The following is a 143,381-nucleotide window of genomic DNA, read 5'->3' on the forward strand; positions in this document are numbered from 1 at the left end:
TCGTATTTGTATTTACTTTGGTAAACTTAAGTTTGACCCAATGTTCATTTCCTTTTAAAGTGCTACCCAAGAATGTATCATGCAATAACTGTGGGGATTCTCATTGAATAAAGAGGAAAAGAAATGGAAAGACGAGAAAAGGTAAAAAAAAGAACAACATTTTGTACATTAATATTCTCTAGTTTCTCGTCAATAATTATCACAGTCAGTTACAGTGTGTGGTCTTACAAGACTTTATCATAATCATCATCTTCAGAATCATCACTTTACAGTGTTACGTGAAACTGCGCGTGTAGCTTTCAGTTTATACCTAAACATGAAGAAAGTGAACAACAACAACAACAACTAAAAAAAGGTAAGTCTTTTGAAGTAAGTGTGAGCCGTAAATTGGCCAGATTAGGTAATAAAGAAGCAAATGTTGATCATGTTATTCACCAGGCAAGAAGCTTTAGATCACTAAAGGTGGTACAAAGAAGAGAAAAGAAGAGAGAAAAGAATGTTTACCTTGATAAGGTAAACAGGTTAAAAAATTTTATTATTCGCTTTCTTCTTATACTGTCCATATAATGGCCAATATAACAATAATTGCATTGATTGCTTCCAATCATTACCTTTCAATAACAAACGATTAAACAAGAGAAACGGTAACAACACTGTAAATCTGGTAAATGAAAGCTAAAGTGATCTTTCAATGCAAACAAAACTTTCACTGCTGGACGATAAATTGAAAGCTACTTTTTTTAATCAAATCAAGGTAAATGCAAATATTGTAAATTACAGAGGAAAAAAATGAATGATAATGGAAAAGGTATAATAAAAGAATGAGGTCAAACTTGGAAACTTGTCATGAACTTTTTCCTGTTAAATTTTAATGTAAAAAAAGCAAATGATTCTCATGATGATGATCAGGGTAAGAAAAAAGGAAGAGATTCAAGTTGCTGTTATAGTAGGCATCAAGTAAAGCCACTCCCTGAGGTTTCCTTGAGCAAAAACAAAGGGGTGGTAAAGTGGTGGTTAAGGTGAGGGTGAAAGAGGCGGAGGAACAGGTAAAGTTGATCAAGGATGAAGGAGGATGAAAGAGGATAAGTTGCATCAGGAAAGATCAACTGACGGAAAGGAAAGACAATTTTTTTCGCCTTCTTCTTCTTCTTCTCTTTCCATCTAAAGATTCTTGGAGAAAGTAAAAGAGATGAAAATGTTCATGAGACTGTCTTTTGATGATATGTATCCATGCGCATCATCACATTCATTGATTGGTTGAACATGAATTTTCAATTCTTCAACTTGAATCAATTTGTTTCCAAGAAGTGCTTTCCAATCAATTAACATGCAATTTTAACCTCAATTCAAGTTTTTTACTTTAACAGAAAATACAAACTTTTCGTTGTTCCATTATTCAATTTTCATTTAAAGCTTTTAGGTGAAAAATGATTTGCTTTAGTTTATTTCATTTTATGCTGCGGTTTCCCTAATCAATTGTTTACCATTTGATTAGCGAATCAATTGAATGTTGATGAGTACAGATTATTGTTGATTAGTTTGATTTCATTTGATTGTCTCTCACGATAATCTCATTGGTTAACCGTAAAAAAAGAGATTCATTGAGTTTGTTCAACACTTTTCAGGGAAACCGGAAAATTGCCTTTTCTTCATTTCTCTTCCATCTTCATCTCATTTTTATTCAACTCACGCTACATCAAAGTCAGTCTGATGGTTATTATGATGAGTATGATGATGATGATGATGACAATATCTTCTCATTATAGAGTCTATTCTTACCTGTGAAACTTTGAATAGGTTTCAAGTTTATGTTGATATCCATTGACTTGAGATAATTAAATTAATTAACTTTCTTAACAAAAGAAGAAACAAAAGGAATCTTTTACTTCATTTGTTAATTATCAAAATGATTTCATTTTTTTGTGAAAAGTCGACTATTAATAAATAATGTTGATGATGATGAAGATAATGATGAAAATGATGAGGCATTAAGTGAGCCTCAAGTTTACCCAATTGAATGGTCATTGGGATCAACATTTATTACAAATACAAGAAAAGCTGTGAATAACAGACAAAAAAACAATGGACCTAAAGATGGACCAATATTGATGTTGAGATTGTTTGACCAGTTTAATGTTGATAACGATAATAATCACGCAAATCAAATATTGCAAGATACTTTCATCTGCCTTCTTCATTATTTATCTTTTTCATCATCAACTCATCTTGACTTTTATCCAGCTCACACTCAACACACACACACACACAAGAACCCAATTTAATTGTTAACATTACCTGAAAAAAAGGTTGAGAAAAAAATGTTTTTTACTCTTGGAATTGGCGCTTAAATTGTTGTGATTGACCTAAGTTTATATTACCTTTTGTTTTAATATTCATTGAATTGCGTGAAACAAAAAGTTATTGTTTCATTAACTTTCAATAATGAATTGACCAAGATTGACCATTTTTCCAATTCAAATTTATCTTCAATTGACAGCAGTTCCGACAATTCAATTGATTTTCAGTTTTACTTTTCAATCACTAATTGTAACAATGACTGACTTTTGTGACAAGTGCGAGTGGAAACTTGAAAAGGCGATAAACGGGTGATAAATCATTCAAATGTAATCTATGTGAAGGAAATTTTCCCGTTCAGATCATTCATCTATCACAAAAAATGAAATTTTCCAGATCAATTATTCTTAGAATACTGTTTATCAATACATTATTTCATCTTCCCGTAATATACATTACACTAGTAGTCAGGGTTAAGTTGCGAAAATTGGACATTTTTCTTAGTCGATATCTAACAAGAAATAAAAGTACCTTTGAGATCGAATTTGATTTTTCATAGATTTCTATTGTTTTGTGTCTCTTAAAACTGTAAATGCTCGAGATGGCAACACCTAAAAATTAACTTAACGCTGACTACCAGTGTATCTTCTTGTTTCTCATCCTTTTTAAATTTTCTTCCTTTTCTCTTCCATTCTTTCATCTTCATGCAAACAACCACTTTTTTAGTCTTCCTCATTGTATTATACCTTTAAACCTTAGTGTAACAAAGTCTATCCAAATCATGTATCAATATCAATTATGACAATAATAATAAGCCACAAAGCGGGCAAGAAATGAAGCAAAAAATATTGAACCCAAATCTCAATCTAAATTTTCAATTAAGTTGTTGATGGATTGAAAGGGGATTCAAGTTGAAATGAAAGTGTGCAAATCGACGGAAAGCAAAGGTAAAAAAACATTGACCGGACATTGGACCGCTACCGGACACCAAACATTGCTTATGAGTTGACCTTAAAACTCCTAGTTGAAACGCTTTATGTATGGAAGTATGAAACACTTTTACATGTTCAAAGTTTTCAGTGTTAAAATATTGCTTGCGTATTGATATCAATATAAAAGCTATTCTTTATGTTGTTCATCATTTCATCTGATAATCATAATTTCCAATAAATTTTAACTTCTTTAGTCAATTTTTCTTGTTCAAATTTGCTTGATCGCACCAAGCAATTGGTAATGATTATGGATTCATTTTCATGTTCATCATTTATTTGTTAATCAAGATAAATTGTTTTCTTTTTCCTGTTGATGAGGGGAAACTTGAAAAGATGAAAGAAGTTGCAAGGAAAAAGGTGAAGATTAAACCAGGTAACAACTTATCATCATCCTTCCCTCCATTGATAATTGTTGAATATTGGCTCTTTCCTTTAGATGGCGTCTCAATCGCAGCTCCCACTCATCATCATCTTTTATCATCATTTTTCACTCACTTTTTTACCTTTTTTCAACAAACCAAGTAAATGAATGTTAGTGAAAAAAGTTGACCTCAACGAGAAACGTTAAGCAAAAACGTTGAAAAATCCCGCAGCATCACCAAAACTACATTTTTAAACTAATTTATTTCATTTACATTTGATTGATTAACTTCAATTGTTGACATTTTTTTTGTGTGTGTTCTCAAGGATTCTCTTTTCATCAAATATCTGGTTTTCCGTGTCCATCAAGTTTACACCAAAAGTCCATCAAGTGTCAACCGTGAGTTTATCAAGTGTCTATTATGTTCATCATCATTTAACAATAAAAGTTGACCAGCAGTGATTCAATGACGCTCAGTCAAACTATGGATTCAGTTAATAGTGTACCAGAGGAAGAGGTGAGTCTAAGAGTTTCCCTAATTTACCGATATTCCCAATTGTATTCATCATTTACAATTCATAATCATGTTTGTTGTCCGTGTTTATGAGCAAGTTTGTACTCGATGAAGGTTAACCCATCAAAATGTACAACAATTTAGATCAACATTTTTTCTCATTTTCAAGTAGTTACACTTTTCTCGTTTGGTCTGATTATTGTTCCAGTTTTCCTTATTTGATTAACAATTGATGACAATTGTGATTGTTTCAATTAAATTGATCAATATTTTGATGAGTGAAGATGATCAACTTTTTCATTTGTCAACTAAAAAGTCAACTAATTAGCTTGCCATTTAAATTGAACTTCCTACATAATTTAAAGCTCTCAATTGTTAGTAAAAAAGGAATCAAAATTGCCTCTTCAATCTGACCTTTTAACATTAGATTGTATCAGCATCATTATCAATATCATCAGATTTATTGTCCAATTTACTGTTAACTAAATTAGGGTTCGTTTTAGTATCAACATGCAATGTAATGCTGCTCTGAATCAGGCAAACCATTATTTCCTAAGTCTATGCTGAGTCTATTTTATAGAAAATGTTTCATGAAACAATCCAAGAAACAAGATTTTTTCAAAATTGACTCTGACTTGAGCAATTTGCCTGCTGATTGTCTCTTAATCTTAATCTTTATCATCATCCAAGTGTTATTTTACCATAAAATCCCTGTTGTGTAAACTAATGTTTGTGCTCAAAGCTGTAAAAAAACAAAACATTGAGATTAATCTAAATGTTTCTTAAATCTGTTGCTCACTATTTTGACTTGAACTTTAAAGTTTAAAACTTGATGAAACAATAACGATGAAGATAAATTGAATCTACTGAGAGAAAGAAACAAGTTTATCAATGTTTCTTGATCATCATCTCACCTTAACTTTAATCCTTTGTTTCATTTGTTTGATCAACATCTTTATTTGCTTTCTTGATGCTTACAGATTTGGCAAGATTTGGAGTTTGTCTTGTGTGCCAATGATCTCGGTCTGGTTATGAATGAAACTTTACCCGTTACTTTGTCAACCTCTTCCCGATTACTTACTCGGCAACATCAACAGTCATTTAACAATGAATTAATTTGTAATCGATTACCTTCTTCATCATCATCGCCAACATCAATGGTTGAAGAAAATATCCTGACCAATGGTTATCCGATTAAACAGGAGAAATTGGAAATGGAAATGGAAATTAATTTTGTACCAAAAATTAATAGAAACGTCAACAGTGGCAACAACAATGGTCTAAGTGATAATAGCAGCAATAGAAGTGAAGAGAAAAGTTTGACGATAAATCGATCCATCACTAAAAGCAGCAACATTTCTGGTGACAATCGATCTATAAATAGTGCAACAAATAGCAATGAAAATGCAATTAATGGTGATAGTTGTAAACAAAACATTGATAACAACAACAATGCCGATAATAATAATAGTAATAATAATAATAATGAAAATAGTGTCAATTTAAGCAATACAAATAGTAATAACATTGACAATAAAAGTAGTAAAAATGAATCGGACAAAATGATTACAAGTAATAACAATAATCACATTAACCATTCAAGCCCATTAAGTGTCAATTCTGGTATCACTTGTGATGCCTCCAATGAAGAGACAAATGATGATCTCAATGGGATCTCATGGACTCATGAAATGGTTTCAAGTGCCAAAGATCCAATGATCTGGTCTAATTCATCCGTTTCATCGTCAACCTCATCGCCATCACAAAATGCAAACTCACCAAAAAGTACCATGATCAATATTAATGTCAATGGCAATGCATTTCAACCCGTTGAAACTTTAAGCTACTTCTGTGATTCCCCATTAAATGATCATCAGCATGCCCATCAGCATCACTCTTCTCATCAAAATTATCATCTATCTCACCATCAACAGCAACAACAACAACAACACAACTACATGAATGGATCAAGTAATAATGGCCAAGCTCATGGCTATTCCTCGCCTTTGGGCTCAACTGGTTACTCTTGTAAATATTTTTCACCTTCACCCACCTCGTCATCATCTCCGGCATCGCCTCCTCACCCATTGATATCATCGACAACAAATGCAACTCCATCGTCCACATCAACAACAAACACTATTCTTGCTTCTTTAAATGGATCACTGTCTTCGGTATCTTCATCTTCCTCTTCATCTTGTTCATCTTCATCCTCATCTTGTTCACCCTTTGACACTGGCTCTAGCTTGGTGTCGTCTCTTTGTGGTACTTTGATACCACTGGTTGGATCACAAATGTCACCTCCAGCTTCACCCCAAAACGAGAACAAACCCTATATCAATCATTATCACCATCTTCACCCTCATCTCCACCATGGTCATCACAATAATCATGAGCAATATTTGACAAACACTGAACTTGCAATTAAACTTGAACCTGTTCATCAACATCAACATGACTCTGCTCTTCACCAAAATACAAATTTTACCAATAATCAGCAATCAATTCACCATCAACCTGTTCACCAATCACACCATCAACATATCCACCATCAACATCACCATCATCAACCTCACCACCAACACCAATCACAAATGGTGCATCAACAAAATAGGTTACAATCGGCAAACTCGAATGTCAATTACTCTGAAGATGTTTACCTAGACAATGGATCAGATCAACGGATTGAATCTTGTCATCAAAATGTTCATCATTCTCTGACTTCTATCGTCTCTAACCATGGACTCGATGGTCACCATAACCACCCTCAAAGTGAACATGGAAATACTCCTTACACCCTCCCTGAATTCACCTATATACCCCCAATAGGCAGCACTCCCACATATGGATCACGTGGTTTAACCACTCCTCCATCACCATCATCAAGTAATGATCAGGAAATGTTGATCAGTTCAGGTCATCTTAACCATTTAGGCCAATCTCATCAACAAGGACAAGGACACCAACAAGAACCTCAACAAGCCCAAGGCCATGCTCATCCTCATCAACACCCTCAACACCAGCATCATGCCCGTTATAATAATATACGTTATAATGGCAATGAAGGTTACTTTGAATCTTCCAACATTATGGTTAACCGATCAACAGTCAATGGTTTACCCGTAAATGAGCCCAATCAACATGTCTCCCAGCATCACCATCACCCAGTACAACAGACAAACCCTCATCTGCACCAGCAACAACAAGCACAAAATCATAATGTACATCAACATGGGCACCATCAAGTATCTTTAGCCTCACCACTCAACTCACTTGTACCACCTCCAGTCAACTCATCAGTCCTTCAACCTTTAATAACTTCAGGTTCAACAAAAATCGGAACAACCACAAGCGGATCAACCACCACTGGAGCAACACCAGCAACATTGGGGATTGTGGTTAAAAGTCGTCGAGGTCGTCGAAGTTCAGGTCGTAAAAAGGTTACAACACATTATTGTACGTATGTAAATTGCGGTAAAAGCTATTCCAAGTCATCCCACTTGAAGGCTCATCTTCGAACTCACACAGGAGAGAAGCCCTACCATTGTACGTGGAAATCTTGTGGATGGAAATTTGCTCGATCAGATGAATTGACCCGTCATTATCGTAAACACACGGGTGATAAACCATTCAAATGTAGTCTATGTGAAAGAAAATTTTCCCGTTCAGATCATTTATCGCTTCACATGAAGCGACACACAAATCTTTGATCAAACTCTTCCTCTCTCTCTTTACAGATAATAATGATGATACATTTTTTTCAATGAAAATTATCAAATGAAAAGCAATATATTATTACATATTGTATATCATTATTATCACCATTAGATTAATAGATTGAATAGTTATGAGAGAAGCAAACAATTGATTTCACAAAAAAATGAACTTTTCCAGATCAATTATTCTTAGAATACTGTTTATATTATTTCATCTTCCCGTAATATACATTATCTTCTTGTTTCTCATCTTATTTTATTTTTCATTTTCTTCCTTTTCTCTTCCATTCTTTCATCTTCATGCAAAAAACCACTTTTTTAGTCTTCCTCATTGTATTATACCTTTAAACCTTAGTGTAACAAAGTCTATCCAAATCATGTATCAATATCAATTATGACAATAATAATAAGCCACAAAGCGGGCAAGAAATGAAGCAAAAAATATTGAACCCAAATCTCAATCTAAATTTTCAATTAAGTTGTTGATGGATTGAAAGGGGATTCAAGTTGATATGAAAGTGTGCAAATCGACGGAAAGCAAAGGTAAAAAAAACATTGACCTGACATTGGTTATGAGTTGACCTTAAAACTCCTACGTGAAACGTTAAATGAAAATAAACATGTTATCTTGTATAATGATGTTATTTAAACATTTATTAAATGTTGTTATTGACCAGAAAACCTCTATGACTGAGTTGCCAAAAAAACGTTCAAATCTTCAGATGGATCATGATGATGAACTAAAAAATGAAAACTCTGCTTGACTCCAATTTTGTCAGTCTTTTTCTCTTCGTCTCATCTTCTTCCTCATCATCTTCCTGTCTCATCATGTATTTATACGAAGGAAATTAGAAGGAAAAATATTCATTCAAATGAATCTATTGATGTATTAATAATCAATTGTTCATTTTGACTATTACATGGGACAATATAATATGCATAACAGTTTAATGTTGAATGATGATTGAAACAAAACAAGTGAACTAATCAATATCAAAATGTTAACCTTTGATAGTTGATCTTTTTGCTCTCTCAGCGGGTTGAGAGTAAAAAATGTTGATTTAAAATCATTGACAGAGGCCAATTGTTTGGAAATTTTTTCATCTCTTCTCAATATTATTCACCATTGTAATTGTAATGTAAAGCACATAACTATATTTACTTTCACTGTTGGTGCAACGAAAAAAAAAGCTAAGATGATCACCATCATCATCATCATCATCATTCATTTCAAGGTTAAAACTGATGATGATCATGGAAATGCAAAAAAAAGTTAATGATGAATTGAATCAACAATAACAACGAGTAACAAGTAACAAGGTAAAAAGCTGTTGTTTTACTGAAACAATCATTTGTCTCGATTATCTTTACCCGTCACAATCAGCTAATCACTTTTGGCTTCCCTCAAACCAAATCATTTGACACTCAATTTAGTTAATTTAGTAAAAAAAGGAAGAAGAGGGAAGAACAACGGATTTCAGGATAAATCAAGTTAAAGAGATGAAAGATGATCAAGATGAATGTTTTTACTTGCAAGAAACAATGTAAAATCTCACATGGAGAGAGACCCAGAGATCAAGTTAAAGTATAACCTGGGAAAGCATAGCCAATGCATCAACATTCAATGTACATAAGCCTAAGGGTTTGGATAAGGAAAGAGCATTAAACATGTTAGACTTAAACTATCATTTCCTCTGTTCTTGCTCAGTCATCTTACATGATGATGATGCACATTTACAGACTATCATCTTGTTCTTGATCTTTACCATTAACCGCCTCCATCTTGACTTTCAATCATGCTTTCCTTCATTCACATGGAAATGAGAATCTTGCCCATCTTTATCATTTCTTTATTCAGTTCACCTTTTTTTTCATGTCGCATTGAATGAGTTGTTCAATATGACAGTAATCTTCTCACCTCAAAATCTCAGTTTAAGAGGCGAAGAGTTTAGAAACTTTTTTACTTCTTTCTTCTTCTTCTTTACTCATCTTCATCTATCACATTCTCATCATTTTCATTTTCATCTCAATTTCAGAACCCACTCAACTTTGAAACTCAATTTACCTCAATGATAATGTTTCAAGATTACATGATATTCCAGCAATGAGTCAAGACAATTTTTGTTCTGTTTTTTTCTTCATTTTCTTCTTCTTCTTCTTCTCATCTCTTTACCAAATGAAAATATTGTAAATGGATGAATGATGATTGAATACAAATATTTTTTTCCCATTCATTTAGATTTGCTTTTCATTTCCATCCGATACTAAACGCCTCTTCAAGATTATCATGAAACAAATTTCAACAATCAATTTATTAACATTATCATTATCATTTTAATTTGGACTTTATCAACAATTTTCGTTTCTCTATTGCATTTTAATTCGATTGTTTACTCTTCAGTTTAGTTATTGAGAGCAAAATGTGATTACAATTTTCAATGAAAAGTCAGACAGTTAGTTGACCTGGTTGGTTGAAATTGAACAATCATTACCATTATTATTATCATGCTTATTATTAAATGAATGGCGACCATTTCGGTCCAGTAATCTCATTGAAAGCAAGCAACAATTGAACTGGACTTTGACAATTGTACTTTTCTCCTATTTTTTGCAACTTTTTGTATTGTCTGTTTGTTTGCTGTTAATGATGAACCTTATAAGATTATGAACAAAAATTACCATAAAGATGACCATCAGTCTAAAATGAATTATTAGAGTTAATCAAGGGAAAGGTCAATGAAAGAAGAAAAAAAAGAAACAATTAAATGTTTCAATCAAATGTTGAAAGAGTTTTACATTTTGAGGGGAAAAAACATTTAAAATTGACTAACTCTATTCACTCATTAGTGATAATCGGTTCATCAAATCATCATTTACTTCATTGGCTTTTCACTTAAAAATTTTATCAAATTTTTCGTCTCAATTTTTTCCACTTTGCAGCTTAAAATTGGCACCAATTTGTGTGAAATTGGTAAAGTTGGACAGTTCAATTGGCCATGTTGACTTGATCAATACTCACATCAACCTTGCTCGTTATCACAATCTTTAAGTTTACTGGACTTGATATCAGCTTGCAGTCTTGACTTGAGCCTTAACTTGACGATGGATCGTAAGATTGGCTTCTTTGATCCAATCTCAACGGTTGTTTTCATTTGAACGTTTAACTTGTTAAAATGAATCAACCAAATGAGAGGTTTCTTTACCTGAGCTTGAGCCACTTTACAGACAATTGTTACCTGATATATCTTAATCCTTTTCTCATCATGATAACCTGAGTGGACCATTGATTCAGAATGATCCTATAATGAAGTGCAAAGGCACATAATGACGTTTAACTCAATTATTTTTGACACTTAATTGCAATGTGCTAAACTTGTTGGACAACTTTTGCTCAACATTAAAAGCCATCTTTTAACTTGCATTATTTGAACAAGATTAGAATCAGTTAACAACAAACAAAAGCAAAGGTAAGCTACTCTTTCAACAGTCACAATAAAGAAGGTAAAATAGAGAGAGAAGAGAGAGAAGAAGAGAGAGAAATGTTATAATAATGATGAGAATGAAAAGGACAAAGAAAATTGCAATATTTAAAGAGAGAGAAAAAGCAAATTCTTCCTCATGAATCTTATAGGATTGAACTGAATTTATGTACACTCAATGTGATGTGTTACAAACCGCTAATAATCATCCTTTTTAACCTTAACTTTCGTGAAAAATTGTTCATCATAAATTCATAAGCATATTGATCATGATCATGTAACCATTCATTGACATTTCCAGCTCCACCTTTTTATGCCACCCTCTCCTCATCTTCCTCACTCTTCATGACGGTGGGTCGGTTTACGCATCTTCCTTGTCTCTCTCTCTCTCTCTCTCTCTCTCTCTCTCTCTCTCTCTCTTCATTGATCATCATTATGCACTTTTGTTTCTTACAGGCCAATAAAAGGTTGTACTTGATAGTCACACATCCCACTGATGACAAAAAAAGGAGGCGGAGGAGGAAGATGATCATCAGTTGGACCAAAAGAGTCCAGTCAGGATGAGTCTATCATTTCTTTGTTTTTTCATCGCTATTCATCTGATAAGTTCATTGTTTCTATAGCAAACCAAAAGTCTTTTATTTTCATGAGTAAACTCAACTTTTTGAGTAAACTTTACCAAAACAAGTCAGCGTCATCTAACGGTTAAACATTAATAATCTTGTTGTTGCCTTTGCTTTTGTACATTACTCAAGATTCTTGTTTCTTGAAACTGAAAAGGTTCGGTAAACATGATGAATCTTTATTGTTACAAGTTATTCACTTGAAGATTCAAAGTTGAAAGGTTTACATTTTTGTATGAAACTTAACCTTGAATCTTTAGGTAACTCCAAGAAATGACTTTTTCTGTTCATTTATCAACTGATTGTTCATGTTCAACAATGAAACCTGTTAATCTTTTAATTTTGGGTAAAATATGGTGATTAACCAATGAAATTAATCAAATTTACCAATTAAATGAATTGATAAACATGAGTTGATCAGCAGGTTTTAAATTAGAAACCACTGAATGTAATTAGCTATCGATCATCAGGATTTTGGGTTGAAAAGTAAATGATTATGACTGATAGTGGAAAGGATGAACAAGTGTAAAAAGTGATGAAAAAAATGAAATGAAATGTTTTGAACTCAATTTTTTGATGAAGAAAAATTGTCTCGCTTTTTTCCAACTCAACATTCAATTTTTTAATGGTAGCTTGACATTTCTGGTTTGACAAGGAGTGATAATGATTAGAAATAAATGAACAAGCGAAATAATCGCAAACGAATCAATGTAATAATTTAATTGATGTTAATATCAAGGAAAATACCATAACTCATAAAGAAGAAGAAGAAGGCGTTACGATGGATGATCAAGATGATGATGATGATTAGGTCATAATTTTTAATCATAATGTAACATCCATTAAGTTTCCTTGATCATCATCATCAAAATCATTAGAATTATCATCCTTTTTTTGCTCTGTTGATGGGAGCGTTTACATGAAAGCTGTAATAAGTATTTTGCTTTTGCTCATCTGTTTCGTCTTTTTTTTGTGGCTTGTTTGCCTTGTGATGTGATGCTATTAAGGTAACTACTTACAAGTAGATCAAATAATGGGTCTCCTGTTTATACCTGCAATTGTATTATTGATTAAAAGATGATTACATGTTTGTCAACTCTTCACTCGCCATTTACATTAATAACAATTTGGCAAAAGTTTGTAAAGTCAACCGAAAAGGCAAAACATTTCAATTTTGACATTGAATTATGAGTTGGAAAAAGGTAAGATCAGGAAGAAGAGAACGGGCAAAAAGGTAATCATTCTAATGTACTCTCAGTATTTCAGGATTGAAATGAAATTTAAATTGATTAATATTCAATTGTATGCCTTGATTACTTGATTAATAAATAAATTGCGTTTGTCCAACTGGATAGACTTAACAGCTATTCTGTTAGTGAATCATTGCTCTTTCATTGTTAGTAATTTTTCTTGCTATTGTTTCCTTCAGAATCGTTTCAAGTAAATATTGAAACTCTGTAACATTTCATTTCTTATTGAATTGAGATACAATCAAAATCGGTTGAAGGAAAATTTAAAGACAACAAATTTCTGTTCACGTTGTAACAATTTGTGATCTACTCAGATTACATTGAACTAGAATCTTGTTCGTGTTGCGATCGTGAAATATTTATCATCACATTGAACAGTAATCTTGAGTTTGAATCTGTGACCAGCGATGTACCCAAAGCTTGAAAAGGTAATCCACTAATTAGCTTTCAAGAAAAGGGCAAAATATTCCTTTGGCCTTTTGTATCTGTTGAATAATGCCATATGTAATCACATATACCACAATATTTAAACAATTGCATGATCTTTTTTTGCCATCATTCTCATTCTCATTATATTTTATGATGATGATAGTCAGGATGTTGTTAAGGTAAAGGAAGAAGATAGAGAAAGAAAAAAAAGTTTCCTTTTCTTTTATCATCTTGTTGTTATTTTTCTCGCTCTAAGAGCCATCGATCCGTCTATTGTATTCAGTTTCATTGTACCATAGCCAATTCAATAGATATACATACGAGTCTAGATACATTAGACGTGTACACAAGAGACTGGCTGTCTAAGGATCAAGAGTCAACCTGGATCAGTGAGTGTTACTGCACCAGCCACTTGTTATCCATTGCCTAAGCCTCGAAACAAAACAACTTCAACTTGTACGATTTACTGAATGCAAACAGGAAGACTTCATCAGCTCAACTCTCTTGATGAGCCTCAAAAATAATGATAATACAAAAAAATGTATCTGATAGTTTTTCATTCATCAGCTAATTCATTCAATTTTGTTTCTCTTTCATCATCACAACGTTCCTATTTAGATATATTGTAATGTCTAGATGAAAAAAAAGTCAGGTAATGATGATGGAGTAAGTTACGGAAGTTTATCAAGTGAAAAACAAAATTATCATATTTCACTGGATTTTACCTCCCACCAAGGATCAAATAAAAGTTGATAATAAAAAGGATAAAGTCGCTATGTTTATGCATCAATTGTTTCCTAAATTAACTACAATCAAGAAACCATGAAGGTGATATACCTTTTGACATTGATATTGAACTTTTATCCTTTTTTTAGAAGCCAAAAGATAATGAGCCAAATGAAAGGAAAGAGATGATCATCATTTTCATCTTTCATAGTGAACCTTAAAATAAAAACAATCATCAACGGACATTACCTTTCAATTATAAGTGTTGTATAATGAACGCAACTCTATTCATTATTAATTAAATACAATTAACTTACCGGAAACATTTAAATGCTCGGACAGCCTTTTGTCTTTCAACAATAAACCATCTAATTAATAAACATCCTTCATTTATTGTTCACCATTACATTCAATGGACGTTAAGGTTTGACTATTTTTAATGGTTAAAAAAGGTTAAGCAAAGGATTTGGTTAAAAATGGTCAACAATTGGAAACTGAATTTATGTTGCATTTGATTAACACTTTAAGTGCTTATTGAGATTTATTTTTAAATATTAACTAAATTAAACTGATTAACCAATGATTGATGAAGTACCACAGCTGTCAACAGTTAAAAACCTTACGGCGTTCAAACTGTATAACATTGATTCATTGGTTGCTTCAATTAATTTAAACAAAATAATCTCATTTTCTTTTGGTCATCAAATTGAAAGTGAGATGGACAAATTAATGATTAATTAACATGCTAATGATCATTAATTTAAACCTTTTTTTTGTTTTCATTCTTTCTTTGTAAATATACGCTATTTCAGGGTAAACAAGTTGATGGTTAAAGTGTTGAAGCCTTGACAATTTGCCTGTGATACTTAAATCAACAGACAGTTGTTAGCCTTGATTAACAATTGTTAAATGTGTATTATGTGTAAATTGGAAGGTATAAGATGAATTAAATTGTCGTAGGAATGATTGTTGTTTTTTTGAGCAGTGGAAGTAAACTGTCAAGAGGAAAGACTCAGGTGAAAATGATTGACTTGCAATGAAAGTTGTTGGAGAGCAAAAATTGTGAAAAGAAACTGTGAATCAAGCGAATTGGACTGTTTTTGTTGATAAATCATAAAGCAACGGAAAGCAATCAGTTTAACTAATTATGAAGGTAAAAGTGAGCCTTTGATGGCTCGTGGAGAGATTTAGAGGAAGAAGAAAAAAAGGAGAAAAAAAACAGTCAAAGGAATCACAGGTAACATGGTGATGATTCACAATTAATTGAAGAGATGGAGAAGTGAAGGAGGGTTTGATTGTTGTTTATCAAAAGGAACCAAAAATTGTTGATGATGATAATGATAAGGATGAAGAGAGAGTAAGAGAAAGAAGGAAAGACAACAAAAGGTAAATGAATAGGATTACTTAGCTACTAGGTAATAGAAAGTGGAAAGGAAAGGAACAAATAAAGAAAAGAAATGAAAAGACAGAAAGGAGAGAAGGAAAAGAAAGATTTATCATAATATGCTTGGTATATCATGGATAGAAAATTTTTTGCTACTTTTCTGTATTTTATTTATTGGTGATGATGATGCAAGTGATGGTGATGTGAATATACTGAATACCGAGTTGACTGATTCCATGAGACAAATTGTGGCATCGGTTTTTTACCAATAAAGACAGTCAAGTGAATCTGATTCTGGACCGATGAATGATATTGACAAATTTTGGCTTTCCTTTCACTTTTATTTGGTTAACTGGATTGTTTCACTTGTGATTAACAAATTGCATGAGTTGATTGTATCAATATGAGGTAAATTTTGGAATAAAGTACGAAGTCGCTGGATGAATCAATGATTTTAGCAAAACAATTGTAGCTTGTAACAAAAATAACATGCTTTATAAAATTTTGTTTTTTAAGTTTGATTCAATTTAAAAATTGACTTCGCACCATTTCAACTGCTTTATTGACTTGTTTCTGTGTGAATTCTCGTTCCCATTGTGATGAGAAAACTACATTCGCATGTTGAACTCGCTCGTGGCTGGTCATTTGATTAGCTATTCGTTTACGTGCTTCCTCTTCATCCAAGCCATTTCGCTCCTTTAAACGCTTGATTGCTTCTTCTTCAGTAACGATTGATACCCATATTTGATGAAATTGATCTTGCCAGCCTGCTTCCAACATTAAAGCAGCTTCAACGACCACAATATCGTGTTCATCAGAAATTTCACCAATTCTTTGTTCAATTAGCTCCTTGGTTGCTGGCCAAACTATAGAGTTTAATTGAGCCAATTTATCTGCATTAGAGAAGACAATTGTACCCAGCTTTTGTCGATTAATTGATTTATCAGGATTAACAATATCTGAACCAAAAGCTTCAACTATCTTGGAGTAAGCGATAGCGTTGGGGTTGGCATAAGTCGAATGGGCTATTACATCGGCATTCAGAGTTACGATATCGAGATCTGAAAGATGTTGACAGATTGTGGATTTGCCTGAACAAACTCCTCCAACCAGACCAATACGATATGGTCGTCGAGGTAAATGATCTCGCGGAACTGGTTTCCTGAGCAAAGTTCCAAGTTTTCTTATTCGTAGACTTGATGAGCTTATTTTGTCTTCTTCATGGGCACTTTCATGTGCTTCATCTTTGACCAAACCAATGCTCACAATTTCAAGCCTTTTCATTCCTTTTTCTTCTCGAATTGTATTGATCTTTTCGCCTCCCTTTAATGTTTCCTCGCTGACCACAATGCAACTCAATTCTGGATCGACAATTGCTGGTCCAAAAGGATCTGTGATTCCGACAATTTTATATTCAATCGAATCACAGACATCGGTTAAAAATTGACGAACATCATCAATCCGTTCCTCTAATGGTTTGATTAATTCCCACAGAACCTTTTTTTTAATCATATTAACATCAGTAACTCCAATAGTCATTGATTTATTGGTACGTATCAGGGATTCACTAAGTAATACTTTATGGCCATTGTGAAGGTTATCAAATGTTCCACCAAGACAAACATGATCATGCTTGACAATGTGCGTTGAAGATACTGGTGCTGAATCCGTAGCCTCATCTGGACTATTGATTATCTTTATTTCTTTGAATTGGCCAAGATCAACTTTACTTCCCACTAGACTAGGGAAATTTCTGGTTGTGAGAGGAAAACAAACAAAAAAACAATTTTAAAAAATGCTCTTGGTTAAAGTTAGCAAAATTTTTCATTAAACTCAAAGCAATTTACAGCTAGTGCACTCGTTCACTTATCACAATAAGCTTTGAGCTTTATCAAGTGCATTGAAGGCAAATTGAAGGCACTACTTACTTTGTATTAATGTGATCCAAAGGATGGTTACAAAGGAGAATTTGAGGTTGATAGCGAAAACTAGATAATTGTGGCTTGATTATAACTCGGACATCTAAATGAGGGACTCTTGAGCTAGCTGCTCGATAAATACTAGGTACGTAATAATGATTATCATCTGATTGTTTGTTGGAACCAATTTCTTCGCTTGGATTTCGTTCAACTTTGATGTAAAGAACTTGACTTACCAATGACTTTGCCTCATTGAGAAAGTGTCCAATTTTAGTTGGAATCTTATTTAATGGAGAATGAATCAACAGTAACCCACAATTAAACATATCACTAATTTGTTGAAAAAAATAGAAAATAAAATTGAAACAAACAAAACAAAAGAGGAAAACAAATATGAAAATTACATTGATTTGAAGAGTTTATATATCAGCTGTTGCTATCTAAAGACTATCATTTGTGGTAAACAAATGTATTGAGACCTGAAAATATTTAGTCTACTTCCTCAAATAAATATCAAATTGAACACATCAATTGCAAACGAGTTTTGGATGTGACGACCTAAATTCACATTTGAATATTTTAGTAATTTCAACTTTTTTGTCAAACAAAACTCTTAGCCGGATTCGTTCACCTCGAACTGTAACTTACATTGGATCCGCAACATATTTTAATGATTCAAAACATGATTCGAAATGATTTAAACAATGAATTGTTTGCAAAAGCATAATAAGATTGAAAAAATATATAATTGAATGATAAAGTTTACAAGAAAAACTGATGGCTAATAAACAAAAATGATGATTTTGTGACTGGAAGTTAAGTAAGATAACTTAGCACTGCCCAACATTGTGGCAGGACTGATACATATAATTTTGACAAATAAACCATTGAAATGAAAAAGTCGCTGATTTTTAGATTTACATATTTTTTAGCATCAACAACTAAGATTCAGGCTCATCAATATCTGACCATCTTAAAGTCTCTGAGACATCTGACAACGAGTCAACATCGTCATTACAGTCATCTTCTGCTGCAATTTCTTCGTCTTTCTCTCCATCTGATCCGGCTTCATCATTGTTTTCTTTTGAGTCATCTTTTGATCCAGGCATTGATCCTAATGGGTCTAAATCCAAATCTCCTTCCATCTGATCGAGTTCATCATAGTCAGCAGCTTCTGCTTCATCATCCATCTGACTTGAGGGCCTAGACATTGATGCATTAAGTTCACCTCGACCCAATGATTTGTAAAACACAAGAAAAGATCGAATAAATTTTTCAATCTTTTTGCGACGGCTTGCTCGCATATCCTCGACACGAGCTTTCATTCTTGTAATAATTTTCATCATAACTGGACGGAGTTCACCAAAAACATTATCATCGATATCATCCAATGATAAACGTAAGGCAGCTTTGAGAAGATATTCAACTAAAAAGTCTTCATAAAATTTATATATTTGATCTTCACTCGTGACAATGGAAAACATTTTATAAAGCAAGTTACTTAGAAGATTTTTATGTTGATTAGGTTTAACCAAATTCAACATGAAACTCGTAACATTTTTCAAGTCAATTTGACGATATTGAGTGCTATCATCGAGATTCGGTAAGAAATGGAACAGTCGGAGCTCTTCTGGTTCTTTATGAATAGCATTTTTAGCTTCGTAAAGTATTTCCAATGTATCAATGAAGCAGTCAACTAGACAAGTTTGCCCAGTAACAATAATATGATCATCTTCTCGAACATATTTACTCTCAGAGCCAACGTAAATTGGAATAAAAACACCGAGAAACTGCAAAATGTTGGGTTTTGTTTCAGGAAGATACCAAGTTATAATGAATCGAGAGAGTAGTGATGGCGAATAGATAACTCCAAGAATCATCAGTTTAGCAAAACCTTCAATTGCTGACTCTTCAATCCGATCAATTCCACAGTTGAAAAGTCTTTCGGTGAAAATTTCAACAAGGGAATTTATTATATCTTGTTCAGAGTTTTTGTTTAAAGTTTCAAAGGGACGAACACGTTTCTGACTGTTGATAGTCATATCAGCTTCTGATTCTAATTCCTCAGCATCTTCGTCATTATCTTCCATCATTGATTGTTGCAAATCAGCTTGAGTTTCTGCTTCACCAATACTTTCCAGATCAGCACCCGCTCCTTCAATATTAAGATTTGCAATGTCATCTTCGATTAGTCTTGCTGAGGACCTTCGCACATTTGGTGATGTTTCTGGCTTTTTAATTAAAGGTTCTATTCCATGTTTGCAAAGACAATCCAAAAAGCTTTGTAAGGCAATGATTCGAATAGTTTCAGAATCAATGCTGAGAATCTGCATTAAAAGATTACAGTGTTGCTTAAATAATGAATCACTGAGAATGCATGAAAGTCCTAAAGCTTTGACAGCAAGAGCACGAATTCGTTCTTCTTTTTCAATAACACCGGGTATTACAATTGAGTCAATATGATGGAAAATAAGAGTGTGAGCTGAGTCAAATTTGCCATGTTCAAGGGCTCCAACAAAAATTTGTAAACATTTGAGTAGAGTTTCAGGGTGATCATTCAAATTGAAAGGTTGTGACAGGGGAACTTGACTTGGAGGGATCTGTTGTGACATGGGACTTATTCGATGAGCACGCCTAGCTTGTAACCTCTCACGTTCTGATTGTAATTCAATCAATTTCATCTTGATCTTTTGAGTTTCCACATGATCTTTCTCCACTTCTGTCTCTGCTTTCTCTATTTTATCTCTAATCTCTTCTATTTCCATGGTCAATCGTGCATAATCAACATCATAATTGCTTTCGGTATCATTACTTGGCTCAGGAGTTTTCGATTTGGGTATAGCATCCTCGACACTGACTTCTGCGGCTAAATTGTAAACTTTACTAGTACATTCAGCAGTAAACTCGAGCAGGTGGGTTGAATCTTTGAAAATTCGCCTTGCGATAAACTTCATGATTGGTGAAATGCTATCTTCGAATACAATATGAAGATTAGGTGAAAAGATAATGGTGTGAATCATTTCTAATAGATAGTTTTGCTGAGCTTCATCGCAAACGTCGAACAAAAGAAGAATGGAAACCAATTGTTTGTACACGAACTCTTTACCATCGATTTCTTCAGAAGATGTAGATTCAGGTAAAGAATCGACAGTTTCAACGAATCTAGAATGAAGAGATGAAAAAATGGGATAAGTTGATAAATTGGTAACTTACGATTAGAGTTGATTTAAAGCAACTTACTTTCTTAAATATTGACACATATGAGGTAATTCAGGTAACAAGTAATCAGCAATTTGAGAGTCATCTTTAAGTTGATTCGAGCTTTCTCCCATTGCTTGGTTTGCCCATTCTTCGGCTAAAGTCTCGGCTTCCGTAAACTTCTCATTGTTAGGTAATGATGTATTTGCCGCTGGGTTGCCTGATGTCGTAACAAATCTTTTATCCGCCAATTTGATAAATTTATCTTCATTAGATTTAATAAAGGTATTTAGGCATTGCCAGATCAAGACCTTTTCTGGAGTCAAATGTTCTTCTATCAACAATTTGTCATGATCAAGATAGGATTGTCGAAAATGATGAACCAGAGAGTGAAATTTCGTTCCAAATTGATCACAAGCTGTTTCCATCAACTGATTTGCATATATGTAGAGGATTTTCTTTGAAATTTTCAAATCTGCTAGCACATCGATTTCAACCAAAAGTCGAATAACATCATCGTCACAATGCTTGAGCCATGCTGCAAGCAGCCTTTCTTCAACAGTTTTTCGCACATTAGGATGTCTATCGTTGAGTCCTTCCTTGAGTACTAAATTTCTCTGTGCAACTGAAAGCATCTTCAAAGGTACATGTTCAGCAAGTTTAATGTATGCTTGCTTTCTAATGACTGCTTTAACATCTCGAACTTTTTTAATGATGAAATGTAAAGTTTCAGAAGATGCTTCAATGGACATGAGAACTGCTAATCTAACTTGGAAAGCAGGGTCTTTAGTAAGATGGAAACGATAGGCTGTCAAAACTGGATCATCAGGCCTGCTTGTATCTTGAAACCTTCTCAATGTATAGGCCGCAAGAGCGCGAACAAGAAAATTTCTGTCAGCCAAGCGATCCAACAATGCAAGTTGAAGTGAATTATAAATATCTCGACGGATGTCATTAACTCCATGAAGAAGCCTTAAAATAAGGCTACATGAGTTTTGACGGACAGCGGTGTTGACAGAGGCAAGCTCTTTGATCAGGAGCTCAGATAGAATATAATCAATTACACAATCCTTTCCACTTGATGCTTCTGTGAAAATTTCTTCACCAAACATAGATTCACCTAATTCGTCAACAGTTTCATCGACTTTAAGAAAAACAAAAAGTTACAAATTGAAAAAAATATCATTATGAAAATCTTGTAAAAAAAAATGATAATGTCTTTTAGTTTTTGGAGGTAAATAGACCTACCTTTTAGATCAACTCCTTTTTTCTCATTGTCCAATGTGTTGATCAACTTAGGAATAAACTGAATACAATGTTTAGTGAAAGGACTTTTTGGATCATTACGAAGGAAAATCCTGATAAAATGGCTGAGCTTGGAACAGAAATCTTTATGGCTGATTTCATGGTAAATTACCCGGAATTTACTTATGCATTCCTCATGAAAGCGAAGATGCTGACATTTTTGAAATATATCGGCCATGATGTCAATATCAACTGATTTACCATTATCATCTTCATTGGGGGCATGTTTCTCCTTAAGAATTTTTCTGGCTGCTTTTGATCGACCTCTGGTACTTTTTCCCGCTCGTTTGGCTGTACTGCTAGCAATGGATGATGAGGAAGATGTTGATGATGTAGCGGATGGAGCGGGTGGAGCAGAAGAAGCACTAGGATTTTTATCACGTTTTCTTAATTTCATACTGTAATTAATGAAATTGACGAGAAAAAATTAGAAATAGAAAGAAAAAAACTCGAAACAAAAACTGATGATGAAATCAGATCATAAGTTCAGCTGTAAAACAACTGTTTTTGTTCAATTTGATTTGACAAGAATAACAACAAAATTCACCGTCAGATGGAGGTAGTTAGATAGTCATTGTGGAGCATCATAAAAGATGGCGCTCCATTGAACTGATTAGAAGATTGCATCAGTGTTTAGAGCTAAATTGATAATAATTATCATCAAATTATCCTATTGAGTAGTTTCACGCTGACCAAACTAGCTTTTTCTTCGCATTTATTCTCACTCAACTTTTGATTAAGCTTAAAATCATCAACAGTTTTCCTTTCTAATTTACACAGTCCAGTTAAGTTTTTTTATAGTGAAATTAATTTAACAAATTAAAGTTTGGAAAAAAGCTCAATTTTCTTTCTTCGAATTTTGGTGTTTTAATTGTTTCAACTAACTCATATCGACATGAAGGAATACGAGAAAATGGAAGAGGATGTTCGTAGTGATACCTTAATCAAAACCAAGCCAGAAATCCAAATTGTTAAACCTTTGCATCATTCTGCGACTAAATTAATTATACCTCCATCTGACTGCGAGATGACGCTTCATGATAGATTTACCAAGCTTCTTTGTAAGCTGCAAAAGAAGGAAATTGACCCTGGATATCGAGAGATAAACATTCCGAACACTCTGATTGGAAGATTGGATCGTATAAGATTTGCTGCTCGACTGGCTGCTGCACCTTACGTGAGACCAAGTAACACTGTCTTCAGAACACGCTCTGAGTATATTGCTGAAAAAGCATCTCTTGATAAAGATCTGGATGAGTATTTTCGTTATTATGATGGAAAGATGTTTTCTAAAAATCCACATGCTCATCCTGATAACTATCCTGATAACTATCGTGAAAACTACCGTGAAAAATATCGTGAAAAATATCGTGAAAGTTATGACCGTGAAGATTTAGACGACGATTTGGAAAATTACAGGAGACAAGATCCTCGGTTACAAGATAAAAATGAAGTTGAATCTGTGGCTACTCTCGATGGTGGAGATAATAGAGATAGAGATTTCGATGAGGACATTTCTGATAATTAAGACAACTGTTTATTTAAAGATAGGCCATATTTTTCGCTTTCTTCTCTTTTCAAACAAAACCGTTAAAGAAACCAAATCTACATCTTTTTCCTTAGATAACTACTATTTGCATTTAATAACTATTTCTCCTAAACTAATGTTTTTTTTCAACAGCTTTCAATTTCATAAGTAAACACGCAAATTAAGGTGAAGAATATTTTGTAAATAAATGAGTTTCAAGTAATCAAGCATGAAAAATTTTATTGAATCGTCTTACAATTCTTGAATTGTTTGGAGTTGCTTTGCTCTGTTTAGGTTCAGGAGGATACCAGTCGATAACTAGATGACCACCCCATCGGTTTCGCAGTGGAAGAAGCTTTCGACGAGCTAAAGCAGCACTTCGATGTTCATCGAATTCAATGATAACTTTGTAATTGGCATCACTCAGGAGTTCCTTTTTGACAGCAACTAAACAAGAGTCATCAATATCGTTTCCATATAAAAGGTCCAAAACATCATGCAAGCTTATCTTAACAGGAATTGGATGCATTGAAAGTGCATTCCTGTCGAATGACCTGACAACACCAAGTTTTACTTTACGAATTCCTTCCTTTGTAATTTCCTCAACCTCGTAATTGTTTAACTCTTGGACAGCTCTTTCAGCCATTGATGGAGAAGTGTACTTCAAAAAAGCGAATCCTCTATTGGTGGTGGAAAAGTTGAGCATCATTCGAAGCATGTAAACCTTACCCATTCGTTCAAAAATTGGTAAAATGTCCAATTCACTAAAACTGCGAGGAATCCTAGCAATGAACACTTCTGAGCCTCGAGGTGGTTCACCCGACATCCAATTTGGTGGTGGTCCAAAACGCCTTTGACCATTAGCAAGGATTATATTATAACCTGTTCGCTCCATTAATTCATAAAGTCTTTGATTCAAGTTATTGTCATCGGTTAAATTAGGTTTCGCGTCCATTGTTTGTTAAAATTAGTCACTTGTTAAAAATGGTGATGATTTGGTTAAAAAAATGCAAAATGCAGAATGCAAAAGAAAACAAGAGAATACTCTTCAAGCAAAAGTTGTTCGCAATGAGTAGCTTCTTGACTTGTTGATTTATTTTGTAAGACAAAAACATGAGCAAACGATCCAACCGTTTTCACACCTTCAAGCTCAGTCGACCCTTAGACTCCCTCAACCCTTAGCTCCCTTTCAGCAAATTAATTGAAACAATAGGTGGCGTCAAATCAAGTGAACAAAGTCAACTAATGGAAGCAACAAAGAACAAAGAAGTTACCAATCTTTTAAGCTACTTTAGAGTTAAGATTTAAAAAGATTAATATTTATGCTAATCTAATTAGCACTTTGCTCAAAAAATTAGCTCTTAAACATATTCATTCTAGTCTTGAATATCGACTGTGAAAGTATGGAATCGTCAAAATCAAAGCGCAAGAAAATACAAGAAATGCCAATGATTGAGGTTAAATGCTTAATCATCAAGTTTATATTTATGCTTTTATTAATTTGTATAAATACATTGATTCAGTTTCAAGCCTAATGTGTTGATAGTTAAAATCAAAAATTGAAATTTGAAAATCAAATTAACAATATACGTTTAGCCCTTGGATTGTTTACTTAAACTTTACAAATCTTATACTTAAAGGATAATGATTGGTGAAATTAAACCTAACCGACTAGAAGTTATGGAGATTATGCACTTAGGCAGGTTTAATGGCGCCTCTGAAATTTGAATTCCGATTTATTCAGAGGTTGAAGCAAAGAGCAATACAGTAAGAGTAAGAAAAGAGTAAGCTTAATAGAGTTATCTCTTTGTGTTAATCAGCTTTCAAGACGCCGCCAAATCTCGCTGGGAAAAGGCAGTTTGTCAGTACTGCCATCTATTGAATCGGTCATTTATTTGTTTTTGCAAAATTTCAACTCATATGTTATATTGTTATTTCAAATTATTTGTTTAAATTTAATTTTCATTTGTTTAATTCATCATATCTAAGTGAAGGAGTTGGAATTATTTATAAGTTTTGAATAGTATAAATTAAAAATAATTCAAAAATGTTCAGACGTAACCCTACACGATTAGAAATGAGAATGGATGATGTCAATGAATTTGAAAAATGGGAAAAAGATCTGGATGAGAAAAGTAAAGCTGCTTCTTGTGTTACTATTGACCCTTCAACGACCAAAAGTTCAACTTTAACAGCAGCAGAAAGAATTGGTTACCGTCCTAATCAACGCACTTGAGAAAGTTCACTGTTTTTAATGTCATTTCCTAGATTTGGTCGATTCACCAGGCAACCTGATTGTACTAACAGTATTTGGACTAGTCTGCTTACTGGAATCAAATGCTACAGCATCAGCGTGTTCATCATGCTTTAACCATGGATGTCCCATTATGCCTAACATTGTAATTCGTTTCCTTGGGTTTGGCTCCAACATGTGGCGAACCAAATCTTTCACTTCATTGCTCAATTTATTTTTTTGCCTTCTCACAAATTTCCATTTTCGATGTAACTGATTTGATATCATTAGTTCTTTATCTTCTGGATTAAAAGGATAAGCTTTATTCACCATTGCATATAAACAAACGCCCAAAGCCCATATATCAGCAATCATTGGATCATAGAGTCTTGTACCGTCTGACCTCTTCTTCAATATCTCTGGAGCCATGTAAGGTTCGGTACCACAACATGATGTACAGTACAATACACCTTTAGTTGGACGATAACTTATTCGACTTAATCCAAAATCAGTAACCTTGGCCTTTTTTTCATTATCAAGGAGTATATTACCCAATTTCAAATCACGATGGGATATGTTGAGGCGATGTAAATGATGCATAGCAGAAGCAATCTCACGGAACCACCGACGAGCTCTTTTCTCCTTTACCGGTCCTTTTTTCCTAACATACTCTGATAATGTTCCAGATGCTGCAAATTCCATGAAAATATAAACTTTATCATCTATCACAAAATGCTCAAATAATTTAACAATATTTGGATGTTCAACTTTTTCCAATACAAATAATTCATTTTTAAGATCAGTTAACCTTTCTTTACGTTTACGTTTAACTTCAATTACTTTACAAGCGACAACAAAGTCGTCTGTAAGTCTAATTGTTTTGAAAACTGTGGCAAAAGCTCCAGCTCCAATTTTATCCTTTAGTCTGTAACCCCGACGAGCAATTATACTATCTGGTTTTTCACCATCCTTTGTTTGGTAAATATCAGTTTGTAGATTTATTGGAATCTTACTAGAATCTTTATCATCAGTTTCTTTCATGTAACATATATTTTACTGGGACAATAATCTCGGATCAATCAATGTAAAGGAATGTAATAATCAACACAAGACCATGGTAATATCTCATAATAGTGCATCTGAGTCAATTAATGTAAAGTTGAGCGTCTTTGCAAAGGATAATTTAAACAACAATAAGGAACAAAAATTGCTTACTCAATCACAGTATATTTAAGAATACGAGAAAAGTTTCAGGATTAATTTCTGCCGGACTATTTAAAATGAGTGACATAGATTCAAGTGGTTCTGGCTCATTTGAGTTAAGTGAGATGGATGTTATAGATCTTGGCGAATTTTCCTGGAACCAGCGACTACGTCCAAAGCCTAAACTACATGGTAAATATTTACTTGGTGACATTTTGGGTCAAGGAACATTTGCCAAAGTCTATGAAGTGTTAGATTTAGTCACATTGGAGCGACAAGCAGTTAAAATATATGATTTACAAAAGATTGATCGTAAATTCAACCGTGATGAAATGATCGCAATGGTTAATCAAGAGATTAATTTATTAACGGGTTGTAACCATCCAAATGTGATCAAATTGATAGATGTACATCGCCGTAGAAAAAATCATGAGGAATTGGCAAAAAAGGAAAAAGAAGCAGTTAATCAAAAATCAGCAAAGGAAAATGAATCAAGCAATCAACAACAAAGTGAAACTAGAAGAAGATTAAAAAAGAGTAAAATTTGGGTCTATATGGAGTATTGTATGGCCTCAGTGGCCGAATTAATGCAACTTGCTAATCCAAGTCAAGTTAAAAAGTTGCCTCGGAAACAAGCTCGTCGTTATTTTACTGGTTTGTTGAGCGGTTTAGATTATCTCCATTCCAAGGGAATCTTTCATAAAGACATAAAACCAGACAATATGTTGATTAATGTTTTCGATACAATTAAGTTGACGGATCTAAGTGTTAGCTATGTTGTTGATATATTTACTCAATCGGATATCTGCTTCAATACATATGGAACTATTGCCTATCAATCTCCAGAAGTGATCAATTCAACTGATGCTGGTTTCTCTGCCTCTGCTTTAGATATCTGGTCAGCCGGAGTTACTCTCTATGTCATGGTAACTGGAAAATTGCCTTTCTCATCAAAATCAGGTTTCATCGCTATGACTGAATCCATTTTAGCAGATAACCCACAAGCTGATGATATACTAAAAATCGATCCATGCTTATCTAATTTGATTCATTCTATGTTGGATAAAGATCCAGTTCGGCGAATTAAATTGTATCAAGTACTAAATCATCCTTGGTTTCTTATTAATTTAATGGGAGATAGTCCTAAGATTAATATTCCTCCCAGATATGCTAATGGAGACCAATATCGAAGCTTAACAATCACATCTCATCTTCATGAACTACATTACCCTCTGCCAAATGATCAAAACATTGTGCGAGTGTCAGAATCTTCAGCTGAAGAATTCAATGCTAAAAGAAAAATACCAATTGTCAGATCTAATCGTTCACCAACACGCCATCGTAAAAATAAAAGACGCCCGAGCTTTATTGAGAAAGTAACCTCTGGTCAAATCGGGCGCCTTCTTGGAGCAATAGGATTAAAAGCTGATTCTTTTAATGTTTGTGATTTAGCTACTAGAATCAAGTCGAAGGTTGATTCAAGCACAAATGACTCTGATTTATCAACCAATCAATCAGAAAGTGAAGAGCGATAGAACGCTAATCATTAAACTGTAAAACTGATCGCAAATACATCGTTCTAATTGACAAACAAACATGTTACAGATGAGAAAATTTCCTGAAGTGTTGAATGTTAGATTAAGATTAGAAAGTGTCAAGTTTTTGATCTATTTTCAACTGGAATGGCCCTTCAATTGAAATTTATCCAAGCTTTTATCCTAAAATTCTTAAATTAAATTTCAATCCGCTTCTACAACTTTAAGCTAGCCTTAAATGTAAATCATGGCTTCAAAAAATGTACATTTGTAATTTAACTTTGCAACAATTGTTTTTTATTAATATTTTTGTGATAAAGCAACATAATAAAATTTCGTGATAATCATTTGTAACAAAAATAATGAAATTCACTTTTTGACCTTATTAATTTTCATGATTCTTGAAGTGATTATGGATGCAAAAACAACAAACATGCCCAAGAGAGAAAGCATGGATATGGAATGGTGGTAGAGGTTCATTGATAAAAGGATGGCAAATATCTGCCTGAGTGTCATTATCATAGCAAAAATGAGAGCACCGAAATGAGAAATTGTAAAGAATACAAAAAACTGTCCAATTGTAGAGGAAATGGATAAAAAAATGCAGTCAAGCAGTAATCGATTGGAGCTAGTGACTGTGATCAAAGCTGGAATCAAATTCCCTTGTTGAGTGAGTGAGGTTAGAGTTAAAATTACGGAGCAGAGATTGACTGCCGCCATCATTTGCCAACTTGAAATGCGATATTTGTGATAAATGCTTTCTTCCCAATTTGAGGTAAAAGAGTCAAAAATAAGATAACAGGCCAAAACAATTAGTCCATTAAACAGCTTTGATGTACTATTCATAGATCCTTGCGTTATTGCAGATTCATTTTTATGATCATTATTGTGGTTTCCATGAAGGAATAAAATCATTCCGAATGATATACTGATTGAAGTAATGTATTCAAAAGTTTCATATTTCTTGTTTGAAACCAACTTTGACATCAACATGACTGAAGGTATTTTACAAGCCTTCGATAAAACCTAAAAATAAGAAAGATAGAAAAGACAATGTTTGAGAAAGGATCAGCAGATCAGTGAATTATCAAATGAAATTACTTGAGTGGGAAAATTGACAAATTTCAGCGCTTCATACTGGCACCAACTGCTTAAAATATTTGATAACGAGCAATAGAAAAATTCATGGAAAGGTGCGATTACAAGTCTTTTGGGCGTTCCACTTTGATTAGGCAGTTTCCTTGCTTGAGTTATAGTGAAAACGACTAGTGCAATTAAGAAGGCAAAAATGCGATTTATGAGTACCAAAAATTGAGAGTCGTGAAATTTGATTTTATCAAGTTTCACTGTTAGTGACTCTGAAAAGGAAATAAAGAAATACGAAGAGAAAAGATAGATTAATATTAATATTTTGAGCCATCAGAGTATCAACGACGATTTGTCCTTCAGTTAACAATAGAATTGATTGATGGTTATGTTGATTGACATACCCTGTTTAATAATAAATTGTGTACGATTAGTTGAAATTAAATACTCGGTTGTCATTATCTTCTCCTGGAAAACACCCCAAATCAGGTAAGAACAGTGTAAACCAAGGAAACAAGTGATAAACAAGACCAACTTCTTTCTGTTGGAATTCTTAGCATCTTGTTCTTTTGTGTCTTCATCAGTTTCTTTCTTCACATCAATTAATTGCTTTGATTGTTCAACATCATAGACACCATTTGTGTTGACATCTCTACCATAAACAATGATCCGTACAATTTTCAAGTTGGAAACTGCAATGAGTAAAAAAAATTAGTGTTACAAAAGGTTAGTATGATTCAAGTTTCTCTCCTGTCAATGATGCAGAACTTAGTAATTAGCAATTAATAATGTACAAAATCCAATGTACACCGATTATAATGCATTGAAAACAATAAAAGCCGGATTAAAACAATAAAAAGCAATAAATCAAGACTTACATGTTGGTATACAGTGTTTGTGTTTAACCATATAAACCATGATTCCAATTGGAAGTAAAACTGTTGAATATCCATACAGATTCCAGAGTAATTCGACAAACCAGTCAAAATTTTCTCCATCTCCCATAATTAAAGCTAATTCCTATGATAAGCAATTTTGATTTTACAATTAACGAGTTTCATTTATAGAGCAAATCTTCACTTTTTGGTTCCACTTGTTTTCAAGTAAACATATGTTTTGAAATCTCTCCCTTCAACATGAACATGTTGTCCATTCTTTTTTAGCTTATAATGCATAATAGCTTCATATTGAAATAAGCTTACTCTGCAGTTAATATTTAGCTTGTGCTATACATCGTTTTTAAATTAACCCACCATCTATCCGTCATCCAACAATATTTATCCCTTTGTGTATTTACATTACTCAATTGACAATCTTTTTTTATTGTTTCCTCCATATCTTGATGTCTCAATTATCCATTTCATGTGATACCAACAGTCTACAGCCTGTTGAGTGTGAATTAATCCCTTGTAAAATTGATTACACCGGTAAAGCTAAGGTGGCTAGCTATTTCAAACCAACAATCAGTGAAACGTCTAAATCAACTTATATTGGATCATTCAGAGGTAAACCATTGGATGGTGGAGACTTGACACTTGGTGAAGATACAATTGGTGTTGTCTGTGAAAAAACATTTGGATCACTTGATAAAACTAAGTTGAAACCAATTGGTAAATTTGACAAAATCAGAGCCTGGAATTGGGACACAAAGCCATCTTCAAATGATGTTTCAGCTCAGGCCTTACAGTGGTTAACAATATCAGCAGCTATTCACGAACCCATTTCTCCTGACAACTTGAAGGAAGAGGAGACTGAAGAAAATAATTAATCAGTTGTTTAGTTTGTGCTTGCAGTGATTACTCATCAGTTTATTATCATAATTCACTGCCATCATGGAGAACGGAATTGAAAAGACATTCAATTTTAAATATGATCGTTATGGTATAGACATCAGCCATCAGCTGGTGATTCCTTTACCATCATGTGTTAATATTGCAGAAATAGCCTACTATATTTTTAACCATTATAATATTCCACCCAATTTAGAGGATATTTTATTTAACCAATTGAGCCAGTTCGTTAAGGAGGAAGAAGAGGAATACGAATTACGGGGATTTATAGAAGCCCAAGAGCGATTCATCAAGGATGAAAACATACAAGAAAGAAGTGAACATTTACTCAATTTTGATAAGCTCTTATTGAACAAAAGTAAATCTGTTCGAGTTTTAGATAAATCAGTTTCGGATGAGGAATGCAAATTTCACGAAAAGTATCATCGATTAATTCATTCTGGATTCTTAACCGAGCCAATCATCTTTTTGGACCACTCGTATCGAGTTGCTGTACAGGATTTGGTTTCACGAAAACTCGATGAACTAAGTTCTGTTTGTGAAGAGCAAGCAGATGAAACTGATAAATTACTCAGACAAATGGATTTAGGAAAAACTGATGAAGACGTTAATAGACTCTCATTGAGATATTTTAATAAAGTAGAGGCGTTGAAAACTCGCTGGGATCAATCAATACATGATCTCCAAGGTGCTCAAAAGAAGGAATTCCGTGATTGGATTCATAAAATTTTTGAAGATTTCGTTAATCAGCAAGCAAAGGATTCTTTGGTTAAAGAAATTAATGAAAGATCAAAATTATCCCTCATCAACGGTGAATGGTCTGATATAGCAGAGATCGACAATGCTGATATGGAAGAAAGTTTTACAATAAATTTAAGTGCTCAGCTTAAATCATCTCATAATCTTCGTCTAAGGTCAATGCAAATCTTGGATATGTGTGATTCAAGTACCGGGTAATTTACATTTAGCTGTTTTAACTTTAATAAGCCAACATTTTAGATTTTTTTTTACTAAATATTTTTTTTATTTACAGCTTAATTTCAAAACCAAATCCTCATCGAATCCAAACAGCTATGTCACTTTACTCAAATTCACTCTCTGGACTTATCCTTCTTGTTGACAATAGAATCAATAGTTATACTGGCATTAAAAAGGGTAAATATATTTTGATGATAGCTTTCATTTAACATTTATTCATTTATTTTGTTTCTTTATAGAATTCAGTGAAAAGTGTCTTCAATCAACCGATTTCCATTTCCCTGATATTGAGGAACAGTTGAGTACGATTCGTTTAAAAGCGAGTAAATTTGATGCCAATAAAAAGTCTATAGAACTATCACCATTAAAACCAGGAGACTTTTACATCACTCGACATTCCAATTTGTCACAAGTCCATGTTGTCTTTCATTTAGTTATTGATGAATCCATTTATTCCAATGATGTCAGTTCTCGCCATTCGGTTATACTTGGGCTTAGGAATATCTTAAAGGTTGCTCATTGGAATGACATAAATACAATATCAATACCGCTACTGTTAATCCACGAACTTTCTGATGATATCACATTGAATTGGTGTTTGAAAAGAGCCGAGCTTGTTTTGAAATGTGTTAAAGGATTCATGATTGAAATGGCTTCTTTCTCGCCTACCAGTTATGAGAATAAAACAATCCAATTCATCGTACCCAAGGGTGTATCTACAGAACTCTTCTCTAACCTGACCTCCATGCTCTCCAGTATTTTTCGAATTTCTAATCCTCTGGTCTTGAAATCTAAAGATCCAAACCTTTGTAACTCAAAATAAATTAAACTCTGATTGGGATTGAGAAAATTCTGTTGCTTAAAAAGTGATTACAAAAAGCGCAATCTGATTGATTAAAATATCAAGATACAATGTTTAAAGATCTTACCGGTTACTGAGGCTTTATTAGCTTTTGAAAAAAATACAAATTATTAACTCTAAAATGAACACAACGGTTATTTATCAAGTGAAGTTTATTGAAAGTTTACTGTAAACATCATAATAAGAGAAATATTTTCAATCAAATACTGTAAATAGAAAGGTAAAATTCAGTTATTATGGTTCATCTAAGGCAAGAAGTTGATACTTACAATGACGAATATTTCAGTTGTCATATCCAGGAATTGTCCGATAGTAAAAGCAATATCAGTCCTTACGAGTCGATCCTGTATATCAGTTTCCTGCAATCACAAAGTAAATTGGATTCAACATCACTTCATGGCTAACAGAGAAACCAAACATTACCTTAATAGAAACATTTGGATCCAATTGTAAACGACACGTACCTTTCCTTAGGTTTTTACAATAAGAGCTCATCTAAAAGTAAAATGATCAAACTCAATCATGACTAATTGAATGATCAAAAGATAAGTGAAATTGATTTTTACCTTTGTCAGTACAATTCCATTGACATACGAACAAATTCCAATTGATATGAAACCATTTAGAGCAACAATTGCGAGAAAAACATCTAAATAGTTATGATCAATGTGAACAACAGCTGCAATGTAAACACCAAAATCTGAAGTAAAAGACATTCCAAGGTAAAGAAATATGAGCCAGTTTCTAAAGCGAACGTTGAGATGCTCGATTTCATTCTGATATTGAATAACCTCACGAATAGTAGCTTTGTACATGAGCAAGTAGTCAACTTTATGCGAGCTTCTTCTTTTCCTGGCAAAACGTTCCACATTCTCAGCTACATGAACAGCTTTAAAGTAAAAGTAAGCCAAATGAATTGTAACCAAACCTCCGGTTAACATGAGGTTGATCAAGGCACAAACAAGTCCAAGATAAGTGACAAAAAGCCAACAATAAGTGTAAATGAATTGTTGAGGTGTTTTCGGTAGTTGAGATACTGATTCACTAATAAATACTAAAATTGGAGCAAGACTAATTGTTAAAAGAGCAATCACTTTGATCCACCAAATTGCTAGATTGTTGGCCACAAAACGAAACTTTAAACAATAAAATGGACTCATAAGTAAAACTTGACTTCTAAACCCTTTTGTGTACAATGTATCGTACAATCTAAGTGTCTTTAAATGGCCCTTTTTAACTAAATATATCCAAAAATGTCGCAAAACTTCACCAAAAATGGACATGTACAACCAGAAAAGCCAAAAAAATCGACGACCTGGATGGCCACAAAAAAAGTCACCAAAAATATGAAGCCATTGATCGGGTAAATTAAAGACGCTTAACAATACTAAATGGCCGATATTGGCGAATATTATACAAAAATAAATGATGGATTTTACTATAGTCCATTTCGATGGTGTTACACTTGCATCTTGAGCAAACCCATTTGGTAAAATATTAAATGCTACACAAAACGACTCAAGTCGTTTCATATCTTTGATTACTACAGCATCATCGACATTACTTGATCGAAATCCAAGTACGAGTTGAATCAATTTTGACATAATTTAAAGAGCAATATTAAATTCAAGATTCCCTGTAAAAAAGTTCAATTCGATTTCACTTCCAAAGAAGACGTGATCTGTGTCAACTGTCAACAATATTATAATATTGTCCAGTGAATCCACTGATGACTGAAATCTTAATGAATAGAATCCAGTTCAAAATGAATCTCAAGATTGAAGGTTAAATAATTTATGGTTGAATCTAAAGTTCACCACTCATTGAAAATTCAGAGTGAAAACCAGTCAGAATAATATCAAAACTTATTATGCATGTGATTGATTCGAAAGTAGCGTCGTTGAAGTGAGCAGTTTTGAAAATTACTTATAAAATGTTGAAATTATGAAGTTCAAAGTGTGATACAATTCATTATCATTCATAATTCAAATAATCTGAAAAAACACTTGAGCTAAAAATTTAAAATCAATAAGCTTTATTAATCTCCATTGGCTTGTTCAAGGCCAATCGATCGCATCATAAATATTAAGTTCATTAACAGATAAAAATTTACCCTATTTATTTACTTGATTCATTGCCAAGATAATGAAATGCTAAAATTGTAAAGCAATCATGAGAAAATGTCAACATTAACTAATAAAATTAGATCGATTTTTGAAATGTTGATCTCATAAGTCGTTTTATTACATTGTATACTGTAATTTGAATTATGAATCCATCAAGTGACAATTATTAATTAGAAAATGATTTATTTTTTAATTACAGTCACGGTGTTCTTATAAAATTTAATAACAAGTGTGTTTACAATAATATAATACATTGATGGATATGCTTGATCATGAAATTAGCTCTACATTGTTTTGTATCAAGTTGAAAGTAAATTGGTTCGAGTTTGGAATAAAAAAGTTTCGGAAAAATTCGTCCATTAATCACTTCTTGTGCCAATAAAAATCACTACGTATCCAGTTCTCAGCATTTTGTTACACTTGAAATCCATGATTTCCATCACTTTATCAAAGGTCCGATGTTAACCGTGAATAGCATCAAGAGCGATATATTTTCTACGATAAACTGAGACAGATAGATTATTATCAAGTCAGAAATTAATTTACGCATCTCACCAATATGAAAAATCTTTTCTCAAGAGTCACAAAGTCTCCAATTTTAAAACCATTGTATGGTCCAGCAGCCCGATCCATTAACTCTAAAATCTGTGCAAAAAGGTCGGGTCATACATTTATTGATAAGTTAACTGTTTCAACTGTATTATTCCTTACTTTAGTTGCTGTTCCCAATGAAAGCTTATTCTTGCAGGATAATTGGTGAAGTTTTATTGTTAAATTTTCAAGCTATCAATGAAAGGAAACAAACAAATGAATTTGAATACAAAATTATCTATTATTAATTACCTTCGAGATGAAGCTTCCGAAAGCAATTGCAAATCCTCCAATACCTGATAGGATAATCATACCTAGGATCGCGAGTAAATTTGCTAAAATATCATTGTAAACTCTAACAATGCCACCAAGGAAAATGTAAGCATCGGCTGAAAAAGCAAACACAAAAACGTAATACAAGGAAACGTACCGTAGTTTTTTGACGGTCAACTCAAAACTGTTGAGACGACCTGTGGCTAATAGACAGAGCAATTTCACTTCTCTATCAACATTAATAGTCCCAGTTGATCTGTTCAGTAGATTGGCCATACTCAGTAAACTCGTTAGCCGGAAAAGATGAAACGATAATGAACATACAAGATACCAACTGAATCCAACAATTCCGTTTAAAAGAACAGAGCAACTAAATATGACAGAACATGACCAAATAAAACTAGAAATGAACAGTTTTGGTATCTTGTACATCCAAGGATTGGTCAGTAATGGGGCGATGATTAGCATTGATAAAAATAGAGGACCTACGAGCATCGTGTAATAAGCAAAAATAGACACTAAAATGATTGTTGTACGAAGCCTTTTACAGTTGATATTATCCATCTTCAAATTAATCGAAGTGAATCCGTTGAGACAAATATTCCAATCATGTAATATCTCGAGATTTCCTTTGTATCCAAGGGTCAGAATCCATTCACGAAAGATGACTATGATAGATAATATGATCAAACACCATATGAATAAAGGTCGACGATCTTTATTACGAAATAATGGATCACCAAGATAAATAGCAACCGATTCACTATCATCGCAAATAAGTATAAGCACTCTAACCCAATTGATTAAACAAGTTATTCCGATGATCCAATCCCACCGATTAAGTTGACGATAACTAAAAGAGTTGGCAGTAACAGGCTTAATTTGACTCAGTCCATGGCGGACAACCTGATAGATTATTGTTAATCTTTCCGTACGTCGTAACAATTGAAAAACATACGAATCAGCATCATTAGAGTGAGAAAATATAAAAAAACTGAAAATGTTTCTCAAATATTTGAGCAACAAGTTTTTTCGATAACGATAATAACATGCAAATGTATGAAGTATTATCAAACGAGCCATGTTCAACTGGGAGTTTGTTAGATTCAGATTGATGTTTTTCATGCATGTGAATTGAGAATCCTTTTCAAATATTGCAAAAAGTAGTTTTTTCGGTTAAGAAAAAAAACTTGCGTCTTTATTAGTCATTATTAATCAGCGATTTTGAAACTCGAAGTTGTTTATTAGATTTAGGTTCATGTTTATTATGTATGTTAATTGTTTCTATGAGTCTTCCAGTTGAAATCATTGATTCACTTTTAATTGAAAGAATTGATGAAGGCTTGGATTCATTTTTCCCTTTGATTTCGTGATCGGTCCATCCATCATCCCTTGAATGTTTAATATACATGCATTAATTGTTAATGGAAATTGATTCAACTATTGATCACAATCAAAGTGTTAGTTTATTAGCATGAGGATGGCAGACTGATTTTATCACACCAATTATTGGTCCCGTATTTGGCAATCAATCCTCAAATATCATTGTTGAACAATCCCTTGCGCAATTGAGAATACTTTTAAAATGCAGTTCAGAGTATACCAAGCGTTTTTTTCATTTAACGCCTGCTTGCGGTAATAACTCACGAATCAAAGGTTATAAAGACTTAACACTTGCGGTGATGTAGCGCTGCTAGAAATTTGTCAAACGATAATCAGATTGGCCTAGAAATGGTTTCAAGGTTTTTACTTTTATTCATATTTTCTTTGCTTTCTATTGAAATGGTTATTGACTTGGACCAATATTTAGACAAGGTTATGATATAAAGCTGCTCGAAAATCATGTATAGCGTGATATCGTTAGTATATATTCAGATCATTTTTATTCAATTCATATTTTTATATAGAGTTATACTATTAAATAGCGATGAAAAACTTGAGTCATTATCACGATAGGTCATTGTTTCGCCGTTTGTACGCGTACGAATGGTTAATTTTGATTAGAAAGATTCGCAGTATGTATCAAAGGTCCAATGTTGCAAATAAATAGCATTAAAGCTGATATGTTTTCTAATATAAACTAGAAGAAACAGAATTTAGAGTTTTAGTGAAATTTCATTTTTACTCATCTTACCGTTATGCCAAAACTTTTCTCAAGAGTCAAAAGGTCTCCGATTTTTATGCCATTGTATGGTCCAGCAGCTCGATCCATTATCTCCAAAACCTGTACAAACAGATCAGATTCACAGATTAAGTAATTCCGTATATTCTCAACTTGAGTTGATAGGAGTTTTAAATTTTACATTGTATTTGATTTGGTAAGATCAATGACTTGGGATACGGATTCTATGCTTTCTCATCGACTAAAATTATTGCGAATTATGCTTTTTTGTTGGAAATTTTTGAGAATTCATTATTAGTCATGTTTTGCTCTTGTTCATTTTAAAGATATACTATCCATATTTACCTTGTTTGCTGTGCGCATCGTAAGTCTATTCTTGGTGGATAGTTGGTGCAGTTTCACTGTCAACTTATTGAGCTAATTAAAAGAATATAAAAATCAATAAAATATCAACCGAAATCGATTCTGTCAATTACCTTTGAGATGAAATTTCCAAAAATTAAACCAAAAGTTCCAAGAGATAGCAAAATCGAGAAACCGAGGAATGCGAACAAATTTGCGACTGACTCATTGTAAACTTTAACAATGGTTCCAAGAAAAATGTCGAAATCACCTACGGCAGCAAATATTAAAAGATAACATAACAGTAGATAGCGAAATTTGTGAGAAACCACTTCAAATGCGTTTAGATGACTAATGATTGACACACAAAATGATCGAAGTTGTTTCCCATCAACCAATCGGTGAATCAAGTCATCTGCAGAGTGCAGCAGATCATACAGTCGAAAGAGATGAAAGCAAATGGAGCAAACTATGTACCAGAAGAATCCAAATGCAGTACTGAAAAGAAGCGTAAAAACAAAGATGATTGGAAAGGACCAAACAGAACAGAAAAAGGCCAGTTTAGGAACTTTGTATATCCAAGGATTGGATAAGCATGGTATAATATATATTAATGCGGAACAGAAAGGCATTGAAAGCAGCACATTTTGTGTAAAAATAGAAAATAAAAAGATGGTGAAACGAAATCTTTTGGCAACAAGATTGTTCATTTGCAAGTTGGTCGAGTCGAAACCATTGAAGCAAACTTTCCATGCAGACAATATTTCGAAGCGTCCTTTCGCATTGAGATTCAAAATCCATTCTCTAAAAATGAACAACATTAAAATCATTATTGAACCATATATATATATAGCTTGACCATCTTTGGCACGAAATAATGAATCTCCAAGGTAAAACGCAACAGAATCACTTGTGCTGAAACCGAGTGCAACAAATTTTGTATAAGTGATTAAACAGTTGATTGTTATAAACCAGTCCATCCATTTGTATCGACGGTAACCAAACGCATTTACTGCAGATGAGTTGCTTTGGCTTGGACCATTAAAGTCAAGTTGAAAGAAAGCGGTCAACCTCTCTGTTCGCTGCACTAGTTTACAAACAGTCAAATCAAATTCATTTGAATTGGGAACTGTAAACGGAAAACTCGACAATTTTTCCAAAACGTAATTTTTCTGTTTGCTTAAAACATTCAAAACCATGATTTTTTTTCATTAACTTGTGGTAAAAATGCTTTTGAATTTCGTTTTTAAAGTCTTCAGTTTTTGATCAACTTTATTGTCAACATTGTAAATCGTTTCTTTTTGTCACGATTGTTCATTCAAAAACAATTAATTTAAAAATCCTATCATCGTTTGGTGCTATTCCGAATCATATTATTTAAATAATTTGGATAATCATTGAATCAATATAGCTGAAATGATATATTTATTTTCTGTGAAAAATTGTTGCTAAGAAACTAAATTTGTTCACACTTTTAATTGAATTTATTTGATGCTCATTCAAAAAGAATCGATTCACAAATCCTTTCACGTTTCCTTAAAGGAAGGCTTTCTACATCCCGAAACGAATCTTATCGATTCGAGGATTGCCTGAGGTTTTATCATTACTTTTGGATTTCTTATTCTGACGATGAGTACAGGTCTTTCAAATGTGAAATCAGACAACGGCAGATCAACTAGCTCTATTGCAACACCGAGTCCGCAAGGATAACAAATATATCAGACTTTTCTCGCCGTGTACTACGATCATTGATTGCTGTTTGACATTTGTAACTATTCTAGCGATAGTTTGTACATTATAGCGGTAGTTAGTATTATTTCATGCTTAAAATCCATGCTTTATTTATGTGATATCTTTTTATCAGTTTATGAAAGGTCCAATGTTAACTTTGAATAGCATAAGATTTTATATATTTTCTAGTATAAACTGGAAAAGAAGAAAAGAGTTGATGTTTTATCAGATAATCAGGAAGATCATCTTACGAATATGAAGAATCTCTTCTCAACAGTCAAAAAGTCCCCGATCTTTAAGCCATTGTATGGTCCAGCGACTCGATCCATTACTTCCAAAAGCTAAATCAAAATTGTAAATTAAACAGTCTTTATTACATTTTGAGATCACAATTTAATTTAGTATTTGAATGAAATCAATAAACCAATCATTACCTTGGTCAATGTGTTCAATGAGAGTCTATTATGCAGAGTCAACTGGTGCAATCTAATTGTTAACTTGTTGAGCTAAAGTAAGCATAAGAAAGTAAAGTAAAAGACAATTTGTATCGAATACACGAAAGACCAACAATGCCAATTATGGCTAGTAGACCCGCGAAGAAGTCATTGTAGACTCTAACAATTAGTCCGAAAAACACAAACGCATCACCTAAAGAGGTTAAAACAATGACAATGTACACTGTACATTGTACAGTGGTATATAGCGTAATTTCCTAACAGCCAACTCAAACGTATTGAGACGACAAATGATCAGTAAACACAGTAATTCAATGTCTCTCTCATGCATTTCTTTAGTTGACTTTTTCAAGTAATCAGCCTTGAAAAACAGATTAATCAAACAGTAGAGATGAAAGAGGAGTGTGCATAGCAAATACCAGCCAAATCCGAGAAGCGTATTCATACATAAAGAGGTCATAATGAAGAAATACAGAAAACAGATGAATGCCAGGAATCAGGAATCTTGTACATCCAAGGATTGGTCAGTAATGGGGTGAAAAATATAAATAATACAAATAAAGGAATAACAAGCATCGTACAATGAGCAACAAGTGACACGTAAATAACAGCCGCGCGAAATCTATTCATGATCACTTTATTCATTTGTAAGTAAAACTGGATTAAAACCGTTGCGACAAAACTTCCATATCAACAATGTTTCGAGGTTTCCTTTGGTTTCAAGGCTCAAAATCCACTCTCTAAAGCTGATAGTGATTGATAAACTGATGAGTCCCAATATTATACAAGCTCGTCGATCTTTACTGCGAAAAAATGGATCTCCAAGAACAATGGCCACAGTCTCACTACTAGTGCAAATGTTTACTATGCATCTGAACCAAGTGATTAAAGAATTTATCCAAATAATCAAATCCAGTCGATTATATCGACGATAGCCAAAGGCATTTACATTAATAAAGTTATTTTGATCCAAGCCATTTCGCAAAACTTGAAAGATAATGGTCAGTCTTTCTGTTCGTTGTAAAAGTTGAGAAGCATACAAATCAACTTTATCGGAATCGGTAGTTATGAATGAATACCGAAACAGATTTGTCAAATCTTTTAAAAAGTAGTTTTTTCGGACACTCACAGAGCTTTCACTTGCATCACCCATTATTCCCTTTCCATGAAAAATGAAGAACTCATTATCATTATTATTAATAAAATCAAGTCTGAGATATTTGCGTATGCGTCTGCACCTCAAAGTAATACATTTTTAATTCGAAAAGTTACATTAACATGAAATCATTTGCACCTGTGATTTCGTGATCGTTTCATTCATGATAATAGATTGCTAATATATTCTATTATAATATCGATAATTGATTGCAATTGATTTTATTATTGATCACAATTTAAACATAGAATAGCTAGCAATAAGCATAGTAATCATAATGTCTAGAAAATTTTACAACAGTCTGGTCATTACCAGCTATACCATTTACAGTAAATCTCAAGTAACCAACGCCTGTTCACTTGCTGACTGAATAATACACTAGCAGTTGAATTTGCAGCAATTGAAAATAGAAATAGTTGGTTAACCCCAAAGAGTAATATAGCAAGAGAGACCACGAAATAGGAAAAATTTATGTTTGAGATTTGGTAAGAAAGTTCACTCTCAGGTGGCGTTTAATTAAAAAATGGACAATTTAACCAGAAAATGTGCTAAAAATTGTTGCTCAAAGCAAAAACACAATCAATGTGGCCAATGATTTAATCAATTTTTTGATTAGCGCCGCCTGAGAGTCAACTTTTAAGTTTAATCTCAAACTTACAAAATTATCATTACGTGAAGTCTCTTGTTATATTACTCTTTGGTTAACCCACAGTAGAGTTAAACTAATTTAATTTCATAATCTTCGTATGAGGTGAAAAGAAACTTGAATATTTGCGATTCGAGTACCGGGTAATTTTCATTCTGATAATACAACTTTAATGCGCCACCATTTTGGAACTTTAACTAATTATTTATTTTTGCTTCTGCATAGAATTCAGCGGTATCACCACTGAAACCAAGAATTTTTTACATCACCCGACAATTTGTCACAAGTCTGAAAGCATTACGAATTATTATGTTTTAAACTCTGGAATAAACACAACGAGATTGTATAATATTTATCAAGTGAAGTTTATTGAAAGTTTACTGTAAACATCATAATAAGAGAAATATTTTCAATCAAATACTGTAAATAGAAAGGTAAAATTCAGTTATTATGGTTCATCTAAGGCAAGAAGTTGATACTTACAATGACGAATATTTCAGTTGTCATGTCCAGGAATTGTCCGATAGTAAAAGCAATATCAGTCCTTACGAGTCGATCCTGTATATCAGTTTCCTGAAAATCACAGAGTAAATTGGATTCCACATTATTTTATGACTAAAAGAGAAACCAGACATTACCTTGATAGAAACTATTGCATCCAATTGTAAACGACACGTACCTTTCCTTAGGTTTTTACAATAAGAGCTCATCTAAAAGTAAAATGATCAGACTCAATCATGACTAATTGAATGATCAAAAGATAAGTGAAATTGATTTTTACCTTTGTCAGTACAATTCCATTGACATACGAACAAATTCCAATTGATATGAAACCATTTAGAGCAACAATTGCGAGAAAAACATCTAAATAGTTATGATCAATGTGAACAACAGCTGCAATGTAAACACCAAAATCTGAAGTAAATGACATTCCAAGGTAAAGAAATATGAGCCAGTTTCTAAAGCGAACGTTGAGATGCTCGATTTCATTCTGATATTGAATAACCTCACGAATAGTAGCTTTGTACATGAGCAAGTAGTCGACTTTATGCGAGCTTCTTCTTTTCTTGGCAAAAAGTTCTACATTCTCAGCTACATGAACAGCTTTAAAGTAAAAGTAAGCCAAATGGATTGTGACCAAACCTCCGGTTAACATGAGGTTGATCAAGGCACAAACAAGTCCAAGATAAGTGACAAAAAGCCAACAATAAGTGTAAATAAACTGTTGAGGTGTTTTCGGTAGTTGAGATACTGATTCACTAATAAATACTAAAATTGGAGCAAGACTAATTGTTAAAAGAGCAATCACTTTGATCCACCAAATCGCTAGATTGTTGGCCACAAAACGAAACTTTAAACAATAAAATGGACTCATAAGTAAAACTTGACTTCTAAACCCTTTTGTGTACAATGTATCGTACAATCTAAGTGTCTTTAAATGGCCCTTTTTAACTAAATATATCCAAAAATGTCGCAAAACTTCACCAAAAATGGACATGTACAACCAGAAAAGCCAAAAAAATCGACGACCTGGATGGCCACAAAAAAAGTCACCAAAAATATGAAGCCATTGATCGGGTAAATTAAAGACGCTTAACAATACCAAATGGCCAATATTGGCGAATATTATACAAAAGTAAATGATGGATTTTACTATAGTCCATTTTGACGGTGTTACACTTGCATCTTGAGCAAACCCGTTTGGTAAAATATTAAATGCAATGCAAAACGACTCAAGTCGTTTCATATCTTTGATTACTACAGCATCATCGACATTATTTGATCGAAATCCAAGTAAAAGTTGAATCAATTTTGACATAGTTTTAAGAGCAATATTAAGTTCAATATTCCCTGTAAATGAATTCAATTCAAAGGCGAATTTTAGTTCCAAAGAAGACTTGATTTGTGTCAACTGCCAACAATATTATAATATTGCCCAGTGAATTCACTGATAACTGAAGGCATAATGAAAAGAATCCAGCTCAAAATGAATTTCAAGATTGAAGGTTAAATAATTTATGGTTGAATTTAAAGTTCACCACTCATTGAAAATTTACAAGTGAAAACCATTCAGAATAATATCAAAACTCATTATGCATGTGATTGATTTGAAGTAGCGTCATTGAAGTGAGTGGTTTTTGAAAATTACTTATAAAATGTTGAAATTATGAAGTTCAAAGTGTGATACAATTCATTATCATGCATAATTCAAATAATCTGAAAAAAAACTTGAGCTAAAAATTTAAAATCAATAAGCTTTATTAATCTCCTTTGGGTTGTTTATTTGAAATTTCAAGGCCAATCGATCTATTCATAAATATTAAGTTCATTAACAGTTAACAATTTAACCTATTTATTTACTTGATTCATCACCAAAATAATGAAATGCTAAAACTGTAAAGTAACCATGAGAAAATGTCAACATTAACTATTAAAATTGAATCAATATTTTTAAAGGTTGATCTCATAAGTCGTTTTATTATAATACATTGTATAATACTGTTTTTGAATTATGAATCCATCAAGTGACAATTATTAATTAGAAAATGATTTATCTTTTAATTACAGTCACGGTGTTCTTATAAAATTTAATAACAAGTGTTACATGATATAATAGTAATAAATTGATGTAGCTCGATCATGAAATGAGCTCTACATTGTTTTATATCAAATCGAAAGTAAATTGGTTCGAGTTTTGAATAAATACTGTAGTTTGGATAAAGTCACTTATTATTTCTTTTTGGTGCCAGTGTAAAGTCGATAAAAAGTCACCTTTAAAACCAGGATAAATCCCGAATCACCATTAATTCATGTTCACTCAGCCGTCATTGTATGGTCATCGAATCGAGTCCTTACTTCCAAAACCTGCTCAAAATCGTGAATACTCTCAACTATCTGTTTCTTTTCATTTTCATACCATTACCTTCAATTTTATAATTGGATGCTGGAAATCGATGACTTATCTATTTATCAATTAAGCAAAGGTCCAATGTTAACTGTGAATAGCATAAGAGTTGATATATTTTCCAAGATGAACTAGAAAAGACGAAAAGAGTTAATGTTTGATCAGATCATCAGAAAGATTATCTTACGAATATGAAGAAGCTCTTCTCAAGAGTAAAAAAGTCGCCAATCTTGATGCCATTGTATGGACCATCGACTCGATCCATTACTTCCCAAATCTGCATAAAAATCGTACATTCATCAGTCTATATTTCATTTCGGCTTCATAAATTTATTTAGCATTGAAATCAATAAACTAATCATTACCTTGTTCAGCGTGTTCAATGAGAGTCTATTATTCAACGTCAAATTGTGCAATATAACTGTCAACTTATCGAGCTAAAAGACAAGAGATTTTGAATCAAAACAACAATGAAAGTGCTAACTAATTACCTCTGAGGCAGATTTTCCGAAAATAAGACCGAAAACTCCAATAGACGGAAGAATGAAAATGCCAATCATTGCAACTAGATTGGCTAAAAAGTCATTGTAGATCCTAACAACCAGTCCAAGAAAAATGTATAAATCACCCGACGAAGCAGATACAAAAACGTAATAAAAGAGCACATAACGTAATCTGCTAGCAGTCAACTCAAAACTGTTGAGACGATAAATGATTAGCAAACTTAATAACTCGATGTCCCTCTGATTAAAGGCTCCTTTAGTTGATTTTTTCAAGTGACCAGCCCTGTCTAACAAATCAGTCAACCGATAAAGATGTAATGAGAGTGTGCATAGTAAATACCAGGTAAATCCGAGAGTTGCATTCGTGAGAAAAGAGGCAATAAAAATGTCTGAAAGTGACCAAAGGAAACAATAGATCGCCAATCCAGGAGTTTTGTACATCCAAGGATTGGTCAGTAATGGGGTGAAAAAGCCAACTGATAGAAATACTGGAACTACAAGCATAGTGAAATAAACAACAAGTGACACTAAAATAACAGTTAAGCGAAATCTATTCATGTTTACTTCATTCATTTGTAAGTAAACTGGATTAAAATCTTTGCGACAATATTTCCATATGGACAATATTTCCAGGCTTCCTTTGGCTTCAAGGGTTAAAATCCACTCTCGAAAAATGATCAAGGCTAATAATATAATAAATGACACGGTAATACAAATCTGACGATCTTTAAAACGAAAAAGTGGATCTCCAAGAATAATGGTCACAGCCTCACTACTAGTGCAAATGAGTACAATGCATCTCAATCCATTGATTAAAGAAACTATGCCGATGATCCAATCTAGCCAATTATATCGACGATAACCAAATGTATTTACATTGATTAATTCATTTTGATCCAAACCATTACGTAAAACTTGAAAGATGATGGTCAGTCTTTCTGTTCGTTGTACAAGTTGAGAAACACAAAAATCGACTTCATTAGGATTGGGAGTTACAAATGAATAGCGGAACAAGTTTGCCAAATGTACTAAAAAGTAGTTTTTTCGGTTACTCGCAGAACTTTCAGTAGCACCAGCCATTGTGCAAAAAACAATCTATTTTGTATTATATTATAATATAATAATAATTTTATATGTGTTTTCAATTTCCTTCTTCTGTTCATCTACACCTTGAAGTAATACATTTCTAATATGAAAGGTTATGCTATTAGTATTAAATCATTTACACCTATGATTTCGTGTTCTTTATACTTATAATAAAAGATTGCAAATATGTTTTAAAATTGATCATTGATTATCGGTTGAAATTTATTTGATTGATCACAATGAGACGGTTGCTCGAAAATAGGTAACCTGTAGGAAAAATTTTTGGGTCAAATTGGTTCAAACATTTTTTTCTGGCAATTGTTTGCAACTAGTAGTCCAGAAAAGACGATGTAGAGATGTACACCTATTGGAGCATTTGAAATTGCCGAAAGCAATTGCAAATGCTCCAATAACTGATAGCATAAACACCCCAAGGATTGTGAGTAGAATATCATTGTAAACTCTAACAATGCCACCAATGAAAATGTAAGCATCGGCTGAAGAAGCAAATTCAAAAACGTAATACAAGGAAACGTACCGTAGTTTTTTGACGGTGAACTCAAAACTGTTGAGACGACGGGTGGCTAATAGACAGAGCAATTTCACTTCTCTATCAACATTAATAGTCCCAGTTGATCTGTTCAGTAGATTGGCCATACTCAGTAAAATCGTTAGCCGGAAAAGATGAAACGATAATGAACATACAAGATACATGTACCAACTGAATCCAATAATTCCATTCAAAAGAACAGAGCCACTAAAGATGCTTGGAAATGACCAAATAAAACTAGAAAAGAACAGTTTTGGTATCTTGTACATCCAAGGATTGGTCAGAAATGGAACGATGAACAATAATGATAAAATAAGAGGAACTATAAGCATCGCGTAATGAGCAAAATTAGACACTATTATGATTGTTGTACGAAGCTTTTTACAGTTGATATTATCCATCTTCAAATTAATCGGAGTGAATCCGTTGAGACAAATGTTCCAATCATGTAAGAGAGATTTCCTTTGGATCCAAGGGTCAGAATCCATTCACGAAAGATGACTATGATAGCTAATATGATCAAACACCATATGAATAAAGGTCGACGATCTTTATTACGAAATAATGGATCACCAAGATAAATGGCAACCGATTCACTATCATCGCAAATAAGTACTGGGTGTCTAATAATAGGTGAAAATTTTGAACACAGTCATTTCTCTTCAATTACTCATCCTTTCTAAACAAATGTGGTATCAAACGAAAGCTCTATGTCTAAACCTTCAGATAGATACTTTCAAAGTGGTCTTCTTACGAATTGCAACAAGTTACGTGTCGTGGAAAGAAACCTAAACATACCGCGAAGCAAACTGATTTTTAATCGATGAAAACGAATGAATTCCTACGAATTTTGTGAATGCTATGTCTTTTAAGACTAAGATGATGACCTACTTGATGTAGTGAGGCCCTTGGATTTTGATCAAAATAGTCGTAGATTGTTAGAACGTTCTCAGAAGTTAGTACCAAAAGTGGCCGACCAGCACTTTCTACTCGCAAGTAATCCACACTGGCACTTATCAAAAACTTTTCAACCGTTCTAATTATCAACATTGACGTAATCAAAAAGAATGAGGCATCAAAAAGTGTAAAAACTAGCTGCAACGCAAAATCGCTGTTCTGAGGTCATACCTTGAAAAAAGAAAAAATCTCTAGCTCATCTTCTAAGAGTCGGATCGCTTCCTTAATGTTCTTACATAATAGCTGGCATAAACCTGTTAAAGCATCACTAAAATTTTTGTTGCAGGGGTAATAAATTTCGATTTATTCAACTTTTTGTTCATTGGTTAAATTCGAAATTTTCGAAAAACTGCTGAACAAATTTCCGAATTAGTGACAGAAATCAGAGGTTCAGAGTACTAGCAAACTGACAATATACAAAGAAAAAAAGTTTACGACTGTGTTTGCAATTGCGGACTATGTTCATAATTTTCACATAATATTAGACACCCAGTATAAGTACTCTAACCCAATTGATTAAACAAGTTATTCCGATGATCCAATCCCACCGATTAAGTTGACGATAACCAATAGAGTTGGCAGTAACAGGCTTACTTTGATTCAGTCCATGACGCACAACCTGATAGATTATTGTTAATCTTTCCGTCTGTCGTATCAATTGAAAAACATACGAATCAGCATCATTCGAAGGAGAAATTATAAAAAAACTGAAAATGTTTCTCAAATATTTCAGTAACAAGTTTTTTCGGTAACGATAATAACATGTAACTGTATTAGGAATTATTGAACGAGTCATGTTCAACTGGGAGTTTTTTAGAATTGAACGGATGATTTTCATGCTTAGAAGTTGAGAAATCATGAAAAAACTGAAAATTTTCTTCACAGATTTCAAAAAACAGTTTTTTCGATTACGATAAAAACTTGCAATTGTATTAGCCATTATTAACCAGCGATGTTGAAACTTGAAGTTGTTTATTAGATTTACACTCATGTTCATTATGTATGTTAATTGTTCCTATGCATCTTTCAATTAAAATCATTGATTCGCCTCTAACTGCAAGAATAGGTGAAGGCCTGGTTTAATTTTTCTTTGATTTCGAGATCTTTTCATCCATCATCCATAGAATGCTTAATAACACATGTATTTAATTGTTAATGAAAATTGATTTAAATATTGTTTACAATCAAAGTGTTAGTTTATTAGAAAGAGGATGAGAGATTGATTTCATTACAACAATCATTGATTCAATCAGTTTCCAGCAATCATTGTTCAACAAACCCTTGCGTAATTTAAAAATTAAGTTCAGAGTGCACTTTTAGATCAAATTGAAATAATCAGGGAAAATATTGCAAATCAATAAATTTACCTTCCAAAGTAATAGATCATACAAGATTGTGATATTTAGGCTTAGATGTGTTTCCGAAATTACTCCGGTTCTGGGACTCAATTTTCATGCCGATTCAACTAAAAAATTATCAACTTCCAACTTGATCAAGAAAGGCTCTTTTCATCTAAAATGAAACTTATAAATTCGACAGCAACATAAGATCCCATTAAAGTAGACCCTAAGCAGCCCTTTCTTGTGCACCGCATGGCACAAGTCGAGCTTTGGTAAAGGCAAAGTCCAAGTGACCAGAGCGTTGAGTCAGAGTGGGCTTCTTATGGTCTACTCTTACTGCTGGATCTCGTACTCTGACGATGGATATAAGAACGCGTGCCTTTTTGATGTGGTTTGATTTTATCTCAAGCTATTAAAAATACTTTATGAGGCATCCGCGGATCAACTTTCTCCATTAGAAAACTTCGATTGACCAGGTAAAATAAAGATGAACAGACTTTTCTCACCGTTTATTAATAATTCGATTATCAACTACTACTCAACATTCATAACTATTCTAGCGATAGTTTGCATTATTTGAATTCTTGAAATCAATGCATTATTTATGTATTTTTGATCAGATAATCAAAGGTCCAATGTTAATAGTGACTAGAATAAGAAATGATATATTTTCCAAGATGAACTAGAAAAGACGAAAAGAGTTAATGTTTGATCAGGTCAGCAGAAAGATTATCTTACGAATATAAAGAAACTCTTTTCAAGAGTAAAAAAGTCTCCAATCTTGATGCCATTGTATGGACCATCGACTCGATCCATTACTTCCCAAATCTGCATAAAACATTGAACAGTCTTCATCACATTTCAAATTATAATTTTATTTAGCATTGAAATCAATAAACCAATCATTACCTTGTTCAATGTGCTCAATGAGAGTCTATTATTTAAAGTTAACTGGTGCAGTCTAACTGTTAACTTATCAAGCTGATGAAAGACAAGAAAGAAGTTATTTGTATCAAATACAATTAAACAATTACTTGATGATTACCTCTGAGATGAAATTTCCGAAAATGAGACCAAAAAATCCGATAGACGGAAGAATACAAAAGCCAATTATAGCAACTAAATCTGCAAAAAAGTCATTGTAGACCCTAACAATGATTCCAAGGAAAATGTATACATCACTCGCTGAAGCAAATACAAAAACGTAACAAAAGAGGACATAACGTAATCTGCTAGCAGTCAACTCAAAACTGTTGAGACGACGAATGATGAGTAAACACAAAAATTCGACGTATCTCTTATTCAATACTTTGAATGATTTTTTCAATTGATCAGCCCTGTCCAGCAAATCAATCAACCGATAAAGATGTAATGAGAAAGTGCATAGTAAATACCAGGCAAATCCAAGAATCGCATTCGTGAGAAAAGAGGCAATAAAAATGTCTGAAAGTGACCAAATGAAACTGCTGAATGCCAATACAGGAATCTTGTACATCCAAGGATTGGTCAGTAAGGGAATGAAAAACCCTACAGAGTAAAATGGAGGAACTAAAAGCATAGAGCAATAAACAACAAGTGATACTAAAGTAACAAACAGGCGAAATCTATTGATATTTAGATTATTCATTTGTAAGTGAAACGGATTAAAATCATTGCGACAAAACTTCCATATGGATAATATTTCGAGGTTTCCTTGGGCTTCAAGGTTTAAAAGCCACTCGCGCCCAATGAACAAGGTTGGTAGCATAATTAATATCACTATAAAGGCTATTTGATGATCTTTACACTGAAAGAGTGGATCTCCAAGTATAATGGACACAGTCTCACTTTTATTGTAAACAAGTACAATGCATCTGAACCAATTGATTAAAGATAAAATTCCGATGATCCAATCCAGTCGATTATATCGACGATAGCCAAATGTATTTACATTGATGGAATCATTTTGATTCAAACCATTCCGCAAAACTTGAAAGATAATGGTCAGTCTTTCAGTTCGCTGTACAAGTTGAGAAACACAAAAATCAACAACATCGGAATCGGGAGTTACGAATGAATAACGTAGCGAATTTGTAAAGTCTTTTAAAAAGATTTTTTTCCGGTTAGTCACAGTAGTATCAGCCATTATTCCCATTTCCATGAAAAATATTGAGCTTATGGTGTGTTGGATCAAGTCTGGAATATTTGTTCAATATCAATGCACCATAATGATAATCTATTTTGTATTATATTATATTTTCAATTGCCTATTTCTATGCTTCTTTACTTTAAATTAATACCTTCTAATATGGAAGGTTACATGAATCATTTGGACCCATGATTTCGTGTTCTTTCTACTTATGATAAAAGATTGCAAATGTATTTTAAAATTGATCATTAGTTGAAATTGATTTTATTATTGATCACAATGAAATCATATAACGGTATAACTTATTTAGTAACCTGCGAGGAAAAAGTTTGGGTCAAATCGCTTAATAATTTTTCTTGTGATTCCTCGCAACTATCAATACTAGTAATTAATTGTTCAGAATTGGGTTAGAGTTGAAAAAATGAAATGTAAAGCCCTCAGGTCAGCAACATTTCGGATTCATTGTCACACTGTTAGATCTGCTGACATACTAACCTGTGGGGAAAAAGTTTGAGACTTTTTGGTTTTTTTCTTATATCTCGTAAGATAAAGGCTGAATTTTTTTGAAAATTCAACATGTTATAGTTGCATAGTGTAGCTTTGATACCTGAGAAATGCAGAATTGAAAAAACAAAGGTCACTCCACAATCATCGTTCAAACTAGGTCGAGAAAGAAAATGTTCAAAAAATTCTCTTTTGTACATGTTAAACTCTAATAGACAGAAACCAATTTTTGAGACTAATTCATATTTTGGATATTTGGTTGAATAACCTATTATTCAAAATTGAATATCTTTCAAACGACTTATCCGAATTTTTTCGATCATACCTCAACTGAAAGGTCTTGAAGAGTTGCATCAGTTGATGTATTTTTTAAGCTACATCAAATGTTGTTCATGGGGTTATTCACGAAACCAGTTTAACATGTATAAAAGAGAATTTTTTGAACATTTTTTTTCTCTACCTAGTTTGAACGATGATTGTGGAGTGACCTTTGTTTTTTCAATTCTGCATTTCTCAGGTATCAAAGCCACACTATCCAACTATGTCATGTTGAATTTTCAAAAAAATTCAGCCATTATCTTACGAGATATAAGAAAAAAACTAAAAAGTCTCAAACTTTTTCCCACAGGTTACACCGACCAACACAAGAAGACTGAGCGTTATGAGCCTGTTATGAACAAGAATGGATCAACAAGGATTGATAGTATGAGCTGGAGTATGGACTAGTTGATTCCTGGAACCCTTCCCGATAGAGGAAAACTGGTTGAATGGCAAGAAATTATTGGCTCTACTACAGAACGAGATAACTCCAGCATTAGAGGACACAATCTGTATTTGATGTGGGACGGAGGTCCTTGCCGCGGCACAAGGGGATTTAAAACTTACCTTAGCGATATTCGGAGATATAGTGCAGCCCTTGGTTGTATTAGGTAAACAGGAAAGTTTTGGTATGTTTTGAGTGCATTGATTTTAGACAATTAATAAATTTAGTAAAATTCTTTCAATTGTTTAGATTTTTTGGAAAATATTAATTTGTTATTTGCGCTTTCATTTGCACTCAATTTCATGTTTAAAAACATTGATTAACATACTTAAATTTTGATTTAATCAAATCATCATTTTTTTAAATTTTTAATCATTGAATTAAATTGTTATTCACGAAACCAGTTTAACATGTATAAAAGAGAATTTTTTGAACATTTTTTTTCTCTACCTAGTTTGAACGATGATTGTGGAGTGACCTTTGTTTTTTCAATTCTGCATTTCTCAGGTATCAAAGCCACACTATCCAACTATGTCATGTTGAATTTTCAAAAAAATTCAGCCATTATCTTACGAGATATAAGAAAAAAACCAAAAAGTCTCAAACTTTTTCCCCACAGGTTATTCTGCGAAGTAAATTTTCCACATATCTTCTTTAACGCTCTGATATTGTTCGATACGCTTACTATTAGATGCCATCGAGCCATCTAGCAGTGAGCATAAATTAGTATGAACAAAGCTTTCACGAATAATTTCTTATTCTCTTCGATACATCAATCGATAGAAACATGCCAAATTTTTGTTAAACATACTTTCGAAATAATCAAATTGATGACTGTTTCTCGGATAACGGTCAAAGTCGAAAAATGCCTCATTTACGTGATAGTCAATATGTAAAATTTTCAACTATGCCTAACAAAAGGCACAGGGAATGACATGATCCGGATCACCCCTGAACACCTTCAAAATAACATTCTAACTGTGAATTTGAATTTCGATAAACTCATCTTGAGCTAAGCTTTAATATGTGTGTTTCAAGTTTCATTCAATGTGTTAACTGTGAAATATCTTTTCTAAAAGACCGCTAAAAGGTTTCCTCGAGTGGCAAGATGAACTGTCCTTAAGCAAAAAGTAGAAAAGTGAAAGTAAGCTGACGGTTAAAGTCTTACCCAAAAATTATTCAAAAGGTTGATCTCATTGGTAATTTTATTGCATTGTATAATACTGTTATTGTAATTATGAATTAATCAAGTGACAGTTAATCATTAGGGAATCATTTATCTTTTAATTACTTTCACAGTGTTTATAATATTGGTACATTGATTTAATTCATGAAATGAGCTCTACATTGCTTTGTAACAAGTCAAAAGTAATTTGGTTGGATTTTTGAATAGTTTCGTTAGTTTGAATAGAATCATTGATTAATTCCTTCTTGGTGTCAATAAAAAGGTAGTTGAATTGTCACTTTTGAAGTCAAGATGCATGCCATATCATCACGTATCCAGTTCTTAGCATTCGCTTACACTTGGATTCCACAATTTCCATCACTTTATCAAAGGTCCAATGTTAACCGTGAATAGCATCAAGAGTGATATGTTTTCTAGGATAAACTGAAACAGATAGATTATCATTAGTACAAACATTATTATTATAACTAACGCATCTCACCAATATGAAAAAACTTTTCTCCAGAGTCACGAAATCTCCGATTTTCAAGCCATTGTATGGTCCAGTAGCCCGATCCATTAGCTCTAAAACCTGTGCCAAAACCGCGTCATACATATTTATAATATTGATAATAGTTATCAAAGTATTATTGATATTTTAAGTTTATAAATTCATTGATTGTTCTAATCGAAATATTATTCCTTACTTTGCTTGCTGTTTGCAATGAAAGCTTATTCTTGCAGGATAATTGGTGAAGTTTTATTGTTAACTTATCAAGCTATTAATGATGGGAAACAAGAAAAATTAATTTTGATACAAAATTATCAATTATCAATTACCTTCGAGATGAAGCTTTCGAAAGCAATTGCAAATGCTCCAATAACTGATAGCATTAACACACCAATGATTACGAGTGAATTTGCCAAAATATCATTGTAAATTCGAATAATGCCACCGAGGAAAACGTATACATCGGCTGAAAAGGCAAATACAATGACAATGTAAAAGAAAACGTACCGTAGTTTTTTGACAGCGAACTCGAAACTGTTGAGACGACGGATGGCTAATAGACAGAGCAATGTGACTTGTCTATCAACTGAAATAGTTGCAGTTGATCTGTTCAGTAGATCGGCCATATTTAGTAAATTTTTTAGTTGGTAAAGATGAAATGATAATAAACATATTAGATACCAGCTAAATCCAATCATCCCGATTAAAAAGAAAGAGATATTAAAGCTACATGGAAATGACCAAATAAAACTAGTAAAGAACAGTTTTGGTATCTTGTACATCCAAGGATTGGTTATTAATGGGACGATGAACAACATTGATATAAATAGAGGAAATACCAGCATCATGTAATAAGCAAAAATAGACACTATGATGATTGCTGTGCGAAGCTTTTTACAGTTGATATTATCCATCTTTAAATTGGCCGGAGTGAAGCCGTTGAGACAAAGATTCCAAACGGATAATACCTCGAGATTTCCTTTGGATTCAAGAATTAGAATCCATTCACGAAAGATGATTAAGATTGAATAAATGACCAACAACCATATTAGTAAAGGTTGATGATCTTTAGCACGAAATATTGCATCACCAAGATAAATGGCAACTGATTCACTATTATTATTGCAAATAAGCATTAAGCCTCTGCACCAATTGATCAAAGAAGTTATTCCGATGATCCAATCCCACCGATTAAGTTTACGATAACCAAAAGATTTGGCAGTAACAGGCTTACTTTGACTCAGTCCATGACGGAGAACCTGATAGATTATTGTTAATCTTTCCGTACGTCGTATCAATTGAAAAACATACGAATCAAGATCATTCGAATGAGAAAATATAAAAAAACTGAAAATATTTCTCAAATATTCCAGCAACAAGTTTTTTCGGTAACGATAATAACATGCAACTGCATTAGGCATTATTAAACGAGCCATGTTCAACTGGGAGTTAGTTAGATTTAGACTGATGGTTTTAATGTTTGGAAGTTGAGAAATAATGAAAATTTTCTGCACCGATTTCAAAAAACAGTTTTTTCGGTTACGATAAAAACTTGCAATTGTATTAGCCATTATTAGCCAGCGATGTTGAAACTTGAAGTTGTTTATTAGATTTAGACTCATGTTCATTATGTATGTTAATTGTTCCTATGCATCTTCCAATTAAAATTATTGATTCGCCTCTAATTGCAAGAATAGGTGAAGGTCTGTTTTAATTTCCCTTTGATTTCGAGATCTTTTCATCCATCATCCATAGAATGCTTAATAACTTATGCATTTAATTATTAATGAAAATTGATTTAAATATTGTTTCAATCAAAGTGTTAGTTTATTAGAAAGAGGATGAGAGATTGATTTATTACAACAATCATTGATTCAACTTTTGGCAATCGTTGTTAAACAAACCCTTGCGCAATTGAAATTAATTTGCGGCTTAAGTTCAGAGTGTACTTTCATATCAAATTGAAATAAGAATAAATAATGGGACATCAATAAATTAACCTTCCATTAGTAGATCATACAAAAGTGTGATATTTAGGTTGAAATGTGTTATCAAAATCGGCTCTCCTTCCGAAAACGTGTCATCGGCTGAAGTAGTATGAAAAGGCCATTTCTGGCTCAATCAAAAACCGGTTTCGCGGAAAGTTTAAATAAAACTTGATTCAAATTAATTTTAAAATTTATTGCAAATCTGAACTTTTTTTTCCAACTTGCACCTTGGGTGTCAACAATAACTGTTGAAAATGATTGCTTGGTTGTGAATGATGTTCTTAACAGCATTCAATTCCTCGTTTAACTGAATTATCAAAAAGTTGGCTGTTGCCAACTTATTCTCCATCATTTGAATTGTAGCATTTTGTTGCTCAATTTGATTCTTCATACTAACCAAAGAAGCATTCAAGCTTGAAATAGCACTACGTTGCGCGTTGTTTTCAATAAGGAAGGTTTTTATCACAAAACCAACATGTCGCACAAATTCACAAAAGAACAAAAAATTGATTTACTGGAGTTCTATCTGGGGGCAAAAAAATCATGTGTGCAAGCTTTGAAGGTGGCTAGGAATGTCTGGAATCAAAGATTCCTGAAAATTGATCCTGGAACCTTTAGGCACCTTTATAAAGTTTTTAGGCAGTATGACTCAGTAACATACCAGAGAAAGAGAGAGAGAGTGGTGCGAACTGAGGAAGCCATCGAGAATGTCAGAAGTATCGCCTCTAAGGCATCTCAAGATGGCTTATCTCTGTCAGCATCACGCATAGCAAGTTTGGCTGGTATGTCCAACACCACAGCATGGCGGATTTTGAGAAAAGATCTTAAGCTCAAACCGTATCACATCAAACTCATGCACAAACTCAACGAGGACGACTTTGACAGGCGAGTTGAGTGGTGTGATACGGTTTTAGTCCGACTTGAAGACCAAGATGATCTTCTTGGAAGGATTATTTGGACTGACGAGGCGATATTTTCTTTATCGCAGACTGTCAATAGGCACAATTGTGTCTATTGGGACTCGTCAAATCCAAATAGGACTTTCGAGGCAGATAATCTTGGCTCTGAAAAGATTATGGTGTGGTGTGGGGTTTGGGCAGGAGGGAGAATCGGGCCTTATTTTTACACTGAGAATGTCAAAGGGGACTCTTATCGAGCGATGCTCGAAACTTTTGTCTTTCCGAAGCTCGCAGAGGTAAGAGAAGATTGGCAGGAGTACTTCATCTGGCAACAGGATGGAGCTCCTGCTCATTTCGCAAAACAGGTCACGGAACTCTTGGATGAGACATTCCCTGAGTGGCTCGGAAGAAGAGGACCTTGGGATTGGCCTCCAAGATCTCCTGACCTGACTGTTTGTGACTTTTACCTCTGGGGGCGTCTGAAAGACAGAGTTTTTGCGCGAGGACCTCGAACCGTAGATGAACTCTTTGAGGTCATCTACGAAGAGTTCCATGAGATTGATCAGGAAGAAATAAGGAAGGCTTGTGCTTCAGTTGCTGTTAGGTGTGCAGCCTGTGTGGCTTTGGAAGGAAAGCAACTGAAGATGCGCAAGGATTACAGTTAAATAGCTGTACCCGGTAGGCAAGGGCATCCGGGTCATCAAAACTGCCCAAAGGTCATTCAATCGCAACTTCACCTCCACGTGGTGCTGACTGGGTAACTCCAACGAAGCTCTGCATTTGTAATGATCTTGTGAGAGTTTGAAATCAAATGAAGATATCTCACGAAGTGCTTGTGACAGAATGATGAAACTTGCTCAGTATGATTCTTTGACCTTGAAAATTATGATTTGACCTTGAAATGACCTCTAATAACGGTAGGAGAGATTTCCGAAAAATGACCTTGAATGATCTTGACCTTGAAATATGACAATTGAGTATCGCCCAAATTTCCATAAACATAATATCTACTCTCAAGGTCAAGCCAGTTCCGAGTAATGACTGTTTTACAACAGGAAAATTAGCTGAAATGCCCTGTATTATATTGATATATTACATCGCAATCGGATGATTAAATATATATTGCTGTTTAAATCTCAAGCAGACAAAGAGAACGATACTTTGCACGCCTTGATCCAGCAAGTGGTTCTGTACGTCCAATCAAAAATCAGTGACGCAAATGGTAAAACGTTTAGGTTGACCAGAGTTCGTCTCCATTGCGAAGATGAAAACGTTTGAACCTTTCTCTAAGCAGACTAGTTGAAGTCAGCATGAGTGCATGCGCATTGAAAAAAGTTTAAATTATAATTTCAGTAACCAATTTTCGCTTAAAAGCGAAAGACAATTTCCTCTCATTTAACATGATTGCACATGCGCATTAATAGCATACGCAGCACAATTTTATCAACTCCGATTCGTTTGCTTGTTGATGTTATTATGTCAAGTTAACAAAAATTTTCTTTCATCTCTGTGTTTCGTTTTTGTTTTCCAATCAAATATAGCCTCTAGTTCTCGTTCCTCAGAGAGATTTCATAATTTCATCGTCTTTTGTGTGAGATGCCGGACGAAAAAGCAGCAAGTGAGCTTTTCGTGTTAGCCTAGTGCCAAACAATGCCGAACACAATGGTGTACTGAACACAATAAAAAAGTTTCAGTTTCTTCTGTTCGCCTATTTGGGATTTTGAGATGCTGCGTTACCATTAAGGGTTGCCAGTACGAGCACTCTCATGCAGCCGCCACAAATACATGGTTTGAGCGCCTTCATACAGATGTTAGGCAGCGGTTGATTATAACTTACTGCTTTTCTGGTGGCTTTTCGTTTCAACAGACAATTAACGAAGCCAGTATTAAAAACACCACTGTTTCTTCAGAAACAGAGGCTATTTCGATCTCGCTGACTATGGTTATACGCATAAAACTGTCTTTTTTGAAAGAAATCACCCTCCGTCCTCCTTGGCAGCTTAGAGCGATACACCTTGGAGGATTTTTGGAGTGATTTCCCTTCGTTTAAAACCGGGGGCGTGTGTGGTTTACTCAGAGTGACCACGGTATAGGAGTCACCCGAAGGTGTCCAGGTCAGCCAATTGGCCCCATGTGCCCTTCGGGTCGTCGTGTCCTCTGCTTACTTAGGATACATCCCCCTCTCGTCTGCCTTCAGTTAGATTGCTTAGAAACGGGTTCAAACGTTTTCAGCTTGTAAACGTTTTACCGTTTGCGCCGTCGTTGGTTGGTTCGAATCGTTTTATATGTCATAGAAAATGAAAGATGCGGTTGATATCATGCTGCCTTCAAGAAAGGGAACGACCGTTTTTAACATTCTTTCAGTCGAAATTATGTCGCAAAAATAGACCAAGTAGAGACCTTAAAGACCTTAGAGAACCAGTACGAGTTCTTGATCTTAATATTCCATCATAAATGAAGATGAACTATTTAACTCATCAAGTCAAACGTGCATTGAGAACAGATGCTATCTGTCATAAATCAATCAATACAGTTGATGGATGGAATCATGCACTTGTCTTTGCAAAAAATGACCAGAAACTTCTAAAAACTTAACGAAATTATAAAATCGAATACAATTGTAACTAAAATGGCAATGCATGTTGCCAAAGTTAATCTAGGTAGAACAGGACCATATTTGGTCCCTCTCAAAAGGTACTGGGAATGCAGTTCCACCTTTAAAACGAATCTACGTGTCTGCTCCTGTTGGAAAAATCGGGATCGCTATATTAGGTCCTCTACCGCCATCTGCTGGGAAAAAATACATCATCGTGGCGACTGATTACTTTACACGGAGGGTGGAAATGAAAGCAATTGCTAAAAAGGACACGATTAACACGGAAAAATTTTTGATCGAAAATATACTTTGTCGACATGGCTGTCCGAAGACAATCGTGAGTGATCAGGGCAGAAATTTTATAGCAGACAAATTAAGGAAATCTCCCTGTTTATGAATACGAAATGGCAGTTGTCAACTACATTTCACCCACAAACAAATGGAATGACAGAACGAGTAAACAGAACTATTTGTGAAATGCTGAGTCGTTATTGTCAAGAAACAAATCGTCTTCGTTGGTCTCAAATATTACCATTGATGAACTTCGCCTACAATACTTCGACATATCAGAGTACACAATTCTCTCCATTCTACTTGCTTTATGGAAGGGAACCAACTTTACCTATTGATTTAAAAATTAATCCAGAAAATAGAGAACTGAGACTATCAGACTATGTTGGGTTCATTAATAATGAATGGACTACAGTCAAGGAACAATCAAGAATGAACTCTTATGAATCGAAAGAAAAGCAGAGTAAAAATTATGAAAGAAGACGTAGACTAAGAACTTTCAGCATTGGTGACTTAGTCTTATACGAGAAACAAGTACGCTCAAATAGATTAGATTCTTAATAGGAAGTTCCTTACGAAATAATTGAGAAAATCGGAGAAACAACGTACTTAGTAAAGAAGGACGAACAATCCGAACCCAAAAGAGTACATGGATCCCAAATCAAACCTTATTCTACGAATTCAAGAACTTCGAGATCATAAAATAATTTGATTCTTACCAATAGTGTTATCTTAATGAGTTTGACTTTACTTATATCGATTGTCAACCATTTCGAATTTGGTGAACCCTCGATTTGATTCCCCCAAGATTCAACAAATAAATTTCTGAAAGGAATCATTGCAGTTAACCAAACCATAATGGTGGTGAATCCTTGCAATCAATTCCCGAATATAAAAGCTATTTCGATAAAAGGATTGGTATGATGAGCCTCAACCAATCCGATTGTACATTCGTGTGGCAAATAGATAATTTAACTAAAACTTATCGTGGATGTGTTGATGGAATAAAAGGCTTCAATATCCTTTTTGTGACGCTATGGCTGACCAGCTTTGTTTTCAATACACTCATCGGAACGATATTTTCTACATAGCTCGCTAATCCTGCCTAAAATATATCAATGAGAAAATGAATATGGTCAAAGAACTATGCACATCAATGAAAACTCGCAGTAATGGTGGACAAAAAAGAGATTTCGGTGTATCAGGTGTATTGTTTGGAGCTTCACTTGTTGTCCTTGGAACTAATGTACTTTACAACAGTTTCGGTAGTGCTCCAACAGAAGCTGTGGAAATCACAAATAAATTCATGGAACAAACATCTAAAATACTTGTAGCCTATCAAGCAAAACTAATGGAAATGTCAGCAAAGTCAGATTTGAAAACAAGAGTTGCTCAATTGGAAAATACAATTCTGGAGAATTCGTTTAAAGCAGCCGACATAAGTTACGAAATGAATCGCTTAATATCAACCATGCAAGACACAATGAAATTTATTATATCACAAGGAACTATACCTAAATCAACATTTGACTTCTTCAACCTCACATAGCCATGTGGTGCTGCATGCCCATTGGAAGATGTAACAGACGCTAAATGCAATTTTTGCGAGAAAGTAACGAAACATGGTATATGGTATTCACTTTTAAAGTGCACGAACTAAAAACTAATCTGGTAGTACAAAAAGCTGATGCCTTTACTTTACTTACAGAAGAAGGTTACTCAATTTGTTTGAGGAGATATAAAGGACCCCAATACAGGGCTATTCAGCTATCTTTACCGATGTTAAACGGCTATCTCTTGGCCTGTGATTGACCCAGAGACTACAGAATTTGCAAAAACAAATTTCGCCGACATTCATTTGTCATATTTTAAGGTCAAGGTCATCCAAGGTCATTTTTCTGAAATCGCTCCTAGCAACTTTAGAGGTCAAACGAAGGTCAAGTCGTAATTTTCAAGGTCAAATAAGCATGTCGGTGAAATTTCGTTGCTCTGGTATCATCGTTTCATTAGTAATCCACGTTTACACTTACGAAGTGAAAAGAATCTCTTCTTATGAGATAAATGCAGAGCTTCGTTAGAGTTACCCAGTCATTACCGCGTGGAGGTGAAGTTGTAGTTCAATGACCTTTGGGCAGTTTTGATGACCCGGGTGCCCTTGCCTACCGGAAAAATCCCTCTAACTGTAATTTTATCCGAAATAATTTCCGAAAAATGACCTTGGATGACCTTGACCTTGAAATATGACAAATGAATGTCGGCAAAATTTGCGTGTGACAATTCTGTAGTCTCTGGGTCAATCACAGGCCAAGATATAACCGTTTAACATCGGTAAAGATAGCTGAATAGCCCTGTATTGGAAGTTACTGGACATTCAACCAGCTTTACAAAATGATACTCTATCTCATTATATAGAGATATTGCAAAATCTGGTCAAGGAACATAAAGGAGCTATAGCGGATAATTCATGGATTGAATGGATAAAGAAAAGTTTGATTACTCTTTCACTTGCAATCATAACGCTATGTTTTGTTTTACTGATACTGACAAAATTTATCTCAACAATTTGTTATTGTATAAAAAAACCAGTGGTTTCAGTTAACATCTTACCTGATCAAGATAATAGAACAAAAAATTTCACCACTAAATTCTTTATATTAGTCGGAATTTCATTAATTAAACAATAAACTTGTAGATAGACTAACTAGATAGAAATATATATTAACTTAGAATTGTTGGAAGTTACTGCTAAAAACAAATCAAATAATAATCATAATCAATAATTTCCAAATTTAGGTAAACCTCCATACAAAGATGCCTCGACAGCTAAGACAAAGACGTCAAACCCCACCAGTTGTTGATCTTGAGTCTGAAATTACAGACGAGGACGAGGTGCCAGATTTTACAGCGCAATTCGACATATGCTTCCACGGTACCAGGAACCAATCGACTGGGATGATATCAACACCCCTAGTACATCCAGATCAGATACTAACAACCAGCAAAGACTGATTGGTGAACCTGTTGAAACTACGAATCCGTTTCAACTTACACAAAATCATCTATTAGATCAAAATGAAATTAAGGATTTTGAATTTAGAATTTGTTTAGATGTTGTGTTTGATCATTTTAACTCACAAACTTGTGCAAAATGTTTCACTTCTCTCTGTCCAGAAACTTGTCTTCCCGAATATATAGAACGTCAAGGAAAGGAAATAGAGTCCAGGCAATCTGATGAAGATGTACTTCTCCCCTCCCTTCATGTTAACCTTATAAATAGAAGGAAAATAAAGGATGGGACACAGTTAGTTCTCCTAGTGAAAATGAAAATAGCTACAGAATGATCTTTAAAAAGAAAGATTCACGATTTCCGAATCGGCAATAAAAAAAGTTTATGATGTTGAAAAACAGCGATTGAAGACTTCATGACTAAACAGCATAACATAACATGGCTTAAGTTAAAATATGCACCAACATTTTACCATGTTCAACAACAAATCATCAAAATATTGAGAAAATTAAAGCGAATTATTGTATCAGGTCACACTCAGGATTTCAAAAACCTGTTCATAAACCCACATGTTTATCTACTCCACAGAATCATCTGTATAAGTATCAAGTTATGATAAAAGTAGATCTAATGCACCACAATTAGGATTGAAATATTGTATATTCACGCTTTTTGGTATGATTACATAACCCAGAGAACACTTCATAAGTTGATACTGCCAATTAAATTTATTTATATTTTAGTTCATGCGAAAGGTCCGTAAAGTCTATTTTAGAGCAAAGCCACTTCATATGGTTCGCTTAAGACTGGGGGCAGCTGCTTAACTTAACCAATAATTTCAAGAAACAACAATAAGCTTAACTTTAAATCTAATCTAATTTAATTTAATTAACTTTGAAACATATATAAAGAAGCACAATGACCATTCTGAGGCTCATTTTCTATGTTTCTCATCAATCAAGTGTTTCAAAATGGCTATGTCAAATAAACTCAATTTATCTAATTTTAAATCAATGATTACTTCTCCAAATGATCCTGTCCCAGGACTCCAGTATATTTTAGATTCAAATTTAATGCCTGATGAACACCCGTAAAATTGCTTAAAGTTATTGAGAAACTGATCTCAGTTGTAAGTCTCTATTCCTCATCCCTGGAAACCTTACAATCTTATCACATTCTTGCCTGTCTGTTTCTATGCGCTTTTATCTCAAACTAATGCATTTTAATTGAAGAGATCACATTATCATGAAATCATTTGTACTTTTGATTTCGTGATCGTTAAATTCACAATAATAGATTGCTAATATACATGTATTGTAATATTGATAATTGATCATCGATTAAAATTTATTTCACTATTGATTACAATGCAAATATGTAAAGATTAATTGGCAATAAGTATTCGGGCTTATTTGATCTTTACCGTCTGTCAGATTCGTATCATGAGCAACCGCAGCTTCAAGAGCGGTCCAAGACCATCAATCCATTAGTGAGTGTTGCTTGAAGAAATAAGATAGAAAATGATCGAGACTTCAAGGCAATGGTTGCATCGTCAATATTAGATTTTTCTCGGCTCGGTGATAACATTTTACTCTATTTTAGTTCTAGATATTCAGTTACACTTGGACTTTTCGATTTCCAATTACTTTATCAAAGATCCAATGTTAACCATGAACAGCATTAAAATTAATGTGTTTACTAATAAATAAATTAACTGAAACAGATGAACAATTAGTTCAAAAAATTAACAATTGGATTCAAGGCGCAGAAACAGTGTAACAGCATTTAGTGTAATAAGCAAAAATAGACACTAAAATGATTATTGTACGAAGCCTTTTACTGTTGCTATTATCCATCTTCAAATAAGTCCCAGTGAAGCCGTTGAGAAGAACATGTCAATCGTATAACACCGCAAGATTTCTTTTGGATCCAAGGCTCAGAATCCATTCACGAAAGATGAATATGGTATCTAAAATGACCAAACACCATATTAATAAAGGTTGATGGATATACGAAATATACTTTATTACGAAATAATGGACCATCAAGATATTAATAAATGGGAACCGATTCACTATCATTCCTAATGAGAATAAAAGCACTCTAACCCAATTGATCAAAAAAGTTATTCCGATGATCCAATCCAACCGATCAAGTTGACGATAACCAAAAGAGTTGGCAGTAACAGGCTTACTTCAATTAAGCCCATGGATAACCTGATAAATTATTGTTAATCTTTCCCTCAGTCGTATTAGTAATTGAAAAACATACGTATCAACATGATTTGATTTAGAAAATACATACAAGTTTTTGGCAACTAGGTCGAAATGCGTTATCACAATCACTTGAGTCTTTCTGACTCAATTTTCATGTCATTGTATCTAACAAAATTCAATTAGACCAAAAAAGCTTTAAGTTTTCTTAAGAAAAGGTTTTCTTCATCTCAAAATGAATCTAATCAATTAAACAGCAAAAGATTTCATTATAATTAATACTTTTGAATGACAAAGAGAATTAAGAATTTGGGTCTTTTTATGTGACTTTTCGATCAGACATTGGCATATCAACTAGCTCTATTACAACATAGAGCTCAAGAAAAACAAATACAGACAATAACGTAACATTAATATTAGTAATATTAATAATAGTAACAGTAACGTAATAGTCTGTTATATCATACTTTTCTCGCTGTGTACTGCGATCATCAATTGCTGTTTGGCATTCATAACTATTCTAGCGATAGTTTGTATTATTTCATGCTTGTAATCGATGCTTTATTTATGTAATATTTTTGTATCACTTTATCAAAGGCCCAATGTTAACCGTAAATAGCATAAGAGTTGATATATTTTCTAAGACAAACTAGAAAAGACAAGAGTTAATGTTTAATCAGATTATCAGGTAGATCATCTTACGAATATGAAGAAGCTCTTCTTACAGCATTTCTCGGTGAATTTCGTCGAGTTTTCACTACCTTTAGTCAAATTTTCATTAGATTTAGTCAACCCGGTAGAGGGCGAGTCCACTCAAGATTTTTTGTCATTAGCTTTAGTCAGTTGTCATAAGATTTAGTCAAGTTTGCAAAAGGATTAGTCAAAACCCTTTCTCTTGTTGGACTTACAATTTAAAAGCTTCTTTTTGAATTAGCAAAATCAGTTTCAATTCATTTTCGTATTTTTAAGATGTCTTTTCTACCTAAAAAATTATTGCTAGTTCAAATTTTGCTTCTCGATTTCTCATGTTAAATTTATTTATAATTTTTTTCGTAATTGAAATTGTCTTCTAAATTGTGTGTAAATTGAAAACAATTTTGCTGATTCAAAAAGAAGCTTTTAAATTGTAAGTCCAACAAGAGAAAGGGTTTTGACTAATCCTTTTGCAAACTTGACTAAATCTTATGACAACTGACTAAAGCTAATGACAAAAAATCTTGAGTGGACTCGCCCTCTACCGGGTTGACTAAATCTAATGAAAATTTGACTAAAGGTAGTGAAAACTCGACGAAATTCACCGAGAAATGCTGTAATAGTCAAAAAATCTCCGATTTTTAAGCCATTGTATGGTCCAGCGACTCGATCCATTACTTCCAAAACCTGCATAAAAATTGTACATTAAGAAGTCTTTATTACATTTTAAGTTCATAAATTAATTTAGTATTTTATTGAAATCCATAAACCAATCATTACCTTGCTCATTTCCTTCAATGAGAGTTTATTATTCAGAGTCACCTGGTGCAATCTAACTGTTAACTTATCGAGCTAAGAAACAAAAAGAAAGAGATGATTTTGTAGCGAATACACTAATACAATCAATAGCTAATCACCTCTGAGATGAAATTTCCGAAGATATAACCGAAAACTCCGATACACGGAAGACCAAAAATGCCAACTGTGGCAAGTAGACTGGCTAAGAAGTCATTGTAGACTCTAACAATCAATCCAAGGAAAATAAACGTATCACATAGCAAAGTTAATACAATGAAAATGTACAGCAATACATAGCGTGATTTCCTAACAGCCAACTCAAAACTATTGAGACGACGAATGATCAGTAAACACAACAATTGGATGTCTCTTGCATACACTGCCTCAGTTGAATTTTTCAAGTAATCAGCCTTGAAAAACAGATTAAGCAAACGGTAGAGATGAAAGACAAATGTACATATTAAATACCAGCTGAATCCGAGTACCGCGTTCAAAAGAAAAGAGGCAATAAAAATCTCTGAAAGTGACCAAAGGAAACTACTGAATACCAATTCAGGAATCTTGTACATCCAAGGATTGGTCAGTAATGGGGTGATAAACACAAATGATGCAAATAAAGGACCAAAAAGGATCGTGCAATAAGAAACAAGAGACACTGAAATAACTATCAAGCGAAATCTATTCATGTTTAATTTATCCATTTGTAAGTAAACTGGATTAAAACCGTTGCGACAAAACTTCCATATCGACAATGTTTCGAGGTTTCCTTTGGTTTCAAGGCTCAAAATCCACTCTCGAAAGCTGAACAAGACTGTTAAAGTAATAAATGCCAATATGATGCAAGCTAGACGATCTTTACTGCGAAAAAGTGGATCTCCAAGAATAATGCCCACACTCATACTACTAGTGCAAATAAGTACTATACATCTGAACCAAGTGATCAAAGATATTATTCCAATGATCCAATCCAGCCAATTGTATCGACGGTAACCAAATGTATTTTTAATAGAGTTAGTTTGATCCAAACCATTACGTAAAACTTGAAAGATAATGGTCAGTCTTTCAGTTCGCTGTACAAGTTGAGCAGCACACAAATCAACTTCATTAGGATCTGGAGTTACAAATGAATAACGAAACAAGTTTGCCAAATCTATTAAAAAGTAGCCTTTTTGGACACTCACATAACTTTCAGTGAAATCTACCATTTTATATATTTCCATGAAAAATGGCGAACTTATGACAATTAAGAACAAGTCTGTTTTATTTGTTCAATATCAATGCATTACAGTCAATATTTTGTATTATATTCTCGACTGTCTGTTTTTATGCGTCTTTACTTCAAAGTAATGAATTGTTAATTGGAAAGGGCACATTAGCATGAAACCATTTGCACCTGTGATTTCGTGATCGTTAATTCATTAAAATGTACCACTAATATATTTTAATATTGATCATTGATTATCAATCAATTGAAATTGATTTTATTATCAATCACAATGAAAGCATGGAACCGGCAGAATAAGCATATTAATCATAATTACCTTTAAAATTTTATAAATGGCTAGCCATTGCACAGTTCTCAGTGGGTCTCATGAGTAACTAACCACTGTCAACTTTTGATTGAAAGGTGATAATTGAAAAATGTTTTGGAAATTATTAGTACATTATCTGTTAAATTTGCAGAAATTAAAAATCTAAATAATTGATTCATAACAATGACTAATAAAAATCCTAATAGAATATTATCCGAGTATTTCACATAATAAAATACGTGTATTTAGTGAAGTCAAATTTTTACGACCGATTTCTGTTGTGTTCAATTTAAGTTTTGTTAAATCTTTATGATTTTCCTCTTACTCTCTTACTTCAATCACTTGCAAATATTCACGGATATTCAAATGAGTATTCAGATGTAAATAATCGCAAAACTATCAGCTCTGCAGTTTAGTATGCATACAGTAGATAGATATCAAAGTATTGCAAAAAATATGCTTTTTTGGTAAAAGATCATTGATTGATAATTAATTAAATAATAATGATTTTCATTGATAATATATTTCTATGCGTTAATCGGTAGATACTCATTTTTATTTAGAGATGATCAACATTGATATGGAAATCAATAATATTTATGAGAATCAGTAAAAATTTATTGAAATGGAAATAAAATATTAAAATAATATTGAAATGTTATTGTATGCTAACAAAATAAGCAATGAACAATCATCTAGTTATCTTCTCGCAGCACATCTTTTGTGACATGATTTAGATTGAGTTTTCCCATTGCATGGGCTCTTTTTATAGGATTGGCGATTGATATCTGAATAACTGAAATTTCTTACTAACATGTGGATATATATAATCCCATTGTTTGAGACAAAATTCAACTCTTTCCGTTTCAGTTTTTCCCCAATCATCTATGTTTAGTATCATTGCTTGCATGATTTCATTTGCTGTCAAATTCTGCATGCATTCAAGAACATCTTCCGATTTTGAACATGATGTTTTGTTGTAAAGTTTCCAAGAATCAGTAATCAAGGTATCAACATCGTGATCTGTATAAACTGTTCCTGACTCAAGAATAGCGCGTTTAAATAGTCCTTTTGAAGGTGGGGACAATAGATGAGCAGAGATTGACACAGATCCAGCAGATTCACCAAAAATTGTCACACTATTCGGTCACCACCAAACATATGAATATTTTCATGAACCCATTTCAAAGCAAATAGTTGATCTTGAAAACCAATATTTGGTGGAATTCGAGGTTCATTTGCTCCAAAGTAGATGAAACCGAATGCATTAAGACGATAGTTCATAGTAACAAGTACAACATCATGTAACGGGACCATTGGAATTCCTTCAGTGTTTCCTTCATTCCCATAACCAAATGTAAAAGCTCCTCCATGAATCCAGAAAAGTACTGGTCGTAGTCTTTCTGATGAGTTATTAAAAGTTGATTCAGTAACATAGATTTTGAGATAAAGACAGTCTTCACTAGTTTTTCCTGTATAAGGTATGTTTAAAACGGGATTCATTGGTTGGAGACAAGCTGGGCCAAAGTCAGTCACTGATTTAACCTCAGTCCATGAGTCTGGTTTAACTGGTAACTGTAACCTCAACTTACCAACCGGTGACTTTGTATAAGATATACCAAGAAACTGGTAAACATCAATCGATGCATATTCAGTAACTTTACCTTGGATAGGACCACTAGTCAAATTAACTATTGGAGTTAAATTAAGCCCATGAACGGGCGAAAAAATTAGACAGAATAAAATTAAAATATTCATTTTGAATAAACATTTATTATGGTAGAGATTTCCCATTCATCCGATATATATACATCAGCAGTGACAAAACCAATGAGATCGTCAGAAAACAATAGAAACAAAAATTTTAGATCCTACAGAAGTGATTATCAATCAGATTCGTTTTAGGTGCGTCTACTTGCGTTTATGAAAGATAATATCCTGCAACCAAACATTCAGATAATCATGTGGGTTTTTAAAAATCTGGAGTAAGTGTGATATGTGAATAAAAAAGAAGTGTCAAGTGAAAATTTTTCAGCCAATGGTAGTAACATCTTTTATTAGGTGCAAAACTGCGAAAAATGCGGTCAAAATTCTAGATAAACTCTTACATAAAGAATAATGCCTCGACGACAGTTACAATCAGAGAAAAAACTAGTCTTCTCAGTGATTTAATTCAATATTTGAAATATTGATATGTTATTGATAAATTCAAAAATATCTAGTAGAACAGATTTTAGATACAAAAAAGAGCACCAGATCGAATCAAATCAGCACACATTTTGAATTTTTGTAACATTAAGTTAGAAAATCATTATCAATAATTGTGCTCTTAATTGTAATCCTTTGACATCCTTTGTAATCTTAATTGTAAAACCCTACAGAGTAAAATGGAGGAACTAAAAGCATAGAGCAATAAACAACAAGTGATACTAAAGTAACAAACAGGCGAAATCTATTGATATTTAGATTATTCATTTGTAAGTGAAACGGATTAAAATCATTGCGACAAAACTTCCATATGGATAATATTTCGAGGTTTCCTTGGGCTTCAAGGTTTAAAAGCCACTCGCGCCCAATGAACAAGGTTGGTAGCATAATTAATATCACTATAAAGGCTATTTGATGATCTTTACACTGAAAGAGTGGATCTCCAAGTATAATGGACACAGTCTCACTTTTATTGTAAACAAGTACAATGCATCTGAACCAATTGATTAAAGATAAAATTCCGATGATCCAATCCAGTCGATTATATCGACGATAGCCAAATGTATTTACATTGATGGAATCATTTTGATTCAAACCATTCCGCAAAACTTGAAAGATAATGGTCAGTCTTTCAGTTCGCTGTACAAGTTGAGAAACACAAAAATCAACAACATCGGAATCGGGAGTTACGAATGAATAACGTAGCGAATTTGTAAAGTCTTTTAAAAAGATTTTTTTCCGGTTAGTCACAGTAGTATCAGCCATTATTCCCATTTCCATGAAAAATATTGAGCTTATGGTGTGTTGGATCAAGTCTGGAATATTTGTTCAATATCAATGCACCATAATGGTAATCTATTTTGTATTATATTATATTTTCAATTGCCTATTTCTATGCTTCTTTACTTTAAATTAATACCTTCTAATATGGAAGGTTACATGAATCATTTGGACCCATGATTTCGTGTTCTTTCTACTTATGATAAAAGATTGCAAATGTATTTTAAAATTGATTTTATTATTGATCACAATGCAATCATAATACAACGGTACAACTTAATAAGTAACCTGCGATAAAAAAGTTGGGCAGAATCGGCTTAATCGTTTTCTTGTGATTCCTCGCAACTATAAGTAGAGAATTGTTCAGAATTGAGTTAAAACTTGAAAAAATCAAATGTGAAGCTCTCATGCCAGCAACATCTTTTCTAAAAACCGCTAAAAGGTTTCCTTGGGTGGCAAGATGAACTGGCCTTAAGCCAAAGGTAGAAAAGTGAAAGTAAGCTGACGGTTAAAGTCTTACCCAACAATTCTTTCAAATTTCATCTCATTGGTTATTTTATTGCCTTGTATAATACTGTTAGTGTAATTATGGCTTAAGTGACAGTTAATCATAAGAGAATCATTTATTTGAAATTACTTTCACTTTCACAGTGTTTATAATATTGATACATTGATTTAAATCATGAAATGAGCTCTACATAGAATTCCTTCTTGGTGTCAATAAAAAGGTAGTATTGCCATTTTTAAAAACAAGATCCACTTTCAAATCACCTTGCATCCAGTTCTAAGCAATAGCTTTCACTTGGATTCCACATTTTGCATCACTTTATCAAAGGTCCAATGTTAACCGTGAATAGCATCAAGAGTGATATGTTTTCTACGATAAACTGAGACAGATAGATTAATATCAAGTCAGAAATTAATTAACGCCTCTTACCAATATGAAAAATCTTTTCTCAAGAGTCACAAAGTCTCCAATTTTCAAGCCATTGTATGGTCCAGTAGCCCTATCCATCAACTCTAAAATCTGTGTGAAAAATCGGGTCATATTTTAGTTATCAATACAGTGATCCCTCTCAAAGTGCGAAGTTACCAGGGAAACGGTCTATTCATACGGTCGAAAAATAATTTAATTTAACTCAAAAAAGATCCCAAATCAAACATTAAAACAAACATAACTAGATTGACTGCAAACAGTGTAGTCTGAGCTTTTGATATGCGATTTCAAATATTTTTAATTTGCTGTGTTGATGCTATCGAAAGAAGTTCTTATTTAAAAAGAGTGCAGGCAAAAAGTCAAGCATTCGAGTTAAGTTTTGCGTCTTGGTAGGTTTGTAGAAGAACAAAAATTTAGTACATTAGAGCTAGTAAATAAATTCTCAGATTGATAGAATCGAGGCCAAAGTTGAAACTTCGATCGCCTTTGTTAAATTATTACAACATTTACTTTTACATTACTTTTATAATTGAACAACGCGAACCAAAGTTTCAACTTTGAACTCGATTTTCTCAAAAACTGGGGATCAGAGATATTTTTGAATCGCAAAAATGGACTCAGGCTTTATGTCCCTATAAATTAACAGAGGCTAAATTTGAAAGAAATTAATTTTTACCCGTTTTTGCCCATTTATGTCAATTTGTGCATAAAGTGATCTATGTTTTGGCGCCCTCTATTGATATAAAATATCCCCAAATTTTGGGACTGGGCCAATCTTTATCAAAAACTATTCAGTAAATTTTGTCCCCTATAGCAAGATATTTTGAAGATTGCATCAAAATCGGGATTATTATTTTTGAGTTATCGTCGAACAAAAATTCGCAAGTTCACCTCATATGTCTTCGCTTCGCTCAGACAAATTACTAACAAGGGAGGTGACCCACCTGGTACGATTTGATTCGGGAAATTTCATGATGAATCGATGGAAATAAGTTGAAAAAGATGTTTGGCCAAGTCATAGGACCTGCAAATTTTTGCTCCAATTTTTATTCCAATTATAAGTCTAATTCAGACCTATTGTAATGAATTGAAAATGACAAAAACAAAGACATTGCACAACAAACTAAACAAAATGAATGTTAGTCTCAACTTGAGAATGGCAATTTTTCATAGTTTCAGTTCATTACAATAGGTCTGAATTAAACGCAAAATTGGAATGAAAATTGAAGTAAAAATTTGCAGGTCCTATGACTTGGCCAAACATCTTTTTCAACTTATTTTCATCGATTCATCATGAAATTTCCCGAATCAAATCGTACCAGGTGGGTCACCTCCCTTGTAAGAAGTTGTGTAAAAGCATGTGAAATGCGAACGAAACAACGTCTAAACGATTTTGCTGGAAAATAGACAACTAAACAAAAAAGTCGCATTTTGAGAGGGATTGATGTACCGTAGTGTTATTGATATTTTGAGTTTATAAATTAATTGATTGTTCTAATCGAATCATTATTCCTTACTTTGCTTGCTGTTTGCAATGAAAGCTTATTCTTGCAGGATAATTGGTGAAGTTTTATTGTTAATTTATCAAGCTATCAATGAAAGAAAACAACAAAATCAATTTTGATACAAAATTATCTATTATTAATTATAATACCTCTGAGGTGAACTTCCCAAATGCAATTGCAAAGGCTCCAATAACTGATAGCATGAACACACCAATGATTGCGAGGGAATTCGCTAAAATATCATTGTAAACTCGAATAATGCCACCAAGGAAAATGTATAAATCGGCTGAAAAGGCAAATACAATGACAATGTAAAAGAAAACGTACCGTAGTTTTTTGACAGCGAACTCGAAACTGTTGAGACGACGGATGGCTAATAGACAGAGCAATGTGACTTGTCTATCAACTGAAACTATTTCAGTTGATCTGTTCAGTAGATCGGCCATATTTAGTAAATTTTTTAGTTGGTAAAGATGAAATGATAATAAACATATTAGATACCAGCCAAATCCAAAAATCCCGATTAAAAAGAAAGAGACATTAAAGCTACATGGAAATGACCAAATAAAACTAGTAAAGAACAGGTTTGGTATCTTGTACACCAATGGATTGGTTATTGATGGGACGATGAACGATATTGATATAAATAGAGGAAATACCAGCATCATGTAATAAGCAAAAATAGACACTATGATGATTGTTGTGCGAAGCTTTTTACAATTGCTATTATCCATCTTCAAATTGGCTGGAGTGAAGCCACTGAGACAAACTTTCCAAACGGATAATACCTCGAGATTTCCTTTCGATTCAAGAATTAGAATCCATTCACGAAAGATGATTAAGATTGAATAAATGACCAAACACCATATTAGTAAAGGTTGATGATCTTTAGATCGAAATATTGGATCACCAAGATAAACGGCAACCGATTCACTATTATTATTGCAAATAAGCATTATGCCTCTGCACCAATTGATTAAAGTGGTTATTCCGATGATCCAATCCCATCGATTAAGTTGACGATAACCAAAAGATTTGGCAGTAACAGGCTTAATTTGACTCAGTCCATGACGGAGAACCTGATAGATTATTGTTAATCTTTCCGTACGTCGTATCAATTGAAAAACATACGAATTAGCATCATTCGAATGAGAAATTATAAAAAAACTGAAAATGTTTCTCAAATATTTCAGCAACAAGTTTTTTCGGTAACGATAATAACATGTAACTGCATCAGGCATTATTAAACGAGTCATGTTCAACTGGGAGTTTATTAGATTTAGACTGATTGTTTTTTCTGTTTGGAAGTTGAGAAATGATGAAAAACTGAGAATTTTCTGAACGGATTTCAAAAAACAGTTTATTCGATAACGATAAAAACTAGCAATTGCATTAGCCATTATTAACCAGCGATGTTGAAACTTGAAGTTGTTTATTAGATTTAGACTCATGTTTATTATGTATGTTAATTGTTACTGTGCTTCTTCTTATTAAAAGTATCATTGATTCACCTCTAACTGAAAGCATTGATGAAGGTCTGGACTCATTTCCACCTTTGATTTCGTGATCTTTCAATTCATCATCCATAGAAGGCTTAATAACGTGTGTATTTAATTGTTAATGAAAATTGATTTAAATATTGTTTACAATCAAAGCGATAGTTTATTATTAATAATAGAAGGAAAATAACTGAGTGATTTCATAACACTAAAGGGTGAACCAAAAGTAGGGACACAAAATTTGAAACTGGATTTCTTGGTTAATACTCATCGTATTTATTTCATCTTAAGATATTTTGTAGATTAGACTCGGACAATAAGATGATTATTTTATTTTTGTTGGGCGACATTCTCAAAAAATTTGATGTTTAATTAAAATTTAATCATTGGCTCTGCATTTGGCAATCAGTTCCCAGCAATTAATGTTGTACAACCCCTTGTGCAATCGAAATTAATTTGCAAATTAAGTTCAGAGTGTACTTTCATATCAAATTGAAACAATATGAATAAATGATGGGACATTAACCTTCAATAGTAGATCACACAAGAGTATAATATTTAGGTTAACGATGTAAGATAATTCGTAAGATGTGTTATCAAAATTACTGCGGGTTTCGCCTTTTGGACATGAAACGGGATATTCTTTTGATACAAATAGATGATAAGACAGAATCAAATCAGGGATCAATTCTGCCCAGCTGTGTAAGAGCCAAAACTATTCAAAAAAGTCAATAGAGTTTTCACGTTGAAAGCCAAGTTGCATTGTAATTCATGTTATTCGCATATCAGTTCTGGGTATTGGGTTACACTTGGACTTGCCGATTTCCAATTACTTTATCAAAATTACAATGTTAACCATGAACAGCATGAAAATTAATGTTTTCTACGATAAAACAGATAAACAATTAGTTCAGAAAATTAAGAGTTGGATTCAAGGCTCAGAACCTCGTGTAATAGGCAAAAATAGACACTAAAATGAATGTTGTGCAAAGCCTTTTGCTGTTGATATTATCCATCCTCAAATTAGTCCGAGTGAAGCCGTTGAGACAAACTTTCCAAACGGATAATACCTCAAGATTTCCTTTGGATCCAAGGGCCAGAATCCATTCACGAAAGATGACTATGATAACTAAAATGCCCGAACACAATATTAATGAAGGATGACGATCTTTACTACGAAACAGTGGATGATCAAGATAAATGGCAACCGATTCATTTTTATTGCAAATAAGTATTACTCTAAACCAATTGATCAAAATAGTTATTCCGATGATCCAATCTAACCAATTAAGTCGACGATAACTAAAAGAGTTGGCAGTAACAGGCTTACTTTGATTCAGTCCATGACGGACAACCTGATAGATTATTGTTAATCTTTCCGTACGTCGTAGCAATTTAAAAACATACGTATCAACCTGAATTTATTTAGAAAATACGTTCAAGTTTTTGGCAAATAGGTCAAAATGTGTCATCCTAATCAGTTGAGTTTTTATGACTCAATTTTTATGCTATTATAGCTAACAAACCTTAATTCGGCCAAAAAAAGCTTTGAGTTTTCTTAAGTAAAAGGCTTTCTTCATCTCAAAATGAATATAATCAATCCGACAACAGCAAAAGATTTCATTGTTATTAATACTTTTGGATTTCTTATTATGACAATGAGCATCAAGAATTTGGGTCTTTTATATGACTTTGCGATCAGACATTGGCAGATCAACTACACCTTGTACCTTGATAGCTCTATTACAACATAGAGTCCAAGACAAACAAATACAAACAATAACGTATATGAGACTTGTCTTGCTGTGTACTGCGATCAGCAATTGCTGTTTAGCATTCATAACTAACGATAGTTATTCTAGCGATAGTTTGGATTATTGAACGCCTGTGATCAATCCTTTATTTACGTAATATTTTTGTATCACTTTATCAAAGGCCCAATGTTAACCGTAAACAGCATAAGAGTCGTTATATTTTCTAAGACATACCAGAAAAGACGAAAAAAGTTAATGTTTGAACAGATATTCAAGTACAGGGTGTTAGAAAATTGACTCCCGGTGTTTAAACTTGCATAGAATCTGAACGAATGGGAATTTTCTTAAGATCTTCATCTCATTCGAAAGAGCAATTATCAATTAATCATAGTAAAATATTTTCAAAATCTTGACCATCAACGTTATGAAGCAGGTCAAGCCGATTTACGAAATTTGAACGAATTTCTTTAAAAATGTCACAATTCGCACTTTCCGTCGACTGTTACGAGTTGTTTCTTGGCTTTTGGAGCTACTTTATAAATCACTCATACATATTTTCTGGTTACATGATGTTCCAGAACTGAAAATATTTTCATTTTAAAAGGTGCTTTAGATGGCATAATTATGCCACAAATTTTCAGAAATAGGGAAAAATTTTTATCAACAACTTTAAACGAAAAATTCGACTGTCGATGGACAAAGTCAATCTTAAATTTAGTTAAAAATGTTGAAAGACAAAAAAAACCCAAGAGACAAAAGAAAGAGAAAGCATAAAGAGCGTACTGGAACTTGCAGGTTATTCGAGTCTAAAAAGAAAATGGCGGACATTGTTACTGGACTAGAACCCAAAAAATCTAAGTTAGCACAAATGCTCCTCGAAAAACTTTGAATGATCTCTCTATCCCTACCGGTTGTCGCGCAGGGTCATTTCAAACATCGGGAGTCAATTTTCTAACACCCTGTAGATCATCTTACGAATATGAAGAAGCTCCTCTCAACAGTCAAAAAGTCCCCGACCTTTAAGCCATTGTATGGTCCAGCGACTCGATCCATTACTTCCAAAACCTGCATAAAAGTCGTGCATTAAGCAGTCTTTATTACGTTTCGAGTTCATAAATTAATTTAGAATTCTATTGAAATCAATAAACCAATCATTACCTTACTTGTTTCCTTCAATGAGAGTTTATTATTCAGAGCTAATCGGTGCAATCTAACTGTTAACTTATCGAGCTAAAAAACAAAAGGAAAGAGACGATGCTGTAGCGAATATAATAATGCAATCAATAGCTAATCACCTCTGAGATGAAATTTCCGAAGATATAACCGAAAACTCCAATGCTCGGAAGACCAAAAATGCCAACTGTAGCAAGTAGATTAGCTAAGAAATCATTGTAGACTCTGACAATCAGTCCAAGGAAAATGAATGTATCACATAGCAAAGTTAATACAATGCAAATGTACAGTATTACATAACGTACTTTCCTAACAGCCAACTCAAAGCTATTGAGACGACGAATGATGAGTAAACACAGCAATTGGACGTCTCTTGCATACACTGCTGCAGTTGAATTTTTCAAGTAATCAGCCTTGTAAATCAGATTAAGCAATCGGTAGGAATGAAAAGAAAATGTACATATTAAATACCAGCTGAATCCGAGAACCGCACTCAAAAGAAAAGAGGCAATAAAAATTTCTGAAAGTGACCAGAGAAAACAGAAGAATAACAATTCAGGAATCTTGTTCATCCAAGGATTGGTCAGTAATGGGATGATAAACACGAATGATGCAAATAAAGGACCAATAAAGATGGTACAATAAGAAACAACAGACACTGAAATAACAATCAAGCGAAATCTATTCACGTTCAGTTTATCCATTTCTAAGTAAACTGGATTAAAACTGTAGCGACAAAACTTCCATATCGACAATGTCCCGATGTTTCCTTTATTTTCAAGACTCAAAATCCACTCTCGAAAGCTGAACAAGACTGTTAAAGTAATAAATGCCAATATGATGCAAGCTAGACGATCTTTACTGCGAAAAAGTGGATCTCCAAGAATAATGTTCACAGTATCACTACTATTGCAAATAAGACCTATGCATCTGAACCAATTGATTAGAGCAACTATTGCGATGATCCAATCCAGCCAATTATATCGACGATAGCCAAATGTATTCACATTGGAAGAGTTATTTTGATCCAAACCATTACGTAAAACTTGAAAGATAATAGTCAGTCTTTCTGTTCGTTGTACAATTTGAGCAGCACACAAATCGGCTTTATCAGGATCTGGAGTTACAAATGAATAACGAAACAAGTTTACCAAATCCTTTAAAAAGTATCCTTTCTGAACACTCTTAGAACTTTTAGTGGAAAGTACCATTAGATTCATTTCCATGAAAAATGTTGAACTTATGGCAATCGAGAAAAATTCTGTTCTATTTGTTTAATATCAATGCAATACAGTCAATATTTTGTATTATATTCTCTACTTTCTGTTTCTATGCGCCTTTACTTCAAAGTAATGCATTTCTAATTGGAAAGGTCACATTAGCATGAAACCATTTGCACCTGTGATTTCGTGATCGTTAATTCATTAAAATGTACCGCTAATATATTTTAATATTGATCATTGATTATTAATCAATCAATTGAAATTGATTTTATTATTGATTCCGATGAAAACATGGAACCTGCAGAATAAGCATATTAATCATAATTACCTTTAAAATTTTATAAATGGCTAGCCATTGTAAAGTTCTTATTGGGTCTCATGAGTGACTAACCACTGTCAACTTTTGATTGAAAGGTGATAATTGAAAAATGTTTTGGAAATTATTAGTACATTATCTGTTAAATTTGCAGAAATTAAAAATCTAAATAGTTGATTACCGTAAAGACGCGTATCGAAACTTCACTCTATAAAATGAGAATATCGGGGACGGGTCATTACAGCAAAAAGCATTTGAGCGAAGGTCCACTGAGCGAAAGGCAACTGGGCAGAAGTCACTTGAGCGAAAATTTAGCATGAAAATTTCGAGCTGATTATTTTGAATAAACTGATACAATGTCAAATTTTTAAGGCCAATGGCCAAAATTAAGAGATCTCTAACTATTAAAGTCACTCTCTGAGTATTCGGATGTAAATAATCGCAAAACTATTAGCTCTAGTATACATACAGTGAATAGATATAAAAGTATTGCAAAAATATGCTTTTTATGGAAAAAGATGATTGATTGATAATTAATTAAATAATAATAATTTTCTATGCGTTAATCGGAAGACACTCATTTTTATTTATTAATTTATTTTATTAATAAAGATCATAAAGATGATATGGAAATCAATAATATTTATGAGAAGCATTGCATAAAACGAATTTATTGAAATGGAAATAAAATATTGAAATGTTATTGTATGCTAACAAAATAAGCAATCAACAATCATCTAGTTATCTTCTCGCAGCACATCTTTTGTGACATGATTTAGATTGAGTTTTCCCATTGCATGGGCTCTTTTTATAGGATTGGCGATTGATATCTGAATAACTGAAATTTCTTACTAACATGTGGATATAAATAATCCCATTGTTTGAGACAAAACTCAACTCTGCCCGTTTCAGTTTTTCCCCAATCATCTATGTTTAGTATCATTGCTGACATCTTTTCTTGGAATGGTTTCCATTTAGTTTCACCAACCATTGGAGGCTCACTGTAAATAAATAATTAATCAAAGTCATTTAATTGATTAATTGATGAAATGAATGAACTTACCCATTTTCAGCGAAATGAGTCCAAATTTTCATCATTTCACGACTCAATGAGATATCTTTCTGTGAATAGTCAGGATTTATCAGAGGTAAACCGAAAACATATGGAATATCAGAAGAATGAAAAGTTCCCATCCATTCGTTAAAAAAAGGAAGATAAGCTTTTGGTCTCTGTGTGTGGTAATAAGCATACACTTTACCACCGTTTGTACCCAAATTAGAAGCATATTGATGCCCAAACACGAAAGTCGGACAAACAAATAAAAGGTCACTGTAAGCTCTTTCGAGTTGAGTTCGCAAATAATCTGAGTTGTTAGTTTCTGGACCAAAGTAGAGTTCACGGAAATAGTCAATTGATTTAGAATCAAAAATACGTTCCAAAAAGTTTGTAGCTTCACGATACGATATGGGCATAGGGGAAAAGTGATTGAATGCCATGGGATCGATAGCATTCATGAACATCGAAGCTTCATTCTTTTCTACGCCCAGTAAAAGGTCAACTGAATTATCGTACAATCCTTCTGCCAGAATTTTGGATGGTTCGTATGGAAGTATATCGCCACCAGCTGTGAAGGAAAATGCTACTAATTTATCACCTAAACCGTTCAGAATTTCCTTTGCTTTCAAATTCTGCATGCATTCAAGAACATCTTCCGATTTTGAACATGATGTTTTGTTGTAAAGTTCCCAAGAGCCTGTAATCAAGGCATCAAGATCGTGATCTATATAAACTGTTCCTGACTCGAGAATGGCTCGTTTAAATAGTCCTTTTGAAGGGGGCGACAATAGATGTGCAGAGATTGACACAGATCCAGCAGATTCACCAAAAATTGTCACACTATTCGGATCACCACCAAACATATGAATATTTTCATGAACCCATTTCAAAGCAAATAGTTGATCTTGAAAACCAATATTTGGTGGAATTCGAGGTTCATTTGCTCCAAAGTAGATGAAACCGAATGCATTAAGACGATAGTTCATAGTAACAAGTACAACATCATGTAACGGGACCATTGGAATTCCTTCAGTGTTTCCTTCATTCCCATAACCAAATGTAAAAGCTCCTCCATGAATCCAGAAAAGTACTGGTCGTAGTCGTTCTGATGAGTTATTAAAAGTTGATTCAGTAACATAGATATTGAGATAAAGACAGTCTTCACTAGTTTTTCCTGTATAAGGTATGTTTAAAACCGGATTCATTGGTTGGAGACAAGCTGGGCCAAAGTCAGTCACTGATTTAACCTCAGTCCATGGATCTGGTTTAACTGGTAACTGTAACCTCAACTTACCAACCGGTGACTTTGCATAAGGAATACCAAGAAACTGGTAAACATCAATCGATGCATATTCAGTAACTTTACCTTGGATAGGACCACTAGTCAAATTAACTATTGGAGTTAAATTAAGCCCATGAACGGGCGAAAAAATTAGACAGAATAAAATCAAAATATTCATTTTGAATAAACATTTATTATGGTAGAGATTTCCCATTCATCCGATATATATACATCAGCAGTGACAAAACCAATGAGATCGTCAGAAAACAATAGAAACAAAAATTTTAGATCCTACAGAAGTGATTATGAATCAGATTCGTTTTATCTGCGTCTACTTGCGTTTATGAAAGATAATATCCTGCAACCAAACATTCAGATAATCATGAGGGTTTTTAAAAATCTGGAGTAAGTGTGATATGTGAATGAAAAAGAAGTGCCAAGTGCTCAATTGTTAAAACCAAAATGATCAGATATCCAGTGCAAAGATATTGACGATTAAATGTTCCAAACCATGACAATGGCTTACGATTTCAGAGCACGATTATCGTTTATGATTGTTCCAACTCACAGTTACAGTTGCATATCTAAAATTTTTCAGCCAATGGTAGTAACATTTTTTATCTGGTGCAAAACTGCGAAAAATGCGGTCAAAATTCTAGATAAACTCTTATATAAAGAATAATACCTCGACGACAGTTACAATCAGAGAAAAAACTAGTCTTCTCAGTGATTTAATTCAGTATTTGAAATATTGATATGTTATTGATAAATTCAAAAATATCTAGTAGAACAGATTTTAGATACAAAAAAGAGCACCAGATCGAATCAAATCAGCACAAATTATGAATTTTTTGTAACATTAAGTTAGACAATCATTATCAATAATTGTGCTCTTAATTGTAATCCTTTGTCATGATTTGGAACATTTAATCGTCGATATCTTTGCACTGGATATCTGATTATTCTGTTTTCTATTCACATAAACATAATATCACACTTACAGCAGATTTTCAAAAACATATTTCATGATTATCTGAGTGTTTTGGTTGGTGTTATCTTTCATCTATACAAATAGTAAGCTACAAGTCGCCTAAAACGAATCTGATACATAATTACTTATGTAGGATCGCGAATAGAGGAACCGCCAGAATGGTGCGATAGCTACGATATCTACTGGCTATCGAGCGACTCTTAGATAACTTGCGAGTTGCAAGATGGAAGCGTCAATATTTAAGGAATGTTTTTTCGTAGAGTCAAAGACTCACAAAATATCCCTCTGCACAACAGTTTCTCATAAAATAGCTTTTAATTGGAAACTTCGATTGCATTTTGTTCGGTTGTAAAAGCAGACTTTATTTTATTTTTAATTTACTACATTCTGACGATGCTTTTTTACATTAAGATTTTATTCTTTCGAACATGGTTTGAATTTATCGTAATCAGTTGAAAAGAATTTGCAATAGGTCATGATTGTAAAGTCTCTAGTAAAATTCTAGTACTCTTTTGAAATCTGAAGTAGTATCCGGCCACTTGACTTTTGACAAGCCAAAATTAGGATGGGCTACATCAAACATCTACATTATTACACATCGATGTTGCAGTTATGAATGCATGAATCAGTTTATCAAAGGTCCAATGTTACACGTGAAAAGCATAAGAGTTGATATATTTTCCAAGATAAACTAGAAAAGACGAAAAGAGTGAATGTTTGTTTAGATCAGTAGGAAAATCATCTTACGAATATAAAGAAGCTCTTCTCAATAGTCAAAAAGTCACCGAGCTTGATGCCATTGTATGGTCCAGCGACTCGATCCATTATTTCCGAAACCTTCATAAAAATCGTACATTTAACGGTCTTTATTAGTTCTTTGATGAAAATCAAATAACCAGCCATTACCTTGTTCAATGTCTTCAATGAGAGTCTATTCTTCGAAGTCAAATGGTGCAATCTAACTGTCAACTCGTCGAGCTAGCAAAAAATAATGAAAAATGAAAAAAGAGACGATTTTGTATCAAATAGAATAACATTACAATCACCTAATAATTTTGATACCTCAGAGAGGAAATTTCCAAAGATGTAACCGAAAATTCCAATAGCCGGAAGAATTATAGTGCCGATTAGTGCAAGTATATTGGCTAAAACGTCATTGTAAATTCTAACAACCAGTCCAAGGAAAATGTATACATCACCTGAAGAAGCAAATACAAAGAAATAGTACAAGAATACATAGCGTAACTTTCTCGTAGTTAACTCAAAACTGTTGAGACGACGAATGATCAGTAAACATAATAACTTTATATTTCTCTCATTCATTCCTCTGGTTGATTTTTTCAAGCGATCAGCCCTGTCCAATAAATCCATCAACCGATAGAGATGAAAGACGAGTGTACAAATAAAATACCAAGTAAATCCAAGAATCGAGTTCAAGAGAAAAGTGGTAATTAAAGCGCACGAAAATGAGCCAAGGAAACAACTGAATGCCAATTCAGGAATTTCGTACATCCAAGGATTGGTCAGCACTGGGGTGAAAAAACCAACTAATGTAAATAAAGGAACTACAGGCATCACGCAGTAAGCAACGATTGTCACTAAAATAATAGTCAATCGAAATCTATTGATAACTAGATTACCCATTTTTAAATGACTCCGATTGAAGCCGTTGCAACAAACTTTCCAAATGGACAATATTTCGAGTTTTCCTTTGGCTTCAAGATTCAAAATCCACTCACGAAAGATGAACATGACTGATAAAGTGATGACTGCCCAAATTGTTAAAGCCTGACGATCTTTAGCTCGGAATAATGGATGACCAAGAAAAATGGCAATACGTTCGCTACTAGTGAAAATGAGTATTAAACCTCTAGACCAATTCATAAAAGAAATGATTCCGACCATCCAGTCCAACCAATTAAGTTTACGATAACCAAAAGAGCTGATCGCTACAGTGTTACTTTGATTAAGACCATTACGGACAGCTTGAAAGATTATTGTCATTCTTTCTGTTTGTCTTATTAGCTCGCTGACACTTTGATCAAATGCATTTGTATCTGGAATCGTACGAGGATTATTAAACAATCGTTTGAAATATCCAATAAGGTGAACGATTCCAGGTTTAGCACTTTTAACTCTTGCATCCATTGTTTGCTTTTCATTGAATGAAGAAGCATAATGGATTCCAAAGCTATTAAATTTAGCTTTTAATATTTAATGTTTTCTTTTTGCATTATAAAGTAAATTTATTTTTCAATAAACGAATCGAAAAGACTGAATGTACATTCAAAATGAATAGGAAAAATAATTATGCTATTTTTCAGAATATTTTTATGGATTTTCATTCAGAAATGTATTTTCATACTATTCCAAAATAAATCAGTTACTCTTCAAGACCAGTCAAAATCATTCCATAATTCTAACAGTTCCAATCGTGAAAGATATAATCTCTTTATTGAGCAAAACTCAGCAGTAGTTAGTAGCGAGCGCGCTGTTAGTCCATCATCCTTTGTAGGAACCATCTTGCAATGAACGTAAATTAACAACCAACAACAATATGGTTGATGCATTTTCAAGAAAAAACTGAAATTAAAAGTTTATTGATAAATTGAATAATATTTTCTTGTACACACTCTTACTTACATGGATAATGAGTGACTTTTGGATGAAACATAAGTCGCCAATTCTAACGCCATTGTATGAACATCTTTCTAGAATGTATAAAATCTAATCGATTGGATTAAACATTTCAGCTTAAATTTGCATTCATTAGCTGATGTTTATAGCTTACTTTCAACTTTTGTTGAATATTCAATGTGAAGTCGCCCGCTTGAGCCATGAGTGCTGAATAGCAACCACAAAATCGATTGAACTTAAAAAAATTGAGACAACAATTAAATTGTAATAATATTTTGTGTAGTTGTTAATAATTATGCAAAGTATTAGGGTTTTGATTGATCTTCATTGAAATTATTTTCTACTTGTTTAGTTTCAAATTGAGTTTAGTTAAAAGCTATTCGATCGTGGAATAACTTGAGTTTTAATAAATTTTCAAAATTTGGGGAATAGTTTATTGTACCTGATTCCAAAATTTACTTAAAAGAAAGATTATGGCCGTACTTGCCACTAAACTTGCTAGACCTGAAAATGAAAGTAGATAAGTGACTAAAGGTGAATGAATTTTGATGATTAAACCAAGAAATATGGATACATCCATAGTGATGGACATTCCCATGAAAAAGAGGAAAGAAAAATATCGAAATATTCGTGTTTTTTCGTCAAAATCATTTGAAAAACTAATGAAAAGTCGATTAATTGATTCAACTTCTCTTCGACAATCGGATGATTGTTGATGAATAGCCAATGTAGACAATTGTTCCGTCAAAGTTGTCAAACGTGAAACATAAAGTGATGTAAATATGAATGCAATGCAGTAAGAAATGACCAAGCTGTTAACAGAAATCAGAAAAATGGAAATTTCAATCAAACACCAAATTGAACTGGCTACAAAGTAGATTGAATTTGACCACATAAATGGATTAGCAGCATGAAGTGCCATAAACAACGGGATTAAACTGTAATAAAATGGGTGAATATTTTTAAACCAATAGATGAGACAAAATGAGGCTAATCGCTTGAATCGATTCGATTGAAGCAACGATAATGCCAATAGGTGACGAGAAAAACCATGATCGTGAATGACAAATAGTTGAGTTAAAAATTCGAGGCAACCTTTTGATTCCAAGTAGAGCCAATACTCCCGACAAAAGTTAAGAAATACTAAATAGGCCAACATGAGTCCATTGAAAATTGGTGAACTTGAAAAAAGATAAAATGGATTGCCCAAAAAAGTGTGAACACTCGAAGTGTGGTTGCTGAATGTTAAAATGGTGTAACGAATAGCCATGATTAAAACAAGTAAACGAATGGTTAACAATTTCAGGGTGAAATTGGGTAAACTAGAAGAGGATTGATGCTGTCGGCAGCCATTTTTCAACATGAATGTGTAAAGGGAAACGGAATTGAATCTGGTAATGGCTTTACGAATAATTTTATGGTCAGAATTGAAACCTAAAAGTGAATGAAAGTGTCGAGTCAAGTTGAAAGAAAGCATTTGTTGGTTAACCATTGTGAATGAGTAATGTCATAATAAATGAAAAACTTTTATTGAACTTACTTTTCTTTCTTACTCGCATTTTGGTTAGTCAATTGTGTCTATTGTCAACTGATTCAAAACTGGAATTGCAAAGCAAATATTGAGCTTATATTGAACTTTAAAAATGAAGACCAACAACGATTAAAGATGTAACAACGAATACAATTAACTTGATCAATGTAAAACAAACGGCAAACTCAGTAAATATAAATTGTCTCGGTTCGTTGCTTAATGGTTTACGATGAAAATTTAATGACTCGAGACATAATATTGTAAAGTTTTGATACTCTTGGGTACTTTTGATGGTTGAAAATGTAAATATTGAGTGTTTTTGTTGTTTTCTAATGTTTCAATTTGCCAACCAAAAGTCTTTATTTAATCGATTGTCGGTATCATTAGTCCAAATGGATTTAAGCGGCATATTGATGAAAATTTTACTCGAGATCATGTCAAGTTTAAGATGTTTACGAGCTTTAAGTTGAATGAAAAACATTTCTGTTTTGTTTGCTAAGTTTGCTTGATTAATGGTTTCGAAGTTAAGCATCTAGTGATCGCAAGTTTACAACTAATAACATTATTGCCGCTGCATTTTCAAGAAGAAACTGAAATCGAGAAAAAGTAAAAATAAGTATTAATACAGTAGCATTAATGGTCAACAGTTTTCATGATCGTCACTGTACATACATAGACAAGAAGTGTTCTTTTAATGATGCAAAAATCGCCAATTTTGATGCCGTTGTATGAACACATTTCTAAAATATGCAAAATCTACGCAAATTAGATCGATATTGTGATTCAACAAAGTGAGTTAGTTACCTTTAATCTTTGAATTGTATCTAATTTGATTTTGGATCGAGCCAAAAGAGCCGAGTAAATGCCACAGAAAAGATTGAACTGTTCAAGTTTTAAAGCAGAAACAATGACCAGGTTAGCAATCCTACTTTTGCATGGCCAAATGAATAAAAAATGTGACTAATTTGTAACTTACTTGAAACCAAAAGGCTGAACAAGCATAAATTATTAATGAACCTACTGCAATCGCCAAAAACCCTGAATATCCAAGAAGATTAGAAGTCAAAGGTGAATGGATTTTAATGATGTATCCAAAAAATATGGCGAAGTCTGATGCAGCCGCAATTATAATAAAATTGTAAAAACAATAATACTTTACACTAAACACTAAAGACCTAAAATCGTTGAGAAATTGAATAAAGAAACGATTTGTTGATGCAACAAGTATTCCACTTTGGTCTACTTGATCACATGTTGAAATTAAAATCAATCTCTCTATAATAGTCTTCATTCGTCCAACGCAAAGCCATATAAATATTAGAATGGTACATACGACCGCTGATATACTCTTGTTAAGATGGATGAAAGTGATCACTTCAATCGTGCACCATATCGTGCTTGACACAAGGTAAACTGGATTTGACCAAAAACTTGGATTGAAAAGATGAACAGCAATCAACATCGGGACAAAAGAATGGCAAATTGGATAAATAAAGTAAAGCCAGAAAAGGAGGCAAAATTGAGTTCGTTTTTTAAATATGTAAGCCTGATACGATGAAAGATTCAACATTGACTCATCAAAGCCGTGATCTTTGATAATCAAGATTTGACTCAAAAATGAAAGATCGCCTCTTGCTTCCATTATTAGACAATATTCGCGACAAATTAGTCCTAACATGTAAAAGGCGAGTAATATAGCATGAAAAATGTATGACACAGAAGCCGAATAAAATTCATTGCCAAGAATTACATGAATGTATGAAGTCTCATTAGTTGATATAATGATGATGAAACGAAGTATTGCAATCGAACTTAATAATCGAAGAGAAAAAAGTGAAGAGCCAAAATTAGGTAAACCTGAATAAGAGTTTTCCCGATCTTGATGATAGCCTTTTTTCAATACACAAGTTTCAAGTAATATTGAGTTGAATTTATCAATTACTTTTCCAACCAATTTTGAATCATCTTTAATACCAAAATAACATCGTAGGCAAGTTTTAATTGAACAAAATTGGTTACAAATTGACATATTAAACTTTATTCAAGTTATTGAATCGTTTACAAATTAGTTTAAAAGCTGGTCGACAGTTTAACTCGACTTGAGTTTTGTCGATTTTACATTGAACTGCATTGAACTTATAAAATTTCCTCATCTTCCATTCAATGTTATGATAATTAACTAGTATTAGTATTACATGCTATTAATGATGTTGTTTGCATCAAAGTCATTATACAACCAACGATCTTTATCCACTGGGAATCGATTGAATGTTTGATCTGAGCTGTACACGATATCAGTTGATATTCCCTGAATCAATATTGATTATTATATTTTTTGGTTCAATAGTTACATTCAATGAATCTTATTTCAAAAAGGCAAAGATTTACATTCTTCCAGGTTCGGAGCATTAATTGAAAAAATAGATCTCCAACAATAATGGCCACTAGTGCAAATAAATGCCATGCATCTCAATCCATTCATTAAAGAAGCTATTCCGGTGATCAAATCCAGAATCATTCAGACTAGTAGATAATTGTTTAGATTCTTGATTGCGAACCAAATTTCAGATTTGTATTCGATTTCATTTTTTTGAAACATTAAAATGTAGTTAACAAACTTAAACATAAACGAGCTGAGCAATCCGTTTCAAACATATGCGTGAATAAGAATGGTTAATTTTAATTAGAAGGATTTGCATTATTCCTCGATCAAAGGTCCAAGGGTGCAAATAAACAGCATTAAAGTTGATATGTTTTCTAAGATAAACTGAAAAAACGAAATTAAAAGTTTCGCTAAAACGATATATTTACTATTCTTACTAATATGAAAAAGCTTTTCTCAAGAGTCACAACGTCTCCAACTTTGAGGCCATTATATGGTCCAGCAGCGCGATCCATGATCTCCAAAACCTGTACAAAAAGATGGAATGCACACAATGCACAAGTCTGTTAGTTATGTTCTTGACTGTGTTTGGCTTCAATTTTTTGATGATGTCCGTTTTGACTAAACTAGAGCAATTTGAAGCTGAGAAACCCAAAGTGAAGGTAGTTTGATTTGGTAAGATCCATGATTTGTAATATGGACTCTTGCGAGCTCCTCTCACCCTGTTAAAATGTGAATTTGTCATTGACCTGAATTTTGATCAAGCTCTGACTTCTCCGAAAACTAATCGATTGATTTTCAAGCATTTATTATAGTCACGTTTGGGCTCTTGCTCGTTTTAAATATGAGCAAATGCAATTATTATTTACCAGTAGTAGGGAAACATACGCTTCAAGCACAGGAAGTCGGAAATAGGGAAGACTTCCGGTTTCAGTACCAAATCAGCGATTTGTAAAAATTGGTGCAGACATATTCCAGTTAATTTTTTTTTTGTGTTTGTGTTGGCTGAGAAACCTAAAAATTTGTGGATAAGCATAAAGTTGATGTTGTACTGACTCACACAAACACACCAACTCTAACACACACTAGATTGAAAAAAAGAAACAAGCAATGAGTTGAGAGTTAAAAGTGATTCAGGAAAAACGCGCGCGCGCGCCGAACTCGCGAGATCATTGTTATCGTTGATCTCCGTGAACCCGCGAGAACAAGGATATCATTGAACTCGCGAGATTAAGGATTTCTATGTTTACGCGAGATCAAAGAAATCAGTTTTTAATGTTTAATCATTTTTTATTATGTTTGCCCGAACGGTTTTTAGGTGCAAATTGGATTTGACCACAGTAGCAATATAAAACCACTAAGTAAAACCAATATAATTAATTCAACAATTATTTAATGTTAATGTAAAAATTGACATATTTGTAGAAATAATATTACAAATGTAAATGAAATTAATGTTGATTTTTTTTTGGACGGCCAACTTTTGATTGATTTAAATGCCGTTCATCTACCATCAATTCCAACCATTGTGTGCCGATCTCTCTTTTTATCAAAAAGTATTTTACTTTTATACCATCTTCATCGATTCTTGTTTTAATTTGTGATTTATCGCGGAGATATATTCTTCCCCAAGGAAATAACAAGGGACGTGAATTTTTTTTTACCTTTTCTCTATCTTTTATGCCTTCAATGTTAGCTCGGGCTAGGCAGTCTAAATATAAAAATTTCGAATTACCTCTGTTTCTACCAATTACGTGTTCTCTGAGAATATACAATTTTTTGAATGTGGCATCGCAATATTCACATTTGAAGACAACTGGATGATCGATCATTTCTTTCAGACAAGCTTGTTCCTGTACATCAATGTGTCTATGAGCTCCTCCAGCCCATTCATACAATTTTTCCATCGAAAGTTCTTGCATAGAAGATAATTCTACAGGTTCACAAAATCTGTCTTGAGGGATGATGGATCTATCCCATTCCCCACCTTTTAAAACTTGTCCATCTTCATCAATGGCGTAAACTGGTGTTGTGATTGGAAATTGCAACATTGAAGAAGAAACATTAACGAGTTGTTTTCTTTGTTTTCGTCTTTTTCTCTTCTTTTTTCGTAGTTCTGTTGCAGGTGAGCCTGGCATGCTTTGCTCCGTGTTTGAATTTTCATGTTGATTTCCATGTTCATGCTCATTTTCATCAGATCCAGAGTCAGATTCAGTACTATATTCATAGGTATCATATCTTGTCCTGCCCTGACTTGGTCCAGCCTCACTATCACCACCATCAACATTAACATTTGTATTGATATTGCTTGGCCCAGCTTCACCACCATCAGCACCACCACCACCACCATTACCACCACCATCACCATCACCACTACCAGTACCATCAACAATACCATCAAAATCATAATCTATCACCAGATTTCCTTCATCATCAGACTCAAACATATCCGAAACTGTAGCCGCAGGTAATCGAGTAGCTTCTGGTGAAGGCGGAGCATCTGCATTTTTACATCTAGTAGCAGAGTGCACCTGAAATACACCTGAAACAGAAGAAAATTGAGTGTAAAAATTTTATTTCCAAGCACTCTTAGCAAATAAATTTATGAATTTAAAATTTGTCAACTAAAGAAAAAATAGAGCAAGAAAAAGAGCAGCATACTTTTTATTGGTAAACATGGAAATTATTTTTTGATTCGGAATTGATGACCTACATATATACATCACATGTGGATCGGAAAATGTCCGAAAAATATTTGCGGTCAGATTTAAATCGAAATTGAAAAAAATATATTTTACCATTTTTTACGGGAAAATAACAAATCGTACCAATCTTTTAATCTGGACTAAATAATTTTTTTTTTCGCTTTCAAATATTTGTTGTGAATATACAAAAATTAAACTCATGCAAAATGGTAAAATAATATTGACGGCTAGATAAAAATTAAGGTAAAAAATAATATCATCAATTATTTCAACAAAAATTCAAAGAGGGCCTCATCTTTAACCTATCACTTTAGAAATTATTTTTTGATGCGGAATTGATGACCTACATATATACATCACATGTAAATCGGAAAATGTCCGAAAAATATTTGCGGTCAGATTTAAATCGAAATTGAAAAAAATATATTTTACCATTTTTTACGGGAAAATAACAAATCGTACCAATCTTTTATTCTGGACTAAATAATTTTTTTTTTTCGCTTTCAAATATTTGTTGTGAATATAGAAACATTAAACTCATAAAAAATGGTAAAATAAAATTGACGGTTAGATAAAAATTAAGGTAAAAAATAATATCATCAATTATTTCAACAAAAATTCAAAGAGGGCCTCATCTTTAACCTATCACTTTAGAAATTATTTTTTCATTGCAAATGATTAGATATGCTAAACTCACAATATGTTGGCAAAAATTTTTCTACCAATCATTTGCGGTCACTTTACATGAGCTTTTATGAAAATTATCGAAATCTTGATATTAGAATCCAACTCATGTTTTTTGAAAATTATGAGGTGATTTGATACTTCTAACTTATTACTTAGTCTGTTCAATCATAAAGACAAGCTTATCCAATCACACCTGACATAACTTATCTCTAAGTTTTGACATTTAAGTACAATATTCTACTGTATTATTTTATCGATAAAGATCGATATATGAATATTCAAATAATAGATATAAAGCAAACGATATGATATTCATCTATTAGGTTTCCAACTAAGTTCGTTCGCTTTTTTTACCACTAAGTTCAGTTGTTAATTTTTCGGAGAAAAATTTATCTTTTGAGAATTATTTTTTCGTCAATGATAGTTGATTTTGTGAGCTTTAATTTGATATAACTTTCATACTTATCAGAATTTAAGTAAATTATAATTTAACAATTTAAATTGATCAACTTTTTACAAATTTTTTTGGGTTGAGCATAAAGAATGATTAAGATAATTTTTTTAATTGCGATTCTAAAAAATTTTAATGCAACAGATAGCTTATAGTTCAGAGTACATATTCATGTAATTTCAAGTCTGTAGATAAAATAGTTAATTAATAAATCAATTCAAACCTAAAATTCATTTAACATTGAAAATCCATAGAAACCCAATTTTTACTGAAAATCTAATTTTTCACCAATTTTCAATGCATTTTTAACATTAGATTTGACAATAAAAAAATGAAGGTTTGCTAATTGAACATTGATTAATTAATTAATTGATTAACATGTAGACTTGAAATTACATACATATGTACTCTAGACTATTAGCTATGATGCATTTGATTTTTTTCGAATCGCAATCGCAAAATTTATTTTGATCATATTCGACGATCAACCCAAAAAAGTTAGTCAAAATTTGATCAATTTAAATTGTTAACTGATAATCTATTTCTATTCTGATAACTATGTAAATGATACAGAATTAAAGCTCAATAAATTCTCTATCATCGGTACAAAAATAATACTGAAAAGATAAATTTTACAGTAAAAAATTATTAATGAAAGTTAATATTACAAAAAAACGAACGAACTTAGTTGGAAACCTAATATATAATGTAAATACTCATATCGAACACCTCTAGAATAAATAAAAAGCTGCTCACCCCATAATAATAATAAACCAAATAAGTAGAAATTTTCCATCTTAGTCGTGATCATCTGATGTGAGCTGAATAAATATATGAATAACACAAATGAGGAGATTAAGAAAAAGGATATTAGGTATATACATATTTTGCTAAATCAAACTCACTTTTTTTAACAGGATTAGTTTTAAGCTGATAAAGATGTTTAAAGCACTTCAAATAAAATTTAAGTAGCACAATATAAATTATGTTTCAACTTACTACTTTAAAACTACATTTGATAGTGTTAAAAAATCATCTCAAAATTTCTTTTTATATGCACTTAAGATGATGTGGAATTAGATGAAAAAGTTGTTTCATTTGTTCATTATTTATTCAACAATTTTACTGCTATCAATCAAGCTGAGCCCCCAACTGCTGCATGTTAAACATATAATTTGCATTTAAATTGATTTTCCAACCTGAAAAAGGCAAGAATTTATGGTGATTCGTTCCACATTGAAGCAAACCGGTTTTCAATAAACTTGTTTTATTTTCTCAGCTGCACAATGTAACAATTTTACCTCTATCAATCAAACTAAGTATATAAATATCATCGAGTTTAACCTATTGCAAGTAAACTTTGAATATTTAAGCAGTTTGAGGATTTTAATGTCATTCTAAATAAACTTTCAAAGCAAAAAAAAAATTGGAAACTAAATCAACTCAAATTAAAAAAATAAATTACATAAGAAGTTCAGAATATACATACATCTGCATTGATAAAAGATGTACACTATTTACTTAAAGCATCCTTTTACCATGTTGTTAGCTGGTCCAAGCGGTTGTGGAAAGACGTTCTGGCTTGCTTCACTTCTGAAAAATTTAAATAGATTTATTTACCCAATACCATTAACAGTCGACTATTTCTATGCTGAGTACCAACAGCTGTTTTCCACAATGCAAAACGTTAACTTCATAAAAGGTTTACCTGAAAGTGCTTTTGAGAAAATAGATACAAATTCCCCTAAATTAGTAATCATAGACGATATGATGACAGAATCCTCAAACTCAAAGTTAATTTCACAGCTTTTCACACGTGGTAGTCACCATAAAAATCTTTCGGTCATACTTATCGTTCAAAATTTGTTTGTCAAAGGTGCAGAAAGCCGTAATATATCGCTTAACGCACATTACATAGTGCTCTTCAAAAATCCTAGAGATAAGTCAATTTCTGCAATGTTGGCTAGACAAATGTTTCCAAATAAGATAGTAAAGTTCAGGGACATTTTTGAAAATGCAACAAAAGAACCATACTCATATCTTTTCATAGATCTGAAACCTGATACTCCGGATGAGATACGTCTTTTAACTAATGTGTTGTTAGAATACAAACCAATGTATGCATATCAATTATAATAATAATGTGCTAATAATATTAAATTTTCAATTATATAAGAAAGTAATTGTTTAAGATCACTCAAAATGTCGATTGAGAAAGCAATAAAAGTTTTACCTACCTTAAAACAATTAGCAAAATTAAATGGAAAAACTGAGAGACGTAAGATTATATGTTCATGTCCATGTAGTGTGCTAAAAGTAATCCAAGAAATCGCAAAAAAAACTTTATCTGGACACATAAACTTAACATCACGTCACAGAAAACATTTGAAAAAATACAAAAAAGATATAAGACGGATCAGTACCAATTTACCTGCAAATACATTGAAAAAATTATTAATTCAAAAGGGTGGATTGTTACCAGGATTGTTAGTGCCTGCTATATCAATTTTGGCAAATCTAGTTGCAAATAAGTTGTCGAAATGAACACAATCACCAGAATGGTTTTAGTTCCAGAGGATCAGCTTAATGATATTCATTTCAATAATATGAATGATGTGAATCATAACCATAATCATCATGCTAGTTCATTAAAAAAGAAAAATAAATTAGATCCTATTTTGAATTCAGATTTACCTTCTAATCTCAAAATAAAATTGTTAAATCAAATTTTATTGAAAAATGATATTCATTCAATGCAAAAGAAAAAGATCAAAGAAAGTGAGCTAAAGAAGGACATTGAGAATCGTTATAAGATATGGAAAGGAATCAAAAAAGAACAAAATGAATCGAAATCAACACAAATCAAAACTGACAACATCCATGATGCTGACAGTGATGATACTCTTATGGAATCTGACTCTGAAGAATCATATTATTCATTATTAGATGATCTGAATAAGCAAACTAATATAAGTAAAGATAAAAATAAAGAATCTGACCACAACCATCTGCAGGCAACAGTTTCTCCCCCCTTAATGACAGAACCTAGTTCAAATGTTGAAAATAATACTAATACTAAACATAAATTATTATTCGCGCTGAAAGCACAGAAAAATCTTGTTTCCAATGATAATAAAATTCAAGGAAGTCACGGTAAAATAAAAGGAAGTGAAATTGAATCTATAGTTGATTATTAATCTAATACTGCATGGAATGGAAAAGCTCCAAATGGAACAAACACTGTTATTGAATACATCAAAGATAACAATCTTCCTTGTCGAAATTTAGTTAAGAACTTGGCAGCTAAAAATAAGCTGAAAGCTCACAAACTATCATGGACAGACTTAAGACGCTTCTAAAACAAGAATACTATACACCAAAAGCCATTGGATCTTTAGGTGGTATCAAAAGATTGTATCGTTCGATTAAGAGAAAAATTCCTGATGTTAAGTTCAATGATGTGCAAAAATGGGTCAAAGAACAAGAAATTTATTCACTATTTAAACAGACAAAAAAAAAATTCCCGAGATTACCAATTTTAGTAGACACAATAGATGAACAATGGCAGATAGATTTGATGGACATGTCATGGATAGCGGGTGAAAATAATGATTTTCGTTATTTATTGAATGTGATAGACTGTTTCAGTCGATTTGTTTGGGTAATACCTGTCAGGAAGAAATCTAGTCAGGAAGTTTGCAATGCTATGAAAAGTATTTTCGCCAAAGGAAGAATCCCAACTAAAATTCAGAGTGACCAAGGAAAAGAATTCAAAAATCATAACTTCATCACCTTAATGAAAAATTATAATATTAAATTTTTTACTTCAACTGATGATGTAATAAAGTGTGCTATAGTCGAAAGGTTCAATCGTACATTAAGGAACCGTATTTATCGATTCCTATCACATAAAGGGACAAAAAGGTATATTGATGTGCTACAAGATATAGTTTTCTCTTACAATAATTCATTTCACCGCACTATCAAGATGTCTCCTGCTGAAGTTAATAAAGAAAACATTATGAATGTGTTATTAAATATAAGAAAAAACCATCCGAAAGTTGATTTGAAGTACAGGCCATATTCTATTGGTGATAAAGTTAGAATAAGTCGTGCAAAGGGAATTTTTGAAAAAGGTGCGACTAGCAACTATACTGAGGAAATATTCACTATAAGAAAAGTTAAGAAGACGCCACAAGGATATATATATAGACTGAAAGACTGGTCAGGTGAAGATATTACTTCAGTTTTTTATCATAACGAAATTGTCCTTGCTGTTGAACCAACATTATATAAGATCGACAAAATATTAAAGAAAAGAATCAATCCTGTTACAAAAGTTAAAGAATATTTTGTGAAGTGGAGAGGATACCCAAACAAATTCAATTCGTGGACTCAAAATGTGGAATCAACCTAATGAGTTTTTTATTGAAGCTGTTTCTAACGCTTCAATGGATTTGTTTCCAGGTAATACATTATCAAAATTTTCAAATAAGTTGGCTAGACCTATTGATATTAGCGGTGATTGGGTGGTTGGAATACAGGAAATTTTCTATCCATCAGATATCATACCTTCCTCAAGAACATCAAATCTGCAGCTTTTAACAGGTGCAAACAATAGAAGTGCAAGTTCTGATTTTATTGTAGAAGCAGGAGATGATACAAACGCTGTTATTAGGAAGATTAATGATGCTATTAAAAGATCGTTTGCTACAACCAAAATGAAAAGAGCCAAGCGGGACAAACTCACAACACTTCAGAATCTCTTAGCAACAAATGTTGATGATATGACTATTGATCAAAAAATAAAACATATGGACGATATTAAAAGGTTGGGCGTTGCTACGTTTTCTAGATTATGGGACCGGATCAATCAATTATCAGCAGAAGTTACTGAAAAGGATAGTGAAATAAGTAATCTTACTACTAATTTAAGGATGAAAGATTCAGAATTGCGAAAAGTGCAACATGAAATAAAAATTGCTGAACAGCAAAAAGAAGATTTTGAAAAATATAAAGAAGCATCTTCTCGGCGGATGAACGAACATCTATTAAAAATTAACTCATATGATAAAGGAAGATACCGAGAATCAGCAGTTGTTCATTTACAAGAAGCTCTGGCTAATGAAAAACAAAGGTCGCAAAACTTTGAGAACAGTGTTGTTGCTAAAATGTCTGAAATTTCAAAGTTGAGAAATGATTATCGAGTGTTACAGGAAGAATCCCAAAGAAAAATTCAGCAAATGGAGATGACAATGGAAAGTTTAAAAAAACAGGAATCCGACTTCAATAAGATTAAAGCAACAAAAAAAGATGCAGTTGAAGATCCAAATATTAGTGCGAAAGAAAAGGAGAAAGAAGTATTAGATAATCTAAACATTAAAGTGAAGATGGACAATGAGATCAATAAATTGAATAAACAAATTCGTTTAGAGCAAGAAAAATATTCGAAAATTGCGAAAATGTTACAAGATAAAGAGATTAAGAACTCAGAAGAGTTGTTAAAGTTGAATAAACAAAAGGAGAAACTTCAAAATATAGTAGAGAAACTTGAAGCAGAAATAAAACAATACCAAACAACTGTTGATAAACAGGCTGCAAATCATTCAAGTAAGGATGCAGTGCTCACAAATCAGCAAGCCACCCTTGAAAATGAAGTGAAAGTATTAAACGATAAAATCAAAACCTATTTGTCAGAAAAAGAAAAGTTGTTGGAAGAAATCGAAACAAACAAAAAATTACTTGCCAAATATGAGCCTCAAAGAAATTTAAACATTGAAATTGATGAGAATGATAAACTACCATTTTTAGAAGTAAAAGATAATAAATTAACCATACACAGAGGTTACCTCGATAAAAAAATCATCGTACCACATTTTCCTGATCCGACATTCATCCAATCACTTGGTTTTGATGGATATACCTATCTTGATGAAATTCAAAAGTTGATGTCATCAAGTGAAAGCATCAAAGCGGATAAATCAGCATCTCTCGATTTTCAACCACACCTCATGTTTGTATATTCAGACATTGTCTCTGAACATTTTGTAGGAGATAAATGTGTAAGAGTTCTGCGAGTTTTACCTTTGAGAAGAAATGAAAATCATCAAATTGTTCATGAAAGATTTCTGAAACCTTTTTATTATCCATTACGGTCCAACAGAATTGAAAACATAAATTTTGTGTTAACCGATGAAGCAGGCGAAGCCGTAAAATTTAACTCAGGAAGAGTACTAATTGGTTTACATCTTAAAAAAGTTGTATAAGAAATGTTCTTAATAAATATTATGCAAAAGTATTGTTTAGTATAAAAATGAATCGTAAAGTTTATTGCTCGTGTGATTCTGATTTGCAAAAATTTTTTAACTTCCAAATCGGTAATGGTTTTGGTGATATTGATGTTTTCAGAGGGTCTCCATATCAACGTGGTCATGGGATTGGGAGTTTAATTGGCCGATTTGGTATGCCATTGTTAAAGTATCTAGGAAAACAAGTTTTAAGAACTGGTGTTAACGTTGGGTCAGACATATTGGAGAAGAAAAAGTTGAAAGATGCATTGAAGTCAAGGTCAAAAGAAACTCTCAAAAATATTACCAATAAATCAATCAGCAAAGTAAATCAATTAGTGAAACAAGATGGAAGTGGTTTTAAGAGAAAAAGATTGTATAAGAAAGCAAGGAAGAATAAGAAAAGTAAAGATAAACGTAAAAGTAAAAGTAAAAGTAAAAGTAAAAGTAAAAGTAAAAGTAAAAGTAGAAGAAAAAGAAAAAAGAAAGTAAAGAGAGATATTTTTTCATAATGGAATATTTACATGTTGAATCAGCACCTGTTGCTAAAAGCGAGTTGACTATATTTAGTGTTCCAACAACACAAGTTGCAATTGACTCGACTTATGAGGTTGCTTATAGACCATCAGCAAGCTTGGAGAGCAGTCAGGTTTATGAAATTCATGTACCACCATCGGAGGATCTTACTGATTTATCTTCCACAATGTTACATTTGAAAGTTAAAATAATTGACAGTACTGGAGAAGCAACTAAGCAAGTGGTAAAAGCAAAAATGGCGAAAAACTTCGCAAATGCACTGTTTGAGCAAGTTGATTTATTTTTAAATGGTGTTAATTTATCGCAAGCCAACAACATGTATCATTATCAAGCATATCTAGAAGAGCTTCTTTACAGATTTCCGAGTGAAATTGATGTAGGAAATGCAAGTAGAAGAGAGGCACAATTTGTGACTCCAGACAGACAATACGACTTCTATTTTAAATTACATTTACCTATTTGTCAACAAGATAGGTTGATGATTAATGCTATTCCAATGGTTTTCAAGTTCACGAGAAGTCTATCAACTTTTCCGGTATGGGCTGCAGCTGCATCAGATACGGAAACTTACAAAACAAAGATTGATAGCATTGCTTTACACGTTCGTAGAGTAAAGCTCTTTCCTGATGCTATGACTAGCTTGCTTACAACATTACAAAAAGTATCAGCTAAATATTTCATTATTCGCAATGAAATTAAAAATTTTACTATAACAAAAGGAGTTAATATGATAAGCATTGAAAATATTTTCAACGGAATTTTGCCCAGACGGATTATAGTAGGATTTGTAGACGAAGCCAGTTTTTCAGGTGATAGACAAGCTAATCCATTTGAGTTCAAAAATTATTCAATAAATTATCTAGCCTTGAATGTTGATGGAAATAGCATACCAAGTATTGCATATCAGCCAGACTTTGTGAAAGATCTATACATGCGTGAATTCATAAATTTATATCGCTATACTGGTCAAGATGATGGGATACCCCAACTAAATGTCGATTATGATAAATATAAACACTTGTATTGTTTATTTGCGTTTGAATTGGGTGGAGATGGAACACTTGGCGGAGAAACTGGAACGCTGAATTTACTCAAGCGTGGTACTATAAGATTAGAAATAAGATTTTCTGAAACCCTTACGAGTCAAGTCAAGCTTGTAGCATTGGGACAGTTTGATAATATCATAACAGTTGATAAAGAAAGAAATGTGCAGCTAGATTATTGAAAATGTTATCATCAATTGATTTGAAATGGTACTTAAGAAAGTATAAACATTTTGGTGGAGTTTTCCCGATTGACAGGCTGCCGTTAATAATCAATAAACCAATGGATTTTATAATCAATTTAGACCATAGCTACAAAGAAGGCTCACATTGGGTTGCACTCCACTTCACCAAATCATATGCTCTCTATTTCGATTCTTTCGGACGAGAACCTCAAGGTGAAATTCTTAATTTTATTGAAAGAAATACAAATTGTTTCACACACTCAAAAATGAAATACCAAGGAAATGATTCAACAGCTTGTGGTTATTTCTGTTTATTATTTGTAGCAATGAATAAAAAGAGATTCTTCAGAACCTTTGAAAAGTGTAATCATCTCAAAAATGAATATTTACTCTATAAACAAATAAAAAGAATATTTAAAATTTGAAAATAAAATATAGTACATTTTTATTTCATAAAAATATGTAAAATAATGGTGGCATGTTATATATGAGACATGCGGCAGTCGGTACACGAACCTAAGAGTTCGAATCCTTTCAAATTTCAAATATTGCAGGCACAAACCAAGTAAGCCACATGCTTACAATAATTTTATATGAAGATAATTTTGAGGTGAACATAATTCTTTATTTTTATTGGTTTAATTATTACATTTATAATTGTTGATTTATTTTATAATGACCATATGCAAGAGAATGTATCTTGTCAATCAAGTATCTTTTATCTTCAAATGGAGACAAAGCAATTTTTTCTGTTTATATTGATGAATATTATGTTCGTCTGACCCTAATCTGTTAACATCGCTGACAACAACTGCATTGTTGAACAATGAATTGTGATAATCCTCAAATGTTAATTTATTCTTAACGACTGCTTGTTGCACACCTTTAGCTTTCTTTTTTACTCCATTTTTAGTTTTCACGGCATAAAGTTTGGGTCTTATTGCAATCACTTCTTCAATGGTATCACCTGCCATTTCATCTTTTAAACAACCAATTCTTTTTTTGTTAACTAGGGAAAAGAGTGGGTCACTTGGAGGTAGATCGCTGAAATCCATAATGTCATCAAATTTTTCCATATCATCGACAAAAGTATTTGTTTTAAGCTCGATCAATAATGAATCAGTGTCAGAATAAACTAAGCTCATCTTTTCATGGAAATATGATTTTAATTTATCATAATAAAGCGTGTAAACATGAAGTTTAGCAAGTTCAAGTATTGTGAAACCAACGATTATTGGTTTGTCCAGTAGTACTGCATCAGGGATCATTTGAAATAAGACTTTTTCTTCGTCCAAAATTTTCATTGATTTGCATTGACTATTTCTGATTCTACGTGCAGCCATTGCTTCATTCAATACTAAGTCAACTCTACACCTTTGCCTTTTATCTTCCAACATTTTGCCGTAATTGCTATTGACAAAAAGTTTGTAGAGAGAAGATATAAACGGTGAAGCAGCATTTTGTCTTTTTTCTGTACAAAACTCAATGAAAGGGGCTAACCATTTCTTTTGTTTGAAGCTAATTACTCTGTGCACTTTTGTCACTACCATTCCATGAAAAACATAGAATTTTAAGGTTTGGTAATGAACCACATATTTTTTTCGCGGCAGGAAAGTTGCAACCAATTTTTCACACAGTGCAGGTTTATAGTTCATTCCATCTAATATTTCCATTGCAGTCGGGCTCAGCATGGAATGTTCGATTAACATCTTATGAGGTGCTAATGGGAAATCATTATGATCATCATGTAAATGATTCGGATATTCTAAATCAACTTCTAAGATGTATCCTTTCATATATGAAGATGGTGTAGACAGGATGTCGTGCAAATCAAAATTTCGTACCCAACGATAATCTCCAACAGGTAATGTTTGTAGCATAGCATGCCCGTAAAGATTATTAACGTCTAAATACAGTAGCCATGTTTGATCACCTCCATTATATGAACTCTGATTAGGATTATTTGCTTTTGCATACCTCTTCACAGTAGTGGTGAAACCACCACGTTTTCCGTTCTCAATCATTATGTACATATCAAGTTCTGTGAATAACTCTAATCCTATCCGCAACATTTTTACTGCAGATGCTAAGGACAAACCGGGCACAGACATATAGTGAGGAGGGTCGATTCCGAAATCTGTTATGGATGTTTCTCTGAAATTTTCAAAAATAGCAGCTAGCATTAAAACATCTAGTTTAAGATAAATGTCTATAAGCTGACCCAATGATTCACAATTGAACTGCTTCCAAATTCTCTCCAGTCTAGAATACATTTCAATGGAGCAGTTGCTATCGTTAAGCGAAGAATAAAACTTTTCGATTGGTGGTAATGTTGAGTCTGCATACTTTTCATATGAATCCAGATATTCATATGGTAATGTTGCTTTTTCGTACAAATCGGTTAAATCTTCATCTCTCCATAATTGTCGTAGCATTTGATTTTTTTCATCAATACTCAAATCTTTAGCTAAAGTATCCAAACTCGCTGGTAAAAAAGCAAATGAATCAAGGAACGCAAAATTGCCAAAAAACCATCCAATATACTTTTCCATAGTTTGAGGAATTATAGTGATGTCTGTGAATATTTTCGCATCCATTCCTTTTATCAGAATATGTGAGTCATAATTTTTCAGATTATGGAAAAATATTGGAATCCGTTTAGGTATCGAATAGTTCAAATTACAGTTGTTATGGGCTGCTCCGCGGTAACGTCCTGTAAGATGATCATGATCACGAACTCGATCATCACATAAAGCTTCACGACAAATCCAACAGTAAATAGCATTTTCGAAATGTTGTTCATCCTCTGGAAGCATGTGAAGCTCTCTGACTTGATGTTCTTTGAGGTAATTACGCATCCACTTTTCTGAGTTCTTTATACTTAACAAAAATTCTTTAGCAATATTCTCACCATGAAGAAATTCGCTCTTAATAATTTTCTTGTTCCAATCCATTATGCAGTATCCATAACTTGTTGGTTCATGTCTTGTTATTTTTATTGAATCACTAGTTGGCACAGCGATGCATTCGAAATCAGCATATATTACGAAAGGATGTCTTATTTCTTTATTTAATTGTCTCTGAACAAAAGGAACTTTAGCGGAACCATTTTTTGCCTTAGGCATAAAAACTGCCTGAACAGCACGTTTCTTACATTCAATTATATGATTTTCTAATTGAATCTCGAGACGATATCCATAAAGACACCTTTCACAATGAAAGCGTCTGTAGTTCGTTCTGCTATTCAATAATCTTGAAAAACTTGTTATCAAGCTATAATGATCTTGGAATAGAAAAAGCTTCACATGCTTCTCCAATTGATTTTTAGCGATTCGGACCGGAATGACATATTTCTTAATGAAGTGATAAGAAAATACACTAACAGAAATATTGTTTCTCTTCTCAAATCCTGCAATTTGGTCAATGGTTACATCTCCTCTCCACATTGAAAAGTCATGTTTATCAATATACTGTTCATATAAATTAACACGATTTATATTAGCTCCATTGTTATACAATCCTGCCAAAACTGAATACATGAAACAGTCCTGATTACATTGCATAGAAGATATACATCTCTTTGCAGTTAAAGCTGGTGGCAATTTTATCCATGAACACCCTCCATGGTGTGGTTGATATTTTGCAACATATACATCCAAATTATTCACTGACAAAATACGGAATCCACTACCACGCTCTGTGTAATGATCAATAATATTCTGGATTTCGGTAAAACTTTCTCTGATTAAATCAGTTATCGGCTCACTTTCATGATAGTATTTTTTGAAAATTGAATGCATGTGAGATTCAACACTTTCTCCGCTTACTAATTTTTCAAAAACAACACTTAAAGAAAATGCGATTTTTATTGGACCAAGTTCCATAACAACAGCTTCAACAAGATTTTTGTTGTCATCGCCATAATTGATAACAACGTCTTCCAAGGTGAAACAATTTATTATGTTCTGAGAATAAAGTCGATAATTTTTATTAAAAGCTTGATTTAACAGAGTAAAGTTATTTAATGTTGAATATGACGCTTGAGTCGGTGTTAATAGGGAAAGACCACACACTTTCATATGTTTTGACAATCTTTCTTGAGTACTCAATCCTTTTTTACAACGATCGCAGTAAAATTTTTTTCTCTTATTCGGGCCACATTTGAGATTTATATGTTGAGAACTGTTATTTTGATGAGCACATATATTTTGATGAGATGTAGACGGTTGAGGCGATAGAGGAAGTGAGTTTTGGGTAGGAGCACAAATAATCTGATGAGATGTAGATGGTTGAGGTGATTGGGGAAATGAGTTTTGGGTAGGAGCACAAATAATCTGATGAGATGTAGATGGTTGAGGTGATTGGGGAAATGAGATTTGAGTGCAACACTCATGGACGAGATAATCACAAAGATCTGCATAATCTTTTCCACATTCACTGCATCTTCGCAAAACAGGTTCAACTTCAGTAGCAGGGCTCCAGAACGTTTCCATCATTGAACAGTTAGGTTGCTTACAACATTCATGAGAGATAAAATCATTTATTTTCAAAAATCTGCACAAACAACAACTACAAGAAAACGTGTCATCATCTTCTTGCATGTCTTAATTCTTAACAGAGGTTTTGTTACATATTATAATTGAAACTTTATTTGCAGGAAAGTATGTGACAAGTACAATATCTTTTAAGTGACAAAAAAGAGAGATCTAATTTACTTATAAGGTAATATTTGTCGGGAGCTATTGAGGGGCATATCGAATTGTAGAACATAAATATTTTATATTGTATAGGGCTTATCTAATTTCATTGATGTTCTGAGAGGAAATACCGAACCAAGAGATTATAGATCAATCTCAACAAAAGCAGATGTTTTGGGTATCAACTAGTTTAATGTAATTGGTCTTCCGGCAGGCAATCCTACCTGTATCTTAAATATTGCATCATAGTATTGGACTCTTAGAAGATCGACCTCATTGAGAGCACAAACAATGGGAAAACTAGGATCGGATTTATCGGGCATTATTCTTGCTAGTATAATTTTGATTCGTGCGTCAATACCTTCAACATTACGAAGATCATCATAATATGTCATGATTGGCATGTATGCTTGCTCGAAAAGTTTGGAAATAAGCTTCATTGCTTCTTCAGTCAGCTCATCATTTCTCCGGCGATATTCAGTTAGGATCTCCGATTCTGTCTAAATTTTTCCAATAATATTTAAATAAATAAATAATTAACATGAGTGTTATATCAACAGTCTTCTACTTTTGATTTGATCACTTTTAGCAAAACTTAAGATTGATAATCTTTGTTTAGATTGCAGCTTTCTCAAATGTAAGCTTTTTTTGTTTGATTAGATTAGATTAACACTTTTTGTATCTATTAAAAGTGATAAATTCAAAAGTAAAAGACTGTGTCATTAATAATAAATTTGAAATAGGCAAATACTCACCGGTTCTAAAATATCAAACACATCATCAATAACTTCATGAGCCAACAAGTCCATTTTTTATTAAAGGTAAAAAATATCAATTCACAGTTTTGTCAAAATGAAAAACAGATATTAAGGTTAGATTGTAAATTGAACAAACGTCTAAATGAGAAGACACTAAATGAGAAGAAAACATAATGACAGATATTGTTGAACGGGAACGAATACGATTTAGTCAAAAAAAAGTCCTTGATGTTTGAAATGTTTTTGTAGACAAAAATTCACGGTGGAAGTTGTTTAATTTAATTTGTTTAAGTTTATGCTTAGCAAAAAAAAAATGATATCATCTTGATATTGGTTTTTAAAATTTTTAATTTGTGTGAAAAAACATGTTTTGATAACTTTACATGTTTGCATAAACTTAATTGAATTATCAATTTATTTATGATTTGTGATATATTTCTACAAGAAAACTGATAGACCATTTATAAAATTAAATAAAAAATTGTTTAGATCATGAATTTATGAATCAACAAGGGCTGTAACATGTCTTTTTCTAAATTGAAAGTTATTAAAGGGATGAAAAGAATTGAAAGGAATGAAGAAAGAACTAAAAAAAGAAAATCAAATAAATCAGTGTTCAAATCAATCTTTATTGTAAATCATTTTTTTTTTTTGGAAGTCAATTACATTGACTGTCTGTTGTATCGGTACATTTTATGGGTGTTGGCCAAAGCACAATCAAACGATTTGTTAGGAAAATGTAATTGGCAAGATGGAACTTTGGGTCCGTGTACAGACACTTTCACGCGAGGAATCCAAAGTTTTTTAAGCATCATCTCAGAAGCTCTGTTCATATAACCGCACAAAAACCGATCTTCAGTAAGCGAAGAATCATAAAAATTCCGTATCATGATATTAGCCTGTTCGAGATTTATCTCAGTAGGTTTACCTTCATACGGCATCCCGATAACCTCATCTTGATCAAGGTGAACAGCCCAATCGTCCTCAGTAGGCACTTCGGATAGTTTTTTCCCATGAAAAACAGCAGTATGGATAGTGGCAGTTTCAGATAGCAGAGCTATCTCACGAGGTAAGAAATCGGACTCAACAAAAAATCCAACGGTGTCAAAGAAACAGCAAATATTTGAAGGCATTTTAAAATTTATTATTCAATTAGATTAAAAAACAGGATACAATTAAAAAACTTAATTTAATTAAAGCAAAAAAATTTGAAAAGAGAAGAAGAAGCAAAAAAAAAAGAAGGAAAGATTAAAATTTGACAAATTCACTTGATAAATGAAAGTTACAAAGTGATTTAATTTGCAATTTCTTTCAATGCAAGAATAAGTGAGCGTAAAGTTACTGCATTATCGCTATTTAACATGTCTTGCAAATTAGTCACGAATGAGCCAGATAATCGAGCGAGAAAATCTTCCTCGCGTATTGCCATATTTGGTATGTCACCAAAACTTTTCTGGTAAACAGCCCATTCCTTTGCAGGCGTGAGAACTTGTAATGCTTGATAATCTTTATTCTTGATTATCTGAATTTCCTCAATCCATTCTTCATGGATATTCTCATGTGAATCACCAACTACTCGCGAGTAAATGAAAGAATCAACAAGCAAATTATCAGGAAATCGGCCAATAGGGTCTCGTATTAACTCCAACAATGCAACTATACCAGGTATAGCCTTCATTAAACCATCGATAGCATCAACTGGAATTTTATACTTATTGTATCTTTTATTAAGCTGAATCTGTCCAGAATCAAGTTGCGTAATTGTAAGCTCATCAATGTCTTCTACTTCAATAGCATTTTTTTCTGATAAATCGGTCAAATAACGTCCAAGTTGTAGAAGCTCCCACCTTTTGAGATTAACTCCGGATCTTGTTGGAAAACCATTGTAAAAGGACCTGATATCAGCTCGAACACAAATTACCTCACCATTGTCGATTCCATAAGATGCAGTGATCTTATGGTCTAACGTAAAGGCAAATGGTTTTAAAGAAAACCAATGAATTGATGGCATGTTGATTTTTTTCATTTTGGAGAGCACAAATTTATATCACTTAATAAAATTGAATTGAGAACTTAATAACATTGAGAAGGAAAAATCAGTTCTTTATATACTTTTTGAAAATATCCAAAAAGTTGGAAAAAGACTCCCGCAATTGTTTTAATGTTCTCACTCCTGTTACAATATACGATCCTTTCGGATAATATGTGATACATATTTGTTTATCTCTCCAATAAATGGCTGGATAGATTTCTGGTTCATATGAAACATTATTATTAGATTGTACGAATTTTGTAACATCAATCAAATATTTGATTTTTCCTGTTCCGGTCATATTCACAACTTTAATGAATTTGATTTTGTCGAGCGGGAAAATTTGCTGAATGAACTTTCCTCCATCTTTGATCAAAGTGAATCCTGTTGCAACGATCTTGCCAGACTCGAAAATTAGTAAACTTTTCTTTCCGTTCTTGACAACATCAGCATTAAATCTTTTGTCTGTCTTACCGGATTTCCCTACAATAGTTGTTTTTCTACCGAGATCCCATAGAGTCACAATATTAACAACTTTCGGTAAGGTTAATTTCTTCATATTGATACAATTATAAAGACAAGTACACTGAAAGTCGACATTGTTTGTGACATCGACAGTGAATTTGTTTTCTTATATATATACCAATAAGAACTATCCTTGCAATCATTAATTAATTAATTAATTCATTCATTCATCATCATCGTGTATGTAACATGGATAAAGTGTGTGGTCTCTTTGCATTGAGGAGAGAAGATAACTATGCTTGCTACTATTCTTTAAAAGACAGAATATTACATAAATTTAAGTTTTACTCTTTAGCTGAACTTCAAAATTATTTGTTATTTTTCATGGATGTTGGCCCTATTGCCTGTGCCAGTGCAGAAGCGGAAGATGTTTTGAGCGGTTTTGACATCCATGTTATAAATATTATAAAGTTTGGTGCAATCATCAGACTTGAAGTCACTGATGAAATCGATAAAATGAATTGGTTTATTAAACAATATCAACCAACATATTGTAACTGTGGTCAAATCCGATTTGCACCTAAAAACCTTTAAAACGGTCGGGCAAACATAATAAAAAATGATTAAACATTAAAAACTGATTTCTTTGATCTCGCGTAAACATAGAAATCCTTAATCTCGCGAGTTCAATGATATCCTTGTTCTCGCGGGTTCACGGAGATCAACGATAACAATGATCTCGCGAGTTCGGCGCGCGCGCGCGTTTTTCCTGAATCACTTTTAACTCTCAACTCATTGCTTGTTTCTTTTTTTCAATCTAGTGTGTGTTAGAGTTGGTGTGTTTGTGTGAGTCAGTACAACATCAACTTTATGCTTATCCACAAATTTTTAGGTTTCTCAGCCAACACAAACACAAAAAAAAAATTAACTGGAATATGTCTGCACCAATTTTTACAAATCGCTGATTTGGTACTGAAACCGGAAGTCTTCCCTATTTCCGACTTCCTGTGCTTGAAGCGTATGTTTCCCTACTACTTTTACCTTATTTGCTGTGCGAATCCTGAGTTTACTCTTCATAGATATTTGATGCAGTTTTACTGTTAACTTATCTAGCTAATGTAAGAATGTAAAAATAAATTAAATGTTAACCAAAATCGTTCTAAATTACCTGTGAGATAAAATTTCCAAAAATTAAGCCAAAAATTCCACAGCCTAGCAAAATGAAAAAACCGAGGATTGCAAACAAATTTGCGAAAAAATCACTGTAAATTTTAACGATGATTCCAAGAAAAAGGTCAAAATCAGCTGCGACAGCAAAGACTAAGAAATAGGACAACTGTAGATAGCGAAACTTGTGAGAAAGTACTTCAAAATTGTTGAGGTGACGAATGATAGACACACAAAATGATCGAAGTTGCTTTTCATCAGCTGGCCAGTGATTCAAGTAATCTGCAGAGTGCACCAGATCATATAGTCGAAAGAGATGAAAGCAGATAGAGCATACATTGTACCATGCGAACCCTGTTGCAGTATTTAAAAGAAAAGTGTAAAGAAAGATGGATGGAATTGACCAAAAAAGACCAAAAAAGGCTAACTCAGGGATTTCGTATGTCCAAGGATTGGATAGTAATGGTACTAAAAACAAACAGGTTGCAAAAATAGGGACTGAAAGCATCACGTTATGCGCAATAATAGAATGCAAAAAGATGGTGAAACGAAGTCTCTTAGCAACAATACTGTTCATTTGCAGGTTTATCGGGTCGAAACCATTGAAACAAACTCTCCACGCTGACAAAATTTCGAATCTTCCTTTTGCATTGAGATTCAAAATCCATTCTCGAAAAATAAACATTATTGTGAGCGATATTGTACTGTACATTGATAAAATTTGACGATCTTTGGAACGAAATAATATATCGCCAAGGCAAAACGCAACAGAATCACTTGTGCTCAAACTAACCGCACCAAATCTAATCAAATAAATCAAAAAGTTGATTGTTATGAACCAGTCCATCCATTTGTATCGACGATAACCAAACGTATTCACTCCAGAAGAGTTGCTTTGGCTTCGACCATTAAAGTCAAGTTGGAAGACAATGATCAATCTTTCTGTACGTTTTACAAATCGAAGAACAGCTAAATCAAATCCATTTGATTTTGGAGGTGAAGACGCAAAACTTGGCAATTTCCCCAAACCGTAATTTTTCTTTTTGCTTAAAAAACTCAAGACTTTAGTTGAAATCATGTGTTTTTCATTTATCAAGAATTCCACTTTGGTTATAATAAATGAACCTCGAATTTAAGCACTTGAACTGTAAATGAGCTGCAATTGAATAACGAAATGAACTTGGCAAATCTTTTAGAACTATCCTTTTCGGACACGTGCACAACTTTAAGTGACATTAGTCATTGTTTTCAACTCCACCAAAAATGTTAAATCTATGGCATTTAATATCAAATAAGTCATATTAATTCAATATTAATGTATTATAATGATGATCTATTTTATATTATTAATATATTCTCCATTTTATTTTTCTAAGCATCTTTACCTTGAAGTATTGCATTTCTAATTGAAATGGTTACTTTAGTATGAAATCATTTGCACTTATGGTTTCGTGATATTTTCATTCATAATAATGAGTTGCTCAATTTCAATTGATAATTGATTAACAATCGACTTGAAATTAACTTTATTATTGATTACAATGGAAACATGGAACGGTAGGTTTGCCATAAGTGTATATTAATAACTATCTTGATAGAGTTCGATGGAAATTTTATTATCAATAGAATTACTATCAAACAGGTTGAACTTGATGATTTAAAAAACAAAGTAACAATTCCTCAAGACGAGACTCTCTTCACTGGAGCAATCCGATCAAATCTCGGTCTTTCAACTGAATATGCAGGTCAATTCATCCTGTCGGCAATAAAAACCGCTATCTCAGCTCGAATGCATGCCATTCGGACTGATGATATTGTTATGAGGGTCCATTTAGGTAACGAAAATTGCTCTGCTTAATACAGATGCATGTATAACGAAATGAAATAATGATTTGTGTTTAAGCAACATCAAAAATGGATAATCAAACTGAAGCTTCATTGCAAGAGTAGTGAGAATGCATACGCTTCTGGAACACTAGATCGTGTAAAGGTATGAAGAAAAGAAAGGGATATGAGAAAAAGAAAATATAAAAAGCTGCTGACTCAAGCACATTTGGAGGGAAACAATTATTTGCAAATAATATGGGAAAAAGGATAAAATCATTATGCGGCCGCGGCCGATCTCGCGAGGTTAAACATTTCTTTAGGTGAACTCGTGAGATAAACGATATCATTGAACATGCGAGATAAACGAAATCGATTATTTCGTGCGATAAATGAATTCGCAGTAATTACATTGTACTTTAAACTGGTTTGACAAGTTTTAAAAAAGGTTGTTTAAGTCAAAAACCTGTTTTAACATAACAAAGAAACTTGTTTTTACAGTAAATAAGTACAAACAGCTTTTCTTGAACCCGTTAATGCCATCATCAATGTATTTTGAGCTGTGTCAGTTGTTTTTATTTAAAATTCTTCAATTTTTTTCACTTTTTAAAGTGCTTCATTTTACTCAGCATTCATCTGAAATTTTCTCATTTGATTTCACCATAAACAAACCATTGTTTTCACCTTGAGTAGCATTTTATTTTTTTCCAGGAGTGATAATGTTTTTATTTGGAGTGTCTTCAACGTAAACAACATTTCATCTTTGAAAAACATGAGGTATAAATCATCTATATTTTTAGATAATGAATTTACTTGGATTTGTGCAAACATTTTCCTTTTTTTGGGTCTTGGCAAAGTTTAGCGCAGGTGACGTGAGGGAGAAATTTTGAAAGAATGCGTGCGCTTTTGAAACAATTACAATTCTGTCATGTTAATGATAAAATTGAGCGCTATGTCAAAAGATTTCAGACTTATATTACGACAAAGATAGCTCTTTTTGAGCTGTGAGTAAAGATGAAGCTTATAGCGTAGTTGAAATTTTGAGAAAATTTTTGCACACAAACATTGTGAAAGAATCGTGGATGCTGAAGCGTTTATTGAATATAGGATAATGATGACCTGTTTCAGTGCATGCTAAGCAATTTGTGCAAGTTGATTTTTGGTGTGTTTCACTGAAGCAGCTTTCGCAGTGCTTCTTTTTTATTTGCTTGTAAAGAATGTTACCTAGCTCTAATTTAAATTTATCGGCAGCCATTTTTAATCTTTGATGATTATAAGAGGAAATGGTTACTCTAGCGAATTTCCTGTCGTTTAATTGTGTTGATTCAATGGTGAAGTAGGTTCCTTTGAGTTCTGATTTCTTAGGGAACCCATTATCGAAGAAAAGTGCTTTTAGATTCTGTGTAAGTAAAACAAAGTGGGTGACGCGTCGCAGGATTAACCAGGCTGGCGGTCGATCTGGTGCTAAATTATAAAGATATGGTTGATCGAGGAGTGCTTCATTCGGTTTATAAGTGGGTTTCATTCTAAAAATGAGAAATAAATCAGGTTAGGCGTGAATATTTTCACAGGGGTCAGTATTTTCTGAATCCCAAAATTCTTGGAACATGCGATAAGGGAAAATAGGTAGGTTTGCGGTACGGAGCGCTATGTAATCTAGAATAGATTCGTATAAACTTTTGCATTTTTTACCATATCTTCTTGCTAATCGTCTATTGCCTTGCTCTGCAGTCATGTAAGCGTGCTCTCGGATCAAGCAAAGTCTTAACATGGTTCTACAATATTGGCAAACCAAGCGTTGTCCAGAAGTGTTGGCTCTTCCGTCAGCCCATGAGGACATAATGTATGTACTTGCAGCTCTTGCAAGAATTTGGTAAAGTTCGACTACTCATGCTAAGATGGTGCGAAGAATGGTGCAAAAGAAATAATTGGAGATTAAGATTAATATTAATAAAGAGAAGTTAAAGGGATTTGTCGTTATTGGTGCGCCGGCATAGAGCATCGGGTAAATGGGTCACGCTGGAGATCAGAATCTTCTCTGTTTATAGTTAAGGCTACCACAGGTCTTTTAACCAGGTAAAAGCTACGCTCTATTAGTTTGAAGAATATAAGAATAACAACACAAATTGCAATGGTTGCAATTCCGATATTAATCAGGTCTATTATCGACTGATACCACGGTTTGCTAGAGCTAGCTTTTCCAGTTTCTTTTAATATCTCTTTCAAAAGCTCAATCGGTGCTGGTTCTAATTCTACGGTTTCTGGATCATAATGCATGACTTTCCAATCCATCAAGTTAGACCATGTTGTTATCGGTTTAGTTTCTAATTCAACCATTTTAGGAACCATGTAAGGAGAACCATCAATTTCAAAGGGTAGTGATCTAGAAATTTTCAAGATCCTATTTGTACAAGGTTTTGTCAGATTAAACATCGCCAAGTTATGTCCCACACAGTAGATATAAAAGTCATCATTGACTATTTTGATTTGTGGTACTTTAACAACATATTTGTTAGTTTCCAAACAATTAGACAATTTCCACTTTCCGAAATGGAGTGGTTTCTTACAACGTCTCCCCGCGAGTAATAATTTCTTTTGATTCAACTCTTCTCTGGAAACTTACTAGAAGCTCCGTTGATGTTTGGTTAATGATGACATATTCGGGGCCGTCGTATGTCTTTAAACAGATTTCAGTACCATTTCTCTCCTCAATAAGGATGAAGGGATCTGCTTTTTGTACAACTATTTCTTCTGCTATTACATCAACATCGAAATAAAATGACAGGAAGTTTTGATCATTAGTGAATTGAGCTGAACAACTCACTTTTGACATGGAGTCGATTGGACATTTACTTCCACATGGTAATTCAATTTTGCAGAAATTTATTTCTGAATAGGGTATTTTACCGGTGTTCAAAGCACTAGTGGCTGTTTCCGCCACGATTTCTTGCATACGATACATATTATAGTGACAGTACCCGCCATAAATGCTGTCATGGGTAAGATGTTCTGCAGTTGCTCGATGTCCATTTGCAGTTGTTTAACCTGTCGAACTAGGGCATTCAAATTGTCTTGCCGTACAGCTAATGCTTTGGTAGATACATTCATAAAATCATGCATTATTTCGGAGCTTGATTGTGGTTTCAAGCTAGACAAGACTGTAGATGTCACGGCACCTGCACCGAACATGAATAACGAGTAGAAAAAGTATGCGGCAGCTGGCAAACCACGTCTCGAACGTTTAGACACTTTTGTGCATCCTTGTATTATCTTAAGCCATCCTTCTCTTAGATAGTAACGACACTGCAGCCTTATTGCCGCTAATATTTCGACCTTAGTTGTGAATTTCACGCATTCTGAAATTTGAGGTTTACAAGTTTCACTGTGTGAAAAAAGATATTTACAAGCTTGTGCAGTCTCTACGGATCCTATGGTTGGTGGTCTGTTTTTAATCCACTCCCAGGCACAGGTTGTCTCATTAACCCACCCAGCTTTAGCCATGTCATCAAGGGTGTAAATAACTACATTTTTCATACTAAATGGATCAATTAACATTTCTGTGTAATTTACTAGTTTTCTACCTTCTAAAAATTTATTATCAGTTGCCCGTCATATTAACGGTGTTCCATATTCATTCCCACAAACCAAGGCAAAGAAGTACAGTAATGCTAAAGATATTAGCGAAACTCTGTTTCTCTTCGTTCGGATTACTTTGTGTTTGGATTGGATTGGATTGGTTTGCTTTCCTTTTTGTCCACTACTTTTTCGGTTGAATTTTCTTGAACGTAAGGTTTGATTTGTGAACCGTGTACTCGAAATGGTTCCAAGTCATCTTTCTTAATTCTTTCAGTAATTACGACTGCTGTATCCACCTCACTGAGAATCGGTAGAGGTTTACCATTTGCAGAATAAGGTAAAACTCCTTGATATGCTCTGGTCCCTAATTACAGCTTTTTCACTGATGAGGGACATTTCAGAACCAGTATCAAGCATTGCGTCGCACTCTGACTTATTTATTCTTATCCTTTGATGAATTAGGTTTTTTTGCGATTAAATTTATACTACTAGTAACCTCCTCACTTTGAACTAACTCCTTATCTGTTTCAGCGTAACTGTGATCATCCAGAAATGAAAAATCATCCTCATCCTCAGAGGAGTCTTCATCACTCGTGAATCCATAACTAGCGAAATCTCCGTCATCAGAAAATTCTTCATCTTACTCGTCAGAATCTGAATCTGAATCGACATTTACTGTATAATCAACTACCTGACTATCAGTTAACTCAACTTGTGGGGTTGGAGTTTGTCTAACAACTGCATTTACTTCAAAGTCACTCTCGCTTTCAGTGTCGGACTTAGCAATGACTTTGACATAAGTTTTCCCTTTACCTTTTGGTTTAGGGCTTAGAGGTCTTTCTCGCTTTTTAGGAGTCGTAATTTCTTTTGGTTTAGTTTCTTCTTTCTTATTTTCGTCTGGTTTCTTCCAGCCACTTGTACTGGGTTTAGGTTCTGACTCTTCTTTTGGAGATTTGGGAAAAGTTTGTCTGTAAGTATTTTCTGTTCGATTAAATTGTGGCTGAGGAATGCCTTGATGATGAAACTGAGGGGCTTGAATCACTGTATGAGGTGGATTAATTGGATACTGAGTAGATAGAAAGGTCTGAAGTTTTGGTCCATTAGGGGAAGGGACCATTACAACTACACATTGCCCTCTCTGCTAACCTAGCTGACTGAATCAAGGTATTTAAATTCTGTGGGTTCTGAAGAGTAACTCCATACTTGATTTGAGGCAGCAATTTCTCCTTTGCCATACTCACTATGAAGACCTCAGGTGTGTTTTTATCAATCCTACGACATAACTCTTGAATTCCATATATAAAATTAATAGAAGGCTGACCTGGCATTTGCCTAGGTTGCTGAAGTTGTTGGCTTAAGTAAGACCTGTAATCAGCAGGACATAGGTCAGCGATCATAGCTGCTTTCAGTTCAGTGTAAGTAGTTGGTTTAGATTGATTTGAACTGAAAGTTGAGGTGTACCATCTTCGTGCTCTACCATCTAGGTAGGCAGGAAGGGCTTTGAACATATCGTCTTGACTCCATCCTAAAGCGGTATACTCAAAGTTGGTAAACCAATCAATGATATTACCATTTTCCTCGTCTCCGGTGAAAAGGGATATTGTTACGGGCATGCTTGGGTAAGATACAGAACAAGTAGTCTTATTTGGCGCACCAATATTAGGAGTAGCCCTAGCATACGGATTCATGAAGCTTAGCATGCTTGCAAAAGAATACTAGACTCACCTTGATCCTTGACGTAGAGCAAAATCAGGACTGAAAAGGACGGAGTAGGGACGGTCAGCTATTGGCTGGCAATTTCACGTAAAAGTACAAACAACGAACAGCTAACAGCTAACTGGTAGGCATGAGTATCAACCGTTTAACAGCTAACTGGCTGAAGACAAACCGGTGATGACTTGATACACAGATCTCGGTGGAACCTCCAATTGAAAGAATCGTGGACGAGTGTAGAGAGGTAGAGAGTTAATGCTGAAGGGTTTATTGAATATGGGATAAGGTTCACAATATGGGTTTATTATTGCTTCCTCACTAGTACAAGTTACAGTATTACAATAAAATGGTTACAATTTTAGTCACAAATGGTTAAGGTAACTATTAGGTGGATGGAGAGGCAGGTTAGGGAACCATCGGAGCCCGGCTTGGACTCTAGCGATGGTTTTAGAGTTCTAAGTAAGGAAACTAGGAACTTAATAATCTGAGACTAGCGAGGTTTAATCCTTTTATACTAATTTTGAACTAATGCTCACTCGAACTAAGTTGTCTCACTTTGCCATTAGAATGACCAAAAGCAACTAATCACATTAGTGATGACAACTTGATTGATGAATTTGTCTTAAAGAAAAAGGTGTCAAAAAGATTGATAGGTGCAAAATTTAATTAAGTTTTGGTTAAAATCAATAAATTGATTTTCAGTTGTTACAATTGTAAAGCTGAATCATTCTAGAACATACCTTTATACTTGTATACCTATTCATGGAAAATTAAGAAGTTAGATTCAGAAAAGAGTTGGTGGATGTAAATCAACTTGAGAGATGATGATTTATTTCGATGGATCGTTGAGATTTTCGATATGCTAAGTTTTCTCGCAAAGAAAAGAATAGTACACGGAGATAAAAAACCTGATAATATAACAGTTAACGAGGATGGTGCAATGAAACTAATTGACTTTGGTGCAACGATTTGCAGTGGTAATAATGGTTGTTATACATGTGATAAACTGTGCGCCTGAATATTAGTTGACATAATAACGCGATACAAAATATGACGTTTGGGCTAAGGCTGCTACATTCTACTCACTGATTTATACAGATTATCCATGGGAACAAATTGATGTTGAAAATATGTTAGGGAGCCAAATAGTAGGAACTCCATTAGAATTTGATTTAGAAAATGAAACAATAAATGATATTTTGAATTTGATGGCAGAAACCAATGTAAACAAACGTTTATCATCACAAGAATTAAAAGATAATTATTTTTAAAAAGCTTCTGGTTTTGCATAAAAATGATACTGAATGAAAGCAAGTAATAGTGCATATATGGCAAAATAATTGTCTATTTCTAGAAACTTTTGAAAGATAGGTGCGTCTATTTTGAAAATTATAACGATCAGAACATAAAATTAGATTCAATTTGATATAAAACATGCGAAAAAAGCAATAACGATTTGTGAACAGGAATTGATGAAAAGGCTCATTGATTTTACCAATGCGAGCTTGCAAATTTGAAAATTCGCTAAAATTACAGTTTTCGGTTTTCGGTTTTTCACCAATTTCATTCCTTCTTGTCTATCACTAAAACAAAATTCATCAACGTTCAATCAAAAAATTGTAAATTGTTGTCCTTTTCTTGTGTTGTGCATTTCTTGACGATGTTGAAGTTTAAGCTTTCTTTCATCAGTGTCATGAGTATTGTAGCCTTCTTATACGCACAGTGAAAAGTTTTAAAATGACCATATAGTGGTAATGAAGATACACAAGATACCCCATTTATTGATATTTCATCGATCACTTGATCATTGCAAAGGAATCAATTAAACATTGGATATGCATCAAGTCAACTCCATGAATATTAATAATTTAAGTCCAACTTTTTGTCGTGTTGAACTTGATTGATATTGGATAACTATCCACGTTTTTGACACAATTATGTTTTTTAACCCTTTAAAGTTAATCTTATTTGATTTTATTATTTCTGAATTTTTTTGTCACGATTTGTATTTTGCATACACATTTATACATCTGATTAGCCTAGTTTAATCAATCTTAAGCAAAAATGACTTGAATCATTAATTTATGGATATTTTATTGTCAAAGAAAAGTATAAAATGGGCAAAGATAGGGTAATTTTTTTCTTTTCCATCACAATTGTTTTGTCCTTCAATACATAGACATCGTTCTTTACTATTGTAAAGTTTCCAAGTTAGTAAACGAATGTAAGTTTCTGTTTTGTCTTTCGTCATGATCATCTCTTCATAATTTGTTTGTTTTCTTTCTAGCGATATTGTGCCCTTGGATAAATCTATCTTCTTTGATCTCTATTAATGATTTCCATTGGAACTTTATAAAAAGTTGTAAAAAGTGGAAAAACGTATATAAACGTGGATAGTGATCCAATATCAATCAAGTTCAACACATCAAAAAGTTAAACTTAAATTACTTCTTGGATTGTCGATACGCATAGATTTAGTGCCCACTCAACATCGAATCCCTGAGATGTTTGTACAATCATTTTGATCCGATCATTTGAAAAAGAACTAGGCATTAATTTAAGCAAGATGGATATTGCCAAATAAAAGCAAAAACACATGAGTTATTGCATCAATTTCAAGCTAATTTTCGATCAGAAATAAACTCTACCGACATATCGATTCTTTGCATATCTGTCTTTGCAAGTGTGCGGGATTTGATTTCTTTGATTGTATAATCTTATAATGGGTGCATAAATTTTTTATCAAGATCAGCAATGGTTCAAGATAGTAAAGTTCCAAAACAGCAAAAACAAAATAGCAAAAGCTGAAAGGGCGAAATTCATTACAGCCAAAGGCCAAATGAGCAAATTAGCTCAAAATTGAAATGAAACAATAAAAAATACTGCGAAGATACTTATTTAGTTAACGATTCAAGATTTCCTATGAAAATTTGGATCCATCGTAATGATTCGGACCCTAGGACGAATAATCATGTCGAAGGATGGCATTCTTCATTGAATAAAGCAGTTGGTCGAAATCACGCTAACATTTATCAATTCATACAAACGCTCATCAAACAGCAAAATAACTATGAAATTTTGCTATTGATAGCTTCTCATGGAATCAGACCTCAAAAGAACAAAAAATATCAATTAATCACCGAAAAAATTCTTAAATTAAAGATTATCCAAAAAATAGAATTTCTGCTTTTGAATTCATTGATAAAGTTAAATATTGCAATACAGTATTTTTCGTTTGTAAAAGTGTACTTTTTCAAATGAAAAAGTCATAATCTTTGCAGAGATTTAAGCTTCTTCAAATTTAAGCTTTTTAATTCCTTCGTTTTCAAAACAAAAAGTCGTCTTTGCAATTGAAAAAGTCCATAGCTTCAATTCCTTAAGATACCCGATGGGCAGTTTGTGAACTTAGGCTTAGTCTCGGAGAAAAAAAGTCTAAGTTCTGTCCAATTTTAGCTATCGACTTTTTCAATCGAAAAAAGGACTTTTTGTTTTGAAAACGAAGGAATTAAAAAGCTTGAATTTAAAGAAGCTTGAATCTGTGCGAAGATTATGACTTTTTCATTTGAAAGAGTACACTTTTACAAACGAAAAATACTGTACATTGCAAGCATGATGCGCAGTAGAAAAGCATGATATTTAGATATGCGAACAGCTATGCATGCTTCATAAAATTGTGTCTGAATATTCAGAATTCATTAATAAACATTATCTAATTTCAATATTAGCCTCAGAAAAACTATTTCATTTTAACCAAAACTTTTGTTCTACGCCATCAATCAGCAGAAAAGATCTAAAAAACATGCGCATTTTTTTGCTTTTTTGCTGTTTTAGCTTTGCTTATTTTGAATTTGCCCTTTCAGCTTTTGCTGTTTTAGACCCAAATCCTCAAGATAGATAGGAGGGTGACAGCAAGCAAATTGTAAACATTGAGATTAAATTGAAATATAAAGCCCAAACAACGATTGAAGATGCAACATTGAATACAATTTATTTGATCAATGTAAAACAGTAAAGAGGAGCGTAAATATAAATAGTCTGGGTTCTCCATTTAATGATTTACGATGAAAATTTCATGACACAAGTAATAATGTTGTATAACTTTGATACTCTTGAGTATTTTTGATTGCTAAATATGCAAATATTGAGTGATTTTGTTGTTGTCAAATGTTTCAATTTGTCAATCCGATGTTTTTTTACTTAATCGACTGACTGAATTATAAATCGTTATGAATTTCAGCGGCAGACCCATGAAAATTTTCAGCAAAATCATGCTTAAGTGCAAGTTGTTTACGAGTTGCAAGTGGAGTTAAAAAACATTTCTGGTTTGTCCAGCTTGCTTGTCAATCTTGATTAATGATGTCCAAGTTTTTCGCAAACTTATGCATGAATTTGATTGCGAAAATCGATTACTTATTACATTCCTTAAGCATCTAGGGATCGCAAGTTTACAACTAACAACATTATTGCTGCTGCATTTTCAAGAAGAAACTGAAATCGAGAAAAGGTAACAATAAGCATTAATTGTATCAATAGTTAAGTTTTCGTTATCAAAACTGTACATACATAGACGAGAAGTGTGCTCTGCATAATGCACAAGTCCCCCATTTTGATGCCGTTGTATGAACACATTTCTAAAATATGCAAAATCTAAATACAAATTAGATCGACAACTTGATTTACCAAAGAGTCTTATTGTAATATTTACCTTTAATCCTTGATTTGTGTTCAGTTTGGCTTTGGATCGAGCCAGAAAAGCCGAATAAATACCACAGAAAAGATTAAACTGTTCAATTTTTAAAGTAGAATCAAGTTAGCAAATGTACAGTTTTTTGAAGACAAACTGGATGAAAAATGTAATTAATTTGTAACTTACTTGGCACCAAAAGGCTGAACAAGCATAAATTATTAATGAACCTACTGCAATTGCTAAAAAACCTGTGAATGCCAGAAGATTAGAAGTCAAAGGTGAATGGATTTTGATGATGAATCCAAAAAATATAGCAAAGTCTGATGCAGCCGCAATGATCAAAAAATTGTATAAAACATAGTACTTTACATTAAACACTAAAGATCGAAAGTCGTTGAGAAAATGAATAAAGAAACAATTTGTTTGTGCAAGCTGCATTCCGATTTGATCTACTTGATCACAGGTCATCAAAGTCAATCTTTCCATAACAGTCTTCATTCGTCCAACGCAAAGCCATATTAATATAAGAATGGTACATACGACCGCTGATAGGCTCGTGTTGAGATGAATGACAGTGAAAATTTCAGTTGCACACCACATCGTGCTTGACACAAGGTAAACTGGATTCGACCAAATATTTGGGTTGGAAAGATGAACAAAAATTATCATCGGAACAAAAAAATAGCACAGTGGATAAATAAAGTAAAGCCAGAAAAGGAGGCAAAATTGAGTTCTTTTTTTAAATATGTAAGCCTGATACGATGAAAGATTCAACCTTGACTCATCGAAACCATGATCTTTGATAATCAAGATTTGACTCAAAAAATGAAGATCGCCTCTTGCTTCCATTATTAGACAATATTCACGAGAAATCAGTCCTAACATGCAAAAGGCGAGTAGAATAGCATGAAAAATATATGAAGTAGAAGCCAAATAAAATTGATTACCAAGAATAACATGGATGTATGAAGTCTCATTCATTGATATCATTATGAGGAAACGAAGTATTACAACTGAGCTCAACAATCGAAGAGTAAAAAGCCAAGAACCAAAATTAGGTAAACCTGAATAAGAGTTTTCCCGATCTTGATGATAGCCTTTTTTCAATACACAAGTTTCAAGTAATATTGAGTTGAATTTATCAATTACTTTTCCAACCAATTTTGAATCATCTTTAGTACCGAAATAACATCGGAGGCAAGTTTTGATTGAACAAATTTGGTTACAAATTGACATATTAAACTTTATTCAAGTTATTGAATCGTTTACAAATCAGTTTAAAAGCTGGTCGACAGTTTACCTCAACTTTGTTTAAGTTTTGTCTCTCTGAACTTTATAAAATCATCTTTTTAGTAAATGTTAGAAACATTAACTAGCATTATTAGTATAAAATGTTTTTATGATGTTTTTTGGATCTAAGTCATTATTTGAGCAACGGTCTTAATCCCCTGGGAAGACATTGAATGTTTGATCTGAGCTGTACACGAGATGAGTTGATATTCCCCAAACCAATATTGATTATTACTTTTTCTGGTTCAATAGTTACATTCAATGGATCTTGTTTCAAAGAGGCAAAGATTTACTTGATTTAAGCGATCTCGTCATATTGAGCTTATTGAAAAAATGAAAATAATTCGGAATAAGTCAAATCGGAAATAGATCATTTCACTCAATCAACTTGTGCTTAATATGAAAATATTTGCACTCTTCGTTTATAAGACCCGTCTCTTTTCTTGGGAATCACAATCATTGATAATATCAGGATTAATCATGTAGAGGACTAATGGTCAAATCGAAAATTTGTATTTTGTTTTATATTAAAATGTAGTCAACATTTGGATTGCTTAAGCAATAGCAATAGCCGTTTCAATACAACTATAAGTATCGACAAACACTTTGAACTCTTTTATAAATAGTTCAATGATATTTCATTTTTAAATGAACAAATATCGAACTCAATATATCACATATGATTCTTCAAACTATTTTAACCATCAGACAATATTTTAATTTCATACTTGCGAACCATATATCAGATGTTTCATATACGGTCGTATTAGTATTAATAATAACACTCGTTTTTTTAATCATTAGGTTGCAGTTATTAAACTTCAAATATGAACGATCTGAACAATCCATCCAACTTACGTACAAATTAGAATTTTTAGTTTCGCTTAGATGGATATTCTTGAGTTAATGTATCAAAGGTCCAATATTGCAAATGAATAGCATCAAAATTGATATGTTTTCTAAGATAAACTAGAAAACAAAAAAATTAAGAGTTTGCTCAAGTGGCATTTTCATAGCTCTTACCGATACAAAAAACCGTTTCTCAAGAGTCACAAAGTCTCCGATTTTAACGCCATTGTATGGTCCAGTTGCACGATCCATGATCTCCAAAATCTGTACAAAAAGATGGGATGCACACTGTAACAAATGAAAATTGAATTTATTGATTTTTAACGTAAACTTAATTAAATTATCACCCATCAATCTTTTTGACAACCTTTTGGTTGGACCACTAGCATCAATCAAATTTGACATTTAATTAGTTGCAATGGCTAAAGTATTCACCTATTGTTAAATATTAATTGTAAAGGGAGTTAAAAGAGTTAAGTGAGCTAGTTAGAATTTGGTATAAAAGGACTAAAGTTTCTTAGGTAGAAACATATTAGTTTCCTAGTTCTCCTATTTACAACTCTAAAAACCATCGCTGGAGTCTAAGCCGGGCTCCGATGGTTCCCTAACCTGCCTCTCTCTTACCTTACCTATTGTTACCTACTCCATGAGTTTAATTATTATTGTACCTCTTGACATAGTAACAGTCTGTGTAACATTGAAATATTGTATTGTGCTTTAAATCAATCCCATATTGTAAACCCATCCCGGTGTACTAATAAACGCTTTCAGCTTAACCACTCCGTCCACTGATTCTTTCACACACAATTTGCAAGTCTTTAAATTATGTTCTTGACCTGTGTTTAGTTTCAATTTTTGGTGTTATTAATTCAAATAGCACATGGTAGAGAGGAATTCAAAGTGGAGGGGAGTTTGCTCTGGTGTGATCAATGATTTGTAATATGGGTTCTGCATTTTCTCGCCCTGTTTGAACGTAGATTTATCAGAAAACTAGAATGCTGATCGAGCTCTGATTGAGACTTAAGAAATCACCATATTCGCTAATCGATTGATTTGTATAGTATTTTTATTATATTTAGTTCTTCTTTAGACCTACTCGTGTCCATTTCAAATAAAAGTATATGTAATTATTACTCACCTTATTGGATGTGCTCATGCTGAATTTACTCTTCGTAGTTAGTTGATGCAGTTTCATTGTTAACTTATCTAGCTAATGTAAGAATATGAAAATTAATGAAATGTTAACTAAAATAGATTCTAAATTACCTGTGAGATGAAATTTCCAAAAATCAAACCAAAAGTTCCGAGAGTTATCAGACTGAAAAAACCAAGGATTGTGAACAGATTCGCAAAAAATTCATTGTAAATTTTAACAATCATTCCAAGAAAAAGGTCGAAATCAGCTGCAACAGCAAAGATTATGAAGTAGGATAACTGTAGATAGCGAAACTTGTGAGAAATCGCTTCAAAATTGTTGAGGTGACGAATTATTACCACACAAAATGATCGAACTTGCTTTTCATTAACTGGCCAGTGATTCAAGTCATCTGCAGAGTGCACTAGATCGTAAAGTCGAAAGAGATCAAAGTAAATAGAGCATACATTGTACCATGCGAATCCAATCACAGCATTTAAAAGAAACGTGAAAAGAAAGATGGTTGGAATGGACCACAAAAGACCGAAAAAGGCTAACTCAGGGATTTCGTATGTCCAAGGATTGGATATTAATGGTATTAAGAACAAACAGACTGCAAAAAGAGGGACTGAAAGCATCACGTTATGCGAAATGATAGTATACATAAAAATGGCTGATCGAAATCTTTTAGCAACAAGATTATTCATTTGCAAGTTGGTCGAGTTGAAACCATTGAAACAAACTCTCCACGCTGACAGAATTTCGAATTTTCCTTTCGCATTAAGATTTAAAATCCATTCTCGAAAAATAAACATTATTACGAATGCCGCTGTACTGTACATCAATAAAACATGACGATCTTTAAAATGAAATAATGTATCGCCAAGGTAAAACGAGACAGAATCACTTGAACCGTAAATAAGCACACTGAATCTCATCAAATTAATCAAAAAGTTGATTGTTATGAACCAGTCCATCCATTTGTATCGACGGTAACCATGTGTGTTCACTTCAAAAGAGTTGCTTCGGTTTCGACCATTAAAGTCAAGTTGAAAGACAAAAGTTAATCTTTCTGTACGTTTTACAAATTGAACAACAGTTGAGTCAAGTCTATTTGAATCGGGAGATGTGAAAGAGAAACTTGACAATTTTTCCAAATTTCTTAAAACTTCATTTTTCTTTTTGCTCAAAAAACTCGAAACTTTAGTTGACATCATTTGTTTTTACAGAGATTCAAACTTGATTACGGTAAAAGTTAACTTCGAATACAATTTCTTGAAATAAAAGGAACTTTAAATGAATAACGAATTAAATTTGCCAAATCTTTCTAATACAGACTTTTCAGACGCTAAAATAAACTTCAGTGGTATCAGTCATTGTTTTCAGCTCAACCAAAATTGTTAATTTAATGGCATATAATAACAACTCTGTGATATCTATTCAATATCAATACATCATAATATTATTTTATTTATTGTTATTTTTTATAATGTTCATTATACATGTATATAATGCATAATATTATTTACATGTATATGCATATGTTATTAGATAACCCAGAAATCTTTCACAATTTAATCGGTGATTTCAAATGATTAATTAACATAGTTTTTATGAAATTGCCTCGATTTTTTTCTGTATATTTAATCAATATTTTTTGCATAATTTAAACAAATTTCATGCTTGAAAACATTGATTAACCTACTTAAATTTTGATTTCCCCAAAACATCATTACTCAAATTTTCGATTCTAAATTGAATTGTTGATCAAAAATGGTCGAAAATTCCGAATAAAGAAAATTTTTCCGCTTTCTTCGGCTATTACACAGCGCGTGAATAACTGCTTTCACGGGTTGCTCATTCCTCCATTCTTTGGTAGCAGGCCTATCCTTACTTATGGTATAGTGTAAATTATCTTCAACTTGATAGTTTGTGTTATTGGATGCTTGAAATCGATGCTTTATTTTTTTATTTTAGTATCAGTTAATCAAAGGTCCAATGTTGACTGTGAATAGCATAAGAGTTGATATATTTTCCAAGATAAACTAGAAAAGACAAAAAAGTTAATGTTCGATTAGATCATCAGGAGAACCATCTTACGAATATGAAAAAGCTCTTCTCAACAGTCAAAAAGTCACCGAGCTTGACGCCATTGTATGGTCCAGCGACGCGATTCATTACTTCCAAGACCTGTAAAAAAATCGTAAAAACATTGTTATTACATACTATATTAAATATTTATTATTATATTTATAAATATTATTAAAAATTTATTACATTTGAGATCATAAATATAATTACCTTGCTCGATGTGTTCAATGAGAGTTTATTATTCAAAGTCAATTGATGCAATCTGACTGTTAATTTATCGAGCTGACGAAAGACATGAAAGAAAAGATTTTGAACCAAATACAATAATACAATCAATTTATGATTCAATTACCTCTGAGATGAAATTTCCGAAAATAAGACCAAAAACTCCAATAGACGGAAGAATAAAAATGCCAAGTAGCGCAACTATTAGATCGGCCAGAAAGTCATTGTAGACTCTAACAATGATTCCAAGGAAAATGTATACATCACCCGAAGAAGCAAATACAAACACATAATAAAAGAGTATGTAACGTAATTTTCTAGCAGTCAACTCAAAAGGCTCCTTTAGTTGAATTTATCAAGTAATCAGCGGTGTTTAACAAATCTATCAACCGATAGAGATGAAAAGATAGTGTACATATTAAATACCAGCTGAATCCGAGAATCGAGTTCAAAAGAAAAGAGGCAATGAAAATTTCTGAAAGAGACCAAAGAAAACAAAAGAATGCCAATTCAGGAATCTTGAACATCCAAGGATTGCACAGTATTACCGTGAAATACGTAACTGATAGAAATAAAGGAGCTACAAGCATCGTGCAGTAAGCGACAATGGACACGCAAATAACAATCAAGCGAAACCTATTGATATTTAGATTATTCATTTGTAAGTGAACCGGATCAAAACTATTGCGACAAAACTTCCATATCGACAATATTTTGAGGTCTCCTTTTGCTTCAAAGCTTAATATCCACTCTCGAAATATGATCATGGTTGTTAAAATATTTAATGCACATAAAATTATAATTTGACGATCTTTACTACGAAAAAGTGGATCTCCAAGAATAATGGCCACAGTCTCGCTACTAGTACATATAAGTACATCTAAACCAATTGATTAGAGAAGTTATTCCTATGGTCCAATCCAATCGATTATATCGACGATATCCAAATGTATTTACATTGATAGAGTTATTTTGATCCAAACCATTACGCAAAACTTGTAAGATAATGGTCAGTCTTTCAGTTCGCTTTACAAGTTGAGCAGAACACAAATCGACTTCATTAGGATCTGGAGTTACAAATGAATAACGAAACAAATTTGCCAAATCTTTTAAAAAGTAGTTTTTTCGGGTAGAAAATTTCAGTAGAATCAGCAATTATTTTCATTTTCATAGAGGATCTTAAACTTATGGCATGTAAGACAAGTCTGTGATATTTGTTCTATATATCTTAATAATAATCTTTTTGCATTATATTCTCAATTTCCTGTTTCTATGCGTCTTTACTTTAAACTAATGCCTTTTAAATTGAAAAGATTACATTAGCATGAAATCTTATTATACAATTATTTATTTATATTATTTATATTATTTATATTTTGATTTCATAACCTTTCCATTATAAAAATATATTGTATTATTGATCATCGATTTTTAATTGAATCGATTATATAATTGATCACAATGTGACCATAGTAATAAGTACCACAATATAAATATTTATGAACAGACTAAACGAGATGCCACGAAATCTACCACATATCTTAATTCTGTCCTTCTAGCACGCATAGTTGCTCAGTAATAACCGCGCTAACTCAGGGATATTTCATCTGAAAACCGAGCAATAGGCAGAAGATGTCGTACAAATTATCTAAACTTCTTCGTCGGTACATGGTTTGGAAACTCCCGGTCTTCTCATTCAAATACTGATTTCAATTCTTTATTTGCCCTTTCTTCAAGTTTTGAGATTTCAATCGCAGGATTTTAATGCGAAGAGACTTGCTTCAAAGTTGCTTAAACTTGGAAGAATCATATTGAAAATCTTTAAACCAAAATGTTGCATTGAAATGAACAGAGGAAAATGGATTTATTGCTGTGCAATTCGATTGTGGAAAGTTAGATACTTGAAAATGGCAAATGCATTTAAGATGAAAGAAGGCATTAGACTGACATTGTGAGATGAATTCAATAGACAGCAAACATTTTTCTTCCTCGATGAAGCTTTAGCTAAAATATTTGAAAGTGTAAAAGTAACGTCAAGAGTTATTCATGGATTTTCAAAATAATGATGAAATTCAAGATATTGTTTGACTACCTTGCGCACTCATCGCTGTAATGAAAAAGTCACTTCATTTGAATAAAAATGTCATTTCAATGGATTGAGTTGAATTGATAGACAATAAGTCAATCAGTTTTTAAATTATCAGAGCAATTATGATTATGATTCGTATTGCTAATTAAATGCTCCATCTTTGCATTGTGATCCATAATTGAATCAATTTTAATCGAAAATCAATCATCGATATTACAATATATTAACAATCCATTATCATGAATGAAACGATCACGAAATCACAAGTGCAAATGATTTCATGATGATGTAGCCTTTCCAATCAGAAGGTATTACTTTAAGGTAAAGACGCGTAGAAGCAGACAGTCGAGAATATAATAAAAAATGTATCATGTTAATGATAAAGGGTGTTTCAGTAATAGGGCGACAATTTTCAAAGAGGAATAACTTCAATAATACTACTTGAATCGATTCAGTTTTTTCAAGACTCATGCATGAGAGATCATAGAACATGTTAGTTAAAAAATTAAAGATTTAGGTACACTTCTCGCAACTTTGCGTAACTTTCTTTTGAGGTTATCCATGGGATGCTTGCCAGACTCTTCTTCGACCTTTTTAGCGATGTTTCTCCAGATTCTTTTGAACCCAGTGAGTCCAGAGGATAGAGATGGACGCTGTGAGTACTTAGACTTACACAAAGCCCAAAATTTCTCAATAGGACACCCTTATGGCAGGTTAGGAGCGTTCAATTTTTTGCCAAAAAAAGCGATATTTTCCTGATTGAGAAAGTTTATAACATCTTTATGGTAATGCGAGCTAGCTAAATCAGGCCAAAACAATATTTTATCCTTGTCATGATATTTAACTATAAAAGGTATTAAATAATTTTTTAGAATAGTCAAATATATTTGACCGTTAATTGTACCTGTAGTTATATAAGGCTCTGATACATTTCCTAAGCTGTCTATTGCCTGCCAAACTAGATATTTTTTTGAAAATTTTGTTTTCTCTTTTAATCTTATATCATCAGAAATTAGATTTGCAGCTATAAAAATTTCTTCCTGGAATCTCATTTGGATCAAAAGAAACGTAAGTTTCATCATCCATAATGATGATCTTATCGTCCAAAAGTTGACTATAAATGTATCTTGCACCTTTTCTACATCTAATTTCTTGATTTTTTATATATTTTGGGGATTTGATTCGACAATAAGATTTAATACTACTTTTTTTACCTCTAACTAATGAAGAGTGAGAAATTTTGAGCTTTTTTGCAGCATTACGAGTCGAAATTTTCGGAGTCTTTTCAAACAAAGAGTCAATCTTACGTAAATTACTTACCTTCAAGACACTTTGTGGTCTTCCAGGGATAGCCTTATAAGTATGAGATCCTGTTGTCTCATATCTCTTGATCATTTTGTAAATTGATTGTCTTGAAGTTCCTTCATTAACGAAATATTGGACCGTTTTTGGTCGATTTTTTTCATTATTTTCAAATTGGCAAACTCGTTTGTAGAGACACTCGTTTTCAGAACGTTTTTTCAACATGATCTTGAGCAAAAATTCAAAAATTTTATATGAATAGAATCGTTAAAATGTAAAGAATCTGAATATGCTTTTTAATCTGTTTTAAGTCAAGTCGTTCAAAAGATAAACGCATTTATTTTTTTGTCGCCCTATTGCTGAAACACCCTCCACATTGATATAGAACAAATATCACAGACTTGATCTAACACGCCAAAATTTCACAATTTTTCAAGAAAATAGAAGCAATGATGGATTCTACTGAAAGCTCTTTGAGTGTCCAAAAAGGTTATTTCTTAAGAGATTTGGTAAATTTGTTTCGTTATTCATTTGTAACTCCCGATTCGGATGAAGTCGATTTTTGTGTTTCTCAACTTGTACAGTGAACTGAAAGACTGACCATAATCTTTCAAGTTTTGAGAAATGGTTTAGATTAAAATGACTCTATTGATGTAAATACATTTGGTTATCGTCGATATAATTGGCTGGATTTGATCATCGGAATAATATCTTGAATCAATGGACTAACAAGGGAACCTCGCGAAGTGTTAAGCCCCGATTCCGATTTAATGTATATCAATCAATAGAGCTTTGGAAGTTATTGAAAAGTGAAACGGGATTTGTCTGTGAAACTTTTACTTTTAGAGATAAGAGCAGCTTGGGTTTAATCAACGTTTCCTTTTTTAAGACGCCATTTTGTGGCTTTATTTTTTTGGTCAGTTTTTTTACTAAATCTTTTTTACACTATTTTGAGTGATTTTTATTTTGTTTGGATACAATTGGGTATAATTTGTCAAAAAAAACAATTTACAAGTAATTAAACTGAAACTTGATTTCGATATATATATCTAAACAACATTTTTTTTTGTTTACAGCAATGAAAGTTCGGGCAGCAATGTTACCAATGCTTTAAGCGTGCTACTGCAAGGACAAGATCCGAATGGATACAGTGATGAACAAGAGCTTGTAAGAAAATTTTATTCAATTATGCTTGACGTTCAATTAAATAAATGGAAGTTTCACAGGAAAATCCAACTACACTTTTTATTAACTTTCGAAGCTCTATCGATTGCTATATGTGACATCAAAATCGGTGCTTAAAACTTGGCGAAGTTCCCTTGTAAGATGCATTATACTCATTTGCACTAGCAGTGAGACTGTCAGCATTATTCTTGGAGATTTACTTTTTCGTAGTAAAGATCGTCAAAGGAGGGTCTCCAAAAATCTTCACTTTTTTATCTTTATTAGTTAAGGTCTCAACTTTTTTTGAAAATAGATAGAACAATGATGACCACAAAAATCTTGTTCATTTTTTCTGAGATAATCCGTTTCTGAGATTTTTGAGGTCAAAGTGGGCAACTTTCGGCCCTGCTGCAGGCCATACCATTGCATATTATGTTATTATATTTTAGATTCTTATATTATACATGTTTGACAATCCATTGATGCTATTCAAAGTTTTCTCATCACTACGATTGCTGCTATATTTGAGTTCGTAAAATTCGGACAAAACCACCGGTTGGGCTCAGGTCTTATAATATCACTCTCTTGCTTTGTGAAAATGATTAGCTCATTATTGCGCATAGAAATGATTAAAAGAATTTTGATTATCTATTGAAACTGGCGAAATAACTTTGATTGAATTAGAAGCGAAAGTGCATGTTAAAGCTCATAAGAAAAAAATCAAAGTACTAGGAATCAAACTATTTTTCATATTCTTATACTTTTTGATATGCGTAACTCAAATCTGGAATCGGTTCCATATCAAAAGTAAAGATGACTGAAAGCTTAAGCTTTTATTCTACCATCTAGCTAGTGACTCTTAGATCGATAACTTTTGAACCATGAGGGTGTCAGACTTTATGTTCAAGTTACAGTGCGATGAAAATTGTCGGATACTATATGCGTAACGCAAATCTGAAGTCACTTTTCTGATATGCGCAGCAGATATTTTGATAATTGTGCTTGACTTCGAATCATTGTTTTACAATAACTTTTCATTGCATACATTCAGATCAATTCAGAATCAATATCAGCAATCGTAGTGATGAGAAAACTTTGAATAGCATCAATGGATTGTCAAACATGTATAATATAAGAATCTAAAATATATAAATAATTTATGATAAAACAATTTAAATTATATCAATTCTGTCCAATGGACAATTTTCAATTCAACTTCACTTGGTCAGTAAAACTTACTAACTGAAGTAAGAATCCTTTCAACAAAGGAAAAATGGTAAAACCAGGAAAAAGTAAAGGATAATTTGTTACAACAAAAGGGCTTTTGTCACTGTTAGCCCTTCTACAATCTTTACCTTAAAAACAAGCAAGGAAAATGAAAGAGAAAAAGAGAGTAGAAAGAAAGAGGAAAATAAAATCTGACATTTCCCTTTCTCCATTCTCAACACTTAATTTTACTACTATTACATCCCCCTACTTTTGGTTAGAGGTGCATTTCATGGAATCTGAATGTTGCTTGTTTTCAGGTTTACATTGAATGAAAAAAAAATGGCAAAAAATAATAAGACAATAAATGAGTTAATAAATGAGAACAATGGTAAAATTGATAAATAAATATTGGTATAAAATTAAGTTAAATGTTATGATAGGTCAGGATTCAGGTCAGTTTTTGTTGATCTTATTGGTATCATGTGTTTTGAATGTATTTGTTCGATAACTAATGGAGACTCAGATTTAACAATATCATAAATATTATTTGCTATCTTATTCAATACTCTGAATGGTCCATAATAATTGGGATCAAACTTACCCTTGTTAATACCAGATAAGTTACGAACATAGACTAAGTCATTAGACTTGAACTCATGAATTAAATGATTTCTTTCAAAGATTACTTTATTTTTGTCATGATATTTTACTGAATTTGAATAAGCATTTGTTCGAGCCTCATCGATTGGAGGAAAATTCACTTTTTCACAATGGATTGGAATGGTTCCATTCAAAAGGTGAAAAGGGGTGAAACCAGTTACTGAGTGGGGAGAATGATTATATTCATTAACTGATCGCTGTAAATATCTGACCCAACCACAACGGTAATTATTACTAATCATTTTGATGCGGATTTTATCAACAATAGTATTACTAACTCTTTCACAGAGTCCATTACATTGAGGTGCAGATTTCGGGATGAATTTTATATCAATGCTAAAAGAATGCAAATAATCACTGAAAATATTTGAGGTAATTGCAGTGAACCTATCAGCAACGACTAACTTAAGCCTTAAGCTCACCAGATAATCTTATTGAATTAATTAATTTTATAAATTCTGAAGCTGTTTGTCTATTGAAAGCAATCGCCCAAACAAATCGAGTGAAATGGTTAACAGCAATATGAATATATTTTTTCTTACATTTGTAACCATCAAGTCCACAAACTGTATCAATCGATACAATTTCAAGAGGGAGTTTAGGTGGACCAAATTGGCCTAATTCACTAATTAACTTAATTCTCCTAGTCTTTCCCTGTTGACAAGCGACACAATTCGCAACAAACTCTATGACATTCTCAGTCATGTTCTTCCAAGTATACAACCAACTTATCACCGTAATCATTTTGCTTACACCTATGTGTCCAAATTGCTGATGTACCCTTTCCATCACTTTCATTCTTAAATTTTCAGGTAAAATAACTTTTTCATTCCCATTTTTATCCATCTTGACACATAACCCATCTTGATTCACCAACTGGGTTAAATTCAGTTTCAGTTTTAACTGTTCATTTTTAATCTCATTCACATTAATGAAATTAACTAATTTAAGAGGTGATTCAATCTCTTCACTAGAAATGGGTTCTCTAGACAAATAATCTGCCTCAACATTTTCAATTCCTGGTCTGTATTTGATTTCAAAATTGTATTGAGCTAAAAAGAAAGCCCAAGTGAACAATCTGCTATTAGGCTTATTAATTTTTTTGATTGATTTCAGAGCAATATGATCAGTGATAACAGTAAACTGTCTATCATAAAGATAGTGATGCCAGAATTTAATTGATTCAACAACAGCTAAACATTCTAGATGGGTAGCAGGATAATTTTGTTGATAATTGGTTAACTTTTTTGAGAAATAACCTACTGGATGCAGTTTTTTCTGATCGTTCCATTGTTTGAGAACCGCTCCAATTCCTATTTTACTGGCATCAGTTTCAAGAACAATATCATTTTCAGGATTGAACATTTGTAATACTGGCTCTGAGGTTAGCAGTAATTTAATTAATTCAAATGATTTTTGACACTCAGCATTCCAACTGAACTTATTTTCTTTCCTCAACAATTGATGTAAAGGTTCTAGGATTTCGGTAATGTTACTGATAAATTTTCGGTTATAATTAACTTTCCCTAGAAACCTTCTCAATTCGGTCAAATTCTTGGGTGGATTCAATTTCAAGATGGAATCAACATTACTATGGAGAGGACGAACTTCATTCAGCGATAATTTGTGACCAAGATAGTTAACACTTAACTGTGCTATTTTGCATTTCTCAAAATTGAGTTTGATATTTTCATTTATAAACGCACTTAGAAGTAATTTTATGTGACCAATATGCATTTTTAAATCATGAGAATAAACAATGACATCGTCAATGTAATTATGACAAAATTTAATCAATGAATATTTTTCTAGAATACCTCTGATAGATCTTTGGAAAATTGCTGGAGCATTTTTGAACCCAAAAGGCATCACCAACGACTTATAGTGACCATTCTGAGTGATGAAAGCCGTCTTAGGTATGTCAATTTCCCTAACTTTAATGTGCCAGAATCCCGACCGTACATCAAAAACACTAAAGTATTCATTATTATGAAGACTATCAATGATGTCCTCGATTCTTGGCATTGGGTATCTATCTGGAACAACTTTTTCATTCAATTTTCTATAATCAATACAAAAACGTGTTTTTGCATTGTCTTCTTTCTTGTATGCTAATGTTACCGAAAAGCATACGGAGAGTAGGACTTTCTGATTAAGCCTGAAGCTAATAAAGCTTTGATTTCATTTTCAATTTTCATTTGTTGCTCAAAAGCAGGTCTGTATGGCTTACAGTTGATTGGTATTTTGGTAACTAATTCAATAACACATTCATTACCAGAAATTAGACCTACATTGAACTTATCATTACTAAAGACATTCTCATTAGCAACTAGAAGTTGGAACAATTCATTACTATCATCATTTGGATTCAATTTAGACCGGATATCAATGTAAAAATTATCGTTCAAAACAATTGGAGGATCAATCAAAGAAATTTTGGTGGGTACCGAAGTATCGGTTAACTGATTGATTGTATAATCTGAGTCACAACTCAAGTTAAACTTGTAAATATTGTCTAACCCTAACAGAAGATCAACAAAATCTAACCTGGTTACATAAACAATAATTGATTTGGTAATTTGACCAATGGTCAATTGAATTTTAGCAAGACCTGAACAAAACCATTTCCAGTCAAAGTTGAATAAGTGTTTTGATCATTATTCAGACTCATCAATTCTGTTTTACTAACTAATGTTTCATCTATTAAGGTGCTACAAGAACCAGGATCAAACAAAATTTTTATTCGTATTGAGTTACAATAACCCTGTATCAAAATATGGAAATGTTTGTTATCAGGTCGCGCTATTAGTTTAAATCATTTTCATCTTGGGTGGAAGAGGATGAGGTATCATTAATAAAATTTACTTGTTTTGGTACTGTTGGATCTTTTCTCAATGGACAATCGTTGGCCCAATGCATTTGGTTTGGTTTACCCTGGTTAGCACAACGGAAGCAAGCTCCTTTTGGTGGCTTTTTATTTTGATTGGTAAAATTTTGATTTGTTTGCTTCTTATTCTTCATTGCTGAATTCACACCAAAAGAGCTCATTTGGTTATTACCTTTATCTCGCTTTGGTAATTGAATTCGGCAGTCTTGGCAATTGCATAAAATTCACAATAAGTTTTGGCTCGATGTCCAATGAAATATCTCTTCAATTCATCACTAAGATGTTCAATCATCAAGGCTACTGCTTGAGGTTCATTCAAAGAGGAGAGACCCGCTAATCTTCTTTTCGTTTCAAAATAGTCTTCGATACCTGAGGTTTGATGGTATTTGAGTCGATCGAATTCGACAATAGGGTCAACACTTTTAACACCAAAACGAATTATCAATTTACCCTTAAGAGTTGGCCAATCAGTATCATCTCGACTATCGAGATAAAAGTTCAATGCTTCTCTTTCAAGATACTCCCCGAATAAGTCAATCATTTCATCTTTCGTCCAATGGTAACGTTGAGCGGAAGACTCATACAATTTTAACCAGTTCTCAATGGTGACTGATTTGTCATGACCATTGAATTTTTGAAGTTTGGGTCGGTATATTTGATAGAATGGTGGGAGAGGTGGTTGAGGGTGTTGAGGTGGTTGAGGTGATTGAGGTGATTGAGGTGGAGGAGGAAGGTTAACAACACTTGTTTGCTGGTTATTATTGATAGCACCATTTTCTGAGTTGTTAGATTCAGTTTCATCATTAGCTGGAAGCGATTGAAACGAGTTGACCGAAGGAGATGATGAAGCTGAAGAATTGCCACTCATGGTAAATCCTGTCGACTTGTAAAAGCTTGCACGATGGGACAGTTAAAGTTGAAAGGTTAATAACGTTTAACCGTTAAGTTTGATTTTTAATTTTATTTAATGGGAGTTATGAAGGTAAAGTGTTGGAAACAAACACAGATCGATCCAATGGGCTCAGCTAATATCCAAGTTGAATAGAGACAATTATTGAGTTGATGAGGATGAAGGTAATGATGATGATGAAGATGACAATTATTTCAGTAAATAACTGAATTTATGATAAAACAATTTAAATTATATCAATTCTGTCCAATGGACAATTTTCAATTCAACTTCACTTGGTCAGTAAAACTTACTAACTGAAGTAAGAATCCTTTCAACGAAGGAAAAATGGTAAAACCAGGAAAAAGTAAAGGATAATTTGTTACAACAAAAAGGCTTTTGTCACTGTTAGCCCTTCTACAATCTTTACCTTAAAAACAAGCAAGGAAAATGAAAGAGAAAAAGAGAGTAGAAAGAAAGAGGAAAATAAAATCTGACATTTCCCTTTCTCCATTCTCAACACTTAATTTTACTACTATTACATATAATAACATAATATGCAATGGTATGGCCTGCAGCAGGGCCGAAAGTTGCCCACTTTGACCTCAAAAATCTCAGAAACGGATTATCTCAGAAAAAAATGAACAAGATTTTTGTGGTCATCATTGTTCTATCTATTTTCAAAAAAAAGTTGAGACCTTAACTAATAAAGATGAAAAAGTGAAGATTTTTGGAGACCCTCCTTTTACTTATTTGGGTATTCATTATTTTATCAACCATGGTTATCTTTTGAGAGTGAGTTTTGGTCCTTGAAGCAAAAGGAAGCCTCGAAATATTGTCCGTATTGAAGTCTTGTCGGAATCGAACTTTACCCTAGGTAAAGTTCAAGTTGGCCAGAACGTTGGGCCAGAGAAGGTTGCTTTGAAAGAGGAGAAAGAGGAAAAGAAAGAAAATGAGAAAGAGGATGAAATTGAAGATGTGAAGGACGTTACATAATTTCATCCTCTTTCTTGCTCCTTCTTTTTCTCTTTTTTTTCTCGTTCTATTTTTCTCATTTTTTTCTTTCCTTTTTTCCATCCTTTCTTCTTAGTTCTTCTTCTTGCTTTTTCTTCTTCTTTTTCGTGCTTCTCGTCTCTTCTTCTTTTTCTCTTTTTCTGGTTTTTCTTTCTCTTTTTCTTCTCATCAGTATCTTCTCTTACCTTTTTCTTAGCTATTCTTCAAACTTCTGATCAAACCTTTTCAAACTTTTAGGCAACTTTTGCAAACTTTTTACTCGAACTTTTTTCCAACTTTTCATTCAACTTTAACACACTTTTTCTTATCTTTGCACACATTATTTGACCCGAATCTGCAGCAAATTTTTGAACAAACTCAGCTAATTTTTGCAAACATTTTGCACTAAAATTTATTCAAATTCCAAACGTTATCTTCATTGTAGAAAAGCACAAAAATTTGCAAATAATGGCAATAATAATGGCGATTTTGCAGTTAAAAGTTAGATTACTGCTTTTAGTAGCTGATATGAAATCACCAATAAGTTTAATAATTTCATCACGATCGACAGATCGAACATATCCTTTTCTATTCTCCACCAGAAAAGCTCTGATCCAACGAGCATGCTGCAATAAGGAACCTCTTAGTCCAACGCCACTGTTAATAAGGGAAAGGTTATAAGCTTTGAGTAAATCTTTTCGAAACAAATTAAACTTACATTTCTGTGCCTTTTCGAAGCGCATCATAGCTTTGAGTACATGGCATAACTGGTCCAAGGGTGTTACGTCATTTTCTTGTAAAACAACTTGTATACGGTGTAAAGCTCGTGCCGAGCAACTGGACAACACTTGTAACAACACTTTTTACGACAGCATCCATTCGACTCAATCAAAACAAAAGCTGAAGAAGCAATTGCATTTGTTTGTTGCTGAACTTGTTGAGGTCGAACAAATGACGGTGATGGAGCTGTCAATAATTGACTCAAAGATTGAGGTCTGTTGTTTGCTGCTGGTGATGGTGGTGATGGCCGAACTAGAAAAGGATTTAGTTTCGATGGTAGTTGTATAGAAGCTCTTGTTGTTGATGCACTGCTTGCGAAGCGTGTTGAAGGACGGGTCGCAAATGGCATAAGTGGAGGTGGAGGAGGGGTTGAGGTGACTTCAAACTCAGGTTTGATTTCCATATTGAACTCAAAACTCGCAAAGTATTGTAACGATTGCAGGAAAGTGCTGCTAGTGAAATTGAACAACAAACTGAGAACTGTTAACAACAACGAATAATGATGCACATAATATGCTTTAGTTATCTGCTTCATATATCAGTTGTAATAAACACACATAGTAATTATGCCTACTCTTAATCAGTGTTATTCAACTTTTACGCTATTTTTGAGCTGCAGTGAATAGCTTCATGCATATCAATTACTCAGTGTATTGCAATGGCTTGTTCGAGAGATCATTTTACGGCCTTTACATAGATGTATTGAGCATTAGTGACATAGTGAACGACCTTCAATATAGGTCAACACTAACCTTAAACATCACTATTTTGACCAAATTTGGTACACTTTTTCTCAATAACGGTACATTACAGAGCAATGATTTAGAGATAACTTTGTAGCTCTAATTAAGATGAATTCAACGGTGTATTGCATGTTCACGTTTGGGTGTTGTAGCCTGAACAGTAATTGACACAACTTTGCCAATTTTACTACTATTATTTTACTAGTATATATTAACCTATGAAAGTTGGCTAAACTTTTGTATCTTAATAACTCTATTGTTTTTACATGAGACAGAGACTATAATATATTGTTAGAAAGTGCCTAAATATTTGCACGGTGAACGATGATGTTAAATTAAGCCATTGAAAGATGGCGTTAATTAAAGTCAATTCTCTAACGTTTCAGCATGAATTTGAAGGCATTGAAATTCAAAATGATTAGCATGAGTAATATGTAACATAGAAGGATGTATGATATGTCAATTGATAGATATTATTCAATATTATGGACATTGAACATACCGCGCGTGAACGCCCGGTATGCTCAATGTCCATATTACGCCTGTTTGCAGGCATAACTCAGGAACGGTTGGTGCTACACACCGCAGACTTAAACTATGCGCTTACGCAGATTGAAGAACCATAAGTACGGACGCTCAAGGTTATTCAAGGTCAAACCGCTTTTTGACCTCTATTTCGCATTTGCAGGTCATTTTCTGATAGAGCGAATTTTTTCAGATGGTTTGATGTTAGTTGCATGATTATTACTTTTGTTGGTAAATATTTATTCAAAACTCTTATCAATTTACTTTTGGACTGGATGCAAAACAATTAGAGCTTATTTCAAGATCAAGCTACATCAATGTAATATGAACACACTTTTTAACTTTTATAAGAACACATTATCAATGGGTGCTGATAAAAAACACCAATAAAACCTGCACATGTGAATCTTGTGTGTGTCTTGATTTCTCTGTCTTCTTTCATTCGCTAAACATCAATAAACTTGCGATCACAATACTGATCATTAAATATTCGATAGTATTTCGGTTATTCAGATCTCATTACGAACTTATCTAATACAAGTATGCTCATACAAACAATTTTCATTGCAAAATTTTCTGAGCCACTCGTATGGTAACTATAGTCAACAATAGATTTCGATAGCTGTTCAATTATTTGAATAAAATAAATAAAATATTTCTTACCCAGTTTCCAAGTCTTGTAAAAAAGAATTGAACTTGCTAAAATTGTTTTTTGGTTAGGAATTGATTTAGATGATGATCGAACATCAATTAAAGGGTTAATAACGTTCAATATTGAAAAAAAGAAACCTTACAGCGAACAAATTTTGTCATTTTTTTCCCTCCAATACCTTTTTTAGTCATTTATTTGTTCATTGAAAGCTTTGAAAGTGACACAAAATTCGACACATTTAAAAAGATCAGGCCAAAAATGCAGTTAACATGAAAAGAAGCAAAATTACACAGCGCGTGCATGACAGCTTTTGACGGTTTGCTCACAACTCTTTACCCATTCCCTCATTTTTGGTGAAGACCCACCCACACTTGGTGTAAATTTTTGTGTAAAGTTGGCTCAATTTAATTTCTTGCTTGAAATCGATGCTCTATTTACAATGCTGTATTTATTTATGAATCAGTTAATCAAAGGTCCAATGTTAACTGTAAGTAGCATAAGAGTTGATATATTTTCCAAGATAAACTAGAA

The 143,381-nt window shown here is 33.1% G+C and overlaps 19 protein-coding genes across 19 annotated transcripts; 6 read left to right on the forward strand and 13 right to left on the reverse strand.

The window, feature by feature from the left end:
• Nucleotides 1–3,787: 3,787 nt before the first annotated feature.
• On the forward strand, nt 3,788–8,321 carry LOC107366029 (uncharacterized). The gene is made up of 2 exons (XM_015933605.3): nt 3,788–4,165; nt 5,143–8,321. Exons 1-2 carry the CDS (start codon nt 4,115–4,117, stop codon nt 7,870–7,872), a joined length of 2,781 nt encoding a protein of 926 aa, XP_015789091.3. The 5' UTR covers nt 3,788–4,114; the 3' UTR covers nt 7,873–8,321.
• A 7,768-nt stretch (nt 8,322–16,089) lies between these two features.
• Nucleotides 16,090–18,103, reverse strand: Ppat-Dpck (Bifunctional Phosphopantetheine adenylyltransferase - Dephospho-CoA kinase). The gene is made up of 2 exons (XM_015933870.3): nt 17,698–18,103; nt 16,090–17,522 (listed from the first exon to the last, which is right to left on the reverse strand). Exons 1-2 carry the CDS (start codon nt 18,012–18,014, stop codon nt 16,292–16,294), a joined length of 1,548 nt encoding a protein of 515 aa, XP_015789356.1. The 5' UTR covers nt 18,015–18,103; the 3' UTR covers nt 16,090–16,291.
• Nucleotides 18,104–18,415: 312 nt separating this feature from the next.
• Nucleotides 18,416–22,685, reverse strand: Cap-G (Chromosome associated protein G). The gene is made up of 3 exons (XM_015933691.3): nt 22,135–22,685; nt 20,929–22,030; nt 18,416–20,850 (listed from the first exon to the last, which is right to left on the reverse strand). Exons 1-3 carry the CDS (start codon nt 22,586–22,588, stop codon nt 18,630–18,632), a joined length of 3,777 nt encoding a protein of 1,258 aa, XP_015789177.1. The 5' UTR covers nt 22,589–22,685; the 3' UTR covers nt 18,416–18,629.
• A 401-nt stretch (nt 22,686–23,086) lies between these two features.
• LOC149093792 (uncharacterized) lies at nt 23,087–23,942 on the forward strand. The gene has a single exon (XM_089267884.1). The coding sequence runs from the start codon at nt 23,087–23,089 to the stop codon at nt 23,717–23,719; it is 633 nt and encodes a 210-aa protein (XP_089124010.1). The 3' UTR covers nt 23,720–23,942.
• LOC107366129 (RNA-binding protein 47) lies at nt 23,940–24,876 on the reverse strand. The gene has a single exon (XM_015933696.3). It carries the CDS (start codon nt 24,672–24,674, stop codon nt 23,943–23,945), a length of 732 nt encoding a protein of 243 aa, XP_015789182.1. The 5' UTR covers nt 24,675–24,876; the 3' UTR covers nt 23,940–23,942.
• A 732-nt stretch (nt 24,877–25,608) lies between these two features.
• Nucleotides 25,609–26,993, reverse strand: LOC107366128 (testis-specific serine/threonine-protein kinase 2-like). The gene has a single exon (XM_015933695.3). It carries the CDS (start codon nt 26,991–26,993, stop codon nt 25,977–25,979), a length of 1,017 nt encoding a protein of 338 aa, XP_015789181.1. The 3' UTR covers nt 25,609–25,976.
• On the forward strand, nt 25,662–29,050 carry LOC107366125 (serine/threonine-protein kinase stk11-like). The gene has a single exon (XM_015933693.3). The coding sequence runs from the start codon at nt 27,233–27,235 to the stop codon at nt 28,688–28,690; it is 1,458 nt and encodes a 485-aa protein (XP_015789179.1). The 5' UTR covers nt 25,662–27,232; the 3' UTR covers nt 28,691–29,050.
• On the reverse strand, nt 28,965–30,885 carry sll (adenosine 3'-phospho 5'-phosphosulfate transporter 1). The gene is made up of 4 exons (XM_015933694.2): nt 30,655–30,885; nt 30,181–30,468; nt 29,792–30,048; nt 28,965–29,716 (listed from the first exon to the last, which is right to left on the reverse strand). Exons 1-4 carry the CDS (start codon nt 30,779–30,781, stop codon nt 29,060–29,062), a joined length of 1,329 nt encoding a protein of 442 aa, XP_015789180.1. The 5' UTR covers nt 30,782–30,885; the 3' UTR covers nt 28,965–29,059.
• Nucleotides 30,886–30,900: 15 nt separating this feature from the next.
• On the forward strand, nt 30,901–32,133 carry LOC107366131 (uncharacterized). Its single transcript, XM_015933699.3, has one exon. It carries the CDS (start codon nt 31,119–31,121, stop codon nt 31,542–31,544), a length of 426 nt encoding a protein of 141 aa, XP_015789185.1. The 5' UTR covers nt 30,901–31,118; the 3' UTR covers nt 31,545–32,133.
• LOC107366124 (FERRY endosomal RAB5 effector complex subunit 3) lies at nt 30,901–33,394 on the forward strand. Its single transcript, XM_015933692.2, has 3 exons — nt 30,901–32,519; nt 32,600–32,721; nt 32,784–33,394. The coding sequence occupies exons 1-3, from the start codon at nt 31,609–31,611 to the stop codon at nt 33,365–33,367; spliced, it is 1,617 nt and encodes a 538-aa protein (XP_015789178.1). The 5' UTR covers nt 30,901–31,608; the 3' UTR covers nt 33,368–33,394.
• A 118-nt stretch (nt 33,395–33,512) lies between these two features.
• On the reverse strand, nt 33,513–35,128 carry LOC107366130 (uncharacterized). Its single transcript, XM_025161696.2, has 3 exons — nt 33,973–35,128; nt 33,830–33,901; nt 33,513–33,765 (listed from the first exon to the last, which is right to left on the reverse strand). The coding sequence occupies exons 1-3, from the start codon at nt 35,008–35,010 to the stop codon at nt 33,652–33,654; spliced, it is 1,224 nt and encodes a 407-aa protein (XP_025017464.1). The 5' UTR covers nt 35,011–35,128; the 3' UTR covers nt 33,513–33,651.
• A 612-nt stretch (nt 35,129–35,740) lies between these two features.
• Nucleotides 35,741–37,225, reverse strand: LOC112539481 (uncharacterized). Its single transcript, XM_089268492.1, has 4 exons — nt 36,376–37,225; nt 36,244–36,315; nt 36,088–36,177; nt 35,741–36,037 (listed from the first exon to the last, which is right to left on the reverse strand). The coding sequence occupies exons 1-4, from the start codon at nt 36,958–36,960 to the stop codon at nt 35,972–35,974; spliced, it is 813 nt and encodes a 270-aa protein (XP_089124618.1). The 5' UTR covers nt 36,961–37,225; the 3' UTR covers nt 35,741–35,971.
• Nucleotides 37,226–38,256: 1,031 nt separating this feature from the next.
• LOC112539476 (uncharacterized) lies at nt 38,257–40,059 on the reverse strand. The gene is made up of 4 exons (XM_025162044.2): nt 38,995–40,059; nt 38,864–38,935; nt 38,531–38,620; nt 38,257–38,476 (listed from the first exon to the last, which is right to left on the reverse strand). Exons 1-4 carry the CDS (start codon nt 40,057–40,059, stop codon nt 38,387–38,389), a joined length of 1,317 nt encoding a protein of 438 aa, XP_025017812.2. The 3' UTR covers nt 38,257–38,386.
• Nucleotides 40,060–43,200: 3,141 nt separating this feature from the next.
• On the reverse strand, nt 43,201–44,806 carry LOC149093793 (uncharacterized). The gene is made up of 3 exons (XM_089267885.1): nt 43,630–44,806; nt 43,487–43,558; nt 43,201–43,421 (listed from the first exon to the last, which is right to left on the reverse strand). The coding sequence occupies exons 1-3, from the start codon at nt 44,665–44,667 to the stop codon at nt 43,308–43,310; spliced, it is 1,224 nt and encodes a 407-aa protein (XP_089124011.1). The 5' UTR covers nt 44,668–44,806; the 3' UTR covers nt 43,201–43,307.
• Nucleotides 44,807–54,902: 10,096 nt separating this feature from the next.
• Nucleotides 54,903–56,721, reverse strand: LOC149093794 (uncharacterized). Its single transcript, XM_089266849.1, has 4 exons — nt 55,590–56,721; nt 55,457–55,528; nt 55,252–55,341; nt 54,903–55,193 (listed from the first exon to the last, which is right to left on the reverse strand). The coding sequence occupies exons 1-4, from the start codon at nt 56,694–56,696 to the stop codon at nt 55,128–55,130; spliced, it is 1,335 nt and encodes a 444-aa protein (XP_089122975.1). The 5' UTR covers nt 56,697–56,721; the 3' UTR covers nt 54,903–55,127.
• A 24,602-nt stretch (nt 56,722–81,323) lies between these two features.
• Nucleotides 81,324–83,259, reverse strand: LOC107366027 (uncharacterized). Its single transcript, XM_015933603.3, has 2 exons — nt 81,736–83,259; nt 81,324–81,673 (listed from the first exon to the last, which is right to left on the reverse strand). Exons 1-2 carry the CDS (start codon nt 83,223–83,225, stop codon nt 81,481–81,483), a joined length of 1,683 nt encoding a protein of 560 aa, XP_015789089.2. The 5' UTR covers nt 83,226–83,259; the 3' UTR covers nt 81,324–81,480.
• Nucleotides 83,260–84,439: 1,180 nt separating this feature from the next.
• On the reverse strand, nt 84,440–86,028 carry LOC149093795 (uncharacterized). Its single transcript, XM_089267036.1, has 2 exons — nt 85,065–86,028; nt 84,440–84,980 (listed from the first exon to the last, which is right to left on the reverse strand). Exons 1-2 carry the CDS (start codon nt 86,004–86,006, stop codon nt 84,741–84,743), a joined length of 1,182 nt encoding a protein of 393 aa, XP_089123162.1. The 5' UTR covers nt 86,007–86,028; the 3' UTR covers nt 84,440–84,740.
• A 15,166-nt stretch (nt 86,029–101,194) lies between these two features.
• Nucleotides 101,195–102,445, forward strand: LOC149093796 (uncharacterized protein F54H12.2-like). Its single transcript, XM_089266948.1, has one exon. It carries the CDS (start codon nt 101,195–101,197, stop codon nt 102,443–102,445), a length of 1,251 nt encoding a protein of 416 aa, XP_089123074.1.
• Nucleotides 102,446–125,337: 22,892 nt separating this feature from the next.
• LOC149093797 (uncharacterized) lies at nt 125,338–127,759 on the reverse strand. Its single transcript, XM_089266882.1, has 4 exons — nt 126,773–127,759; nt 126,645–126,716; nt 125,681–125,770; nt 125,338–125,626 (listed from the first exon to the last, which is right to left on the reverse strand). Exons 1-4 carry the CDS (start codon nt 127,616–127,618, stop codon nt 125,561–125,563), a joined length of 1,074 nt encoding a protein of 357 aa, XP_089123008.1. The 5' UTR covers nt 127,619–127,759; the 3' UTR covers nt 125,338–125,560.
• Nucleotides 127,760–143,381: the final 15,622 nt, after the last annotated feature.

This window comes from Tetranychus urticae, chromosome 2, assembly GCF_039701765.1.
Source record: "Tetranychus urticae isolate SD_2017Ah chromosome 2, NJAU_TeUrti_SD_1.0, whole genome shotgun sequence".
NCBI classification, from domain to species: domain Eukaryota; kingdom Metazoa; phylum Arthropoda; class Arachnida; order Trombidiformes; family Tetranychidae; genus Tetranychus; species Tetranychus urticae.

Bases quoted from the DNA above. Each gene is read 5' to 3' on its own strand.
- LOC149093794 (XM_089266849.1), bottom strand. From the start codon at position 56,696: ATGGCTCGTTTAATAATGCCTAATGCAGTTGCATGTTATTATCGTTAC. The intron at 55,342-55,456 runs GTAAGGAATAAT...GTTTTGGCACAG, and splicing joins CATTGCAAACAGCAAGCAAA to GTTTTAGAGCTAATGGATCG. The intron at 55,194-55,251 runs GTGAGATGCGTT...TATCTGTTTCAG, and splicing joins AGAAAAGTTTTTTCATATTG to TTTATCCTAGAAAACATATC.
- LOC107366029 (XM_015933605.3), top strand. From the start codon at position 4,115: ATGACGCTCAGTCAAACTATGGATTCAGTTAATAGTGTACCAGAGGAA. The intron at 4,166-5,142 runs GTGAGTCTAAGA...TGATGCTTACAG, and splicing joins ATAGTGTACCAGAGGAAGAG to ATTTGGCAAGATTTGGAGTT.
- LOC107366128 (XM_015933695.3), bottom strand. From the start codon at position 26,993: ATGAAAGAAACTGATGATAAAGATTCTAGTAAGATTCCAATAAATCTA.
- LOC149093795 (XM_089267036.1), bottom strand. From the start codon at position 86,006: ATGACAATAATCTTTCAAGCTGTCCGTAATGGTCTTAATCAAAGTAAC. The intron at 84,981-85,064 runs GTATCAAAATTA...ATTTTTTGCTAG, and splicing joins TTGGAAATTTCCTCTCTGAG to CTCGACGAGTTGACAGTTAG.
- LOC149093793 (XM_089267885.1), bottom strand. From the start codon at position 44,667: ATGTCAAAATTGATTCAACTTTTACTTGGATTTCGATCAAATAATGTC. The intron at 43,559-43,629 runs GTAAAAATCAAT...TTTTACTTTTAG, and splicing joins ATGGAATTGTACTGACAAAG to ATGAGCTCTTATTGTAAAAA. The intron at 43,422-43,486 runs GTAATGTCTGGT...TGTGATTTTCAG, and splicing joins ATGCAATAGTTTCTATCAAG to GAAACTGATATACAGGATCG.
- LOC107366125 (XM_015933693.3), top strand. From the start codon at position 27,233: ATGAGTGACATAGATTCAAGTGGTTCTGGCTCATTTGAGTTAAGTGAG.
- LOC112539476 (XM_025162044.2), bottom strand. From the start codon at position 40,059: ATGGTTTTGAATGTTTTAAGCAAACAGAAAAATTACGTTTTGGAAAAA. The intron at 38,621-38,863 runs GTAAATATGGAT...CTGTTTGTACAG, and splicing joins CGATGCGCACAGCAAACAAG to GTTTTGGAGATAATGGATCG. The intron at 38,477-38,530 runs GTAAGATGAGTA...TGTTTCTTCTAG, and splicing joins AGAAAAGTTTTGGCATAACG to TTTATATTAGAAAACATATC.
- LOC107366124 (XM_015933692.2), top strand. From the start codon at position 31,609: ATGGAGAACGGAATTGAAAAGACATTCAATTTTAAATATGATCGTTAT. The intron at 32,520-32,599 runs GTAATTTACATT...TTTTATTTACAG, and splicing joins ATGTGTGATTCAAGTACCGG to CTTAATTTCAAAACCAAATC. The intron at 32,722-32,783 runs GTAAATATATTT...GTTTCTTTATAG, and splicing joins TTATACTGGCATTAAAAAGG to AATTCAGTGAAAAGTGTCTT.
- LOC149093792 (XM_089267884.1), top strand. From the start codon at position 23,087: ATGAAGGAATACGAGAAAATGGAAGAGGATGTTCGTAGTGATACCTTA.
- LOC112539481 (XM_089268492.1), bottom strand. From the start codon at position 36,960: ATGGATAATATCAACTGTAAAAGGCTTCGTACAACAATCATTTTAGTG. The intron at 36,316-36,375 runs GTAATTAATAAT...TTTCATTGATAG, and splicing joins TCGGAAGCTTCATCTCGAAG to CTTGAAAATTTAACAATAAA. The intron at 36,178-36,243 runs GTAAGGAATAAT...CTTTTTGCACAG, and splicing joins CATTGGGAACAGCAACTAAA to ATTTTAGAGTTAATGGATCG.
- LOC107366130 (XM_025161696.2), bottom strand. From the start codon at position 35,010: ATGTCAAAATTGATTCAACTCGTACTTGGATTTCGATCAAGTAATGTC. The intron at 33,902-33,972 runs GTAAAAATCAAT...TTTTACTTTTAG, and splicing joins ATGGAATTGTACTGACAAAG to ATGAGCTCTTATTGTAAAAA. The intron at 33,766-33,829 runs GTAATGTTTGGT...TTGTGATTGCAG, and splicing joins ATCCAAATGTTTCTATTAAG to GAAACTGATATACAGGATCG.
- Cap-G (XM_015933691.3), bottom strand. From the start codon at position 22,588: ATGAAATTAAGAAAACGTGATAAAAATCCTAGTGCTTCTTCTGCTCCA. The intron at 22,031-22,134 runs GTAGGTCTATTT...TTTTTCTTAAAG, and splicing joins AAAAGGAGTTGATCTAAAAG to TCGATGAAACTGTTGACGAA. The intron at 20,851-20,928 runs GTAAGTTGCTTT...TCTTCATTCTAG, and splicing joins ATGTGTCAATATTTAAGAAA to ATTCGTTGAAACTGTCGATT.
- LOC107366129 (XM_015933696.3), bottom strand. From the start codon at position 24,674: ATGGACGCGAAACCTAATTTAACCGATGACAATAACTTGAATCAAAGA.
- LOC107366027 (XM_015933603.3), bottom strand. From the start codon at position 83,225: ATGGGAAATCTCTACCATAATAAATGTTTATTCAAAATGAATATTTTG. The intron at 81,674-81,735 runs GTAAGTTCATTC...ATTTATTTACAG, and splicing joins ACTCATTTCGCTGAAAATGG to TGAGCCTCCAATGGTTGGTG.
- Ppat-Dpck (XM_015933870.3), bottom strand. From the start codon at position 18,014: ATGTTTAATTGTGGGTTACTGTTGATTCATTCTCCATTAAATAAGATT. The intron at 17,523-17,697 runs GTAAGTAGTGCC...TCTCACAACCAG, and splicing joins TTGGATCACATTAATACAAA to AAATTTCCCTAGTCTAGTGG.
- LOC149093797 (XM_089266882.1), bottom strand. From the start codon at position 127,618: ATGGACTGGTTCATAACAATCAACTTTTTGATTAATTTGATGAGATTC. The intron at 126,717-126,772 runs GTAATTTAGAAT...TTCTTACATTAG, and splicing joins TTGGAAATTTCATCTCACAG to CTAGATAAGTTAACAATGAA. The intron at 125,771-126,644 runs GTGAGTAATAAT...CTTTTTGTACAG, and splicing joins GCATGAGCACATCCAATAAG to ATTTTGGAGATCATGGATCG.
- LOC107366131 (XM_015933699.3), top strand. From the start codon at position 31,119: ATGTCTCAATTATCCATTTCATGTGATACCAACAGTCTACAGCCTGTT.
- sll (XM_015933694.2), bottom strand. From the start codon at position 30,781: ATGGGAGATGGAGAAAATTTTGACTGGTTTGTCGAATTACTCTGGAAT. The intron at 30,469-30,654 runs GTAAGTCTTGAT...TACTCATTGCAG, and splicing joins CAAACACTGTATACCAACAT to TTTCCAACTTGAAAATTGTA. The intron at 30,049-30,180 runs GTATGTCAATCA...TTTCCTTTTCAG, and splicing joins ACAATTTATTATTAAACAGG to AGTCACTAACAGTGAAACTT.
- LOC149093796 (XM_089266948.1), top strand. From the start codon at position 101,195: ATGGAATATTTACATGTTGAATCAGCACCTGTTGCTAAAAGCGAGTTG.